Below are 144,179 nucleotides of genomic sequence, written 5' to 3' on the forward strand. Positions count from 1 at the left end.
CCTGGATTGAGTAAATGAGGGAGCAAGCTGAGCTCGGCCATCACTCTGCTTCCTGACTGTGCACTGTCTGAGGCTAGCAGCTTCATGCTCCTGCTGTGGCGCCTTCCAACACGAGGGACTCTGTTTACTGGAACTGTGGACTCAAATAAACCCTTTTCCCCTGAGTCACTCTCATCAGGGCATTTCCTCACAACCACAAGGAAAGTAACAAATACAGTCATCCCAAAACATGCATCATTGACGCAATATTATCTTGAGCTTTGCAGATGCCATTTTCAAAACAGCAGCAAATGCAGAAAAAGCTCTTTATTTCTGCCTGTGCCAAAAGACAGGCTACAGCATAAACTCTGGTCCCTCGCCCCTTAGTGATACAGGAATTGGGATTCCTCTGCCAACGCACTAATTTGTACCTATACACAGATATGATATAAGAATTTTGGGATATCCCCAGATTCTTGTCTTATGAATTCAAAGAATTGAAATACACACACCAAAGGTTAAAGTTTACAGGTTTTATTAAATGATAGATAGAGCTTAAGAGAAAGAAGACAGAGCTCATGCTCGAGAGGGGCATGAAGCTGTGTTCCCAGAAGTGGGAAACTCAGAATTTGAGAGAAGGAAGAAATGCAGAGCTCTTACTCAAGGAGGCAGATGGGGTTTGAGAAGCCCACCTAGGAAAATGAAGGAGGAGAGAGTACAGAGAGCTCCTGCCCCATGAGCTGGCAAGAGCGGGATACAGCCCCCCTATAGACCCAAACAATGATTGAGATGGGGAGGTAATATGATGGAGAATGGAATTTCAAAGGGGTAAGTGTTGGGGGGGAGGGAGGGAATTACCATGGGATTTTTTTTATAATCATGGAAAATGTTAATAAAAATTTAAAAATTAAAAAAAAAATTATTTGAGAGAGTGAAAGAGGCAGAGAAAGGGGCGGGCGCTGATAAACCTCAAGGCCTGCCTCCAGTGACACACCTCCTCCAACAAGACTCTACCTCTCAAAGGCTCCCCTGGCTGGGGACTAAGTATGGGGGTTAGTCACAAACACATGAGGCCATGGAGATATTTTACATTCAAGCCACCATAGCTGGGTCTCTTCAGCCTCCAGAACTTTGAGAAATTAATCGCTGTTCTTTATAAATATCCTGGACCAACATATTCTGCTATAGCAACAGAACAGGCGATTACAACATATTATGAGGTCTCAAAGGTGGGACCTTATCTGATAGGATTAGTGTCTATAAACATAACCCCAGGTTTGAGGGGGACAGAGGTTGGACAATTGCTGGAGCTCACTTACTGAAAATGGAAGCTCTGAGTTAAATGGCAGATGTTGTCTCAAGGAATGAGATGAATGATAGAATAAGATACCCTAGGTGCTTCTCTGACCTTGCATGCGTCACACAAACACACACACACACACACACACACACACACACACACACACACACACACCACACCTTTCACCCAAATAGAAATAAATGTGGAAAGTACCTGGAAGTTGCCTCCTGGAAAAATGATAGAAATTATAATCCCTTGCTGACAAGCCTTATAATTCATATATTTTTTTGAGGTAGGGTTTCACTTTCTGGCCCAGGCTGACCTAGAATTCACTATGTAGTCTCAAGGTGGCCTTGAACTCATAGCAATCCACCTACATCTACCTCCCAAGTGCTGGAATTCAAGGTGTGTGCCGCCATTCTCAGCTTCATTTTCTTTTTAAAAATTTTTTTTTAATTTTTTATTTATTTATTTGAGAGTGACAGACACAGAGAGAAAGACAGATAGAGGGAGAGAGAGAATGGGCGCGCCAGGGCTTCCAGCCTCTGCAAACGAACTCCAGACGCGTGCGCCCCCTTGTGCATCTGGCTAACGTGGGACCTGGGGAACCGAGCCTTGACCCGGGTTCCTTAGGCTTCACAGGCAAGCGCTTAACCACTAAGCCATCTCTCCAGCCCTTTTTAAAATTTTTTAAAAAAATTTATTTGAAAGAGAGAGAGAGTGAAAGAAGGAGAGAGAGATGGAGAGAGGGTGCCCCAAGATCCTCAGATGCTGCAAATGAATTCCAGACACATGCACCCCCTTGGGCACATGTGTGACATTGAGCACTTGCATCACTGTGTGTCTGGCTTTTATGGGACCTGGAAATTTGAACGAGTTTTTAGGCTTTGCAGGCAAGTGCCTTAACTGTTAAGCCATCTCTCCAGGCCTCATTTTCTTGGAATGCTGAATTTTTTTAATTTTCAAAGGGAGACTGATAAGTGGTATGGGTGTGGCAAACGAGAAGCTGTGTCTTCTTTGATCCTTGTGACGTTTCCCCTAAAACAGGCAAGAGTCAGCCCTGAAGGAGGCCTTCTGGGCAGGAAGGTCCAGGTACCTAAGGTGAACAGAAAGGAGCCATGGCCAGGTGTGGGTGGTGACTCTCCTAGCACTACCCTTTGGCTGGGCACTCAACACACAGGTTCTGTGGCCACCAGAGGGCAGCAGAGGCGGCAATCCCCAACTATGAGCTGGCATGAAACTGTCTTGGTCTTCAGTCTCAGCTGCCGCTGCTAGGGTGAGTCTGGGAAGGTAACTGATAGAATGTACATCAGCAGAATCTGTCTGGGACCTGAGGCCACGTGGAGGCAGCCATCAAAGTGTTCTTGATAGGTAAGAGTCCTGGCTTGCTCAGGGAGAGGTGGTTTGGTAGCTAGTTGGCACCTGGGCATTGGAACCTTCTTTCTGGTCCTTCTTCGGGGCTCATCTTTGAAAGAGTGACCATTTGAACTATGCGTGGGATTTTGATAGTACAGCAGATGCGTTATGTAGACCTCATTTTTCCTTTAATTTCAGTCACTCTGGAGAGAGTAGGTACCTATACACTAGCTAGGGAACTTAAGTAAAGCACCAAGTGCTCTATGACCAGGCATACCAATACACCTTCAAGTTTAGTGAAAAACAAAGGAAAATGGCAGCTATTTATTGTCATGTGACACAAAGACCAAGGGGCATCACTAGTGTTTTCTTTTAATATTTATTTAGTTATTTGTGTGTGAGAGAGAGTGAAACAGACACAGATAGAGTGAGTACGGGTGTGCCGGGCCTTCCTGACACTGCAGATAAACTCCAGGTGTGTGTTCCACTTAGTGCATCTGGCTTTACATGGGTACTGGGGAATCAAATTCTAGTCTTTAGGCTTTACAGGCAAGCTCTCTAACTGCTGAGCCATCTACAGCCCACCACCAATGTTTTAAATTTTATTTTACAGGGTTACACAGGGCTATTGTCCTGTGAGTCTATAATGTACTTAGTGCATATTCCCCCAGGCCACACCTCTCCTTTGTTCATCAGAATTCCCTATGATCTCATCAGTTCAGACATCCCATGGTTTCAATATGCCATTCAACTTCCCTTCTAGAATTCCGCTCGAGGTTTTTGTTCTTATATTTATGAAAGTGATGAACATAGTTTCTTTTTTTAACATTTTTGTAGTAGGCATTCAGTATGGGAATTATGCTAGCTTTGTAAAATTTACTGACCTACAAAAAGAAAACTACAAAACTTTACTGAGACATAAAAAAGTGGTTTCAACAAAGTAAACTGGGGGGCTGGAGAGATGGCTTAGCAGTTAAGGCATTTGCTTGCCAAGCCTAAAAACCCAAGTTTGATTCCCCAGAGCCCATGTAAGCCAGATGCACATAGCGGCACATGCATCTGGAGTTTGTTTGCAGTGGCTGGAGGCCCTGTTGCACCCATTCTTTCTCTCTCTCTCCTCATAAATAAAAAAGAGCAGTCTGGAGAGACTGGGTATGGTGGCACACACCTTTAATCCCAGCACTTGGGAGGCAAAAGTAGGAGGTTCACTGAGTTTTAGACCAACATAAGACTAGAGTGAGTTCCAGGCCAGCCTGGACTAGAGGGACACCCCAACCTCAAAAAAAAAAAGTAGAGTGGGGGCTGGGGAGATGGATCAGCGGGTCAGTATGCTAGCTGAATGCGTGTGGTGGCCTGAGTTTGGATGCACAGAACACAAGCAAAGGTGGGCATGGGAGTGTGTACCTTCAATCCTGCTGTGTCTGTAGAGATAAGAGGCAGACAGGGAAGAGTCCCCAAAGGCTCACAGGCCAAGAAGCCCAGCATCCACAGTGGTGAGCAAGCGACCCCTCCTCAAGCAGGGTGAAAAGTGAGGACCAACACTCAAAGTTGTACACACACACACACACACACACACACACACACACACACTGGGAGAGAGAGAAATGTAGGTTACTAAAGTGTCCAGAACTGGATGGGAAATTTTTTAATATTATTTTTTTCCAAATATTTTAGCAACACACAGTCTTCACCATTCTCACCCCAGACCCTGGGAAAGTTCTTATGGACAGAAAAGATCATACATCAGAGTAATCTTGCTATGTGAAGTTGTTTTCTTTTAAATACTATAGCATGTAGAATAAATACATTTCTTAGAGCTTAAGCTTTTGTTTGTTTCACCACAATTTCACAAAGCTAATACAAAAGGCTTTGTTCTTTTTTAAAATTTATTTTTATTTATTTGACAGAGAAAGAGGGAGGGAGGGAGAGAAATAGAGAGAGAAAGAGAGAGAGAGAGAATGAGTGCGCCAGGGCCTCCAGGCACTGCAAACGAACTGCAGACGCATGTGCCCCCTGTCCATCTGGCTAACGTGGGTCCTGGGGAATCGAATCTGAGTCCTTTGGATTTGCAGGCAAACACCTTAACTGCTAAGCCATCCCTCCAGCCCAAGGCCTTGGTTCTTGATGGTCAGGGAATGGGACCTATGGAACTCTTGCTTGGGGGAATCAAAGGAATTCTCTCTGTAGCTATTCCCTAGGTACTTTGAAAAAAATCCCCCCCTTCGTGTGTGTGTGTGTGTGTGTGTGTGTGTGTGTGTGTGCGAGAGAGAGAGAGAGAGAGAGAGAGAGAGGGAGAGAGTTGCCTGCGGGATAGGAAATGTGCATGCATGGAGCGCATGTGGAGGTTGGAGGTCAGCTTTGGGCACTGCTCCTCACCTGCCACCTTGTTTTGGAGTCTGTGTCTTGCTCGCCACTGTGGACGTAGGCAAGATGGTTCGAGGGCTCGTCCCGCCTCTGCCTCTCATTTCACCGTGGGCGAGCTGGGTCACAGATGCTTACTCCCACGTGTGGCTCTTACATGAGCTCCGGGTACCGCGCTCGTGCAGCGAGCCTTTGACCCTCCGGGCCATCGCTTCAGCCCCGCGGCCAGCTTTTCACCCACGCTCCCGCGCTGTGGCTTTTGCAGGTCGTGTGACCAGGAGTGACACGGCTGGTTCCTTACGGTGCGGAGCCTGCCATGCGTGTTCTGCCACAACGCGGCACCGCGAGGTAAAAAGCTTATCCATAAACTGGTTTCTGCCGAATTTCCCCTGTGCCTTGGAAATCTTGCTGCATCACTCATGATCTATTTAGATGCAATCATCCCATGACTGGGTGCCCTTCTTTTTATGCTAAATCTTTTACTAACATGAAATTATGTATTTTGACCCATTTGATGCTTTCTTTCCTGACTTACTCACTTCAAACACTTTTGAACAGTTTTCTTCCCATTTCCTTCTCGTTTATCTCTATCAAATATCTTTGGCTCATTTTTATATATAGTTTTTCTGAGTCATTCTATACGTAGGCCTTATGGACAGAACATTTTTGGATTTAAAAAGGAATCTGAGTTTTCTATTTTGAGATGAATTTAATCCATGTGCGCTTGCCACACTAAGGAATGATTTGATGTATATGCTATTGATATATTTGATGTGCCTGTGTAGGTTGGCATGGCCATTGTAACTTTTTATATTAAAGGGGAATTTTTTGGATTAGTTTATAGAAGTCCAATAGCAGTTGCAAACCCCGAGAGTCGAGGAACCCAGTAGCTTCCCACTCCACATGGCCGGATGCCTCAGCAGTCCCAATCCAGCACTGAAAGCCTGGAAGCTTCCTCAGGAGCCACTGGTTTTCTATCCACCTGGGTCTTCAGTCCACGCTGGTCTTCAGTCCGCACTGCTCTTCAGTCCATGCTGGTCTTTTGTCCACGCTGCTCTTCAGTCCTATCCCAACTTGTTTTAAACACAAACCCAGCTCATATTAATGCCCATAATACATGTCTCCTTTTTGTGTTCTTTTCTTACTTTTTCTTTGCTGTTTTACAGTTGTCTCCTGAGCCTGGGCTGGCTGTATCCTTGAGTTGAATCTTGATTTCAACCTGACAGGATCTGGAGCCACCCAGGACACCATCCTCTGGTCATGTCTGTGAGGCAGGTTCTAAATTGGGTTAGGATGGGGAAGCCCACCCTAACTGAGGGCACCTCCCATGGGCTGGTGTTCGGGACTGAGTGGAAAGGAGAAAGTGAGCTGAGCACCAGCCTTCACCTCTTCCTGCTTCCGGACAGTGCGTACCGTGTGAGCTGCGGCCCCGATCCTGTCGCTGCGACTTCCTCTACATGGTGGACCAACTGTGCCTCAGACTGTGGGCCAAAGTCAGCTCCTGCCTTTAGTTGCTTTTTGCCACATGATTTTGTCTCAGAAATGAGGAAAACAACTAACTCAGCCTGTGACCGTGGGCGCTTGATGGGAAGTGAGCCAGTTCTGTTAGCAAACAGTTACAGGCGGGTTTGGAATGGCTGCAGGTATGTCAGATTAGTTTGTGTTGCTGGAACAAAACACCTGACCAGAAGCAGCTTAGGGAAGGAAAGGTTTATTCCCACTCTCAGGGGAGCTCACAGAGGGTCGAGCCCATCAAGGTGGGAAAGCCTGTGGGAGCAGATAAGAGGCACTGCACTGTCACCCCACAGGTGAGACATGGTACATGGGGCAGGCCCGTGACTCCCCAAGGCCCACCTCCAAGTGACCTATTCCTCCACCCAGACTCCACCCTTTAAAGGTTCCACAACCTTCCCAAACAGGGGATTAAGTATTCAAACACAGTAGTCTATGGGGGACATTTCAAACCACCACACCTCCCTTCCACCATTTTCCAAGATGGGGAGAAAGATTCAGGTGAGTGACTTCTGGACTTTCACAAACCATGCGTTCAAAGTAACTTTTCACTTCCAGGCCAGAGACTGCTTGCAGAATAATGCACACAGGTATGCCCTGACCTGCAAGCTCCCAGAGAAAGGGCATGATTCAGGCCTCTAAGCATTCACCATGAGGGAATGAAAACAGACATGCTTCCACCCAGAAAGGAGCCTGTAGATGGGTCCTTGGGCAGTTGCTCTAGGGCACTGTGTGTGTTGCTCTGGAAATGTTGCCCACTGGCATGAGATGTGAGGCTAGAGACGTGGTATCAGCCAAGTGGGGCCTGGGAGCTGCTGGCAGAGAGAACAGCAAGTATAAAGGTCCTGGGGCCACTAGGAGTATGGTGGTCCACAGAGCATGAACCAGCCAGGTTCTTGCTACCTGGATGGATCGCAAAGGATGGCTGGACAGATGAGCTGTGCAAAATTCCATCAAGGTCTAAGGAGCTGATAGCGGCAGACGGGCCCAAGGCTTCTGCAACAAGGACAGCCTGGGGACAAAGATGCTGCTGTCACTGTTAAACCGTGAGGAACACCACCTCTATAAGCTAGAGGCCACCAACCTGACCATCTTGACCTGACCAAGGATGTGAATGCCCCTTGTCCTAGTCCCATGCTGGTGCCTGCATAGCATCTCCTATGCCCAGTGGACTGACAGGCTGACTATTTCCAGATAAAGGGCACCTTAGCTAATCTGTACTCTGTGTGGACTGAAGGGAAGCTTAGAATGGGACATTGACCAAGCCCAGAACCCAGGTTCAGATGAGAAGTGCCTGCTTCCACAAGTGTGGGATTGTGCACTGAGAGGAGGATACCAGTTCGCCCCCTGTCACACTGGGTGGGGGGTCCCCAAGAAAATATAGTTCAGAGGCCAAGCGTCAGAAAAATGATCAAGGCCTTACAGTGGGGGAGTGTACAAGGAAGGTCAGAAAGGGGGAGGGAGAGACAAAGGAGAGGAGGAGGAGGAGGAGGAGGAAAGAGGAACAAATGCAAGCAAAAGTCCACATATTCTCACAAATAAATACATAAAAATATATTTAAAAAACCTCGGTCCAGAGCAGCAGATGCCCATGGCAAAACCATAGAATACAGCCTGTCACCTTGCAAAGCTGGAGACGCCCCCCAGGGGACATCTGTGCCTGCACATCTGAGAAAGTCCCTGCCCCTTGTCCCACCTCCTGGTCAGTTTTCCATGAAGATGTTCACCCTGATTCCCAGCTGAGTGTTACCTTGGCAACCAAGTACGCCTACGTGGTGGGTAAGCAAGCAAAGATGCCCACCAATACACAGCACCCGGTGAGCTGTCTTGCCAGGCACCAGCTCACAGGGAGTGGCAGTGGGTGGGCCTGGCATTATCAGCCACCCAGCTCACTTCTGGGAGCCCCACGAGTAGCTCTCCCTTTGAGTGAGTGCGATCAGACTGCTCCTCAAGGAAGGATTTGGAAGGTGGAACTCTCACTGTGCCTTCCAAGGAAACATGTCTCCTATCAGCCTGCTTTCCCTACATGTCAAACTTCATGCTTTCCTTTCACATACTGCTCGGTTATAAGAAGGTTTGTAGATACAAAATCAGGCACTCATGCATGCTAGCTGTAGAAAAGAAATGAGACCATAAAGTATGGATATGTAAATTCCCTGGCAGGACAGGAGGTATTCTAAAGAGACACTTCTCAGTACCAGTTTTCTGTATTAGTCACTCTTTCATTGCTATGATCAAAGACCTGACCAGAAGCAGCTTAGGACTGAAAGTTTATTCTGCGTATAGTTTTGAAGGGGAATACATTCCACCAAAGCAGGGAAGACATGGTGGTGGGGGCAGAAGACCAAGCCAGTCACATTGTGCCGCAAGCAGGAAGCAGAGACAAATAGGAAGTGAAGTTGGGCTATGAAATCTCAAGGCCTGCCTCCCCGTGCCCCACTTCCTCGGGCAGCGCTGTACCTCCTAAAGGTTCCACAACCTTCTTAAACAGCACCACCAGCTGAGGACCCAGTGCTCAAACACATGAGGCTATGGGGAACATTTTCCATTCGAATCCTAACTTCCTAAACTGTACTTTTCAGCTCCACCAAGCCACACATGCCCCATACTGGAGCTGCAGGGTACACTGGCTCCTGTGATGCCCCTCCCCCTGACCAATCGTACTGTTCCTCTCTTTCTCTGTCCCTCCCATCAGTGTCTTTGCACTGGAGGCCTCCACACACTGCCCGTGGTACCTTTTGTATAGCTACCTTACCATTATTCACTTAGCTGTTTGTGACTCTTTGTTTAATGAGAGGCTCCTGCTGGGGCAAGGGCATCACGGGTCAGGACTCTGAGTCTCCAGCACTCAGGGTAGGGCTCAGCCATAGCAGGTGTCACTGGATGCCCGGAATATGACCACAGGGGTTGGCTGGGACCAGGGATTGTGGAGGTGACCTTGACATCAGCAGAAGATGGCGAAGCAGCCTGTGGATGTGCCTCCTCCTTCCTTAGTTCTCCTCTGACTTCTGCATGGAGAATCCAGAGACAAGACTCAGGTGAGCCGGTTTCTGGACCCTTCTAGGCAACTCTGCCTGAGTTCTCTCCTTCTCGTCCCCTGTCTCTATGCCTGCTCTTCTCTGTGGCATTCCATGATAGACTCTGCAAGTGAGAAGGGAAGGGGGGTGGGGAGAGACCCTGGAAGCTGTGGGGTGCTGAGGATGACAGAAATGAGGCCAGACGGAGCCTTGCTGTATCTCACCTATGGGGAGCTATTGGAAGGCACCGTTTGCTCTTGATTATAATTGGTGGCTGGTCTGTGTTCCTTGCACACAGTCTTGCTTACAGAAGGAAATAATGTCATCTCCTATTTGGGGCCATGTCGACGTCCCTGCAGGGTGGGTGTAGGAAAGCACTGTAGGAGCAGAAAGCTGACATCACACAGTCACATCAGCAGGAAGGAAGGAGACAGAGCAAGAGCACCAGTGAGAGAAGAGCAAGCGAGGCTGGACAGTAACGACTCAAGGTCCACCGCCAGAGACACACTTCCCCCTGCAGGCCCTCTCCTCAAGGTTCCAAAACAGTGCCTCCAGCTGGGAATGAAGTCTTCAGACCCACGAGACCACAGGGGACATTTTATATTCAAAACACCACAGTTTTGAATCTGAAATGTCCCCAGTGGTTGACACTATTTGGGAAGGTTCTGGAAACTGGAAGATAGGAGCTGGCTATTGTAAGTCGTCACTGGGAGCAGATCTTCCAAGGTTACACATTGGCCCTGGCTCCTGCCTTTTGCTCATCTCCTGCTCGGTGGTACTGAACAGTCTTGGCCACACACTCATGCTGCCGTGACCTGAGCTGTGCTTTGGGAGGTGAGGCCTGCCTGGAAGAAACAGGTCTCTGGGGAGCGGGGCCTGGCAGACTGAAATCCTGGGAAGCTACAAGTCAAAAGAAACCTTCCCTTCCTTTCTTACACCGAGCCTCTCAGGACCTATAGCCCTGTGACACAAAAGTATTTATTATAGAAATTCGATACCAGAATTGAGGGGTCATTGGTATAACTAACTTAACCATATGGTTCTTAGCCCTTTGGAACTAGCTTATGGGAAGAATTTGGAATACCTTGCCAATGCAGCTTAGTGCAGCCCCAGAATGCCATAAGCAGAGCTTAATGGACCACTCTGGTGGGTCTCAGAGCACAAGAATGTGGATAGAGATGCAGATGGTGAAGGCTTTAGATGGGGCAAGGACTCACTAGAGACCATGCATGTTATATTCTAGCAAAGAATTTCTCTGTGTTCTGCCTGTGTCCTGGAAACGTGGGTGAGGCTGGGAATGTTTGCTTGGCACCACTGAGTGTTGGCAGTATGTAACTTTCTGTTCTGTTGCAGGGACTCACAGTGATGAGATTGAGTCTCAGCAGAAGAGACTTAGCACGTAGACTTCTGAGCAATATTGGAATTGCTAGAGACTGTGTTTTGGGAGGTTCAGAAAGCTTTGGGGGGTGAGGCCAGCCTGGAACAAGCAGGCCGCTGGGGAGTGGGGCTTTGAAAGTTATGCAGCCCCTGACTCCCACCTTGTCCTTCACCTCCTGGGTTGTGGGCAGCCTCCACCGCCCTCTCACTGCCGAGATGTGAGTTGCTCTGCGATGCCCCCCCCCCCCCGGCCATGCTGGTCTAAAACTCTGAAACTGTGGGCTGAGTGAGAAGAAGGTAACGTGGTCACAGTACCACCAATGGAGCTAATGCAATGTGATAATCTGATTTCACAGCAAATCAGGTTCTTTCCCACTGGCAAAATAAATATCAGCCTACAGTTTTTTTCTTCCCCTGCTTGCAAAGGCGTGGCACCCTACCAAAAGCTGCAGCTAGGGGCTGAGGAGAGGGATCACCTCTCAAACCTGAGCACCCGAGTTCTGTTCTTAGATCAGAAGCCACGGCGAGCTTCTGTAATCCCAGAATGCTGGTGGCGATGTGGCTACAGAGAGTCAAAGATTCTTGCAGAAGCTCCCAGGCAAGCCCAAAGAGCAACAGCAGAGGAAGATAGAGAGAAACCGTGTCTCAAATGAGGCGTGATGGGGTGGATGAACAGGAAAGTTGTCCTCCAACCTCCCCGTGCACACCGTGACGTGTGCACACCCACACCCACATACATGCGAATAGATAAAATCGTTAAAATCTATCTCTATCTATACTCTGATATTTTGGAGAGAACATACGTCCACGCGGTGACCCAGCTCCCCTCATTTTTGTTACCCAAACATCCACCCCTCCCACGGGCTCCTCCCACCTGCCTTTTCTTTTTTGTGGAAAGAGTGCTAACCTCAGGCTTACCCTCTTAGAAAAATTTTGAGCACATGATACAATAATAATAATAATAATATTTTTGAGAGAGGGTCTTTCTGTAGCCCAGGCTGACTTGGAACTCACTCCGTAGCTTCAGGCTGGCCTCAAACTCACTGCGATCCTCCTACTTCTGCCTCCCGAGTGATGGGACTAACGGTGTGCTCCTCCATGCCTGGTTCACAATACAATGCTATTACATGCAGGCCTAAGGGAGCACCGCAGAGCTTCGGAAGTGGTTCGCTGAGCATCACCGAGATGTCACACTCTTGTCCCGCTTCATCTTCCCGCCCCAGGTAGTCGCCACTCCACGCTGTGCTTCCTGTGAGTGCTTGACATCCCGCGTGTACATGAGGTCACGAAGGGTTTGTCTGCCGGTGCCTGGCTTTTTCCACTTAGTGTAATGCCTCTGGTTCTGACCACATTTATTGAGAGTGGCGGGATTCAGTTATGTATATTTTTGCATGCATGTACATGTGGGGTGTGTGCACGCACGTTTGTATGTGTGGGGGGACTTGTGTGTACGAGAGCATGCTGAGGCTAGAGGTCACCATTGGTGTCTTGCTCAATAGCTCTTCAGCTTATTTCTTTTTTTTTTAAAAAATTATTTATTTATTTATTTGAGAGCGACAGACACAGAGAGAAAGACAGATAGAGGGAGAGAGAGAGAATGGGCGCGCCAGGGCTTCCAGCCTCTGCAAACGAACTCCAGACGCGTGCGCCCCCTTGTGCATCTGGCTAACGTGGGACCTGGGGAACCGAGCCTCGAACCGGGGTCCTTAGGCTTCACAGGCAAGTGCTTAACCGCTAAGCCATCTCTCCAGCCCTTCAGCTTATTTCTTGAAGCGGAGTCTCACACTGAACCGAGAGCTCATGGACTTGGCTAGACTAGCTAGACAACAAGCCTTTTGGGTCCCCTCGCGTCCGTCTCCTTAGTACTTAGATTATACATGCATGCACTTGCGCACGCACACACATGCACACACACACACACACACACACACACACGGTACCATGCTGACTTTTATGTCAGTGCTGAAATTTTGTCCTTGCTCTAGCCCAACAAGCACTTTACCTCCCATCTCCCCAGCCTAGGATTTCTGTCTTTAAATTAGTTAGTTAATTAATTTTTTTATTAATTAGTTTTGTATTCAGCAACTACAGTCAGTTTGGTACCATTGTTAGGCTCATCCGTGACCTAACCCCTCCCTTTGGCCCCTCCTTGTTGGGGTATATGGGTCGTGCATTGTGGAGTTAGCCCACAGTTACTGGTACGATAAATGTCTCTGCATATCATGACCCAACATGTGGCTCTGACATTCTTTCCGCCCCCTCTTCTGCAAAATTTCCCTGAGCCATGTTGGGTTCAGTTTTGGTCTGCTTCAGTGAGGAGGTGTTGGGGGTCTCTGGGTCTCTAGCTCTCTGATTTGGTAGGAGTTGATTTTTCTCTGTGTTGATCTCCTTCACCCTTGTGCTGGTATCTGGCTCATCAGGAAAACAGCACCCATGCTTGTTTCACCAATTTTTCTTAGTTTCAGCCGGGGCCCTTTTGAGGAATAATGGGGTGGCTCTCTCCTTAGGATCTGCATCTATCTGAAAAACAGAAGCAGATTGTCCAGCGGAGAGTAAGTTAGCACCAGGACAAATGAGATAACCCTTACTTTTTTTATAGAGAATTTAATAGGTGTAGGCCTTCTTGTAGCCCATGATTGATGGTAGCTTGATAATGGAGACTGGGCTTATGTTTGGATATGGTTCTGACTTGTTTCCCAGCTCCAGCTATGGGTCCTGTACCACTGAGGGTATCAGTTAGCCGAATCAAGAGCAGTTGGTTCCCCACCATGGCTGTGTTCCACTATTGCACTTGTGTGGGCATCACAACAGGTTATTTGCTGCTAAGTAGGTTAGACCATGAGTTGCTTGGACAGATATTGGTCATTTTCCCCCAGTCGCCCATGTAGCACCTTCTGGCAGTAGACGTGCTGACTGTCTGGGGACTGACCCTCTTCCAACTTCCAGCCGTGGCATTCCATTTTACATGTCAACCACATAAAGCATCTTCAGCAGTAGGGACTTACTACTAACCTTTGGTGGGTCATCAAGTACTCTGACAGAAATCTGTCTGTCTTTTAGGAAACCTTGTAGGTCTCTCTGATCAAAAGCTCATTGTGGATGATAGCCACATGCTGGTACTGGGAGTTACAGGTCAGTGCCCAGTAAACAAAGGAGGAAAAAGATAAATAATATACAAGAGTTAGAGAGAAGAGAGAGAGAGAGGGAGAGGGAGGGAGGGAAGATGTAGAAGATTAAGGTTAGTCTTCATCATACCCTCTCCAGTGTCTTGTGGTTCAGGTGTTCCCTGTAAGGGCCTGGTGAAGGTTCCGCCATTTGGTCTGCCTTTTAGGAAGTAGAATTTCATGGTACCATTGCCACTTGGGTCTAGATTTGATTAATTTTTTATTGACAACTTCCATAATCATAAACAATATCCCATGGTAATTCCTTCCACTCTCCATCATATTCCCTCCCCCTCTCAATCAGTCTCTTTTATTTTGCTGTCATGATCTTTTCTTCCTATTATGATGGTCTTGTGTAAGTAGTGTCAGGCACTGTGAGGTCATGGATATCCAGGCCATTTTATGTCTGGAGGGAGCACGTTGTGCTCCTTCCTTTGGCTCTTAAACTCTTTCCACCACCTCTTCCATAGCGCACCCTGAGCCTTGGAAGGTATGCTAGAGATATTTCAATGCTGAACACTCCTCTGTCACTTCTTTTCAGCACCATGGTGCCTTCTGAGTCATTCCAAGGTTACTGCCATCTGAAAAGAGAAGCTTCTCCAACCAAAAGTGAGAGTAGCATTAATATATTGGTATGAACATTAAGAGAAGTGCTTTCTGGGCAGTTTGGTGAGCATAGTACATGCATTTAGCCAGACACCAGCAGACATTACCCCCTAGGGCTCATGACTACTCCTCTTGTAGGTTTTCAGTATCAGGGATATATTTCCTCCCATGGAGTGGGCCTTCAGTCAAATTAGAGGGCAGTTGGTTTCCCCCTTAACTGACATGCCGTTATTGCACCAGTTGGCTCATTTGGCCTAGCTGGCCAAATATAAGGCTTGCAGTGTCCACTGTTGAGTATCTTTACTGGTGATTTCTCTCTCTCACATTGAACTGCACGCGGCCTGGCTTTTTCCAGCTTTCTGTCAGCTGGTCTACATGGAGAAGGTTTTCAGCTCAGTTCCAACCGAATTTCTCAGTGGCCTTGCAGCCCAAGTATGTGGAGTCTTCAGCAGTAGGGTCTTACCATCTATTCCTGGTGGGAAACCAAGAGCCTCAGCAATGGCCTGTAATGTTTTGGGGGACATCAGGGACCTCCCTGGCCAACAACTCACTGGAAGGTATCCCAGAGGAATTCTTTTCTTTTTAAATAGTATTTTCTTGTATATATATATATATACACTAAATTTTCTTTATCCAATTTTTTTTTTTTTTTTGATGACCATGTAGATTGTTTCCATAGCTCAGCTGTAGTGAACACAGGAGGCTTGATGTCTCCAGACATTGTTTTCAGTTCCTTTGGCTATAGACGCAGAAGTGATATACGGCTCCCCTGGTAAATCTGTCTAAAATTGGCCCATATCCTACCACCCTTTCTTTTTTCTTTTTCTTTCTTTTTGTGATGACTGTGCCACCCTCTCTGGCCCCTGGCCCAGTCTGTGCCCATGGCATCCACTTAGAGCATGAGTCCAACTCCTCTCCAGCCTTGGGCATGACCCTCACCATGGAGACGAGGCCTGCTTCCTGCTGGGGATTTGGGCAAGTAACAGTCACCTCCTCAGCCTTGGCCGTCAGCCTTTCCTGGCATGGGGCTTCTCACTGCCCCCGTATGCACTTGCCAGACGTGGCTGACTTTGACCGGCCTCATCTGGCTGGGTCCCTGCTCAGTCCTTCTGGGCTGACAGAGGGCTGCTGCAGCCTGACCAAGGCTGTCTGCAGTGTTGCTCTGGGGCTCCAGAACCTGTCCCCACAGAGCAAGTCTCCACTTGGTGGCTGTCCTGCTCCAAAGCCTGCTAAAGTCCCCTAACTAATACCAGCCAGAAAATGTGTTCCTTGTCAATGGGCGGCACAAGGATGAGCACTGATAACTAACGGGCGATCAGCATTCACACCACCCCTCACTGTTCAGATGCACAGCTTAATCATTTCCAGAAACCACTATGTCAAGTCAGCAAATAGGGCTGACTTTTTTCTCTCCAAATTTGTAGAAGAGTGAATAGAAACTCAGCAGAACTTTCTCAATGTAATGGTGCCATCTGAAAGAGAATCAGGCCTCGGCCCAGTGTGCCCAACTTCAAAAGCCTTTCACAAATCCATGGCAGACGAGCAGAGAGCCACACAGACATCTTACGGTTCTGTGTCTTACCACGGGGGAGCCCTACCTTTCTAGATCCTGGCTCACCCCAGGAACAGTGGTTTCATGTCAAAGCCACGAGCTGCTAGGGTGACTGCCCCTCTGCTGAGATCACCGCCAGGGAGAGATTGGTCTCGCTTGACTTTGTTAATTGCTAAATGGTCCAGAGGGCCGAAGTAAAGACCAAAACTGAGCGGAGGCCAGATGGAAGCTGTGGCCAGGAGGCCAGGAGGGCATGCAAGTTCAAAGGAACCAGGTTCAAGTCCAAAGGAAATGTCAGAGGGCCACAGTGGGATGTGAGGGGAGGGGACTTGATCTCAATACTGAGCAGGCCTGGGTGACGATGATGCCCCAGCTGTGGTGGTCTGAGGAGACGGGCACACTGGCTTTGCTGGCCAGGTGACATGCTATATGGTGATGGGCTGACCACGGTCATCCAGGCCCAAGGAGAGGAGAGAGGCCAGCACACATCTGGGAACCAGCAAAGCAGGAATGATAATCCCAGCACTGCAAGATCATGCTGGCACTGGAGGACACTGTCCTGTCTCCAGGAGACTCCAAGCTTTCCCAACAAGCATTATATCTGCTGGCTCCCCAGATCCGGTCCTGAGCCATTCTGCCTGTTCCTCCATCTGGCCCAACAGCACTCATTGTCCCTTGGGCAAGTCTTACAGAACCAGTTCAGGCTCTTTTTCTCATGCATAACCATCTTGATCCAAGAATGAGCCCTCCAGGGGTGCCCTCAGCTCTACAAATATGGACACGTAAAACCATGGATAGGTACAAAGAAGGTGTGGCCCCTGGAGGGCTGAGCTGAGGATGCCAGGCAGAGCCCACGCTGCTCTTCAGAACCCAAGGGCTCTGTATTAGCTGGCCATGAGCCAGCTGGATGTTAGAAGCCAGGACACAGGTGCTTGGGACTATGCTCTGAAGGTTGACATCTTAATTTTTTTTTATTTATTCATGTGTTTGTGTGTAAGACAGCACATAAAAAAGAGGTTGGAAGGAAAGGAAGGAGAAGAAGGGAGAGAAGGGGAGAAAGAGAGAGGATGAGGATGCCAGGACTTCTTGTCATTACAAACTCCACTCACCTGGGGACTGGGGAATCCAACCTGGGCCATCATGCTTTGCAAGGAAACACCATTAACCACAGAGACACCTCCCTAGCCGAAGGTTGATGTCTTCAGACCCTTAGAACATCCTTTCCCCTTGGAAATGTCCACAGTGGTCTCAGATCTCAGCCACTTTCCGCAGGGGAAGCAAAACAGGCCCCATCAGAACAGAAGCAGCCTGGGCCTGGGGCTCCCTCCATGCTGGGGGAGTTTGTTTTGTACCCCAAGCATATGTTAGAGCTCTGGACACAGGAGCTTTATGAGACAGTGGCTTAGTAGACATCTTGGCGCCATTACCATCTCCTGGGCTCTCCTGTGGACACTGCCAAATGATGAAATAAATGTTCGGGTAACACAGGTTCCTCCTCAGTCAGGGGAAGGTTGAGGCTCAGAGTCTTAGTACAAAGAGGACATCAGCGTGGCCCTGTGTGGTGCTGTGGAGTAGATGAGGGGAGGCAGGATGTGCACCTCACATACTTGGTATCATTTCTGGGATGTCACTTAATCTAGAAGGAGCATTGGAGGAGCAGCAGATCTATCCCACACTGAACTGAGGCCTCCTGCAGGAGGACACCTTGTCAATTTTGTTCCATACTCGAAAAGCCTTTGTGACCTTCAGATCAAAGGCACTACAATGCCCATCGACGGCTTCCACCCCCAGTGTGAGGCCTCCTAGCGCGTGTCCACAGGGCCGGGAGTTAAGTCCACAGATAACTGATGTAAGCTGCAACTCAGGTGCCAATCCATTGCGCTCAGAAAATTCATGTTTAAATTGCTAATCAAGCTGGGTCCACTTGCAGATGTAAAAATCAACACATGCATAAATTATTGGGAGACCTTCAAGGCTCCGTTAGGCTCATCTGTGTCAACAGAGGAGAGGAAGAGCGATGTCTTTGGATCCCACTCCCCACCCCAGTCATCCAAGCATGTTATTGTTGAGCTCTTTAGAAAGCCCCAGGGCAGCGCTTCCAAGTGCACTTCTCAGAACAAACATGTTCACGGAGCTGGTTATTAATAGTGCTTTACACGCATGCGTGCACACGCAAATCAATTGGAGAGAAGCAGCATTCATATATTCCCCCTAGGAAAATCCAATACGTTTTGGCATAGTCTAGAATATTCCATATTCCAGAAGCCCTGCGGGACAGAGTCGGCTTACCTTGGCTGACTTATAGCAGTCCTTCTAAGGTCGCAGAAGGCTTAGTTCTGGCCCAGCACCCACTCACGTCTCGGGACCTACGTGCTGGGAAGTGCTGCTGCAGAGCCAACCATGAATCTTGACATTATCCATTTAATTCCTTACACTCTCCCAGGGAGGTGACTCCAGCACCAATAAGCAGGGATCCCACTCACAGCGGCTCCTCTTCAGGCCAACACCTCTCTCCAAACAGCACCTGCTCCCCAGGGTCCCCTCGGCCCTGTTTGCAGAGGGATGAAGCCCACTGCCAGACTGAGATGGAGTTAATCTCTTAAACCTCTCTAGTTGAGCTGAGTCTACAGCAAATGCCATCTCCCCCTCTGCTCCTAACTGAGGAGAGACAAGAGAAACCAAGGCATTGTGTGGGTAAGCCTGCACCCCCGGTTTCATTTTGCCAGGTTCATCTCGCAGAATTGTCATTGAGCCTTTCCAGGGAAAGTGTGTGTGTGTGTGTGTGTGTGTGTGTGTGTGTGTGTGTGTGTGTGTGTTTGAATCACCCTGGGAAAAAAGGAGAGAGGCAGAGAGATTGAACCATCCTGGGGAAAGAGAGAGAGGGAGAGAGAGAGGGAGAGTAAAAGAGACTGAGATGCACAGACAGACCGATGTTTTGTGGTTGGGTGTGCGTACTCTGAACTAGCAATAGGAAGAGAAACTAAGGAGCCAGGGTAGTAAGGTCTGTCCTTGCATAGTTATCCATCACGAGGTTGGTCTGTGTAACAAGTGGCCCCTCTGTGCAGTTCATATACGACCAATTCCAGGCATGTCAGAAGCAATATCACACAGCATGTTTATTGCAAATTTCGGGTGACTTCCAAAGCACTCTTTTTTTAAGGAAAATCCAACAGACTGGACTTTTTATGAGAGAAAGAGAGAGAGGGAGAGAGTGATAGAGAATTGGCATGGCTGGGCCTCCAGCCACTGCAATCAAACTCCAGACACATGTACCACTTTGTGCACATGTCAACCTTGCGTTCTTGTGTCAACTTGTGCATCTAGCTTATGTGGGACCTGGAGAGTAGAACATGGGTCCTTAGGCTTTGTAGGCCAGTGCCTTAACCACTAAGCCATCTCTCCAGCCCCAAAGCACTCTTAAATATATCTTACTCCATTGTATTTGTTAATCTTCTTGCTGCTGTAGACGTTGGAATTGGGGTGGCTTTACATAGCCTTTTTGCGCTCTTGAGTGGGCAATAACTCAGTAGTTAAAATATAGGAAGGTCATGGTCACACAGAGGTTCCACTGAGTCAGTGGGTTCCAGGTTCTTGTCTCATGAATTTCAAAGCATGAAACTTGTAGACCAGAGGATAAAGAAATATTTTGCTATAGAGCTTAGAGTTAATAGAAATAGAGCATTATAGAGCTTAAGAGAAGGAAAGATTACAGAGCTCCTGTACAGCAGGAGAATGGGAAAGCCCTCCTGGTTACCCAGATTGGGGTTTTTTAAGAGAGTGTCCTGGATGGGAGCTGAACTGGTCAGTTCCATCCAGCCACAGGCATCGTAGAGCTTTTAACCTCCACTAACCCAGAGTAGACACTGCCTCACCAGCTTCTGTCCCCCACTGCCACCTCCCCCCCACTGGTCCCCAGCGGTTCTCTATCTGCATCTTCGTACCTCCTAAAACGACCCATACCCCTTCATCTGTGTTTAGCAGTCCTCGGGCAGGGGCCGCCTCATGCAGCGGGCCTGACGGTCAGCACACTCTGCACCGGAGCTTCTGCCCTCACGCAGGTGCCACGTGACAAGAGATGTGTAGGAAATGATGGGAGGTGGCTTCGGCAGGAGAGCACTTGCCTTGCAGGAGGGGAGACTGAGTCACAGCTCCAGTACCCACATAAAATACCAGGCCTGGTGGCTCATGCCTATAATCTGGTGCTGGGGGGGGGGGCGGGTGGAGCGGGGCTTGCTGGCCAGCCAACTGGAGGGACATTGTCTCAAAGGACGTGGACAACATTACCCAGGAGCAACACCTGAGGTTGTCCTCTGGCACACACACAAGCACACGCGCACACACGCACACACAAATGATATTAAAATCCACCACTAAGAGTGTGGCTGATGGTCAGGAAAGTCCCAGAGGACAAGGAGAAGGGACTGTGATGTGAAGAGTTGGCCAGGAGTGTCTGGAAGGTGGCCGAGGAAAGGCTGAAGTATCTGGGGACCAGGAAGGGGCAGATCAAGAGAATGTGGATCTCTGCAAATGGGAGAGCAGATGAGGCTGTCTGCACCATCAGGCTTTGCTGGACCAGAGGGAGGACTTGAGTGAGCAGCTGCTTGCCTGCATTCTCCTTCCTGGAAGCTGACATTCCACTTCCCAAAATCCCCAAAGAGCATGCATGGTTCCTCACCCAAGGACCTCCACCATCACCATCACCGTCCCCTAACTCACTGTGCCTTTGGAGCCTTTGGAGGTGGGTTCCCAGAGACCCAGGCCCTCCCTTATGCATTGATCTGGGCCCAGTGTGTGCCCATCTCTCTCTCTCTCTCTCTCTTTCTCACACACACACACACACACACACACACACACACACACACACACACACGGAAAGCGTGACTAAGCAATGAATGCATGAATGACACTCTCCACACTTCCAGGCCATTCTGTAGATGTTTTGCATCTCTGGAAATGGCATTACGGTCTGGAATGGTGGTTTAGTGGTCAAAATCATCAAACTCCTTAAGGAACCCATAGGACAACGCAGAAGGCTATCCACGCTGATGCGATGAGCCGGATTTTCATCTGGCCGGAAGCCCTGCCACCTGGTGGTAAAGAGAAGAAGTGCAAGTGAGCTGCAGCGTGTGGGCCCAGAGGTAGATGCATTTTAAAACCCGGTTAACAAAAATCTTGTAATGCATGGTGTTTATTGATTGGGATCACCTGCTAGCCCATTCTCAGGGTACACACACACACACACACACACACACACGGAGGAAGGTGCTACGTCCACGGCGACCTCGCCTATGTAGCAAGCAGAGATGCTTCTGCACTGGAAGAGAGCTGAGGACAGAGGGCCAGCACTCCTCGGAGGGATGCCCCCGGTGACCCCTTGGCAGTCAGTTACTGTAAAGGTTGCTACTGCCCATGAAGTCACGACGACCTAATTGCTGACGCCAATGTGCTGTTTTCTGCGCTCTGTTTCTTTCCTGCTCTCTTCTAGCTGTTTGTCTAAGAACAGCTAATTCAACACTTATTAGTAATCATGCACGCAATCAGAGTACAAGAAACAATCTAAGCATTGAATGTGCCCCTCCTATGATTAGGGCAATGGAGGGAATTTATAACTCTACTAAGAATAAAAAATTAACTCTAGAACAGTTTTTAGATGGTGTAAAGTAAAAACAGCTTATGATGTTTGAGAACGATACTGAGTCTGAGAATATGAAAGTAGAAATGTTGATCGGTAGTGTTCATAAGAAGCATGACAGTTCTGCAGAAAAGGAGTTACAAAACTTAGGCATTCCCACCAGGAAACTTCCTGGGGGGTATGTTCAGTACTTGATCAAGGACAGATAGTAGACTCCTAGAGCTGGAATCTACTTAGTTCCACTCCCCTATGAGGGAGGATATGATGAATTCGGTAATAGATGGGTGAATTATAAAGAAAAAAGGAGACTATGGCATTCTCTTCCATTTATGAAACGCTTAGCAAGGAAACGTAAGCCTTGGTGTTTATACAGTCCTTGGGGTATAAGAAATAAGTAACCTGTTATTCACCTTACACCTTTTATCCTAGTTTCTGTTCGTATAATGTTGTGGTCAATGGTGCGAGACATGCTTCTTAAAAAATGGGTACAGTTCCTGCCTGATCAACATTACATGTATGCTTACAATAAAACAATACTTAAGATTGTTTAGATTAATGATTTCTGAGATCACTTGTTGGCTTGCTAAGTTTCCCTGTTCAATCTGTATAAAATCTTCATGAAACCTTCAGTAAATTGCAGCAGCATATTCTACCTAGAGTGTGTCTGTCTGTCATTTCCTCGCCGAATTCCGAGTTCTCCTTGAGCCTTCGCCCTTGTTCTCCCTCGGTCCTGATCTCCCCGAGAGTCAGTCCGCGGCAGGAAGGGATGATGAGGGGTGGTGTCATGACCAGAGCTTGAAATCACTCTGCTTGCAGCTCACCTGAGTGCTTACTGGATGGATGGCTGAGCTTAAACATTCCTCCAAGAAACAAAAAGTGTCGCACGTCTGAGCGAATTAACAACCCGAAGGGTGACAATGAAACATATATTTTAAGTCACTACATTTAAGGACCCTTTTGGTCCAAGTCTATATATTTTTACTTCCCTTGCATGGATTCGAGGTGCAGACCAGCAAATTTCCAGGTATGGCAGGTGTGCAGAAGTGTACTTTAACAGAAGTAGGGAGAAGCTCTCACCTGTCCATTTTGTTTTCACAGCCGCTTCAGGTTTCCAGCTCTCACTTCTGGACCCAGAGAACCCACGGAAGCCCATGGCACATAGCAGTCGCCTCATGCCAGAGCCAGTGACATCGCTGGCAAGCCACCTGCATCACGTTGAGTCAGAGCCTTCAATGGCCGTGAGCACAAGGACCATCAGAGCCTGTCTCGTCACCCCTGTGCTTGCTAAATAAGAGAAATCCGAGAAGTGATAACAAAGGAGGAATATTGTACGTTTATGTCGGGGTGTCGCTTCATTACGAACAAGCCTCACCATGAGTCAGTCATGTCACGTTAGTTATCTTGAGTGTGAGAAGGAGGGGGCGGGTGGTGGCGCAGACAGGGAAAGGGCGTGTGGGTGTGGTGCACACAGGGCAATCCCTGTGTGGGCTGATTTTTAAAATAAATCTGCCTGCGTCTTTATTCTTACCCACTCTTGTTCTCTTTATATTTCACGGTCTCTCTTCCTGGCATGCATTTACCAAGAGCAAGCATTGTATTTATTTTAATGAGAGAGAGAGAGAGGGAGAGAGAATTGGCATTGCAGGGCCTTAGCCATTGCAATCAAATCCAGATGTGTGTGCCACCTTGTGTGCATGTGCGACCTTGCACTTGGGTCACCTTGTGCATCTGGTTTAGGTGGGATCTGGAGAGTCAAACCTGGGTCCCTAAGCTTCACAGGCAAGTGTCTTTACTGCTAAGCCATCTTTCCAGCCCCATGTTTTAAAGCCCTTCATGACACTTCTGGGGTTCTGTCTTGAACATTTTAAGCCACCTATAACCAACCCTGTGTACTACAGGTGAGGTTTGCTGGTTGGAAGTGTGATTCACACCTTTGTTTCAAACATTCTTTTTTGTTTTGTTTTGTTTCTTTTCAAGGTAGGCTTTAGCTCTAGTCCAGGCCAACCTGGAATTCACTATGTAGTCTCAGGGTAGCCTCGAACTCACAGTGATCCTCCTACCTCTGCCTCCTAAGTGCTGGGATTAAAGGCGTGCGCCACCACACCTTGCTTTGTTTCAAGCATTCTTTTCCTCCCACATTCAACAAGCATTTGGAAAGTCCTGACTGCCTCTCTTGGAGTATATGGTAGGAGATGCATATGTGCACATACGAAACACTTAAACTCAGTTCACCTGAACACTCCATTCTCCTTGCTGCCTGTTGCAGTCAGGTTCGCATTGCTGGCAGAAATCACTCAAGCAAGAGCAGCTTGTGGGAAAAGATTTAGTTTGGCTTACAGACTCGAGGCGAAGCTCCACAATGGCAGGGGAAAATGATGGCATGAGCAGAGGGTGGACCTTACCCCCTGACCCACATACGGTGGACAATAGCAACAGGAGAGTGTGCCAAACACTGGCATTGGGGAAGCTGGCTATAACCCCCATAAGCCTGCCCCCAACAATACACTGCCTCCAGGAGGTGTTAATTTCCAATTGCCATCAGCTGGGGAGACTAGCGTTCAAAACACCCAAGTTTATGGGGGACACCTGCATCAAGCCACCACCCAACCTGTGAGCAGACTTGCCTGTGCCCACAAAAGGGCAGCTCCCACTTTCTTACACTTGTCACGGTTGGTGCATTAGGCTGGCTCCCTCCCTCTCTTTTTTCTTCCACTTCTTCCTTCCTCCCTTCCTTCCACAAATCTCGAATGGGTCTATCCTGTATGCCAGGCGCTCTTCCTGACGTCAAAATGGCAGAGGGACTGGGTGAAGGAGGCGACCTTTCGGTCCAGAGGCTCTGACACAGGTGAAGATGATGAGCCACCCTAGCCTGGCTGGGCTGTAGCCACGAGGGGTGCCAGCAGCCCGAGGAGAGCCCTGGCTTTCTCGGAGGAGAAGGAGGAGGTGTTACCCAAGTTAGGCCAGAGGAAGGCGGTGTCATGCTGGGAGACGTGGAGGTGAGCAGAAGCGCTGTGAGGAGGGGCCATCTAGCCCAGGAGGGCTGGCACCCAAGGACCGACTGGATGGGGCACTCATTGTGTGGGGAACAAGGCGCGTGGAGGCAGGTTGCCAAGGTCAGTGGAGGGCGATGTGAGGAAGAGGGGAGATCTCGGAAGCCAAAAAAGTGAGCAGTGATTTTGACCTAGAGAATAGTCCTGGGCGTCGTAAAGACCGCCTGCGGATGCCTTGGGTGAGCTGATCTGGTCTTTGTGCATAACAGAAGGGGAATTGGAAAAAAAAGGAAGTGTGCTCAGGGATCAAATTGACCAAGGCCTGTGGTCTGCTGAGTGTGTGCCCTGTTGCACGCGTGGCACCTTATTAAACCCTGGCAACACCATGATGAGGTTGGGACTGCTGTCCGTCCCAGGTCATCAAGATTGGGCTGCTCACTGGTGGGGCAGAGGGCCAGTTCACATGCCCGTGGCACTGAGGCCCAACCCACCATCGAGAAAACACCAGGAAGTTTCTCCTTACTGGAAAAGTTCTGGGAGAGAGCTGGAGAGGGATGTGTAGATGTCTCCCTACACGGGTACACCCCAACAAATCCCAGCTTCTCTTTGAGTACTTGAGTGTCCTGGAAAGTCCTTACTATCATGACCACTGGCTAGTGGACACTGGCTGCTGGACAGAGGTGCTGGCTGCTCTTTGCCTGTGGCTACATGGCTGGGCTCCACTGTGGAGGATGAGACAAGTCAATTGGTTCCCATCTCTGACATGCAGATAGCTTTGCTCTCTCTTGTGTCCTACGGGGTTTGGGTGGGACCTGACACCATTCATCAGCAATGGCTTCTAAGGAACCACTCTGTGTAGATGTGCTGGACAGGAGCTCAGTTGTTGCAATGTGAGATTTCCCCCACAGGCTCATGTGTTTGGAGGCTTGGTCCCAGGCGGTGCTGTCTTAGAAAGACGTGGAGCCTTCCTGAAAGGAAGCTGAGCTGGAGGGAGGGTGTCAAAGGGAAGCAAGATCTAAGGTTATAGCCCAGCTCTGCTTCCCAGCTAGCTCTGGGGCAATGTCACCAGCTGCCCCCACTCCTGCGATCACACCCACAAGCTCCTCCACCACAGTGCCTTCCCTGCCTTGATGGACTGTACCCCCCAAACCTGAGCCAACTCACCCCTTCCTCCTTTCAGCTGGTTCTTGTCAGGAATCCAGTCACAGCAGTAAGAAAGGTACCTAATCCAACCTCTAAGACTTCATTATCATCTTCCCTTGACATTTAGAAGGGTGGCTCCAGGATCCATTCGGTACCAAGCTGAGAGGATGGCCACGCCCCTTCTATAAAATGGCATCATAAAGAGGACGGCAGGGTCTGGGGAGATGGCTTAGCATTTAAGGTGTTTGCCTGCAAAGCTAAAGGACCCAGGTTTGATTCCCCAGGACCCACGTAAGCCAGGTACACAAGGTGACACATGCATTTGGAGTTTGTTTGCAGTGATTGGAGGCCCTGGAGTGCCCCTTCTCTCTCTCTATCTCCCTCTCTGCTTCTCTATTTCCTCTCTGTCTCAAATAAATAAATAAAAATAATACATATTTAAAAGTAAATAAATAAAGAGGAGAGCAGGATGGCTGGAGGTCACCGTCTTCCAGACATGGTCCTCACGCATGAGCTCACAGTGGCTGGGGGCCTGCACAAGACAGGATTCAACATCCCATCATGGATGGGGGAGGAGCTCATGAGGCCCACACGCACTGAGGGGTTCTTGGCAGTTAGTTAATGGTTGCTGAGGAGGGAGAGATGTTCGACATTTTCTTGAGTGGGATAGCTACTAGTGAGCTGCCCTTACTGCAGTAAACAAGCCCCGCCCATGCTCTGGCAGATCCTCTAAGTGAACACAGTGGGTCACAAAGAGGATGACATCAGAGCAAGAGTGGGGTGAATTTAGGGAGAAGAAGGGGTTCAGTGCAAGTGAGAAGGGCCCAAGAGAATGTAACGGGGTATCAGGAGCCATAGCGCAAAAGCCTCTCCATTTTACCTGGGCCTGCTCATAAGCTGACTCCTTACTCAGAAAGCTGGTCCGTCCAGCTTTCTGTTAGGTGCTTCTGGGAACGTCGGTCAGCAGACTGCTTACAGAATCTTATCCTTTGAAAAAGGCCAATTTATGGTCAGGATGTGAATCCTGGTGCAGTCTGGATGTTAAGCCATTGAGGCAAGATTAGATGAACACCTGATTACATCCCCTCTATGTTTCCTGACAATTCCAAAGCCCTAAATCACGTCAGCCAGCTTATTCCCCCCTCCCACCCCTTTTTTCCCCCTATATAACCACTCTGTAAAAAAATAAAGACTCTGAGGCCTTGACAAACATCTAGCATGGTCTCCTTCTTGTGTCTGTTTGCCTTTTATCATTCAGGTTAACTTCCCCTCGGGTCCTTGTTCAACTCCCCGCTGGCCGGGGCAACAGGGTGCATATGAAGAAAATACGTTATACACATGGACAAACTTGTCAAAAAAAATTTTTGAAGAATGTCAAAATAGCTGCCTATAACCTCCACAAATCCTCCTGTCTAAATTGCGCTTTAGATCATCTGTAACAAGACAATGTGCACGCCATGTAAACAGTTGTGTCACTACCACCTGGGGGATGCTCGCAAGAAATAAAGTCTCACATACTCAACACAGTCCACACATCCTTCTAAATCTCCTTTTTAGATACTTTACTGGCTTATTTGAGTGACAGAGGTAGTGAGTGAGTATGGGCATGCTAGGGTCTCCTGTCCCTGCAAAGGTACTCCACATGCATATAGTACTTAGTGTAAACCTGGCCTTATGTGCATATTGGGGGATTGAACTTGGGCTATCTCCTCAACCCAAATCTTAAAAAAAAAATTATTTACCTGAGAGAGAGAGAGAATGGGCACACCAGGACCTTTAGCTGCTGCAAATGAACTCCAGACATATGCTCCACCTTGTGCATCTGGCTTATGTGGGTCCTGGGGAATTGAGCCTTGGTCCTTTGGCCTTGCAGGTAAACACCTTAACCGCTAAGCCATCTATCCAGCCCTTCAGCTCAAATCTTGATCTTCAGTTGATCGTGCCAACAGATGTGGGCACTGTGGAGGACGCGCTGTACTTTGTGTGATTCAAAGGGATGGGGTTTATGCCCAGGATAAGTTGGAAACATCTTTAACATTGCCTTCTTCATTATTTTAGACTCACAAACATCACCAAAACAAAACAAACAAAAAACAGAACATTTTCACCTAAACAGATAATTTCATGACAACGGCAAGAACACAGCCACTTGCCCAGGCACGCCTCAGAGAGGGGGAGGGGAGTTCTTAGTCCAACTTAAACTACAGCTTCAGAGCCCAAACTTGGGTTGAACTCCTGAAATCTCAAGCAGTAATGCCAAGACAGTCTTCCCACATCTGTGGTTTAAAATGCGACCCACTAATCAGTGACCGCCAAGTTAGTTTTCAACCCTCATGTATCTGAACAAATGACATAAATCCTGCCAATTCTTAACAGGATTATGAAGATTAACTAAATCACTTAGAACCTCAGAAATCCCTGTTGGAAGGCAAGTTAATATCCTGGCAAAGTGTCATTAATGTGGAAAAGGGCAAGGAAAAATTAATTGAGTTTTAAGGTCAAAGATATGCAGAAGTATAAAAACCCTCAAATCTGTCCTCCAGAAACTCCATCATAACTCATTCTTTGATCTTGACATTCTCCGAAGCGCTGCCTCCATCTTCAGAACAGGGTACAAACTGCCTGCCTGCTTAGGACAGGGGCGCAAATAAGAAAGCGGAGCCCAGGAAGGACCAGTGCCCAGCAAGCGGGTGTCGGTGCATTCTGACACTACTTGATATGGCCACGAGAGGGCGCACTTAGCACGCAACAAAAATGCAACAGCTGAGCCCTCCAGGAGCTGGAAGAGGAAGGGAGGGACCTTGAGGCCCTGCCCTCCCCTGAGCAAGCACCGCAGGGATTGTTAGGGGCTTGGGGAATACTTGTGAACCCCAAAGTTTAGATCCTTGTCCATTTATCCAAGAATTGAGGGAACAGACTGAGTGTATTAAATTAATTGAGATTTCTGTAGGGAACATTAGTATCCAAGGAAAGGCTTGAATACACACACACACACACACACACACACACACACACACACACACGAACCGAAGGGCAGGACCTGAGATCCCATGCAGGAAGCAGGAAGCTGAGCATGGGAGTGGAGAGGACGTGGAAGGGGATTCCCAGGGAAATTGGGAAAGTACCAGAACCTAGAGAGTAACAAAATAAGAGGGAAGAAATTCTCCCTCCCTCATCTTAAAGGAGCACACCTTCATGTCTGGGAAGAGAGCTAAGAGATCAGTAAGAAATCCCACAGCTTGGAAGAGGGCAAGAAAGAAGGGAGGGAGTGTCCTTCTCCTGCCCCGTCCTGGGGTGGGGACAGGGCCTACCTCGGGTCAGCCAAGCCCCCTCGTCCCCATGGCAAGCCCCTCTTATCAGGATGGATTCTGTGGCCAGGCGCAGGTGTGTAAGGGAGGGAACCAGCTGGTTTTTGGACTCAAGGAGCTGCCCACCAGGCCGCAGCCTACCTGGGATGCCAGACCGGGGAGGAAGTAGGAGGCACTGTCGCTGTTTGTAGTCCTGGTGAGACACCAACTTCCAGCTCTGTCACCTTGGCCAGGACAAGCATCTCCTTGGTCTCTCTCTTTGGGCCTCCATCCCTGAATGACAACCTGTTTAAATAAAGCAACCCTGTTTTCTCCCCCTGTGATCTCAAAGGAAAATTTCAAATGCGCAGGCCAAATCCTGGCTAGACCACACCGTGAAGCTAACCCTAGCGTACTTGCCGGCCTGGCACTACGTACCTTACAGACCTCTCACGTGACCCTCATTCCTTCCCCGCACCCATTCTGTCCACGTCTCTTTTACAGAGGCCCAGGGAGGAAGTAACTTGTTAAGTCTGAAAACCACAGAGCAGGGCATGGTGGCATGTGCCTACAATCTCAGCATGTGGGAAGCTGAGGCGGGGGGATTGCTTGAGGGCCAGCATAGCAGCACAGAAAACTTTAGCTAAAAAACAATGAACACTTTAAAAATTTATTATTATTATTATTATTATTTGGTTTTTTGAGGTAGGGTTTCACTCTGGTCCAGGCTGACCTGGAATTAACTCTGTCATCTCAGGGTGGCCTTGAACTCATGGCAATCCTCCTACCTCTGCCTCCTGAGTGCTGGAATTAAAGGCGTGCACCACCACGCCCGGCTTTAAAATTTTATTTTTAATGCAAGTGAGTCCCTAACCTTCAAAGGCCATGCTGTTTACAGGGTCCAGGAAAGCTCACACGGATGTCCTCTGAGAGTTTTATGATATCCGGGATAAAACAATGTCCAACCTTTGAAGTCAATGTTTAGACATTCTAATTGTTCCTGATAAATTTTCCTCAACTTTCCACTAAAAATGGACATGACATAACACATAAGAAATGGGGGAGCATTTATAAGACCCCCCAATCTGAGATAACAGGTGACCCATAAAGCGGAGGAATCCACTGAGCTGTGAGAGGCAGGACGATGGAGCACAAGTGACCACCATCAGACTTGCCATTGCTCTGGAGGCAAAGACCTCAACTGACTCATAAAAGAAATTCCTGTGGCAAATAAGAAGTGACATCTGGGGCTGGAGAGATGGCTTAGCGGTTAAGCGCTTGCCTGTGAAGCCTAAGGACCCCGGTTCGAGGCTCGGTTCCCCAGGTCCCACGTTAGCCAGATGCACAAGGGGGCGCACGCGTCTGGAGTTCGTTTGCAGAGGCTGGAAGCCCTGGCGCGCCCATTCTCTCTCTCTCCTTCTATCTGTCTTTCTCTCTGTGTCTGTCACTCTCAAATAAATAAATAAATAAATAAATAAATAAATAAATAAATAAAAAAAGAAGTGACATCTGGCTGGAGAGATGGCTTAGCAGTGAAGGCACTAGCCTGCAAAACCAAAGGACCCAGGTTTGATTTCCCAGGTCTTACGTAAGCCAGATGTACAAGATGGTGCATACATCTGGAGTTCGTTTGTAGTGGCTGGAGGCCCTGGCATGCCCATTCTCTCTCTCCATATATATGGCAGTTGTATATATTATATAAATTTAATAAGTTTACATATATATAATATATCTCCCTGTCTCTCTCTGTCTCAAATAAATAAATAAAAAGAAAATACAAAAACAAGACCAAAGAAGTGATATCACAGTGCTACTCTGGGTCTATCACCAGAAAGGGCTGTGACAAGATCAGGGGTGAAGGCAGAGGCTGCAGTTCTTCCCACAAGCAAGGCAGAGTCTATAGTTATTGTTGGGGACTAGAGATATGGCTCAGAGGTTAAAGGTGACTTCTTGCAAACCTGCCAGCCAGAATCTAATCCCTCAAGAGCCAGGTGACACCAGACATGAAGTGGCCACTCTCTGTGACCCCTGAGACAGTGGGAGGTAGACCCAGGGGACTCTGGACACTTGAGGGCACCATAGACTGCTACAGGTGGCAGTGCAGACAAGAGACAGCCTGACTCACAGAGGAGACACGAGGCCAGCACCAACCCCCCCCAGGCTGTCCTCTGACCTCCACATGCACCCAAACACACACACCACACACACCCATACACACCCATACACACATCATATACCTCCATACACACACCATACACACACACACACCACACATCATATACCTCCATACACACACACCATACACACACACACCACACACATCATATACATCCACATGCTGATGTATCACTTATACATCATATACATCCACACACACATCATATACTTCCACACACACTGCACAGTCATACACACACACACATCACACACACACTATATACATATACAGATACTTCACACATACATCATACATACCCACACACACATCATGCACATCCACACACATTATACACATTCATACACAAACACATACATCATACAGTCAATGCACACACAGATCATACACACTCATACACTCATAGATAATTTTATTATTAGCACCACGCTCTAACCAACTGAGCTCACTGGCCAGATATCATAGATAATTTTAAGAAGGATTTTAGAAAGTTGTATTAGTTTCATAGCCTCAGTTTTAAACTGCTGACATGGGATGAGCCCAACTTTAGAAACTGTAAGCAAAGGCCAACAGGTAAGAACAGAACATTTCTTTTTTTAACTGTAAGAGAGAGAGGAAAAAATATGTGTGTATATTTTTTAATTCTTTTTATTTTATTTTTTGAAGTAGGGTCTCACTTTAGCTCAGGCTGACCTGGAACTCACTCTCTAGTCCTAGATTGGCCTCAAACTCACAGCAATCCTACCTCTGCCTCCCAAATTCTGGGATTAAAGGCATGCATCACCACCCTCAGCCTTAAATTCCTTCTTACTTTCTTTCTTTTTATTAAAAAAGTTAATATTTACTTATTTATTTGGGGGGGGAGAGAGAATGGGCACACCAGGGCTTCCAGCCACTGCAAACAAACTCCAGATGCATGTGCCACCTTGTGTATCTGGCTTATGTGGGTCCTAGGGAGTTGAACCTGGGTCCTTTGACCTTTTGCCTTAACAGCTAAGCCATCCCTCCAGCCCTTTCTCCTCCTCCTCTCCTCCTTCTTTTTTGAGGTAAGGTCTCATTCTGGCCAAGGCTAACCTGGAATTCACTCTGTAGCTCAAGCTGGCCTTGAACTCACAATAGTCTTCCTTCCCTCTGTCTCTCAAGTGCTGGGATTAGAGGCATGCGCCGCCACACCTGGCTCGACGTATGTATAATTTTAAAAGGTGGAGGAAGAGCCACGAGCCCAAGGTGAGAATGGCTAGAAAGGAATGTTTTCATTCCCATAAAAAAAAAAAAAGACTTAAGGCAGCAAGGTTTTCAAATAATGTAGCAATTCTTCCCCATCAGAGGCACATTTCAAGCAAAAATCACTAAAAACCAAAAGCTGGGCAGAGGTGCGTGGAGGCGGAAGACAGCGAGACCCGCAGTTGGCACCCGGGCTGCCTCGTGGCGTTCACCTGCACCTTTCATCTATTCCAAGGCTTTGCATCCTGTCCACGGGCCAGCGCCTCTCATGTCCCCACTGAGACCAGCTCGTGTCCCGGGACCGAGACTCAAAGCCGCACGCGTGATGCAGCATGCGAGGCCTTCTCTCCGTCCTCCACGGCCGGTTCTTCACGCAGCGCGACCAGGACGACAGCGCTGCCTCTCCAGCTGTGGCCCTGCCCAGGCCCGCTCTGCAGCCACCGCTGCCTGCACCTTTGTTAAGAGTCCTTCGCCGAAGGCTGCTGCTCTGACAACGCAGCGTCTCACCTCCCTACCAACACACACACGTGCTCCCCACATACCGCCCCCCCTGTCCTCAGCACCCCAAAATAGCATTGCTTGACACAAGCCTTCTGTTGCAGCCAGGTTCGCATTGCTGGTAGAAATCACCCAACCAAGAGCAGCTTGTAGGAAAAAAGAGGTTTATTTTGGCTTACAGGCTCGAGGGCAAGCTCCATGATGGCAGGGAAAACGATGGCATGAGCAGAGGGTGGACATCACCCCCTGGCCAACATAAGGTGGGCCACAGCAACAGGAAAGTGTGCAAACACTGGCAAGGGGAAACTGGATATAACACCCATAAGCCCGCCCAGTAATACACTGCCTCCAGGAGGCATTAATTCCCCAATCTCCATCAGCTGGGAACCTAGCATTCAGAACACCTGAGTTTATGGGGGACACCTGAATCAAACCACCACATCTTCCCTCACCACCTTCCAGCCGTGTGAAGCGGTCTCCACACTAGGCTTATAGAGCATCCAAGACGCTTCCTCTCAATAGCCCATGTGATTCAGGACTCCGTGTGTGTGAGTGCACACGTAGCATTTGTGTAGCTTGTAACTGTATGTCCATGAATAATTGTCTGAGGCCTGCCACTCTGGGCTTAAAGTTCTCCCCTGGGATGATGGTTCTATTCCCTTGAGGCTTGCGCAGTGTCACTCCTTTACAAAGGAGGTCACTGAGGCCCCAAGAAGAAGTCATTTGTTCAAACCTAACAACCAAGAGAAGCTGGTCACAGTCACCCGCAGAGTGTGTTTGCCCGGTGAGCCACCCATGGTGCCAGAGGTGCCAGGCACAAAGCTGGCATCTGATACTGTGGAATAAACAAACTATAAAAGCAAATGTTGCCAACCAGCCAAATTTCACTTTGAAACAAACTGCACACTGTATGCCCACAGCTGACAGGAAGACTGTTGTTTTGTTTTTGTGTTTTGAGACAAGGTCTCTAGCTCAGGATGGTCTTGAACTCACTATGAAGCTAAGGATGACCCTGACCTTCTGATCCTCTTACCTCTACCTCCTGAGAGCTAAGGATATGTAAAGCCCAACTTATAAGTTGTTGGTGATCAAACCCAGGGCTCTGGGCATGCTGACTAAAGCAGTTTCTTTCTCATTGCTGGGTCACGACACCAGAAGCAGCTCCTGCATAGACACATTATTCATCTTGGTGGGGAAAACATGGCAGGAGCAGATAGCCAGCAGCTCCGTTTTGGCATCAGCGGGGAGGAAGGATAGAGAGTGTGCTGAGTTCAGAAACAGTGCTGGGCTACAACATCAGCTCCATGATGCTGGGGTGAACATCCAAACCAGGCACAGTACGTGGGAGGAAGGGACTTATGTCAAGTTTACAGATCCAGGTTCTGTCAGTGGCAGAAGAAGCTTGGTCCCTACATCCAAGCCGAGAGAAACAACCAAACAGCCTGTAAAGACCACAGGCGGAAAACACAAACCCAGCAGCAAGCAGGACTCAGGCAGAGCTCACGCGTCTCTTAACCTTTGGGCCGGAATCCACACCCACCTTCAGTGAGACCTCCTCTAGCCAGGAGGAGGGACACCCAAGTCACAAGCTTCATTGCAACACCTGAGTCTATGGGGGACATACATTCAAACTACTACCCCACCACACAAGGCAAGCACACGACCAAATAAGCCACATCCCCAGCTCGGTGAATACCGTTTTATGTGATAAAATAAATGAAAGCCTCGTGGCGAATCTTGATGCTACCCTCAAATCCTCCTTTCCTCTAGGAACTCGGAAGCAGGGCCAGGTAGAGCGGCTCAGTTCTGTGGTCCCAGCCGCCTGGGGAGCTGAGGGCAGAGAGTCACAGACTTCGGGGGTGGCAAGGTGAGAGCCCGTCTCAAACAGACCAAAGCCACCAGGACACAGGCCATTCACTGGCTTTCAGAAATCCTCACCAACTCCTGTCCGTCCTCAGGGCCCGTTCACTCAGTCTGAAACGGAGAAGCTCCAGATCCGTGTGGAGCCAGATTGAGGACAATGCTGGTGGCCAGGCAGGTACAGGTCACTATGTGAACAAACGGGGAGACACCAGGGTACCCGAGGTCCCACCTTGGCCGGTATCAGGCAGGACAGCAGGCCTGCAGGATATTTCCGCACAAGCCTGTCTCCCTGCTGGCCCGAATCACAGAGACAGAAGAGAAGATGGCCCAGGGAGGACACAGAACCCTCCTGAGTGCTGCACGGTCACATTTATAAATAGGGTAACCATGACACTGCATGAACGAAGAAAGGAACAGCCAAGGGACAGCTGAAACTTCCCCTGGCGCTGTGGGCCTCCATCCCTAGCAGAGGTGACCAGAAACACGCAGAACTGAGACCAGTCCCGGTCATCTGTGCACGGCCCACCGTCAACCACAGAGAGGAGCTGGGCATAGACACACAGAGGCCTGAGGCGCTGTGAGGAGGAGCGCAGAGTGGGCTGGGGTAGGAGACGGGTCACCACGAATAGGCCCTGTGAGCCTTTTCAGATTTGGGATCCTGCATAATGGAGTGAGACTTTCTGCATGCAATGCAGATGACTGAGGGGTTTCTAGGAGCAGGCGGGAATTCTGCCTCTGGGAACCCCTCCGCAGCAGGGGCAGCCCTCCTGTGCAGACGTCTGTCTAGTCACCCCCGGGGCCACACTGGGCAGCCCTTCTCACCAAGGCCAAGTCTGTATTCTGGGAAGAAGCTTATTCTGAGCTTCCACAGATACTCAAGCCACCCTTTTGGAGGCTGAAGAGATGCTCAGTTGGCAAAGTGCTTGATGCATAGACACAAGGATCTGAGTTCAGGCCCTGGCACATAGTTAAAGCAGGCGGGGTGGCGTGCCCCTCTCCTCTCAGTCCTGGGTAGGTGTAGGCAAGAGGATCGCTGGGGCTTGCAGACCAGCTGGGCTAGCTGAATTGTGAGTGCCAGTCAGTGAGACCCTGTTTCAAGAAACAAGGTGGACATTGATTGAGTAAGACACTTGAAATCACCTTCTGTTGCAGTCTGGTTCGCATTGCTGGTAGAAATCACCCAACCAAGAGCAGCTTCTGGGAAAAAGAGGTTTATTTGGCTTACAGGCTCGAGGGGAAGCTCCACGATGGCAGGGGGAAACAATGGCATGAGCAGAGGGTGGACATCACCCCCTGGCCAACAGAAGATGGACCACAGCAACAGGAGGGTGTGCCAAACACTGGCATGGGGAAACTGGCTATAAAGCCCATAAGCCCGCCCCCAACAATACACTCCCACCAGGAGGCGTTAATTCCCAAATATCCATCAGCTGGGAACCTAGCATTCAGAACACCTAAGTTTATGGGGGACACCTGAATCAAACCACCACACCTTCTGACCTCCACATGCACATGAACTCATACACACGCACATGCACATGAATGGGAACCCCCACACATACATACACACATGTATGTACGCATAGCACATACGTACACATGCAAAACAAAAACCTTCTTTATGAAAACTGTCCTACCGCATGAGGACAACTCCCAAGCACCCTGTAAGAGCACAGCGCTCTGCGGCACAACCTTCCGTCACGTGTCCTTCTTGTGCGCTGTGGGCTCCGCGGCAACACTGGGCGGTGCCCTGGGAGGTGGGCTAGCAGGGCGGTCTTTAGGTGTTTGGGGGTGACCTCGGAGGGAGTGAAGGGCCACCGGCCTCCTCCTCAGTATCAGATAATCTTGTCTGGTCACTATAGATCGGTTTCATTTTCTAGAATATTATATATACAGGGTCATACAGTATGTAACAATGGCCTTGTTTGTTTCACACAAACACTGGAGACATATCCATGTCTTCGCATGTCATCAGTTATATGTTTCTGTCACTGGAGAGAAGCATTCTGTGCTGCATCCTGCAGGTGAAGTCGTGCTGGTGAAGTGACATGGTCAGCAGTTTCTGTTTCCTGCATTTATTTCACAGCCAAGTCTTCTGGGAAGAGCTGCTTCTGTATAAACAGGCACTTTCTTGGCTCTTGGGAAAATTCCAGAAGAACAATGGCTGGGTCTGATGCTAGGTGCATTTTGCTTCGTTAAGAACTGGCCCAGTGGGCTCGAGAAATGGCTTAGTGGTTAAGCGCTTGCCAGTGAAGCCTAAGGACCTCGGTTCGAGGCTCGGTTCCCCAGGTCCCACGTTAGCCAGATGCACAAGGGGGCGCACGCATCTGGAGTTCGTTTGCAGAGGCTGGAAGCCCTGGCGTGCCCATTCTCTCTCTCTCCCTCTATCTGTCTTTCTCTCTGTGTCTGTCACTCTCAAAAAAAAAAAAAAAAAAAAAAAAAGAACTGGCCCAGTTCTTCCCAATGTGCTTGTCTCATTCCCTCTGGCCGAGTTGGGGCGTTCCCGCCTCCACATTCCTATCAACACCTTTTTCATGCGTGTGTGTAAGCTTGGTGGGGATGAGTGTGTGGTGTGTGCATGCAAGCTCATGTATGTGGGCACATGCATATGCAAATACATGTGTGTCTGTGTGTATCTAATTTTTTTTTTTGAGCCAGGGTCTCTTACTGTCCTGGAGATCACCGATTTGGATAGACTAGGTGGCCAGTGTGCTCCAGGATCCTCATGCCTCTGCTTCCCCCATGGTACTACAAGTGTGTACCACACACCCAGCTTTTACATGGGTGCTGGCAATCCAAACTCAGGTCCGAATGCCTTTGAGTGAAGCATGTTATCCACTGAGCAATCTCCCCAACCCTAGGTGTGCATTTTTTTTGAGAATTCCAGCCACTAAAGTTAGGGAGCTGGGCATGACCAGCCACGCAGCAAGACAAGCCCAGTGGACACGCCCTTCGAGAGCTGTGGTGGTATCTGAATATTTCTGGGCAGCCAGCTACTGGGATCCTGATTATCTGGCCAAGATGATCAGCGACTAGATGTCCATAGACTAAATCAAAGTGGGGAGTGAAAAAAGTTCTTGATTTGAGGGCTGGAGAGACAGCTCAATGATTAAGAACACATCTTGTGCGAGCATGAGGACCTGAAGATGCTCAAGAGGCTGCATGAGTTCGATTCCCAGGACCCACACAAACAGCAGGCTATGGTTTGCATGTCTGCAGCCCCAGTCCTGTGGCAAGGAAAGACTGGAGAGTCACCAGGGCTCAGGAAAACCACGAAATTCCTTGATCAGTAAGAGGCTCTGGCTCAAGTAAGAATGTGTGCAAGAGTAGTGTAGGGTCGCACCAAATAGCCAACCCCACCACCACAGGTGCCACACGGACGCATGCACGTGCATACACCACCTCTCTCTCACACACACAGACACCTCTCACACACACACGTTCTTGATTTTGCTCTGGGTTGTAAAGTCAACATGAGTCACATTGATACATGCATGTTGTGATTCACAACAAAAAATCTGGATGGTGAGTAGAGTGTTGCAGAACTCTCTCACCTAGGTACACATGCTTATTGCACACATGAACTCACAGTTACCTACACGAGGCCATGGCTGTCATTACCTGTACAATATTAAGCTCATCCATATTTCAGCAGAGATGATGAAAGAGAGGGGGGGGGGGGAGAAAAAAAACAGTCATCAAAATAGAAAAGAATCTAGTTGGAGAGAAAGAGGAGCAACGGGACAAAAGAAGGTCCTGGGAGGGGATTAAACTACTTATGTTCAAATATGAAAGATGCCAATTAAAATACAATAATATTTGGCTTTAGGAAGGCACACAGCAATACAGCACAGATTTTCTAATGTGACTCTTCTAAGAATGTGAAATTCTCATCGAAAGCCTCTCCCTCCCATGCCACCCTGCCTTACTAAAATCCATCGAATTGAATGTGGCTTTCTTTTCTTTTTAACAAAACCAAGATCTGGTCTATAATCATATTCATTTTGAACATGGAAATAAACATTCAATTAAAGTCCTCAGCTCACAAGATCAAAATCTACCAGCTAACACACAAAGCGGACATAATGGTCTACGCTGATGGCTGGTTTACTTGCACAGCAAATTACAGTTGTTAAATGAGCCCCAGGAGGGCTCCCCTGATGTCCAGACGCAGAAAGGGAGGGCACTCAGAAGAATAAAGCAAAAGCTTGGGCGGGGTGGAGGGAGAGAGCTGAACCTTCCAGTTTAAACAGCATTTCAATAAATTACAAGATTCAGTGGGCTGCCACATCTGATACAAATTAGACGTCAACATTGTGTAACTGAGACATTTATAGAAACATGAAAGATGGATTGGCACAAAAGGACAATCATGTTTTGCAGCAAATTAGAAGTCTGAGACCAGGGTGCACAGCCTGGATTTCTGATTATTTTCTTGCCCAATTCTGCTTTTACCAAAGCAGACTAACAACAAGAAAATCACCAGGAAACACAGGCATTGTTAATGATTCTCCCTCTCCCTTCCTCTCTTTCTCCCTCCCCCCCCTCTTTCTCCTCTCTCTCTCTTTTGTCTCTCCTTTCTTCTCAATGTTAGTGACTATTAATAACCAATGCTATTATTGCATTTTAGGGCCTCCATCAGTCACAGTCTCCTCCAGGGAACTCTGATGCTTCCAAAACATACACACACACACACACACTCACACACACCAGCAAGGCAAAGCTTCAGGACAGTGTCCTGATCACTGCAGGGTCTTTCACCCACAGAATGCAGTTAGGATTCCATGTGGGATTATGGTTTCTACTCCTGCACCCCAAATTGAATCAAGGCTGAACAGCGGGCCCATAGACTTCTCTCCTTGTATCATTGACAAGCAGCTCCAAGAGGGCACAAGCAATGCCTAGGCCAGGACAGTTTGCTATTGAGAGATGGTGCTCTGGGAGTCTGCAGGGGAGGCCTCAACGTAGTCCTTCCTCAAATGAGCTGGAGTGGGGTTACAAGCAGAAATTTTCCAGGTCTGGATGGGCCAGACAGCGTGTCCTGTTTTCATGGTGATTCCCGTGTGGTAAAATGTTTCTAATTTTTCTTAGTGCTGGTATAGTTATTTAGCTGGTATAGATATATAGCTGGTATAGTTGGTATACTCTCTACTGTAACACTACCAACAACTCTGCCACATAAAGCCTCAGCTGGCACCAAGAACCCGCCAGCAAATTAGTGTATTGAATTTCCTCTTTGTTATTGTTTTTAACGATTCTTCTTCATTTCTGTTCCATGGTTAATAGCGAAAGTAGTCAAGATATGAAGCCAGAGGAAACTGCCATCTGACCCTTTGATCAGCTAAACCAGAGACAGGACAGTGACAGTTCTGGGAGGAGCGGGTATCAGGGGAACCAAGACAGACCTAAGTGACTGTGACCAGTGGTGGAATGTGAAGGATCTGGAATGTCAGAGGTTGAGGTGGGGTGGGAAGCCTGAGGTTCCTGCTGGACTGTGACCAGATTACTTGATTCAGCAACACACAATAGGTGGAAATTAAATCAAATGAAACATTTCTGCAAACTTTTAAATGTTCTGTAGCCAACCATGATAGTGCACATGTGTAATCCCAGCACTTAGGAAACTAGAACAAGACAGTCATCAGTTTGAGGCCAGCCTAGGCCAGAAAGAAAGGAAGGAAAGAAGGAAGGAAGGAAGAAAGGGAGGGAAAGAGGAAAGGAGGAAGAAAAATAGAGAATTTTTGCTGTGTCTAACTTTCTCCTAAGCACAAAGTTTCTCTGGCATGTTTGTGTGCATACAACTGCACAGTTGTGCATGTGAGTGTGGTGGCCAGAGGACGAGGTTGGCTGTCATCTTCAGGAACAACATCCACCTCCTTTGAGACAGGGTTTCTTATTTGCCTAGAACCCACCCATCAGGCAGGAGTGGCTGGTAGTGAGTCCCAGGGAATCTGCCACCTCTTCCTCTCCCCCCAGTGCAGGGATTACAAACACCACACCCAGCAGTTTTTCAAATGTGGATTCTGGGGATTGAACTAAGGTCCCTGCGCTGCCCTGCAAAGACCAAGTTTAACTTTTAAAACATCTTTAATGCTTATAGATTCAAAAAAAGTTAAAGAGATGACCTGGCAGGGCACCAGACCCTTCACACAGGTTCTTCATTGCCAATGTAACTATAGAGACATGACTGCAGTGCAAGTTCAAACCCAGAAAACCATCTGGAGACCTTATTCACCAGTTCTGCAGGGGCTGTGTGTGTGTGTGTGTGTGTGTGTGTGTGTGTGTGTGTGCATGTGTGTGTGTGTTAAATGTGCAGAGTTGCATAAGCACAGCCACCATGAGAACTCCCTCATCAGAGATTTCCCTCTGGTGACAAGTGCCAATGTTTCAATACTTATCTGGTGTCTGGTTTCTTGTTAACATATTAAGCACAGAATGCCTTGTGCTCACATAGATCTCAAATACAATTGTTACCATTGGACCAATACACTCTATCTCCTTTGCAAGAAGTTTATTGCAATTCCAACTGTAGAAAGGGAAATAACCAATCTTGGGGTTTCACACTTGCAAGTGAACAGTCTGTGAGGTAAATATAAACTTCCTGTAGCTTTTTCATTGGAGTAATGATGCCCTATTAATGGTCATTAAAAGTTAGGGGTTGAAGCCAGGCATGGTGGCACACGCCTTTAATCCCAGCACTTGGGAGGCAGGGGTGGGAGGATCGCCATGAGTTTGAGGCCAGCTTGAGACTAGATAGGGAATTCCAGGTCAGCCTTAGCTAGGGTGAGACCCTACCTTGAGAAACCAAAACAACAACAAAGAAGTTAGGGGTTGGTGGCCATCCCTCTTGGCTGAACCACCACCCTCTGCATCCCAGAGGTAGCTGGAGCCAACCTGGCTGGTATTAAGCTCCTTGTCCTCATACCAGTCTGGCCTATCTAGTCTCTGCTCCTGGACAGTCTGTGCCATCCAAGCATCTTGGTGCCACGTGTCTCTCTGACTCTTCCTCTGCCCTTTTAATCCAACCAACCTTCCAGCCCAGTTAAGACATCCTTCCAAACTGGCTGACCTCCATGCCATGGCTAGTCCTTCCAGATGCAGGCTTCCTCCATGTTCACTGCCCCCAGAAGTGTAGCCACCATAACACAGGAAATAGCCACAGGGCTGTTATGCCACATTGATTCATCCCTCACCTGATTTGGCTTGTGTATAGTATCTAGAAACAATGTGAAGAAACAACCCTGGGAGAACACCAGGCGTGTTACCCTGGCCTCTAAAGAAAGAGGTATTGTCTCCTCCAAGACCACTGTGGGAAGCAATGAATCCACTGAAGGCATTCAAGCACCATGCCTCCTACTGATCTTGGGAGCAGATTTTACCTTCAGACCCTAACAAACAGAAAGTGTTTTCCCCATTGACCTAGAAGAAGGGTCATCAGTCAATATGAGTGGCATGCCTGTCCCAAAGTCAACTTCTGTGACCACATCACTCGACTAGTCAGGCTCAGGGCTTGTCCACCTATGGTGACTGCAGAAGGTGACATGCAGTCCTCCTAAACCACAGGACATGGCTTTCCCATGGGAAGACACTTTTGTCTGCTCTCATAAGGAAGAAGGAATGCTGGGCAGACCAAGTCCAAGGAGATCTTTAAACACCTTGTAATACATTTATTGTGGTATGTGTGTGCGGTACGTAGTATGTGTGTGTGAAGGGTGTGTGGAGATGCACTACACTACCCACAGGTGCAGAGAGGCCAGAGGAGGACGGCTGTTCTCCTCTATTGCTCTTCTGCTTTATTTCCTTGAGAAATAGTCTCTGAGTAACGTGGCTTTCCTGGTTTATGGCTGGACCGGCTGACCGGGGAGCCCAGCCATCCTCCTGTCTGTGCTCTCAGTGCTGAGGTTACAGTCGTGCTGGGCCACACTCAGCTTCTTATGTGGGACTGACAATTCCTCAGGCTTGTGCAGCAACACTCTTACTCACTGAGTTCTCTCTCTAGTCCACTGAAGAACCTTCTTCTGACACCAGCTACGGGCCCTTCATTTCCCACAAAAAAAGACCTTGTCTGCTGACAATAGACAAGCACACTGCCAAGACCCCATGGTTGGTTGGACGCAAACTTTACCCCACTCCCCTCCCAAAGAAGAGGAGCCATTCCAATAGGCCGACTGATGAGGTCTTTCCACTAAGACCCCCAGTCTAAGGGGAGTGGCAGGAACAACCCAGGTGCAGAATGCAATGACGAAGGCAATGGGGGGCGTGGCTGGGGCTCCAGAGAGGGTGAAGGCCTTATTCAACTGAGATACCAGATACACCTCATAGAAGGGGGGGTCAGATGGCAACAGTGAGGGTGTCCGGCCCAAGTTTCCCTGGAAAGTTGGTGCCCTGTCGCCTTCAGCCATCCCCCTCTGGGTGGCATCAGGATAGCAGAGAGAATCTAATCTGTTCCAGAAAGGCATCACGACAGTTGCTACAAGATGAGTCCTCAAAACTTATTTGAGTATTTACCCAGAGGAAAGAGATTTGGCTTGTGTATAGTATCTAGAAACAACATGAAGAGACATCCGTGGGAGAACCCCTGGCGAGTTACCCTGGCCTCTAAAGAAAGAGGCATTGTCTCCTCAAAGACCATCGTGGGAAGCGCTGAAGGCATTCAAGACTGTCTGCATGGTCACAGGGCAGGGATGGCTCGTCATTCAAGAACAGGTTAGGAGCAACTTGAGGGATGAGATACACTGGAGCCTTGCAGCAAGACTCTCATCACTCAGAATTCCACTTTGCCAAGTATGCAGTGCTCTTCCAAATCCAACTGGTCCTGGAGGATGGTTTGCACCACGTAGAACTGATACCAAAGGCCCCCATGCTGGTTGCTTCCCCAGAACTCCTTCTTCAGTGGCCAAACAGTGTTAATGTAACTTGGTGGGTTAGTAGTTTTGGCCATGACCTCTGCTTTCTTTATGCAGGGGATGGAGAGAGTCCTCAGTGGGTAGAGTGTTTCTGCACCAGCATGGGGACCTAAATGGGGTTCCTCAGCACCCACATAGAAGCTAAGCATGGTGGTGCACACCTGTAATTCCAGCACTGAGGAGGCAAAGACAAGATCTCTCTCTCTCTCTCTCTCTCTCTCTCTCTTCCTCTCTCTCTCTTTTTGAGATAGGGTCTCACACTGGCTCAGGCTGACCTAGAACTCACTACGTAGTCTCAGGGTAGCCTTGAACTCATGGCGATTCTCCTACCTCTGCCTCCCGAGTGCTGGGATCAAAGGTGTGCGCACCACACCTGGCTTAAGATCTCTTTTTAAAAAAACTTTTATTAATTTATGTGTGTGTGTGTGTGTGTGTGTGTGTGAGAGAGAGAGAGAGAGAGAGAGAGAGAGAGAGGGCGGTAGATAGAGATTGAGTGTACCAGGGCCTTTAGCCACTGCAAACAAACTCCAGATAAATGTGCCATCTTATGTATATGGCTAAAGTGGGTCCTGAGGAATCAAGCATGGGTCCTTTGGCTTTGCAAGCACGTGCCTTAACTGCTAAGCCATCTCTTCAGCCCCAAAGACAAGATCTCTAAGTCACGCTGTCTAGCTGGTGATGTGGGAGGGATTTGAGCTCATAGTAAAATTAAAACTCCAACCCATATCCTTATCCACGTTTCTCAAAGAACTAAAAAAATGTAGACATGAAGGATAAAATTATGTAAGATTAATTTTAAGAACAAATACAGGTAAGAGAATTAAATATCCCAAGCTGAGCAGCTAGGAGAGGGCCTGAGCAGGTTGCAGCATGGAATCTCTATTCGGACTCCTTATCACCTTGGAAATGTCAATTAAGAGGCACTTAGTTGAGCCGTCTCAAAGTCCTGCTTAGGTGCAAAACACAGACCTTGATTGAAGACATTGGCTCAAGTGGCAGTGGGGGGTGGTCGTGGGTCTCATGACTATCCACTGTCCTTCCCTGTAGGCTGAGGAATGCCAGCTCACCTAGTGCATGCTGGATGCTGGGATCCCATGAACGAGGTATGTTTGGGGTATTGAGTCCTTCTAGCGGTCATACGTCAAGTGTGTGAGCCTTCTCATCACTGTGACAAAATGGCAAACAGAAACAACATAAGGGGGCAAAGGTTTGTTTCAGTTCACAGTTTCAGAGGCTGTCTGTCCATCATGGGGAAGGCGTAGTGGCTGGCTTGCGAGGCAGAGCTCACGTGGTAGCTGGACCAGGACACAGAAAGCTGGCTGGACCCAAATGCAGGGATGACCCTCAGGGCTTGCCCTTAGTGGCTCATTTCCGCTAGATGTACCTCATGCTCCAAAATTTTCACAACCTCCCCGAACATTGCCACCACCTCAAGACCAGGTGTCCAGATACACAAGCCTGTGAGGGATATTTTATATTTAAACCTTAATCCATTCTCTTTCTTTCTAACTGCCTCTTCCTTTCTTCCTTTCTTTCTCTCTCCCTCTCTCTCTCAAATAAATAAATAAAAATTTTGAAAATTGGGCTGGAGAGATGGCTTAGCAGTTAAGGTGCTTGCCTGCAAAGCCTAAGGACCTAGATTCGATTCCCCAGGACCCAGTACACAAGCCAGCTGCACATGGTGGCGCATGTTTCTAGAGTTCATTTGCAGAGGCTGGAGGCCCTGGTGTACCCATTCTCCCCCACCCTTCTCTCTCTGCCTCTTCCTCTCTCTCTCAAATAAATAAATAAACAAATAATATTTAAGCCTAATACTAAGATAGTCCTGAGATGAAGAACCTGGATGGGCTCAGGAGCGCAGAGGTCCCGAGGCTCCAAGCATGCCCCCTTCCGGTAGTCAAAACGATGACCTCTGTGCTGCAGACCCCTTGGTGAGCTTGAAGTCTCACGAATGCCTGCTTTCACCCCCCTTACTCTCGGACACGGGAAAGTCTGTCTGCAGCTGCTGTCCCTCACTCCGGTCACAGGAAACTCCGCCTCATCTTACCACACACTGATTTCACGCCACTCTCACATAGTGGACACTCCGCACAGCCCTAGCTCCCGTAGGTGGACAGCTTCTTCTTGTAGAGTGTCAGACGTGAGCATTCTGGGGCAGGTGAAAGCCCTCGCTGCACGAGCAGGATGACATGATTTTGATCCCCAGCGCCCACGTAAAGAGCCAGGCACGGCCACTCGTGCCGGTGACTCCAGAGCTAAGGATGGAGGCAGGAGACTCCCTGGAGCTCCCTGGTCAGCCGCTCCAGCCCGAACAGCAGCGGCTCAGGAGAGCCTCTGTCTAAGAAATAAAGCAGAAGAGCCACAGGGGAGGACACCAGATGTCCTCGCCTGGCCTCTGCATGTGTGTACATAAGACACACACACACACACATGCACACAGACATACATACACACACACACACATCATACATATACCACACCACCACACATCATACATCATACATACACCACACACAAACACACACATCATAATATACCATACACATCATACCTACACCACACACACATCATACATACACCACATTCACACACACCATACACCGCACACACAAACACACACCATACATACACACACCTCACATATCACCACCACCAACCAAACCAAACATCCGGGGACTGCCGGCTGTTCCTGACTCTCACCCCACCAGACTCCACCAGTAGTAAATGCACTAAAATTCCTTCGGGCTGTCCCGGTCTCCTCCTGTGTGGGGACGAGCATAGGGAATGATAGACTTGCCTTGAGCAATTGCCATGGGAGAGAGAAATTAAAGCCGACATCGGGGACTTCGTGCCCAGACAAGATGACATAAAATCGTTCCTCCCTCCCCCCTCTGCCTGGCTCAATGAAGATAAATTCTGCAAATAACTCAGTGATGGAAGGCGAACTCTGAAGGGCGGCGGGAAGAGGGCAAATAGAACGAGGACGAAAGTGACAGGGACGAGTCTGGTGGCCGGCTGCCTTGGCACCCACACTCGGCAGGGGCTTACAGTAACTACGGTCTGGCAGCTCCTTTCCGAAGTCACAGGCAGCAACAGGTGACACAGATTAACTAAGTCCCGCCAGAACCGAAAGTGGCCCCTCTCATGTCATCGTAGCCTGACAGTACTGTCAGGGAGCCACACCAACACTTGGGGGGCCACCCCTCTCCTCCCCCACCTCATAGTGTCACACTAGAACCGGTGGGGAAAACTAGCCAAAAGGGACAGGCACACAAGGTGACCAAGGGCCCCTCCTCATCCTGAAGGGTCAGGTAGCTGGAGCTCCCTCAGGCACCTCAGTGGGACACTGGCGGAACTTCGAGTCACCCCGTCATCAAGCCGATCGAGGCTGCATACAGAGACTCTGGAAGCTTGCTATCTCTACACCCCCTTCAGACTTAACTAGGACCAGGGTTTCCCCACAGAGCACACAAGATGTCCAAGGTCCAGCTGAAGACCACCCAGCAGGTCCAAAGCAAGGAGAGAAGTGGAGGAATGATGCAAATGACCCTACAGTCAACACCAAGATGCATCAGATGCTGGGCTAATGTCACTGAAATGCTGCACCAAGCAACTCAGTTCTAACTGAGCAGATCCAAGTGAGAAAAGCCCGACGAACAAAACAAGTGAAAAATGGAAAACGGGATGGAGAGATGGCTCAGCAGTTAGGTTAAGGCACTTGCTGGCAAAGCCAAAGGACCCAGGTTCAATTCCCCAGTAACCTCCTAAAGCCAGATACAAAGTGGCGTATGTGTCTGGAGTTCTGTTTGCAGTAGCCGGAGGCCCTGGAGCACCCATTCTCTCTTTCACTTTCTTCCAAATAAATTAAATAAAAAAATCAAATGTTAAAAAGTCACTGGATGGGGCTGGAGAGATGGCTTAGTGGTTAAGGCACTTGGCTGTGGGACCTGACAACCAGGGTTTGATTCCCCAGTACCCATGCAAAGCTGGATGCTCAAAGTGGCACATGCATCTGAAGTTTGTTTGCAGTGGCTAGAGGCCCTGACACACCCATTCTCTCTCTCTCTCTTTCTCTCTTTCTTCTTGCAAATAAATAAATAAAAATATTTAAATGTCACTGGATGGGCTCAATAGTAGAGATGAAAGAGAATAGAGCTGTGAACTTGGAAACAGACCAGTGGGAATCTCCCAGTGTGAACACCAGGGAGAACACACAGGAAGAAAACTCACAAGGGCCTCAGGACCTGTGAGGCAGTGACCCTAGAGAGACTGGGGAAGAGAGCGGAAGGGCATTCAGTCAGTGACAACTGAAATTTCCAAAGTTCAGCAAATAAATAAATAAATACCAGAACTGTGACCCTGCGTGGCTAAGGAAGTCCCCAAGGGCATGCCATACCAACTCCTGAAGACCAAAGACAAAGACAAAAGTTGTCAGAATGGAATGACATGGGTAGAGGCATCCTGCTGGGTGGATGGGTTCCTCACCTGAGACAGAAGTGGCTCATTTTCCAATTTAATTCAAATTTCAGCAACCACAAACTATCAACAGTGAATTCTATATCTGCAAAAACTACCCTTCAGGACTGAAGGGGACATAAAGCCTTTGTCAGATCAAAGGAAACTAACTCACTTTGTCACCACAGACCAACCCTCAAGGAGCAAGCAAAGGGAGATCTTCAGCTAAAGAGGAGACGATCGAGGGAAGTCATGGAACATTAGCAAAGAAGCGGCATGAGCAGAAAACACCTGCATGAGCGTCCTGTGCCTTTCCCCGTGAGTTTATAACCAGCCCAGACTAGTGATCAATGTTATGTACTATTAATATGTACCCGACAGATAGAGAGGGGCTTGGTCCCGGTGATAAATTACCCCTTCAGAACAGGAGCTTTATTAATTGAGGTCTTAGCATCACGACAAGGTCAGTGTGGTGGTTTGATTCACATGTCCCTCATAAGTTTAGGTGTTCTGAATGTAGTTTTCCAGCTGATGGATATTTGGGAATTAACACCTCCTGGAGGGAGTATATTGTTAGTGGTGGGCTTATGGGTATTATAGCCAGTTTCCCCATGCCAGTGTTTGGCACACCCTCCTGTTGCCATGGTCCACCTTATGTTGGCCAGGGGGTGATGTCCACCCTCTGCTCATGCCGTCGTTTTCCCCTGCCATCGTGGAGCTTCCCCTCGAGCCTGTAAGCCAAAATAAACCTCTTTTTTCCCAGAAGCTGCTCTTGGTCGGGTGATTTCTACCAGCAGTGCGAACCGGACTGCAACAGGCAATATGATGGGGTGCTGACTCCAGAGGGAGGAAGAGAGAGGGTCTGGAACTTGGGGAACAAAGGGACTTAGCAGCCACAGAATAGCTGTACGGAGTCACTGAGGCTGGGGAAGGGGACCTGGGTTTTTCTGAGGAACAAAGCTAGTTTCTTGTCCTTGTAGATTTCTAAACAGGAGGGAGGCTCTGCAGGCCTGGTTAATACTGCGTGCTGACAGGCACATAGACACACTAGATAAGAGAGTAAAGCTAGAATTCAGCGCCCTTTTGAGCAGGTAGCAGAGGCTGGCCAGTCTGGCCTCGGGCCTCTTAAAGTGACCGCATCTGTGTTCCAACAGTAACAACACAGTCCTGCCCTCTGGGAATCGTGCCCATTCTCTCTCCCTCTCTCTCCCCGTCTCCCTGTCAAATAAATAAATAAATAAAAGTAAAATATTTCTTAAAAGGCTACAAGCCTATAGAGTCAAGGAACACACCCGCTCTGCAAGGACACGGGAAGCAGGAGGTACTGAACCCAAGGACATGGTACTGTCTCCTCTGATGAATCGTCTTGCCCCTCCACGTTTCTATAAAAGCTCTATAGAAGTTTACCTACTTATCAATCCGACCTGCTTTAAAATCAGCTTCTCCCGATAGCCCCATGACTGTAGTATGTAGATTTGATACAAAGACAGAGAAGAACCCACACATTTTCCCACCCCTCCAACAATAAGCTTACACCTCAGTCAGAAAACACATTGGTCTACTGTGCGAAACCTGTGAGTTATATATGGTTAGATTACCTGCTTCCTTGTAATGAAGAGAAGAGCCAGAGAACACAAAGCCACCAGCCAGTGAGGGTGCTGGAAACCATCCCAGGGCAGCTTGGCACACGGCAGAGCCAGAGCTCATCCTTTATTGTTTTGCGAGGACACTGCACACAAAATAAAAACAGCTAAGGGGAGCTTGCCGGAGGCCCCAGGTCCTTGGAGCTGTTACCTGCAGGGAGGACTCCAGACCAACGTGCACTACAGGCGGGATTCTCCATCTAACAAAAGGGGACAGAGGTCTGTCTGTATGGTGAGTCCCCCACCCCCGTATGGGGAACATGGCCGTGACTACAGTGGCATATCACACTCCACTGCTGGGCACTAGAAGGCTGGATTCAAGAGGACGCAGAAGCACAAGCCGTATTTAACACGGCGCAGGAGAAGGGAGTTCATAAGGGGAAAGCAAAGTAGCTTCGACTGTCCTGAAAGAGAGGAGTGGTCATGCTAAGGCACTGCCAGGAAGTGGCACAGTCACTATGTGACTCCGGGAAGGCCCCAGGCGAGAGGAACCTGGGGTCAGAGTTGGACGTCCATGCTCAGGCCCTGGGCAGCTACCTGAGAAGCCTGCTGAACTGCTTGGGAAAGTGCCAATTACCGAATCACAGCGGGGTGCTGGTCCAGCTCCTTTACTAGCGAAGATTACAGGGTCACTGTGGGGTGCCTGTCACAGCTGAGGGGAGAGGGAGAGAGAGAGAGAGAGGCCACTAGCCTGCGAACAGTATGTATTTATCCCCGAGGGGGCTGTGGGAGCTGGCACACTTATAGTGTCCTTGTCGTCGGCAGGAGACCTCCTGCCAAAGATGGAGTTCACTTCTGCAGTGTTCCCAAAGGGTCATAGGGCTTTATACGCCCTCATTTAGCTAGAGATCAGGTATTTAATTCATAAGACCAGCCCCTGTCTCACAGAAACTATCCAAATTTTCTCCATTCCGGAGATGTCGCCCTGTTCCAAAAGTTGATATTGCACACAAAATTTCTTTCTTTTTTTTTTTTTTTAAAGATTTTTATTTATTTATTTGAGAGTGACAGAGGGAGAAAGAGGCATATAGAGAGTGAGAGAGAGAATGGGCACGCCAGGGCTTCCAGCCACTGCAAACAAACTCCAGACGCGAGCGCCCCCTTGTGCATCTGGCTAACGTGGGACCTGGGGAACAACCGGGGTCCTTAGGCTTCACAGGCAAGCGCTTAACCGCTATGCCATCTCTCCAGCCCTGCACACAAAATTTCTAATCCAACTACAAATTCTAAATTTCTAATCTGCCCTATGTCGGTTATGGCCACACGGGGGCGCTGTTGACTGCCAGCATGCATCGAGCCCAGCCTGGCTGCAGGCAGGGCCCAGCTCAGTGGCTTTGGGTCATGCTCTTCAACCAGCATCAGAGTCCTACCCTGAAAACACTCAGGGTCCCGCCAGGCACTAAAAGAAACTTCCTTAAAGGTACAAATCCCAGGGTTTGTTGTGACTTCACTCTGGGGATAAGAACCAAACATACACGTCTAACAATCACACCAGGTTGCATGGAGCACGTCTTCCCTCACACCTCAAAAGCTCTGCCTGGGGCTATGGGACCAGGCTTGTGCATCAGCCTGGGGTCCTGTCCCTTCACTAGGAGGCTCATCCAGGGCTCATGAATGAGTGGTTCAGCCAGCCCTACATGGGGCAACACCCCCGGTGTCATGGGCCTCCGTAGAGATGCTCATCAAAGCCATGACGTGTCTCACTGACTAAAAAATGGGATCTCTGTTCTCCAGTGAGTCGGGATATTTTTGTTTTGTTTTGTTTTGTTTTTCGAGGTAGGATCTTGCTCTAGCCCAGGCTGACCTGGCTAGAATTCACTATGTAACCTCAGGGTGGCCTCAAACTCACTGCGACCCTTCTGCCTCTTGCTTCCCGAGTCCTGTAACTAAAGGTGCACACCAGGCTCAGAGGGGCTTTTAACATCCTGCTCAACCATCCGTTTTCTTTACAGATCTCCTCTGTAGAGTCAAAGAAATTACAGCTCCTGATATTGGCTAATTTGCATGCTTCGCAATTATATACCTTGATGGGAAACCCAGAACCAAGCACTTAGCGGAGAACAATGGGTTAGCTCTGGAGTAAACCACACCCATTGTTCTCATGAACAGTGGGATTGTTGCCTGGAGATCAAGGCCACACTGGACAATGGGGCCGGATGTCTCTGGAGGCTTTAAAAAAAAACCTATTTTATTCATTTATGAGAGAGAAAGAATGGGCACACCAGGGCCTCTAGCCACTGCACATGAACGCAAGATGCATATGCCACCATGGGCATCTGACTTACATGGATTCTAGGGAGTTGAACCTGGGTCCTTAAGCTTCATAGGCAAGCTCCTTAACCGCTAGACCATCTCTCCAGCCCCCTGGGGGCTTGTTCAGCCTCTGGTGCTTCTAGCCAGGGACAGACATGTGGGCAGAACCAAAAGCCATGCAGTTCAAATGGCTCGTGGCTCTTCACTGGAAGTCTAACGTGCTGTGCGTGGGGAGCTGCTGCTGGTGGGCAGTGCCCCATTCCAGCCCTTCAGCCCTGAAGTTACGGGAGTGTCAAGGCGAAGGGACACTGTGCTAGCTGCTTTGGGGTGACATGTCATAGGGGAAAAAAACGAGGCTGTGACAAGGCAACAGTTACTGTGTTCCTGGTTCCCAGCCTCTCATATGCAACCCATGGAGGTCAGAGGGAGATCTCCCCTCCTCAGGCCCACAAAGCCCTCACATCCCGGCTCTGTGTGTATGTGTGTGTGGCGGGGGCGATGCATGGGCATTAATGTGTGTGTGTGTGTTTGTCCGTCCATGGGTGTGTGTGGGTAGGCATGCACATGCATGTGGAGGCCAGAGGGTCATGCCGGTGTGCAGGTTACATGGACATGAGCATGGAGGTCAGTGGTCCATGGCGGGTGCCTTCCTCAGTTGCACTCCATTTTATTTTTTAAAGAGCTTTTAAAATTCATTTTTATTTTCAAGCAGAGAGAGAGAGAGAGAGAAGAGAGACAGAGACAATTGGTGTGCTAGGGCCTCCAGCCACTGCAAATGAACTCCAGATGCATGTGCCACTTTGTGCATCTGGCTTTACATGGGTACTGGGGAATCAAACTCGGCTCATTAGACCTTGCAAGCAAGTGCCTTAACCACTGAGCAATCTCTCCATGCCTCCATCTTATATTTTTTAAGATTAATTTACTTTTTAAAATATTTTTATTTTTCTTTATTTATTTGAGAGAGAGAAGGTGCACCAGGGCTTCCAGGCACGGCAAATGAACTCCAGATGCATGAGCCCCCTTGTGCTCCTGGCTTATATGGGTCCTGGGGAATCAAATCTGGGTCCTTTGGCTTTGTAGGCAAAAGCCTTAACCCCTGAGCCATCCCTCCAGCCTCTTCCACCTTATTTTTTAAGGCAGGGCCTTGCACTGAATCTGGAGGTCACCAATTTGGCTAGACCAGCTGGCCAGCATGTCCCAGGCATCTTCCTGCCTGCCTCCCAAGCACTAGGATTACAGATATAAATCACCATGCCTGGCATTTTTATATGGATGCAAGGAATAAAAACTCAGTCCTCATGATTGTGTGACAAGAGATTTACCTATTTGTAAGCATGGACTCACGGCCTCACACTGAACTTGACCACATCACCCATGAACTTTCTCTCTTCCTTCTGTTCCGCTAGTCTCCAGTCTCCAGACACCTGCCTTCTCCCTAGGAGCTGCTCACTCTGCACCACTGGCATGAAATTAGCTGTCATTGAGGCCAGGCATGCCCTGAGCCATGTCTAATTTCCCCTCCCATCTGGGCTCTGAATCTTCTCGCCAATTTGTTCTCGTTTCTCCTTTCATTCTCCTCCACAGGTATTCCAGCTATCCATGGCGAGTAGGAGGTGTCTCCACGAACCCTTCTAAGTGGAAAGTGACAAGTTGAAAATGCGTTTATGACACTTAATTATGGGTAGGAGCCTGGCACAGCTGAAATGTGGTCTCTCTCCTGATCTGAGAGTTGTCCCCTGGTCCGGGAGCTGAGCTCTGGTCTGGCAGCTGTCCCCTGGGATGGGAACGGTCCCCTGGTCCGGGAGCTGAGCTTGCTGCCACTGCCCAGTGTCATGGGAGAGAGTCAGGCCACCTGATGCTGTCCAGGAAAAGATTCCAACTCAAAATCAGGATCAGAAATCTGATTTCTACTGCACGCATGCGTGCCCCTTTAGCAATATCAAATCTCAAGCAGTCTCTAGTCACCATGAAATGTGCTAAGCAGTTGTTATTTGTTCTTAAAGCCACAGGAATTCATCCTCACATGGTTCTAGAGGTCAGCAGGACTGGCTCCTACAGGAGGCTTCCAGGACCAGTCTTCTTTCCAGCTGCCAGGTGGAGGCTGGCAGGCCTTGGCATTTGTTCATTCTGCTCTGACCTGTGTCTGTATGACCTTCCTTCCAGCATCTTCTCAATGTGTGTCCATATGCTCGTCTTTTTATGACGATACCAGGCATTAGGTGAGGAGGTCCATCCTAACCCCACGCCTGTGTACCGTCAGAACACATCTCAACTTGCTCACATCTGTGAAGCCCCAAGTTCCAAATAAGGTCTGTTCACAAGTTCCCATGGTTATTTCCCAAGCTTTTCTTTCAGTTCTACCTATGGAGATCGCTGTCTGACACTCAGAAAGCACACAATGTACATAGTGTGGCCTCTTTGCTCCCAGTGGGTGGTGTGGGAGCTCCGGCTGCAACCTGCTCTAAGTGACTCCATGTTGAGAGGAACGACGGCTCTCCTGCCATTCTTTCCCTGGGTGGCTCCGTCCTAGAAAAACACGTGTGGCTCTGTTTTGAGTGCACATGCAGAGGCAGGTGACCTGGCACCTCATCACGTGCAGATACCACCATGTGTGCAGAGCCACACATGAGTTACGACCACATCCATAACTTATTCCTAAAAGCGAAAGTGCCACCTGTACACCTACCAGAATGGGCTGGAAACATTTAGACACAAGAACGTCATAAAAACTTATTAGAAAAACTAGGCCTGAGAATGTGTTAAACTCATCCGACCAAGGAAGGGGGCCTCAGCATTACCTGGACCTCATAGAACGAAGGCTACATAGCCATGTGACAGAGACAGTCCCCTGACCTGTCCCTCAGTCACCTAGTACATGTATCAGTAAGGGACTGACATGCAGGGGCTCCCCAGTGACCTGGGGCTTCAGCTCAGCATGGCCCCCACTGCTTGATACATCCACTTGAATTGCCATCTGTCCATCCATGCATCCATGCGTCTGTCCATCCACACCCAGCCCTGCACCTCTCACCTCAACACTCAGGTGCCTTTGCGATTTGTCTGGGCCCCGTGGCTCCTACAACTCTCCACCTGACTTCCTCAATATCTTAGCAACCATCCTCAGTGGCTTGTTTTGCACTTACATCAGTTCCCTGTCTCCAGGAAGGTCTGAGGACTCCTTAGCCTTTTTGTAGCCATTCTATAACGTACACACACACACACACACACACACACACACACACACACACACACTTGTGGGGAGTATAATATGTCACCTAGAGTTAACATTAGTAGCTGAAATTGGAGAAAAAGAAGCTGTTTGCCAATGGCCAGTTGTCAAGGGCATCAGGACTACCTGGTAAATTGCTGTCCATGAAACCATCGTAGTGTGTAAATTTATTTACTCAATAATTCTGCCATTGTGGAAAGACACAAATGTGCCCATCAATGTTTCTAGCACAGTGTGTCTAGGGCAATTTGCATTTTCTTCCACAGAGGAAAACCACTGCACATGTCATTTCTCACTTCTCCCATCTCCCCATCGCCGTACCCCACTCCTGTCTCACAGGGGCCTTCCTTGTATTCCAAGGCTGCCCCCTCCCCCTTTGCCCTGATTGCCCAACTCTCCTGGAAACAGACTTGCTATATAGATTAGCAGTCCCTCTGAGATACCCACTGCCTCCAGGATACCACTTTCCTGTGAAGGTCTGAGAAGTTTGTGTCCCTCCCAGTCCACCAGGACCCATGGGGGAGTCGCCTGTGTTGGTTTCTGAGGCATCCGGAAGTTCCCCACACCTCTTGACTATGACACTCGTGACATTTGGTCATTGTAATATCCAGACCACACTGTTGTGGAGGTGAGCCTGCTGGATCTGCTCCTTCCTGGAGAAGGCCAGCCACCCTCTGGGTGTCAGGGTTGCTAGCATGCTGAGTTCTCTGGTCCTTTCTCTGGGAACCCTTCACAAACACACCCTTGCACATCAAGGCACCCCAAAAGCTGACTGTGCTGACAAGCATTTGGCCTGCGGCTTCAGGAACTATGAACAAAGCTGTCAGGTACCCTGCAGTGGGTTCCAGAGGCCATGGAAGCGGCCCACGAGGAGAGGAGGGTCTGAGTCTCAGAAGTCCTGAGAAGCCTAGATAGAGCAGGCAGGAGGAGGCGCCCTGAGGCAGGGCAGTGCCCACGGGCAAAGGAGACTGACAATGTATAACTCAATTTGATTTCCCTCCAGAAACATGAGTCATGTGGGCCTTGCTAACAATAGCTAAGTGAGCTAGACAGTGACACAGAAATAACCCCAGACTGTGTTGCGAGGGAGAGGTCACTGCATCCAAACAAGAAATCAAGGCAAGAGCTGGAGAGATGGCTTAGTGCTTAAGGCATCTGCCTGCAAAGCCAAAGGACCCCAGTTCGATTCTCCAGGTCCCACATAAACCAGATGTACATGGTGACGCATGCATCTGGAGTTTGTTTGCAGTGGCTGGAGGCCCCGATGCACCCTTTCTCTCTCTCTCTCCTCTCTCTCTCTCTTCCTCTCTGTCTCTAATAAATAAATAAAAATAAAATCTAAAAAAAAAAAAAAAGAAATCAAGGAAAGGTCCCTTATCCATGTGTACTGTCCCTGTGATGGCTCCTGTCCTGGCATGCACAGTGATGTTGCCTTCTAAGCATCCTCCAGCTCACTGGACCAACTATAATGGAAAGAAACCTGGGTCCTTAGACTTCACAGGCAAGTGCTTAACCAGTAAGCCATCTCTCCAGCCCCAGTTCCAACATTTCTGACCTGCAGCAAACTGGAATGGCCTAGATCGCCCCCTACAGATTCAGAGACAATTCCTGTGCATAGCTAAAAGAAAGCCATCTAATTTGGGAGGTTCTGTCACCCCTAAACTGCCTCCATTCTTTGGGTAAGGATGTTTTTCATTTGTCGGCCCATCTGCACTGCCCGCTCAATACATAATTTGGAGTAAATATGTAATAAATAGTAAATGGGTAGGCAACATATCATATACATGTGTGTGCCTATGTAGGGAACACTGTATGACCTTAATCCTTACGTAGTCATGATGAGCAGAAAAAGGCAGAGCGATTTGTTTTCATACCCAGAAGGAACCGGCTCACACACGTCAGAGGCTCTGTGCTGTGCAGCATGTGTCGGGTGCATATGTTTGTATTTTTCTTTGAATTCTTAGGACGATTGAATTTTCATTTACATCTCAAGAAAAATAACGGTTTTGTCTGCACTTTGCTAATTATGGAGCCCATCCCTTTGTTCACTAAGAGACTTGGTCCAGGTAGATGGTCCGGCCAGGGGCCTGGCACAGGCGTAGCCGGCTGGCCATCACGGAGGTGGCCCGCAGAGCCCCGTTCTTCCAGTGTGGCCCATCCAAGCAAAACACCAAACGTCACTCAGGGCTGGGCGGGCGCTCAGCGGCGGAGCATTTTCAAGCAAGCTCGAGGCCCTGGATTCCATCCACAGCCCCTCCAAAAAGAAGTTGTACCGAACTTGCCCTCTGCCAGGAGGGGCTTTGCTCAGCAGGATGGCAAGGGCTTAGTTTTCCTTTATTGTTAATTTTTCACATCGATGCTGTAGGATATTCACAGTGGAAAAACGATACTTTCAAATAAGGACCGTGCCAAGTCAGCAGGCATGCGTTCACTGAGCAATACAAACCTGGTTCAGAATGCACCCGAGGGTCCTGTGACTGACAGTTTTGAGAACCCGCCCACGAGCTGAAGAGCATCGCGGGCAGGCTTTCTGCACACGGAGGCCAGGGCTGAGCAGACGGCATGGCCGAGGCAGAGCGGCCCAGCCGGGACCCGGGACCACGGAGGAGCTCGGCGGAACAGCTGCCCTGCGTCCTCCACTGCATCGGGGGTTCCTGCTGTTACAAGTCGTGTCGAGGGCTGGAGAGATGGCTTAGCGGTTAAGCGCTTGCCTGTGAAGCCTGAGGACCCCGGTTCGAGGCTCAATTCCCCAGGTCCCATGTTAGCCAGATGCACAAGGGGGCGCACGCGTCTGGAGTTCGTTTGCAGTGGCTGGAGGCCGTGGCGCGCCCATTCTCTCTCTCTCTATTTGCCTCTCTCTCTCTGTCACTCTCAAATAAACAGGAGGATGTGTGTTCTGCACAAATACACCACTTCATATTAGGGTCTCGAGCATTGTGGCTTTTGGTATCATGGGGGTCTTGGAAATTTGCAGACACCAAGGAAAAACCATATTATTGTTCAGTGGTGTTTTACTTCCATTTAATGTGGCATGTGGGGGCTTTTCCCTTGGTGTGCAAGGCCTCTGTGTATGTAGTTGATAAGAAATGTGCATTTGGGCTGGAGAGACTGCTTAGCAATTAAGGAACTTGCCAGAAAAACCTAAGGGCCCAGGTTTAATTCCCTAGTACCCATGTAAGCCAGATGGAGTTTGTTTGCAGTGACTGACTGGAAGCCCTGGTGCCCCCATTCTCTCTCTATCTGCTTCTTTCTTTCTCTCACTCTCTCTCTCTTTTTTAGATGAATAAATAAGATATTTTTTGAAAAAGACATGTGCATTTCCACAAGGTGGGTCCACAGGATGGCTCTGCAGTGACCTGGAGGTTGCAGTATATTCTCAGATCATAAGCCTAGGCCCAGAGGGGAAGTGTCTTGTCAAGGGTTTAAGATGTTCTGGGCCTGCTCCCTTTGGGTCTCTCTGTTAGTTGGGAAGTGGAGACTTGCCTTCTGCAGTTCAGTGCTGAGGGCTGGAGTTCACATCAGCAGGACACAGCTGACAGGCTCCGGGTGGCCGAGGGGTTAGTGGCCATGACATAAGCAGCCCTGTTGGCATTTCATTGTAATTTGCCATTAATTTCAAGCTGATGCCAATGAAATAGGACACTGTGACAGGCTAATGGTTTCCGGCCCCACGCTAGTGGCAGCTGAAATGTTTATTTTTCTAGTGGAGGCAGCCATCCCAGGGCCAGAGGTCAATTACTAAGACTACTGAGTGAATTACGTCTAATTTTAAATAGTTTATGAAAACACACTTATGGAAAAATGTTCACTGTCCTCTTCTAAATGCTGAAGCTGTTTATTTGAGGGGTACCAAGAGAGGCAAGAACAGTGTCCTGGGATTACTACAGCCAGACCAAATGTGAAGAGAGAAGAAACACCCTCGTGTTGAGCTTTGAGTCCTGATACAGGAGAGCGTCAGTATCAGTGAAGGACGTTTGCAGGGTGAAGCCACACACACCTCTAGGGTGTGAGGGAGGGTTCCAGCCATCCTCCATTTCTGTCACAGCTTGTTGGAAGCCACAGTATGGATGCTTTTCTCCCTGTTTTCTTGCTAAAATGAACACTTAAAACTTCTAACCAGCTTTCACCCCCATAGTTAGTCATGGAGCCACACTCTCACAAACTGCCCCCCCCCCATCTGCCCAGCTCTGAGAAAGCCTGCGGGACTCTGCATATCTCGTAGCCCACAAAGATCCAGCAAGGCGTCTATGTGTGCCACAGAACTCCCTCCCCGCTACTTTTTTGCACATGCGCGTTTGTACTATGGGTAACGTGAGGTGTGCATAGTATGCACACGTGTGTATGCAGATAAGCACACACCATACGCATGTGTGCCGGCCAGAGGAGAATTCCAAGCATCCTCCTCCCCGACTTATCTGTGTTTCCTTGAAACAGAGTCTCTCGCTGATTCTGTGTTCATGAGCTCTGGTGACTCACTGATCTCTGTTCCCCACAGGATTGGGGTTACAGATAGGTGTGCCCCTCCCCAGCTAGTCACATGGGTGCTGGGGCATCAAACTCAGGCAGTCTCAGGTCATCACCGGCCCTCAAGCTTGTGTGGGAAGCACACCGCACCACTTAGCTGTCTCTCCAGCCCTCACCTTTTTATGGCTAGCATGTGATTCCAGAACACTGACCCAAGATGCCTTAAATTTATATTAAAAATATTTACATGCCTACAGCAAATTTCTTCAGGTTATTTTTTTTAAAAAAACTTTAAAAGTTTGTACAGCAGAAAAGAACCCCTTCCTGTTACAAAAGCACAGCCAGGGTGTTTGTACAAGTCACGAGCTGATTGCTGGTGCCCCCTTTTTTTTTGTTCACTTTTAAAAATTTCTTCATTTGAGAATGACAGACACAGAGAGAAAGGCAGAGAGAGAGAGTGAGAGAATGGGCACGCCAGGACCTCTAGCCACTGCACATGAACTCCAGATGCATGCGCCCCCTTGTGCATCTGGCTAATGTGGGTCCTGGTCAATCGAGCCTCGAACCGGGGTCCTTAGGCTTCACAGGCAAGTGCTTACCCACTAAGCCATTTCTTCAGTCCTGCTGGTGCCCTTTTTAATAATCAGAGCTGTATTACCATCCGGGGCCAAGCAGAAAGCAGGTCTTCTTGTGTACGCGGTTATGCAGGTTGGGCCCAGGGCCTTGCACATGCCAGGCAAGCCTGCTACCACTGAGCTACAACTCCAGCCCAAGGCCTTCTTAAGAGCCTGATCATCCTAAGTATTTACTGCCGGGGTCCCCCACACCACGACTAGCAATGTATATTTTTATTCTTTTCCTGTCCTTTTCTTTCATCCATATTATTGAGATGTCACAGACAAATAGCCATGATGTGTGCTTATGCTGCGTGATTTAACATTGGTGCGGGTGTGCACTGTAAAATGTTTGCCCAAAACACCCAGAATGCCAGCCCTCCACCCCCGCCCACCTCACGGCTTCTTTCTCTTCTAGTGAGAATGCATTAGGTTCCTCTCTTCACGAATTTCAAGCAGGCAGCGCAGAACGGCTAAGTGCAGTCCTCAGGCCACGCATTAGCTCTCCCACGTGATGAAGCTTTGTAGCTTTTGACCAGCGTCACCCCTCGTCCCCCACCAGCCGCTGGCAATCTACGCTATCTCCATTGCCATGCACTTTATTTCTTTTCGAATGCTACCGATGTTTTTGGCTTTCACTTTTTAAAAGCCCCATGCAACACAGAATTTAGGTTGAAACACTATTAAAGGTACATGCTTTTTTTCCCTTGTATATTCTTGCTTCCTCTTCCCAGCCCTCTCAACCCCAGCCCAGTGGTGCCATAGCCTAAGGAACAGAACACACTGGGGCCGAATTACAAAGAAAGAGGACAAATTTAAAAGAATAAAACATTTTTAAAACATTTTATTTATTTATTTGAGAGCGACAGAGAGAGAGAGAGAGAGAGAGAGAATGGGCGCGCCATGGCCTCAAGCTGCTGCAAACAAACTCCAGATGCGTGCACCCCCTTAGGCATCTGGCTAACGTGGGTCCTGGGGAATCGAGCCTCCAACCAGGGTCCTTGGGCTTCATAGGCAAGCGCTTAACTTCTCAGTCATCTCTCTAGCCCTAAAGCATCTTTTTGAGTATGAGTCCTTCAAACACAAGATGGGGTGTGGCGAACAGAGAGAAACACAGGGTGCTGGAGGAAGCTCCTCTGAGATGGGGGAAGGGGAAAAGAAGAGGGTAAAGGAGAAGAGAGACAGAGAGAAAGAGAGACAGCGATGGGGCCGTCCTGTCATGCCCCTTCTCCCCTCTCTCCCCCTTGTCATGGCATGCATACAGTTGGCTTCCTCCAAAGCTCATAATAAAATGTAATCCCTTCTATAAGGTATTGAAAGATGGGACTACATGGAACCTTCAAGAGGTGTTCAGGGCTCTGGCCTCATGTGTAATTAGGCCATCCACTGGGACTGACTGACGGGTGGAGGAGTAATCTCCAGTGGGTCCCCTGGAAAAGCCAGTTTACTGGGGTCTCACACACCACACACTCCCTGCCTCCTTCGACAGGAGGCCCTGTGATACTCCAAGACTTGTGACCTTTTCATCGGTTATTTACATGCCTAACCCTTTTTCTGGGCAGGGGCTATCTTGTTAAGTGTAGCCTGCATTGGGGGGCTGGTGTGAGGATGAATTTCTGCTGCTTTCTTTCATAGGCTAATCTCAATGCCTCCAATCTTACACTCCTGCCAAAGGCAGGCACACGTGTGCATAGGGGAGAGTCGGAGAGGCCCTTCTGCGGCTGTAACTTGTTTCCATAGGCTAACAGAGGCCTCAGCTTCTGCTTTGTGTGTGTGTGTGTGTGTGTGTGTGTGTGTGCGCGTGAGTGTGCGTATGAGTGTGAGCATACTGGTGTGGGCATGGAGGCAGATCTCCACATTACATCCTTCTCAAGCACCGCTACACCGCATTCTTGAGACAGGATCTCTCACTGAACCTGAAACTCGGTGATTTAGGCAAACTAGCTAGCAAGCAAGACCTCCTGTCTCCAGTTACCAGTGCTGTAATTACAGCCTGGGGCTGGGATTCTAGACCTGTAGTCCCGTGTCCTGCATTCATCGTGGTGCTGGGATTCTAGACCTGTGGTCCTGTTCCTGCATTCATCATGGTGCTGGGATTATAGACCTGTGGTCCTGTGTCGTGCATTCATCGTGGTGCTGGGATTATAGACCTGTGGTCCTGTGTCCTGCATTCATCGTGGTGCTGGGATTATAGACCTGTGGTCCCGTGTCCTGCATTCAGCGTGGTGCTGGGATTATAGACCTGTGGTCCTGTGTCCTGCATTCATCGTGGTGCTGGGATTATAGACCTGTGGTCCCGTGTCCTGAATTCATCATGGTGCTGGGATTATAGACCTGTGGCCCCATGTCCTGCATTCATCGTGGTGCTGGGATTATAGACCTGTGGCCCCGTGTCCTGCATTCAGCGTGGTGCTGGGATTCTAGACCTGTGGTCCCGTGTCCTGCATTCAGCGTGGTGCTGGGATTATAGACCTGTGGCCCCATGTCCTGCATTCAGCGTGGTGCTGGGATTATAGACCTGTGGTCCCGTGTCCTGCATTCATCGTGGTGCTGGGATTATAGACCTGTGGTCCCGTGTCCTGCATTCATCGTGGTGCTGGGATTATAGACCTGTGGTCCCGTGTCCTGCATTCATCGTGGTGCTGGGATTATAGACCTGTGGTCCTGTGTCCTGCATTCATCGTGGTGCTGGGATTATACACCTGTGGTCCTGTTCCTGCATTCATCGTGGTGCTGGGATTCTAGACCTGTGGTCCTGTTCCTGCATTCATCGTGGTGCTGGGATTCTAGACCTGTGGTCCTGTTCCTGCATTCATCGTGGTGCTGGGATTCTAGACCTGTGGTCCCGTGTCCTGCATTCATCGTGGTGCTGGGATTATACACCTGTGGTCCTGTTCCTGCATTCATCGTGGTGCTGGGATTCTAGACCTGTGGTCCTGTTCCTGCATTCATCGTGGTGCTGGGATTCTAGACCTGTGGTCCTGTTCCTGCATTCATCATGGTGCTGGGATTCTAGACCTGTGGTCCCGTGTCCTGCATTCATCGTGGTGCTGGGATTATAGACCTGTGGTCCTGTGTCCTGCATTCATCGTGGTGCTGGGATTCTAGACCTGTGGTCCTGTGTCCTGCATTCATCGTGGTTCTGGGATTCTAGACCTGTGGCCCCATGTCCTGCATTCATCGTGGTGCTGGGATTATAGACCTGTGGTCCTGTTCCTGCATTCATCGTGGTGCTGGGATTCTAGACCTGTGGTCCCGTGTCCTGCATTCATCGTGGTGCTGGGATTCTAGACCTGTGGTCCTGTTCCTGCATTCATCGTGGTGCTAAGAATTCCAGCTCAGGTCTCAATGCTTTTACAGCACTGCTTTACCCACCAAGCTGCCTCTCCAGCCCCAGTTTCTGCTGTTCACACAGCCTCACACAGTGGCCATGCCCAGTCAGAGAAAACTGACACTTGGATAAATTTGAAAACAAACAAACCAACCAAAAAACACAAATTGTGAAAAAAATAAGATCAGGGATGAACAGAAAGACTTGTCACCACTGCGGGGTTGGACCTCATGTCCTAGAAGGCTGTTTGCTCTGGGGACTGAAGGATGACTGATGAGAGAAGAATCTCCTTTCATCTTTCTCTTCATGTGGCACCTTTACGCCTGGGATTACAAAGAGAAGGTGAGATTGTAATTAACACGAAAGCAGGGAGTCCAAATAAACACAGAATTTACAGCTTATGAAACCCTAAAGACAAGTTCACAGAGCCTTTTCTCAGGTCAGGCATAATCTGATTAATATAATGAGAACCAGATCAGCACACAAGGTAGCAATGATGACGGTGATGATGATTGTGATGGTGATTGTGATGGTGATGATGATGATTGTGATGATGGTGATGATGCTTTTGATGGTGATAATGATGATTGTGATGACGGTGATGATGATTGTGATGGTGATGGTGATTGTGATGATGGTGATGATGGTTGTGATGGTGATGATGATGATGATTGTGATGATGGTGATGGTGATGATGGTGATGGTGATTGTGATGACGGTGATGATGATTGTGATGGTGATGGTGATTGTGATGATGGTGATGATGGTGATTGTGATGATGGTGATTGTGATGATGGTGATGATGGTGATTGTGATGATGGTGATGATGGTGATTGTGATGATAGTGATGCTGATTGTGATGATGGTGATAATGATGATTGTGATGATGGTGACTGTGATTGTGATTGTGATGGTGATGATGGTGATTGTGATGATGGTGATGCTGATTGTGATGGTGATAATGATGATTGTGATGATGGTGATTGTGATTGTGATGGTGATGATGGTGATTGTGATGATGGTGATGATGCTTGTGATGGTGATAATGATGATTGTGATGATGGTGATGATGATTGTGATGGTGATGGTGATTGTGATGGTGATGATGATGATTGTGATGATGGTGATGATGCTTATGATAGTGATAATGATGATTGTGATGATGATTGTGATTGTGATGGTGATTGTGATGATGGTGATAATGATTGTGATGGTGATGATAGTGATTGTGATGATGGTGATTGTGATGGTGATGATGGTGATTGTGATGATGGTGATGCTGATTGTGATGGTGATAATGATGATTGTGATGATGGTGATTGTGATTGTGATGGTGATGATGGTTATTGTGATGATGGTGATGGTGATTGTGATGGTGATGATGATGATGATTGTGATGATGGTGATTGTGATGATGGTGATGGTGATTGTGATGGTGATGATGGTTATTGTGATGATGGTGATGGTGATTATGATGATGGTGATGGTGATTGTGATGGTGATGATGATGATTGTGATGATGGTGATGGTGATTGTGATGGTGATGATGGTGATTGTGATGATGTTGATGGTGATTGTGATTGTGATGGTGATGGTGATTGTGATGATGGTGATGGTGATTATGATGATGGTGATTGTGATGATGGTGATGGTGATTGTGATGGTGATGATGGTGATTGTGATGATGGTGATGGTGATTGTGATGGTGATGATGGTTATTATGATGATGGTGATGGTGATTGTGATGATGGTGATAGTGATTGTGATGGTGATGATAATGATGATGATGGTGATTATCATGATGATGAGGATGAGGATGAGGATGCAACTCCAGATGGAGAAGTTGATGTTCAGATGTGGCTCTGATTTCTGAGAGCGGATGGTACTCATCCTCAATGGGCAAGAGCATGGTATCAGAGGGAACTCTAGGTTTCAGTGATGGAGCTCCTTTCTACTCCCACAGGCTGGTTCCCAAGAGGCTACACTTCTTGACTTCCTTAGTCCAGGCCAGCCATGGATGCCTGCTGTGGTCAGCTTCTTAGCATCCTCAGGGGGTGAACATGGTGGAGACTCAGAGGCATTGATAGCTCCTCATGAGCCCAAAGGAGAGCATGAGGTTCAGACAGGGTCCTGACTAGCAGGCAGAGAACAGAATGTGGGTCCTCAAGAAGTAAGCAGAGCACCCTGGGATGGGACAGGACCAGGCAAATCCTGCTGGCCCTCCCTCTCCTTGGGCAGCAACCTCTTTCTGCCACCGGGGGCTCCCCCCAGCCACACCTCTAGAGGTCTCAGAAAGGAAAGGCAGAGATCCATAAAAAGAAAAGGAAGAATTTATTCCATAGATCTTGGATCTGGAGAGATGACTTAGAGGTTAAGGCGATTGCCTGGGAGCCTAAGGACCCACATTCAACTCTCCAGAACCCACGTAAGCCATACACACAAAGGTGAGGCAAGTGAAAGATCACACATGCCCACTAGGTGGCACAAGTGTCTGGAGCTCTGTTTCAGTGCCTGAGGCCCTGGCATGCCAATTCTCTATCTCTATTTAAAAAATAAAAGATCTCAAAGCAATTCTTCAAAAGCTTCAATAAACTATATTTAAAGCTAGACTGGACACTGAGGACACTTGAGTCTAGCCCCCCAACTAAGCTCTGAATGGGTGTTGTAACCAGGACAGCTACCATTACAGGCTGCAGACTCTCACCCAGGCAGAAGAGATGCCAGGAGCCAGGCAGCAGATGTGACTGGAGGGACAGTGAGTGTCTTGTCATGGGTGGCTGGGACAACAGTCTCCACTGTGTCTGGGCATAGAGAGCTTCAGGACGCTGGGCCATGGTGGTCTCAGCTGGGTCTGAGAAGCCCTCTGTGCTCAGCAGGGCAGCGTGATGGGCTCCACCCTGCTCCCCGTGCTTGGACTGCTCTTCCCGGTCAACAGAGGCACTAAAGGACAGTTACAAAACCGTGGACAAGCCAACCAGTGACGTCCTGGGCTGGCGCTCAGCCCACTCACTATGGAAGAAAATACAGTCTCCTCAGGGAAGGAGTGTGAAGAAGGGAGGGACTGTCGTCCTTAGTCATCCTCAGTCTGTTCTGAGCAATTCGGACCCACTCGGAACCTCGGCCTGGATAGCAACTTGAGATAGGCTAAGGGAAAACATGCTTAAGAAAAAACAACAACAACTAAGTACCAGTTTGGTGTGGTGGCTCATACCTACAACTCCTACACTTACCAGACAGGATGATTTCCACCAATCCAAGGCCAGCCTGGGTTTCATCTGTTGCTCCATCCAAGCATAAACATCCTAAAAATACATATTGTGTTTCCCATCCTATGAATGTCACAGTTTTCCAAGCTTTTATATCACTGTTTAGTTCAGTCATCCATATAGTTGAATCCATCAGAATTTAAAATATTGTGTCTCAAAGTATGCTATGCATAGAGCTCAAAGTCAGATATTTGATTTCAAAGGGTTTCAACCAAATATGAAGGGTATAAATGTTAGCAATATTTAATTTTTTTTCATTAGTTATGGACATACTCAGTATGTAAACAGCACATGTTGGTACCATCCTTTCCCTCATCTCCCTCCCCTCCAAAGGGACCCTCCTCATTGGGAATGTAGTTCATCCCCATGGGGATTGTGGGTCGTGCAATGTGGGGATAGCCATCAGTTATGGGGAAGAGGCAATGTCTTTGTGCATAATATCCCAACTTGTGGTTCCAACAATCTTTCTGCCCCCCTCTTCCACGAAATTCCCTGAGCCATGTTGGGTGCATTTTAAGTCTACTTCAATGATGGGCTTTTAGGAGCCTCTGGATCTCTGGTTTGGTAAGTGTTTAGGGTCCTCAATGTCTATCTCCTTCACCCTTGTGCTCATATCAGGTTCACCAAGAAAACAACACTCTTGCTCATTTCCCCAATTCCTCTATGGTTTCAGCTGGGGCCCTGGTGAAGTGTGATGGTTTTTTTCCCTCCTCAGATCCCACTTCCATCTGAAAAACAGAAGCAGATTCTCCAGTATAGAGTGAAGTCAGCACAGGTTAAATGGGATAACCATTGTTAGTTTAGAGTGAATTTAATGGGTCCTCTTATAGCCCAAGATTACTGGAAGCTTGATACTGGAAAGCAAACTCATTATCGGGATGTGATTCTGACTTGTTTCCCAGTTACAGATAAAGGTTTCATTCAACTGAGAGGATCTGTTAGCCTCCAAGAGCAGTTGGTTACCCACCATGGCTGTGTGCCACTATTGCACTTGTGTGAGCATCACATCAGTAGCTTAGACCTCAAGTTGCTCAGAGAGATGTTGTCGACTTTCTCCTGGTTGCTCATGTAGCACCTTCTGGCACTAGATGGGCTAACTGTCTGGGGACTGGCTCTATTCCAAATTCCATTCAGGTCTCTCGTTCTGTACTGACAGCATATAGTGTCTTCAGCAGTAGGGTCTTACCATTAACCTCTGGTGGGTAATCAAGTGCTCGGACAGAAGTCTGTCTTGATTTGGGAAACCTTGCACGTCTCTCTGATCAACAGCTCACTGTGGGTGTTAACCACATCCTGCTACTGGGAGTTACAGGCCAGCTCCAAGGGGAAAGAAAGAAAAGAAAAGAAAATAGGATCTCATGTAGACCCAGGTGGATTTGAACTGGCTGTGTAACCAAGGGTGACTCTTATACTCCTGATCCTCCTATACCATGTCCAGAATGTTGGGACGATAAGCAAGTGCCACCACACATGGCTTAAATATAAGTGACATTTAAGTAGTTTACATGCATGCATTCATACATGCATACATATGACAGTATCAATGAAAAGGGAAAACACACAGATGCATGGTTATGATATATAAAATATTGGCAAACAGATATTTAGACAAGTGCTGCATTTTGCAACTAACCAAGGAAAAACAAAACAGAGATGATGTGTTATCACAATCATGATAGTAATAGCTATAGTGAAGCAGCCATGGTTTTAAAAGTTACCACAAAGACTATACTTTCAGGGATCATTTCTATAGTTCCTTAAAAGTTATCACAATGAAAGTTACTCCTCAGGGTAACCTGGACCTGGGTTTCCTGGCCATGGTCACTCACGTTTGGATCCAGAAGGAAGATGATCTTGTATTGTTGGCTGGTTGCAAAAACACAGCTTGTCACTGGACTCTCTCCACACTTCTCAGTCCACTTCTAGAAATCAAACATGGAAACGTGGTTCACAACACAAGCTTTCTGGGTCTGTGCTCAGTGGTGGCGGTTAGCACCTTTACAACAAGAAAAACACAATGACCAGAATGTCAAAGTAGAGCATGGCTTTCTACAGCACATTATCCATTGTGGAGAACAGATAAGGTCATAAGTCACATTTCACACAGTGCACAATAGCTTGAGGGCTCTTTCTCCAATACATATTTGCCCCACCAAAGAAATTATAATATTGTGTGGCTGCATCTGTTGGTCTTTAAGGTAATAAGGACTTAAAAAAAATATTTCTATTTATTTATTTATTTATTTATTTATTTGAGACAGAGAGAGGGAGGGAAAGAGAGAGGGAGAGTAAGAATGGGTGCACCAGGGTCTCTAGCCATGGCAAACGAACTCCAGACACATGTGCCCCCTTGTGCATCTGGCTAACGTGGGACCTAGAGAATCGAACCAGGGTCCTTAGGCTTCGCAGGTGTGCGCCTTAACCACTAAGCCATCTCTCCAGCCCAGTAATGAGGACTTTAAAGCACAGTTATTATTTGTTTATCATGAGCATAATGAGTATTTTTTCATTTGCTAATATGATAAAATCTGCTGACTTAAAGAACACTAAAGTGTAATTTTTTGATGCTTTTTTTTTTTTTTTCTCAGCATTTGTAATGGATAGTACAGACTCTCAACTTGCCAGAATCTGGTCACCTAAGAGACACATCTCTGGGACTGTCTGTGAGGGATTTTCTAGATTGGGTTAACTGGCAGTGGAAGACACATCCTAAATGTGGGTGGCACCATCCCACGGGCTGAGCTTCAGGCAGAAGGAAAAGAAAGAAGACAGTGAGCTAAGCAGCAGCATTCATCTCTCTCTCCCTGCTTCCTGACTGGGGACTCAATGCAACCAACACCTTGACACTGTAGCCTCCACGCTACATGATGGACTTGAACTAACTGAGAGAAGTGGACCCCACCTACCTTAAACTCCCTCTTGCCAGGGATTTGGTCACCGCACTAGGAAAGGAACTCATGGGATATTTGAGGTAAATTCTGAACTTCCCAGCTCGGCAGCTCCATCCTCCCTCCAGATCAGTAAGCGCATTCAGGTTTTTAAAAATGATTACAAGTGACTCATGGTGGGAAGCAGCTTGTGTTTTTTTTTCCCCCCTTCTAACATATGTGTAAACCCTTTTTTTGGAGGAAAAATAATTTTGGTATTCCAGCACAGAGTGGGTGTCTGTCATGAATGGAAATGTCAGCGCGTCCTCTCGGTAGACTCAACCTTCTGCCATCGGTGAGCGTCCGTTACTGATCTGCGCAGCATCTCCCACCAGAGCACTGGCCTGGGCAATGCGTTCGGAACACGCGCTGTGGACAAACATCACACACGCGCAGAGCACTCTCCTATAAATTTCCATGTGCGTTGTCTTGTTCACTTGGAATGATTTGCAAAATGGCCATCCAACCCAATTGTTAAGATAATGTTACTAATTTCTGTGGCATTGTAGAAACAATGATACAAAATATAGTGGTGTGGTGAATCAGGAAAGCAGGGATTTCAAAAAATTACTGTCAACTCCCACAGTCAAAGTCAGAGGAGACTGTGGGGAGGCCCCTGGTACCTTCCCTTGCTTCCTACAGACCCTCTCCTCTATGCGCTGCCTGGCTGGCCTCCCTCAGCCCGGTGCCAGCTGCCCTTCCACATGCCCAAGGCGATTCTATCAGACCTGATGCCCCTACCTTCTGAGCCACTTAGAAGCTATCCAAGAAATGGAGGCGCTGAAACTTGGAGACTAGGGGTTTGCATTGTAGAACTCCAAGACTATGGCCGGCATTCAGCCCCTGGGATGTGCTCAAAAGAAGCGAACTATCTCTTCAAGTGAGCACACGTTCATAGAACCACCGTGTGCCACAACCCCAAAGAGGCCCAATCTGTCGTAACAAAGAACCTGACCCAAATCAGCTGGTGGGCGGAATTTGTTTTGGTTTGCAGTCTCAAGGGGAGGTTTCATGACAGCAGGGGAGCCTGGCATGAACAGAGGTTGTATGTCACTTCTGCCACAGCAGCAGGAGACTTAGCCTAACACTGGCAAGCTAGCAGCTCGTAAACCTCAAGATCCATCCCAGGAACACACTTTCTCCGGCAAGATTCCACCTCCCAGGCTGACAATCAGCTGGGATCAAGGGTTCCAAACAAATGAGTTTATGGAGACATCTGACCCACCACACAATCCAAGAGCCCATCAATGGAGAAACACAAGGAGATCTGTTCATACAACCCTGGTTCGATTCTCTAGGTCCCACGTTAGCCAGATGCACAAGGGGGCACATGTGTCTGGAGTTCGTTTGCCATGGCTAGAGACCCTGGTGCACCCATTCTTACTCTCCCTCTCTCTCTCTTTCCCTCCCTCTCTCTGTCTCAAATAAATAAATAAATAAATAAATAGAAATATTTTTTTAAAATTTAAACAGCATTTTTTATAATTTAAACAGCATTTGGTCATAAAAAGGAATAAAGTACAGATACATATACTATAAAGTCCATCAGCCTAAAACCATTATCTAATAAGAGAAGGCAGTTGTGGAAGAGACATATGGCATAGTCCCATTCTTATGCAATCCCAGAGCAGGCAAGTCCACTAACAGAGATCAGACCATGAACTCTAGGGCAGGGTGTGAACCCGTGACTGTTCAATGCTATGGGCTTTCTTCCACGTGATGGGGATGTCTTGGAATTAGAGCTGATGGCTGCCCAATTTGCACATGTTTAAAGGCTATAAGTTGTACATAATAAAACTGACTGATTCAGCTGGGCATGGTGGAGCACACCTTTAATCCCTGCACTCAGGAGGCAGAGGTAGAAGGATCACCATGAGTTCGAAGCCAGCCTGAGACTACATAGTGAATTCCAGGTTAGCCTGTGCTAGAGTGAGACCCTACCTCAAACAAACAAACAAAAAGCTGACTTTAGATGTGGTGATTTGATTCAGGTGTCCATCATAAACATAGGTGTGTTCTGAATGCTAGGTTCCCAGCTGATGGAGATTTGGGAATTAACACCTCCTGGAGGCAGACTATTGTTGGGGACGGGCTTATGGGTATTTTAGCCAGTTTCCCCTTGCCAGCGTTTGTCTCACTCTCCTGTTCCTGTTGCCCACCTGATGTAGGCCAGGGGGTGATGTCCACCCTTTGCTTATGCCATGTTTTTCCCTGCCATTGTGGAACTTCCCCTTGAGTCTGTAAGCCAAAATAAGCCATTTTTTTTTTTCCCACAAGCTGCTCTTGGTCAGATAGTTTCTGCCAGCAATGTGAACCTGATTGCAACACTGGGTTACGTAAACTTTACTCCAATGATAAGAAATTCAGATAGGATTGGGGTTCTGAGCTGGCACCCCAGCACTGCAAAAGCAGTAATCATAGAGGCCTTGCCAGGAGCTGGCTTCAGAGAGGGCAATGAACCGGGCAGGTTGGGTTAGGTGTGCCTGTGGGAGGGGCAAGCCAGCAGTGGTTGGTAACTTGCTAGTCCTTCTAGTCAAGTTCTCCAAGAATCTCTGGGTCCTTTGGCGAGGTTTTTGTCCTGTCACCCAGTGTCCTGTCCTGAGGCTGTGCCTGCACGGTCAGCTTTGGAGGCAAAGCCGGAGGGGCCCAGGGCCAGCGGGGCCTCCTGTCCTCCACAGCAGGCAGCGGGAACAAGACGGGGTCCCCAAGAGGGAGCCTGGCCTCCCAGTCTTGGACCTCCAACTCCATAGGTGGCAGAGAAGGAAACCTGACAGAGGTGTCTTCTTGGCCTCTTCGACCTCTGCTGCTGGACTGGCCTCCCTGGCCCCTTCCTCCCTCCATAGCCTGCAGGTGCTTTAAACTGGCCTGCACAGGACATGGAAGAGAGCCAGTCCTGTCACTCTGTCCTTGTCCAGCCCTCTCCCTAGCTGTCCACTGTCCTCTCCCCCACTACCTTAACGTTCTCTCTGCCTCCTAATTACTGTGGCATTCTCCAGGGCCCGCACTGGGCTCTCTTTTCTCCCTACATGGCAGTCTCCCTGGACGATTTCTTTCATCTTGCACTTAATTAACGTGCATTTGATTATGGTAATTAAATGTTGCTCTGGCCCAGAACTTGAACCTGAATTCCAAACCTACAGAGCTCACATGGGCCAGATGGCTAGCACGTGGAGGGAATGAAGGTGACGGGTTCCAGAGCATGCCTCCTGGTTGTCCCGGCCTCCTCCACAGCTTTCCTCTCCCCACGAGAAATCAAACGCAGTGCTTGTCTTACGCCCTGGCAGAGACTGGCCTCATTAGAGGCACGAACTAGCATTTGGGACACTCTGGAATTCTTTCCGCCCCTCTCAGCTACTTCAGTGAAGGACCTTACACTCAGCGCGGGGCCATATTAAAAACTCAAATTCAGTGCTTTGCTTGGTGTAAGCTGACATTTTTTAAACTTTTTATTTTATTTTATTTTATTTTATTTTATTTTATTTTATTTTATTTGTTTGAGAGGGAGAGACGGAAAGAGAGAATGGGCACACTAGGGCCTTCAGCCACTGCAAATGAACTCCAGGTGCATGCACCACGTTGTGCATCTGGCTTCATAGGTCCTGTGGAATTGAACCTGGGCCATTTGGCTTCATAAGCAAGATCCTTAACTGCTAAGCCACCTCTCCAGCCCCAATCTAACATTTTAATAAGTCTGAAGACATTAGTCCAAAACCCTCGGTGGTGTGTCCACTGTCCTCCCCATTTTGGCTTTTGCCCAATGAGGGAACCCAGGGCATTAGGGAAGATTTGCTGTCCTCAGAGGCACCACCACACGGACCTGTGTCCCCCAGGCCTTCTGTTGTATAGCTCTATCCTCTGATGGAAGCACTCCCTCCTGGAGGCAGGAAGGAGACTGTAAGACTCAGGAAGATGATGAAGTTTACAAAGCTCAAAAAATGGAAAGACTCACAGGGCCCCTCCCAAGTTGTACAAGCAGTCAGTATTGCCAGCGAGAGGAGACTCTGATGGGGAAGAGGTGCAGGAAACTTCAGGATGCAGCTCCTGGTAGTCAGTGATGCTGGGGCAGGCTTCTCAGTGATGCAGCCACCATGAGTCTCTCATACCCTGTAAGCAATCCCTTAAACTCACTAGCTCACTAAGCTACACTGGGGTAGAATACTGTCTTTTGTCTGTTGTCCACGCCTTATCTGAGGTTAAATAACGTTTGCATGTCTCTGCAAGAAAAGCCATCCAATACCTTTACTCATACAGCTGACACACCTTCCCTGTCCAGCTGAGACACACCTAGCCCTTTTGTAGTCAGCCTCAAGGACCACATTTCCACACAGGCATTTAGGAACATTTTATCACACATTGCCTGCACAGACATGCCAAGGCCTATATCAAAACTTGGCCTTAAACCAGCATGGTGGTAGCTTATGGCTATAATCCCAGTCTGAAGAAGAGTGAGGTAGGAGAATCACCATGAATTTTAGGCCAGCCTGACCTACAGAGTAAGTTCTAGACCTTGGGCTAGACTGAAATATTGCCTCAAAATCCCCCCCACCAAATAAAAGTAGCAAAGAATAGATTTTTTAAAAAAAAATTAGGGGAGCTGGAGAAATGGCTTAGCCATTAAGGCACTTGCCTGTGAAGCCTAAGGATACAGGTTAGATCCTTCAGTACCCAAGAAGCCAGATGCACAAAGTGGTGCATGCATCTGGAGTTCGTTTATACCAGCTAGAGGCCCTGGGGCATCCATTCTCTCTATCTCTATCTCTCTCATCTCTCTGCCTCTTTCTTTCTCTCTCAAATAAATAAATAAATAAATAGAATATTTTTTAAAGTAATGTTAGTGGCTGGGTTGAGGGAGACAACCCCCCCATGACTTATTTTGATTACTAACTTGACAGGACATAGAATCACCTGTTAGGGATGGTGCAGGTTAGGTTAGCTCCTTGTTATGTCTGTGGGGAGGATCTTGGCTAGATTAACTGAGGTGGGAAGATACGCCTTTACTGTGGGTTGGGCTCCTGGCCTGTGCATGATGGGGAGCGACGACTGATCAGAGTATTCATGGCTCCCTGCTTCCTCCCCACGCCGAATGTGACCAACTCTGCTTCGCCGCTCCTGCCTCCATGCCTTCCCTATTGGAATGGGCTGCACTCTGGAAATGTAAGCCAAAATAAACCCTTTCTCTCCTAAACTGATTTTTGTCAGCTATTTTGTTTCAACCATGAGAGGGTAACTGGTAGACCTCATCTCAAAGAAGTATGTAAACAGAGCTGGACACCCAGAGCTCTCCTCTAGTCCCATGCATGCTCACAGTGCACATACAACTACACACACTAGTGTGCACACGACACACACACACACACACAGGCTTATCCCCAAAGAGCTGCCCCCTCTTTGCAGGGAGGAGACAGATAGAGGGCATACAACTCCCTGGGTCCTGTGTGCTGGGTGGGGGTAGCTCTACTGGGCTGGGGTGTGTGTCAGGTACACAGCCTGCCCTAGCAGACCAGAAGGTCCCCAAGTCCTATGCAAAGTCTCTCTGAAGTCCCAACCCAGTAAGATGGTTTGTCATTTTACACCTTGAGTCTCCAGAAGAAAAGCTAGGGCAGAGGTGAACAGAGGGGAGAGAGAACGTCCCAGGAGTCATGAGAACAGAGGATGGAAGACAGTGTCCCTGGCAGAGGGTGGGCTGCATGAAGTACCGGCCACACACATGAAGCCTGGGCAGTTGCTGGGAGCAGGCATTTGTAAAATAGTCCCCCTCACCCCCCACTCATCCTGGAGATGATTACTGTCCTTCCCTGTGAGACCCTAGGAACCGCATACCTCCACCAAACACAGCACTTGGATTTTGTGACATCATTAAACCTGTCACTCAGTCTATTGCTTTGACCAATCTTCCCATAGTGATCTCCAGACCAGAAGCCACTCTGCAGATCCCTGGGTCTCAGTGCACAGCACGAGATGGCACTTTGCACTTTTGTTCCCAGAGCATCCATGGAAACAAACTTGTGTGGACGTGAAACTATTTTTACAAGACAGGCGGAAACACAGGAATCCCAGCGGAGTCTGTTTGCCAGGCTCCTGAGACAGTGGGCAAGGCGGCAGAGCACACCTTCCGCCGAGAGACAGCGGTGCACGGGGGGATGATGGGAGTGCGGACTTTGGCAAAGATTGCAGGTCAAAGGGCGGGCACAGGGCTCTGCTTTCCCCTGGACTGTCACTGCTGCCCAGCTTCTGCAGACCTGGAGATGGGGCAGCATGTTGGTTCTGCTCATGGAGTGCCCAGCCTTACAGGAGTACCTAGTTGAGCCTGGTTGTATGCCAGTCCTCCATCAGAGGGCCAGACGAGGGTCCTTGAGATAAGAGGAAGATGCTCACCGACGAGGCTGAGGCAGTCCTCCACTGGGTGTGGCTGTGGACACCCTTGGAAGCCACATTCCAGACCAGCCATTACCAAGCCAGCTCTCCCCGCCCCTTTTCCTTTCTGTCCTTTTGTCCAGTGGAGATGTAGAAACCCCCCAAAATAGTCTCTTGATGACCTCAGCATCCAAAGCACTTTGACCATCATGCCTGGGCAGAAACCATATTCAGAATGGATTACAAAAGAAAAGAAAAGCTGTAAGGCAACCTGCACAGGCCCCAAAGACAGAATGCCGTGGGGTTTTCACAGGTTATTTGTTCCAGCCCACGAGTCACGTCTTCCTTCCGCATGGAGTTCTGAGAGTGGGTGAGTCAAACAGAACTCACAGGCTGCGGAGATGCCTTGGCGGGTAGGGCACTTGCCTGTGAAGCCTGAGGACCCAGGTTTGATTCCCCAGTAACCCCATAAGCTAATTGCACAAGGACGGCACTTGTATCTGGAGTTCATTTGCAAGGCTGAAGAACCTAGCGTGCCCATTCTCTCTCTCACACACTCATAAATAAATAAATAAATAAATAAATAAATAAATAAATAAATAAATAAATAAGTAAATAGAAAAGATAAAGCAGAATCCACTGTGTGTGACAAAGCGCCACGTCCACGCGGTGGTCTTCAAGTAGATGGCCAGGTCTTCTGCTTCTACCCAGAGCTCCTTAAGGACATGCTCCTTGGACACATGGGCATCCTGGGCACTGGACACAGGCCTCAGCTCGACACACGTGTTGTTAGCCAAGCAGAGAGAGAAGGCAGTGACACACATGTGCCCATCTGTGGCAGAAATACACACGCAGGTGGCATCACCTCAGGACCAGGTCTGCGTGCGCCCTCAAGCAAACGTGCCAAGCCCCATTTGTGACAGAGCTGAAACCATGTCCATTGGCATCTCCTTTGATTTGCCCTTGCTGGGGAAATTGCTGAGAGGATAGTAAAATTTCCTTCGCCGAAGCCTGAGAAGAGTCACGGAGTGAACATCATTCTCATCGTTTCCGTTTTTCCATGTTCTGTGAACTCCAAAGACTCTAGGAAAAAGAAAACTAGGAAGGGTCACTTCAGAGGCTGGGGGATGGCTCAGTCTGTAACGCTCCCGCCAGGCACGTGTGTGGAGCTGAGTTCTGACCCTCAGCACCTCTGTACATGTGCCTGTAAGCCCAGTGCTTGGGGGTGAAGTCGAGAAGATCCCCGGGGCGAGCTGCTCGCTAGATGAAGCTGTGAGCTCTGGGTTCGAGTGAGAGAACCTGCCTCAGAAAAATAAAAAAATAAAGAGGAGTGTCATGAGGAAACTAGTGACCTCAGCCTCTGGGCTTCACCCACACACATTGCCACCCCCCACACACATGCAATAAACACATCCTCTAATAGTGAGGGAAGATTTACTTTAAATTTTTGTTTTTTTGATGCACTTTTAAAAAATGTGTTTAGTTTTTATTTATTATTTTATTTATTTATTTTTTATTTTTTTTGAGAGAGAGAGAGGTAGATGGAGGAGGGGAGAGAATGGTGAATCCAGCCACTGCAAATGAACCCCAGATGCAAGCACTCCTTTGTGCATCTGACTTATGTAGGCCCTGGGGAATCAAACCTGAGTCCTTAGGCTTCGCAGGAAAGTGCCTTAACCATTGAGCCATCTCTCCAGCCCCAATTTTTAATCTTTCTATTAGCAATGCCCATACATATAGACAATATTCCATAATCACGATCCCCTCCTGAATCTCTTCTTCCCAAGTAACTTCTCTTCTATTTTGGTGTCATCATTTGTTCCCTCCTACTGTGCAGGTCTTGTGTAGGTGTGATCAGGCACTGTGAGGGCATGGATGCCGTGGTCTGGAAGGCATTATAGCAAAGGACTCAGCCCCTTCCTTCAGCTCTTATGTTCTTTCTACCACCTCTTCCACCAATGGTCCCTGAGCCTTGGAGGGTGTGATAGAGATGTGGGAAGGCTTACTTTTCAGATCCTTAGGACTCTTCTCTCAAAGGTCTTTTCTAAGTAACATAATTAATTTGATAATTTCTTTATATTTCAACAGTATCCAGACCTGGGAATGTTTCCAGATTAGCTGGAGAGTAACATATATCTATATCTATATCTCTCTATATAATCTTGAACAATGTGTCAGTGCTCACAAGAGTATTTGCATGTGTTTCATATGCCCCATAACTACTGATTGACTCTGCCTTGAGCAAGGAATGAGTGAGTAGGCCAAGCTCCATCTAGATTGCAGCCCTTACTTGCTTCTCTGGTTTGAGTGTGAAAGTCTACTCTGGCTCACACTTCAACACCTAGTCCCCAGAGAGTGGCACTGTTCCGGAAGGCGGTGGAGCCTTCAGGACGCAAAGCCCTGTTTAAGAAAATAGTCCACTGGAGGCGGCCTTGAAGTTTTACAGCTTGGCCCCACTTCCTGTTCACCCTCTGCTTCTTGACTCTGAATGTCATGTCACCAGCCGGCCTCCTGCTACTGCCACCACACCTTTCCCACCATGGTGGAACGTGCCACCTGGAAACTGTAAACCAGAATAAATCCCTTCTTTTCTTACACTTCACTGCTGTCTGGCAATTCTCAGCAACAACTGGAAGCATCTTACTCACAAAGATAATGGTAATTGCTGGCACCATAAGGAACATATAACACTTTCTGAGTCTCAGTGGGAAATCTGATGGCCTCCAGCTTGCAGATTACTACGGCCACTAAAAGAAGAGAGGCCATCTGCCTTTTAAGCCTCTGACAAAATGCACAGTTATGATCAGATGTCATTATCATCAGTCACTTCCATCTGAGGACAAGTGATAAAACATGCCAGAACAGAAGATGCAACTTCTAGACCTGGGTTCCCAAGGCCTTTCTCAGAACCAAGGAAGCCAGGGATTGGTGGGGAAGTGGCTGATTCCAGGACTGGGGCAGGGAACAGACAAGCTGAGCTCGGAGCACTGTTATAGTCAGCTTCGCATTGCTGGCAGAAAACCCCTGGCCTAGAGCTACTTGTGGGAGGAAAGGATTTATTTTCACTTGCAGACCTGAGGGGAAGCTCCATGGTGGCAGGGGAAACGATGGCACGAGCAGAGGGTGGACATCATGGGATATCAATATCAGGTGGACAACAGCAGCAGGAGAGTGTGTTAAACACTGGCAAGGGGAAGCTGGCTATAACACCTATAAGTCTGCCCCCAACAATCCATTTCCTCCAGGGGGCTCCAAATCCCAAATTGCCACCAGCTGGGGACCTAGCATTCAGAACACATAAGTTTATGGGGGGCACCTGAATCAAGCTACCACCAGCATCTTCCAGTGGCCCAACATAAGGAAGTGCTAAAGAAAGAAAAGATTAAAATGAAAAAAAAAAAAAAAACACCAAAACCAAATAGCAGCCACCAGTGTTAGAGGGTGCAAGAGCTGACTGAAGGAGCAGGGCCCAAAGCCAGGATTATATAAGCATCAACACAGACAAAGTAACCTTGTCCTATAAGCCAAAATGCGACAAAATTATCCACAAGTCTATGCTGCTATCCATGATAGAATACACACAGGGCAAAGGACACAATTCTTTGTTAAGAGGATTTCAAAGACTGATGTGGCCACTCCACCCTAACCCCTACTCCAGGTGTGCAAACCACGCAAGGACTTCCTCTAGAGTGAAGCATGAAGGAGGTGCAGGAAAAGGTCACAGACACCTGCTCACCAGAGTGTGCGAGGTGGAAGCCACCACGCTGTGTGCTTGCTAATACTAGAGGCAGCAGCTTCAGCTCAGATCTGTGCTATGGTCTGGGCCATTATAAACGGACACAGGGCTGGGGAGATGGCTTAGCAGTTAAGGTGCTTGCCTGTGAAGTCTAAGGACCCACGTTCGACTCTCCAGATCCCACGTAAGCCAGATACACAAAGGTGAGGCAAGCGTAAGGTTGCACATGCCCACTAGGTGGGACATGTGTCTGGAGTTCGATTGCAGTGGCTGAGGCCCTGGCACGCCAATTATCTCTCTCTCTCTTTCTGTCTTGTTTTCTAAATAAATAAATAAACAAACAGACACAGCTTTGCTTGTTGCTCCTGATGCTATACCTCCTCAATATCTTTTAAATAAGCATCTGCCATTCAAATTAGCCAGTGCTATTTGCTGTAGTATTTAACCATGAACATGAATAACACCCAGGTAGAATAAAGGTGAGCACCGAGGGCTGGCAGGTCATGGGAGAAGCGATGTGACCTCAGAAGTGAATATTAATTATGGCAGTAAGAGCAACCCACTGCTGAGAATAAAAGAACAATACACGTGTGTGTGTGTGTGTGCGCGTGTATGTGTGTGTGTGCATGTGTAACCCACGTGCACTTGTATATGTGTGTGAGAACAATAGATTAAGGCTTGGGGAGATAACTCAGCAAAGGGTTTGTGTAGAAAACTTGAGGACCTGAGTTCAACCCCCAGTACCCATGTAAAATACCAGACTTTACGTCTGTGATTGCTGCACTGGGAGGTGGAGACAGGACCCGGGGGTTACTGGCCAGCCAGTCTAGCCTACAAGGCAATGTGACAATGAGGGATGCTGTCTCCAAAGACGGCTGTGCTGTGTCTGATGATGGCACATGAGGTTGTATTTTGGCTTCCACATGCACATACACACACACACACACACACACACACGGGGAGAAATGCATCTGCACATATCAAGCATCAATAAAGATAAGTGGACCAGATGGTTCAGGTAAAAGCCAGGTTACCTGTTCTTATATTCCATTAAAAATCTAGCCAGGCATGGTGGCGCACTTGGGAGGTAGAGGTAGGAGGATTGCCGTGAGTTCGAGGCCACCCTGAGACTCCATAGTGAATTCCAGGTCAGCCTGGGCTGGAGTGAGACCCTACCTCAAAAAAAAAAAAAAAAGAAAAGAAAATCTAGCTAGCATCACTTATAAGAAACACACAAAGTAACATAAAACTGCATAGAAGAGTTTGCATAAAACATGGAAAATTATATATCTTATAAATTCTAATAAAATTTAAGATGATAAATTAACAATAAACAAGGTATAATCTAAGGTAAACAGCATCTGCAGATCTACAGAAGGGTGTACACACTACTAAAAATAATCATCCAGTGAGAAGAGTCATGCACTTGTATGACGTTTACAAGCTGTTTTAAAATGTACACATTTATGGACACAGAGGTTTCTTTCTCTTCTTCTCAAGGCAGGGTCTCGCTGTGTATGCCAAACTGGTCTCCCATCCACCCCTTGCCTCAGCCTCTCAAGTACACAGATTCCAGGTATGCACCACTCCACATGCCTTGCAAAAGACTGAAGTCATACATATTTGAAACTGATGTATCAAATATTCAAGGTAAATGTTAACAACTATCTAACTAAAATTAACAGCATATATAAAATCTCCCATTGCCCTAAAATATAGAAATATTCCTTTCAAGAAAAAGTAGTCATGCATTAAATCACCAAGAAATTTTCCATGCACTTCAAAGCAGCAATAAAATAACCTAGTCATAATAGAATTAAGTGGAAATTAACAATAAACGATCATATGGTAGACAATACTTTCTCTTCTTTGTTATGGAGATACTTAAACTGCATTTATTAATAGCTCACAGATGAAGGAGGAATTAACAGTGAAAAATCACAGAGTATCTAAAACCAAACAACAAGAAAATGCTATGTATTTCAACTCTTGAAAGATAAATATAAATTAGTAATTGGGGCTTAAATTATAGCCTTAGCACATTTTTTAAAGCAGAATATTTAAACAAAAGAGTTCAAGTCAGAAAATGAAAAACCATTCAAATATAAAAGCAGAATACGAAAAAAAACAGCAAACGAGAAAGCAGATATTCACAAAATGAAAAAGAAAGAAACAATAAAAACCAACAAAAGTCCAAATCATTGAACCGTCTGGGAAATACCATGGCTCATTAAATCAGGAGAAGGGGAGGGTCACGAGGCAAGGAGTATAAATGCAGCTCTGAAGGGCAGGCTGATCATTATTTTAAAACCATGAGACTGCTATGCGCAACTTGACATCGACTAATTTGAAAGCTTCGTAAAAATAGGAACATCTCTATAAGAATACAATTAAAGGGTAGAGCTTTGGCCATATTCCAGTAACTTAAAACAATTTAAATTACTGTTTTATACCAAACTAAAATCCAGAAATCATAAACAATAAAAATTCAAGGGGCAGGGCTAGCAATGTAGCTCAGTTGGCAGAGTGCTTGCCTACCATACCATGAACAAGGCGCTGGGCTGGATTACTCTCACTGAGTAAAATGGGCAAGGTGGGCACAACTGTCATCCAGACCCTCATAAGGTGGAGGCAGGAGGATGAGAAGTTCAAAACCATTCTTGGCCACATAGTGAGTGTGAAGCTGGCTTGGGCTATATGAAACCTTACCTTAACCAAGCCAGCATTTCATCTCACAGAGCATCAGAGTGGGAACTGGTCCCATTCCTTGGGGATGAAGAGAGCTCACTTTCTGCTGTTACATCTGACTCTTCTGGTCCTACCTTGTGTGGAGCAGGAAGATACCGATCAGATTGTATGGTGTGTGCGAGAAGCAGTGTGGCCAGGCTGTCAGGGATGCTGTGTCATGGTTAGGGATCATCTGATGACCTGGGAGTTCCTGCTTCCTGACTTGATGAGATGAGATCAGATGAGATATGGGCTTTCACTCTTGCCATTCCTTCCCTGAAAAAGTGAAACTTCCCCTTGAAATTGTAAACTGAATGAAGCACTTTTTCATCCATAAGTTACTTTTAGTCAATTGTTATTTGGTCCCAGGAACAAGAAAGCAACTAAAGGATTGGAGAGATGGCTTAATGGTTAAGGTGCTTTCTATCAATGAAGGACCCAGGTTCAATTCCCCAGTACCCATGTAAAGGTGCTGCATCCATGTGGAGTTCATTTGCGGTGGCTAGAGGCCCTGATGCGCTCTCTGTCTTTCTTTATCTCTGTCTTGCAAATAAATAAATATTTAAAAAAAATAAAGTTACTAATATATGTGATGTTTAGGGAAGTAAGGGTGTGTGTGTGTGTGTGTGTATACACACAAATTCCCTAGAAAGTGGGGGTCAACTTTTCCCATTGCATTTAGTTAGAGTCAGAAAGCAGAGGACAAATAGAAAGTGGGGTCAGGATAGAAAACCTCAAGGTCCACCCCTAGTGACCCACTTCCTCTTGGATTTGAGTGTAACAAAGGCCACAGCAGGGCGACATTGGACAATAGACAACATAGGAATGTGGCCCTAGGGAAGGTGGCTTCCAGTAAGGGGAGCCCTTCTCATGGCAGCACTCTTCCTGGAGCTTGTTCCTGGACTGCCCCTTCAGTGGGTGATCCCAAGCTGAGTGTGTGTCAGTGGCCCATGTGATGATTAACTTCTACCATTAACTTGATTAGATCGGGAGTTGTGTAAGAGGCTGCCTCTTAGTCATGTCTGTGAGGGAATTTCCAGGAAGGAGTAAGGTGGTGGGGGAGACCTAGCACCAGAGTGGGCAGCCCTTTTGGCAGTGGCCTTAATATAAAGAGGTTTTAGGAAAAAGCAGCCCTCTGGCTTGCTGTCCTTGCTACTTGCTGGAGAGTACATGTACCTTGCTTGCTCCATTCTTTACGGACGCTGGAACATAGTTTCTTCAACCTTTCAATACAGACGGAAGCGCAGGGTTTGGAATCCTCCAGGCCTTCGGTGCCATATTGAGAATGTTTAGTCATCCATCCCCAAGGACTGAGCAGCTACTAAGTTCTCACTGTCCAGTCCACAGACAGCCACTGTCAGGCTGCCCAGCCCATATCAGAACCACCAGTCAAAGAAATAGCCTTTATAATATATATTCATTCTTTTCCCCTAGAGAACCCTGACTAATACTTCCAGGTAGATGAAAACACATGTGAATAGAATTCAGGGAACACAAATCACACTACTTAGGAGGAAGAGAATGTCCTATACAGCTCCAGACATCTGCACAGGAGTCCCCAGAGTCTTTGGCTGAAAACCAAACTGCACAGATCATGTCAAACCACACAAAGCTGGACAAGAACAACTTCTTAGCAAAGAATAATCCTCAGGAAGGAATAAGAAAAGTCTCACAGCTTATGAAGGGCTTGGTACCACTCAGGTTTCCTCTAGCCACAGGGAAAACATGGATTTGAATTCACAGGGTGTTACACAGATCCCTGGAAGGGCTGCACAGTGGAGACGATTGGACAATGGAGCTCAACTGCTTCCAGAATAAAGGTTTCTTTAGGCTTAACTTAGTAAAGTTAAAAAAAAATCCCCTGAAGTTCACTAATCCACTAAAACTGAATACTGGTCTCCATGATGCTATAAAGTAATAAATTTCTAACCTCAAGAAGGTGCAGGGCTCAGCCAACAGCAGCAGTCGAAGCTGGGAAGGACACACAGAGCCACAGCCCAGGTAAGGTGGTTGTGGTGGTTTGAATACAAGTGTATGTCTCTCATAGCCTGAATTATCTTATTTTATTTTTTTCACTATATATAGATAGAGGGGGGGGGTTATACTCTTTTATCCCTTCACCTCTGCTCCTGTTACCCTGTTACGTCTCAAGTCAGTCTATCTTCTTGTCTTAACAGTGGATCTTGGTTATCATCTGTTTCCTTTGCCATTAGTAAATTAAAGCAGATTCTTCAACCAAGAGTGAGAGAAGTTTGGGTTAAAAGGGGTATGTAGGCTAGTAAGAATGCAAATTTTCTTAAAAGGAAGTATCTTAAAGAAAGACTGATGAAGGTGCATCCTGCTCTTCAAGGTCAAGCTTTATTCCCCAGTTAGATTTACAAATTTGGCTATGCCATCCACATTTACAAATATGGCTCTGCAAGCGTGAAAAATGCAGGGAAGTAAGTTATGAAGTGCACATGGTTCCAGGAGCAGCTGAAGAGTGGCGATGTGAGGTCGGGTTGACATGCCCATATGAGGCCCAGTAAGGCCATTGTATAGAGCTATAAAGATGAACCAGTTCCAGGAGCTGCTGGGAGGTGTCAATGTGAAACAAGGGTGAAGGCCCTGTATGGGGACCCTGTAAAACCACTGTATGGAGCTATGACGATGAACCGTGGTTTGCTGTGTTGACCAAAGGATGTTTTGGATATATCAGAACTGTGGAATGGCTGCCATAGAGAACTGCCAGTTTGAGATGGAGTATTCCTGGCTATGGGCATCCCAGCTGGAGGGGCAGAACTGGAAACCTAGAGACTTCGTTTCTGGTTATAGATGTTGGACTTGAGTCTGCAGATATTTGGTGTTTGCCTGCTGGTTGGTAATTTGGCATTGGTCCAGTCACTCCTTATTAGGCCTTCTTTTTGCAATAGGAATGTTTACTCTGTGTCCTTATGTATTGAAAGTATGTAAATTGTGTTTTGATTTTATAGGGTTTATAGTTATAAAGACAGTCTTGAATCTCAGATGAGATTTGTATTTTTGAACAATGTTAAATTTGGTAAAAAATATAGGGACTTTTGACGGTAAACCGAATGTATTTTGTAAGATGGTCATGAGTCTATGGGGACCATAGACGGAAAGTGGTGGGTTGAATGTAATGTATGTCTCCTATACCCTGAAGTATTTTTGATTAAGTTTAGGATTAATGGGGCTTGGGGGATGGCTTAGCCATTAAGGCATTTGCCTGCAAAGCCAAAGGACCCTGGTTCAATTCCCCAGAACCCACATAAGCCAGATGCACAAGGTGGTGCATGCCTCTGGAGTTTATTTGCAGTGGCTGGAGTCCCTGGCATGCCTATTCTCTCTATTTCTCTCTCTCTCTCAAATAAATAAAACTTAAAAATAAAAAAATTCAAAAATAATAATTAAAAAAAGATTAAGATTAACTTTCCTATTTGTGCCACTGACAGTCTGAGCCCTGGTGGAAGAGATATGTCATCTGGGACAGATCTTGAGTTCATCCCTACTAGGTGTGAAAAGAGTCAGACTGAGCTGTGACTATCGATTCTCACTCTGCTGTTGATGTATGAAGTAATCTATGTTCGTCTGCCATGATGAAACGTCCCCTGGAATCTGTAAGCCTGAAATAGAAGCCATCCTCCCATTCTGGTTGGGTGTCCATATCAGTAATAAGAAAGCCATGCAATGCCAGGGTTCTTGGTTAGGAGATGAAAGGCCAGGGTGGATGGGTAAGGGGAGCTGGCCTGGAAGCATTCTCCAATGTACAGGGCTTATTCTCCTAGGAAGTACTTGGAGTGAGGGTGTAGAGGTGGTGCTGGAGCTCCAAGGAAAGTTCAGAGAACAGCCACCAACGCTAAGTAGGTGGTAGTGTCAGGATTGCTATAGCAGGTGGTAGATGGATAAAATGACCTAAGAAGAGGTATGCTAATGTGTGTAGAGTAATAAGACTGGAAAATGAACTAGAGCAATGTGCTTCCAGAGAGGAATCCCAAAGAGTGGAGAGCTCACTGAGGCTGTAAGAAATGAGTCAGTCCGAGGGAACACCAGGAACACTGAGAAATGCAGAGGTGATTCAGCACAGTATGTTAACACACCTGGGATAGATGTCAACTGAAACCAAGACCTGGGGCTGAGACGAATCAGTCGTTAAATCTGATTGTTATGCAAGCCAGACAACCAGAATTCAGATTCCCAGAGCCCTTGTATATCCAGCTCTGCAGTCCCAACCTATTCCCAGCACTGTGAGGCAGAGTCTAGTCAAAAGATTCCAGAAGTTTGCAGGCATGCTAGTCTGTCATTTGCAGCAGTAAAACATCAAGAAAAACCCTGTCTCAGACAAGGTGGCAGCAAGGAATGACACCCCACAGTAGTCCTCTGACCTTCACATGCACAGCCAGAACACGTACACTCACGCACGAGGGCACGCACAGAGCACAGGGTGCACCAGCTGCAGCAGGAATGACAGGCGACGGAGGACGGCCACACCCAGCATGTGGAGCCAGGGACTTCACTCAACAAAGAGGCCAAGGGTGAGAGGGAGTCAACGGGGTCTGACTGCAAAGCGCTGCGGACACATTTGTTCGAATGTGTCCACCCAAAGAGAAAATGATTCCCCAGCCAGCAAGGGTGACATCAGGCTGTGCCATCAGGAGAGTCAAGAAGAGTGGCCAGCAGGTTGACTGAAGTCACTGTGATGGTCACAACCTTGACCCAGAGCCAGTTTTAGAAGCCACAAACCAGTGACAGAGGGAAAGAATGGACTCCAGAGACCAGGGGACTGCAATGCTGTGGCAAATGTGTGTGGTCATGCTCCCAGTCCTCTCCTATGGGACATGGTACAGGGGAAAGGGTCACCCAGGAGCAGGGAGCAGAGCAGACGGTGATGCAGACCTGAGTCGCCCTGGGAACAGGATTGCTCACGTCAGAGCAGCCCACACTGTTCAGCCTTCGGATACGAAGAGCTACCACAGCAATCACGAAGCATGAACTCTCAGATCTGGCGAGCTACCTCCGATAGCCACCATGAACCTTAAACATTTTTACAGAGTTTGTCACCAGCATCTGGCTGACTGTGGTGTACTCAGAGCACCTAGCCTGCTTGCCACCTGCGTGGTGCCCTCTGTGGACCACTCCTGGCATCACTGGTGCTGTCATTAAAGAAAGCCTGCGTTTCAGACAGATGGGGGAAAGGTATGCACCAACCCACACCTCTGTCAAGAGCACTGTAAGAGTAAAGCCGAGGCAGGCACCCCCAAGGTGGGGACGATCCGCAAAACAGCCAACGCTTGGGTGGTTAGCGGCGTATTAGGTGAGTGGGCCATGACCATGTAAAGCCAGGGGTTCCAGATGCTAACTGTCACTCGACGCAGCGAATGTCCTGATGGTCGGTCGAGGGGTCCAGGCGTCGATACTCACCCCAGGAATCCTGAGCAGCCGGCGAGGATACCCGGAGGTCATCACTATTCGCCATGGAATTCTGCTCAAGAACTAAGTGTTGCCACAGGTGACCTGCCTCGGGGTTAGGTCAGGAGTAGGAGGAGAATAGGTAAGGGAATGATTGGTTATGCAAATGTTAAGTGTTAAGAGTGTGAATAAATGATTCAGCATTATTACAGACTCACTCCTGATTGCTCACAACACCTCATCTCCCATCATGAGGTCTGGAAGAGCCTTTGGCACTCCCAAGAGAGTCAACAGGGACAGCATGGAACTTCATGGAAAGTCTGGCCCCATAGAAGGTTTTATCGATGCACCTTTCTCTATTAACTCGTGGCCGGGTTTGGAACTTTGGCTAGAAAGTGTGTTCTGCTCGGTCCTGAGTTGGCCTAAACTGACATGTCACCTGGAAACCGGGCTTTCCAGCTTCTGTGAACAAGTCTGATATGACTGTCTCACTGTCTTTCTTACCCAGTACACCCCCACATGGTGGACACCTGCCTGGCCATAAAGGCTTTGGGTTTCTGGCCTCTGACCTCAGCTCCATGCCTTCAAGAAGAGGCATCCCATGTGACAGCTGCGCTGCATGTGCCATGAGTATGCCGTATCATCGACTCCACTAGACACGTTTGTGCCTGTCCTCAATAACAGAGTGTGGTGAATAACAATAAATTTACAAGCTACACTGGTTTGATGCCTACACATTTTCAGTGATCTAATATCCCTTGACTATCTATTGACCTGGGACTCTCTCAGTAGTCCAGGCTGGCCTTGAACTCTGAGAGCTGGGGCTAAAGGCTTGAGGCACCAGGCCTGGCTTGGCATTTGCCCTCAAAATAGCAGCCACAGAGGGCTGGAGAGATGGCTTAGTGGTTAAGCGCTTGCCTGTGAAGCCTAAGGACCCCGGTTCGAGGCTCAGTTCCCCAGGTCCCACGTTAGCCAGATGCACAAGGGGGCGCACGCGTCTGGAGTTCGTTTGCAGAGGCTGGAAGCCCTGGTGCGCCCATTCTCTCTCTCCCCTTCTATCTGTCTTTCTCTCTGTGTCTGTCGCTCTCAAATAAAAAAAAAAAAAAAAAAAATAGCAGCCACAGTTGTTTGCAAGGTATAGTCACCCAGGGCAAGACACAGCCTGAAAAGCTACTGCTTTACACAATAGAGGGTCACTAAGAGCAGGGGATAGCCTGATCCCAGCAACACAATAAAAGGGGCTTTAGAAGCCTGTGTCTGCTTCTCTCCGCATGCCCCAGGACAACACAGCTCTTGCTTAGTTCTCTGCAGTGGGATGGTGCAGGGGACATGTGGTCCCAGAAGCCAGCTTACAGGCATAAGAAAGGAGGTAGATATTAAGCCCACACACCGGGAGGGGAGGAGAAAAGTCAGGCTCAGAATGGAAGGAAATCAAATCAGTGCCTCCAAAGATGACCCCAGCCACCTCACAAGAGCACAGAGGAAATTAATACAGAGATTAGAAAGATGAGAAAAATAAAATAATAGAAGCAGAGGGCTAACCAAGGAAAGCCAGGCCCCAGTCAAAGCCAGTCTGGACAAAACACTAGATATTATGGAATGAAGCAACAAAAGGCATTAAGAAACGCTGCCAGATCTGCAATCTCCTCGGCTGCCGGCAGAGGTGGCCACAGCCCCGAGGCAACATGTTTGAAGAGAGATGGGCTCCTTGGCCAACATGGTGATTCTTTTACACTTTCAGACACAATGCAGGAATGAATGCCTTTGAGCTTACGCTTCAAGAAATTGATGTCAGGTTAGTTAGCCTAAAAAAATGTCTCCCTGGCCACATTAAACACCAACACTAGAGACAACTAGAGGCAGAGAAGAGGCAGACAATGAGGGTAGGACTCACAGGGCACCCGTGTGGGCAGCCAGTGCCCATATCTCAGCCTCCAGGGTGGGAGGGGCAGGTCACAGCCACGCAGGACTGTCTCCTATGGTCATTGCTACAATGAAATCCCAAAGGGAGACTCAGAACCTTGGCCAAGAATGCATCTGTGACCCTCCGTAGAGATGGCCTGATCCCCCTTTTGATGATTGCTGGGATCTGATGGCACCTGTTCCCCACTTTAGCATAGTCTTTATGATGGGAAACACAGACAGCCTGTGTCTAGTTCTCACTGATGTCATAGGAGTAACCCAGCCAATGTGTCACAGGGAACCAGGTATTTTACAAGAGTGTCGCCTTTGCCAGTGGAGGATGTGGTGGATGGAACTCTACACTTCTCGCGACCCCAGTGCTATCCCTCGTCAAAAGACTGCTTTTGACCCCCAGTTCCATCACAGCTCCCTTATCTTTGGGTCTGAGCTCTGGGGGAGCCAGGACACTTCAGAGGTTCTAGGAACAGACGTTGGGTTTCCACTTCCAGGCTCATGGTCTTCTGCCCGCCCCTCCCACCCTTGGCTTGTGGCTAGAAGGGTCTGAGGCCTGTGGCCCTCCGTGATGCGGAACACCAGAGGTCAGCCCCGAAGTCGGGGCGCCTCCCAAGCCGCCACCACCTAGTGTGTGTCTACAGATGCCCTGTCCTTTTGTTTGACTGAGCTTGCTCACAACCTCACCATCTTCAAAAGTCCTCTGAATTATGGGCCTGGGGGATAAAGTGCTTGCTGCAAAAGCCTAAGTGCTCAGAACCCCAGCACCCATGTGAAAAGCCAGATGCTGGGGTGGGTCTCTGTAATCCCAGCCACACGCCTGTGGGCAAGAAGAGAAGCAGAGACAAGAGAATCTGCCTGAAGCTATGTGTATGTGTATGCATGTGTACATGTGAGTATGTGTGTTGTATGTGTGTATATGTATGTGTGTGTACATGTGTGTATCTATATGTATGTGTGTGCATGTGTATGTATGTTTGTGTGTGTGTGTCTCGGGGGGGGGCAGTTGGTGACAGCTGGCCTGGAGAAAACAACAGTGAACACCTTGGAACCTCAAGCTCCTCTCTGATCCCTGGATTACTTAGCAGCGAACTGGTTGATTTCCCAGGATCTGGTAATGTCCAGCTCTGTTCCTGTTGGTCCCTGTTAGGACCCGCAGTGGAGCTGGGAGGAGCCGAAGCGCTCTTCAGCCCTGGGTCCTAGAAGTGGCTGTCTGTCTGTCCCAGGCTCCATCATGAGGGCAGTGTCCTCCAAACTTGTCTTACCTTTCTGACGAAGTGTGCCATCTGTGGAGAAGAGCCAGTGGGTGTGGACATTGGTGACCTGACCAATCTCTGCATACTTTTATGATGTGGTGTCATTCCACGGAGACCCTCCTGCACAGGGCAATGGATGTCTACTGTGGGGTCATGAACACAGCGAATGTCCACGCTATCGGGTGGAAAGTGCACTTTTTATGTCCCCTCTCGTGCAATGATGGCACAGAATACTGGGGAGACCTAAGACCCTTCAGTACCATATTTTATCATTATTGCTTTTAGCCCTCATTTGCTTCTGCCCCAGCTAAGCAAGAGTTTGTGCCCTGTCTCCTTGAAGTCTCTCTTTCTTCCTTTTTTTTTCCCATTGACATACAACTCCTGCAACATAAAACCAACAACTTTAAATAAACAACCCAGTGACATTTACAGTGTGGAAGGAACCCTGACCTCTTCCTTGTTCCAAAGAACATCTGTCCCTTTAAGAAGTAATATCTTGGCCTAGAGAAATAGCTTAGTGGTTAAGACACCTGCCTACAAAGCCAAAGGACTCAGATTCCATCCTCCAGGTCGCATGTAAGCTAAATGCACAAGAAGGACCATGTATTTGGAGTTCATTTACAGTAGCTGGAGGCCCTAATACACTCATTCTCTCTCCTCTTCCCCTCTATCTCTCAAATAAATAAATAGATAAATAAAATTTTAAAAGCCACTGGGTGTGGTGGCACACACCTTTAATCCCAGCACTTGGGAGGCAGAGGTAGGAGGATTGATTGGCATGAGTTCGAGGCCACCCTGAGATTATATGGTAAATCCCAAGTCAGCCTGAGCTAGAGTGAAACCTTACCTCAAAAAACAAAAATAAACAAAAAAAGAAATTTAAAGAGAAGTGGTGTCCCATTCCTGCCCAGCAACCATCTGCTTTGTGTCTTTGTGGATTTGCCCCTCCAGGAACCTCTCTGTGTGAGCGCAGTCACATGACTCATGACCTTCGCTGTCAGGATCACTGCTCAGCTTGGAGCTGGGCTGGGTTGTCCTGCAGCCTCAGCCTCCCAGGAGGGTTAAGACACTGATTTTGCAGACAAGATCTAGAGCTGGGCTGCAGCTGTTGCAATGGCCTCCCCGCCCTTCTACATCCTAAGCAGAAGCTCGAAGTCAGCCAATTGCCTTTAGCCGCCTTCCTCAGCATCTGTGTCTGAATCGTAGCTGGCTGTGTTCTACCCAGGGTACCTTCGTAAGGAAGTCAGGGGCTGCTCCATGCCATGCATGCTTTGGTCTTGGGAAGAAGGGATAGGTCCTGTTCTCTTATCTGGAATATTTTATTTTCATGAAGTCACAGTCAAAGAAGAGTCTGACGTTGTCTTACGAACTGGAAGGTTAGACACATGTTCATATGCTGGAAGGTGAATGTGCTTACTTAACAGCTCCACATACACTGTGTGTCAGGAAAAATGTTTCTCTGCAGAAAGCAAGTCAGCTTTGCCTTATCTCATAATGAGAAATGGGAAAATTGTCATGGCCGCCTCATTTCCTTGGCTGCCAAGAGGCTAAATTTAGCTATCAATTGGATTAACCAACTGATTATATGTTTCTGGAATGTTGGTTTCTCTCCTCTTTCTAAAGGCATCCTTATTTGTTTTGCTTTATTTTATTTATTTGAAAGTAAAAGGTAGGGAAAGACAGAGAGAGAATGGGCACGCCAGGGCCTCTAGCCTCTGTAAATGAACTCCAGACACATGCACCACCTTGTGCATCTGGCTTACATGGGTCCGGAGGAATTGAACTTGGGTTCTTTGGCTTTGCAGGCAAGCACCTTAACTGCTAAGCCATCTCTCAAGCTCCAGGAATGATGATTTTTAAGCTTTAATCTTATTCTTGAAAAAAGAAGCCCCTTGTGACAAAAATGATTTAGTATGATGTCAAATATTGGTATTTAAATATCTGCATATGTAAACTGTGAAACAAACATTACAATATAAAGTTATATAAAACCACCATGGTGGCACCAACTTACAATGCATTTGAACCTGACTGATGATTTTCAGTCTCTGACTTGCACTTGTCTGAGTTACACATTCCCTCAGTTGATCTTAAATCCCAACATCACAGTCATGAGAGGTAAACAAATTGAAAACACAGGGAACTTGTACCCCGAGCCACAATTTCCTTGACTTCCTAGGATTCTGCATGCTACTGACCTTCCTTGACATTCTAGGATTCTGTGTGCTGTCAACATTCCTTGACATTCTAGAATTCTGTGTGTTATTAACATTCCCAGACATCCTAGGTCTCTATGTGCTGTTGATGTTCCTTGACCTCCCAGGATTCTGTGCACCGTCGACCTTCCCTGACATCCTAAGCGTTCTGGGCCTGCCTTTGCACTTTCTTCTGCTTTGTAACCTCAAGTCTTATTTTCGCTGGAGGACAGCCCCTAGCCATGTCCTCTCCATGTGGCCACACTGAGACTCAGGTTCGGATTCCTGTCCCACCATCACTCTCTCCACTGGCTCCTTTCTGTTTGAGACAAGTGGCAGAGCCCAGGTCACTGGAAACCCTGGAGTTGGGCTTCTGTCTTAGCATTCTGGAAATATTCAAGCTAAGTATTTAATAAGCCTTCTCAAGAAGTCTGTGACCAATTATAGTATAAAGTAAAACAGACATGTTTGTCCAAAAAAATAAATATACAACAGAGAATTAAAATTTTAAAACTATGAAAATTGTTTTAAAAAATGTATGAGCATGATAGGAGACCCAAAAGTAGAGGGTACTTCCTCTTATTATTACGTAAACCAGCGTCAGCTTGCCTGTGTAAGAACAATCTATGTTTCCAAATATAAGAGAGACTGGGCACAGTGGCACGTGCCCATGAGGCTAAAGTGGGGAGGATCCTTTGAGCCAGGAGTTCTGACGCCAGCCTGGGCAACCAAGCACGAACTTCATCTCCAAAGGGAAAAGGCTGGAAGACGGCTCTGTCTGAGAAGTGCTTTCTGTGTGAGCATGAAGACCTGATTTCAGATCCCCGGCGTATGCAGAAAAGCCAAGTGTGGTTAATCCCGGTGTGGGGAAGTGGAGACAAGATGATCCCTGGAGCCTGATGGCTAGCTGATCTAGCCAAATTGGTGAGCTTCCGGTCCAGCAAAAGACGCTGTCTCAAAAATATGATGTGTGGGGCTGGAGAGATGCCTTAACAGTTAAGCAATTGCCTGTGAATCCTAAGGACTCCGGTTCAAGGCTCAATTCTCCAGCACCCACGTTAGCCAGATGCACAAGGGGGAGCACGCGTCTGGAGTTCATTTGCAGTGGCTGGAGGCCCTGGCGCGCCCATTCTCTCTCTCTCTCTGCCTCTTTGTCTGGCACTCTTAAATGAATAAATAAATAACAATATCAAAAAAAAAATGATGTGTAGAGTGAAAGACACCGCCACTGGCCTCTCGTCTCCACTTGTGCATGTGCATACGCACCTGCGCACACTTGTGTGCCCACACGCATACACACGTGCATGCATAGCACATAGACACACACATGCAAACGCACAATAAAAGAAACACGAAAGAGTAAAAGGAGGTTTTGTGACAATGATAAAGAGAAGGAAGCCTTTATATAGACTGATGTAATGCACAGTGCAGCCTGCTGAATGTGCTCAGAATCTTGGCTCGGAGTGATCAGCAGCCATAGGCTCCCCTCGTTCATGACCCTGCAGGATGCTCTCTCCTGACGGAGCCATGTGCTGCCTGAAGACACCTACATGGCAGCCTTGGCCCCCATCTGTCAGCATCACGCAGACACTCCAGTTACCTTGGTGCAGAGTGCTGTCCGGAAACAGTCCTAAGATGCTTCCAAGTCTAAGACTATCAGCCTGCTCCTTGCTCTGACAAGGACTTCAGAGAGTGCCTCACTTTCCAAGCACAACAGATCAATGACAAGACAAACTTAACACACGGACCTCTTGCCCATCATGTCTCTGCCCAAGGAGGACCTGTACCTTCATTCTGTTATACATATTCCACTAACAAAACCTTCGAAGGGAAGTAGTTACAGTGAGGGTTATTAAAAGTGAACCTTATTTTCCCAGGCAGGCCAAAGAGAATTAAATTCCTCTTTTGAATTAGAATTGTGGTCATCCTGGCTATGCGTCTGTGTAGGAGCACTCCATACATCTTCCCCTGAATAGCTCCACTTAGATCGCGTTAACTCAGGAGCCCTTTGTAATGATGTAAGGGCTTCGTGAAAACTTCTTCAGTTCTGCTGAGTCTGCGCTCCGTGGCTCAATACAAAACACCACGCTGCCTCGCCGTGGAGCCGTCACTGTCCAGAGGCGCGGTCCAGCCCTGAGTGGACTGCTTGTACGTATGAGTCAGGGCTGCCTACCCGCCAGGTTTTCCAGGATTGCGGCAGATGCGTTTGAGAGCCAGTCTGAACAGTTGGAAGTGGAATTGCATAGCAAACAAAAAGGGCCTCTGCAGAACTTTCTCGTGGCTGCCATGGCACGAGCTCCGAGGAACCCAGGCGGCACGTGCTGGCATGGATGTGGAGTCCGAGTGCACCTGCAATGCCTCAGGAGAGAACCGAAGTCAAGGTTACTCCAAGGTCAGGACTAGTTACCTAGTAAGACACAAGCCGGTGCTCCGCTCTGTGAATGAGCATGATGTACACTGCCTTAGGCAATAGATGTGCTTTATAATTTTCAAAATACAGCAGCTCATGAATAAACAATGGCTCTAATGCAAAGCACCTTAGGCTAGAGCTCCAATGCAGAGCCAGCCCCCCCACCCTCATCCCCCACTGCAAGGAAGAAGCTGGTACTGGGCAATGGTGTCCTTCCGCTGGGGCTCAAGAGACATCCTTTCTGGGCCTCAGAGGTGAGTCTTTTGTGAGATCCTAGAAGATAAGGAGGGCAGGAAGGCGGAGGTAAATTCATAAGGAAGGATCCTCTGTTGCCAGAGGAAAATGATCATCAGAAACCAAGAGAGACCCAGGGGCTGTGTAAAGTCTCCTGTTTTATCCCAATGTACTGCCTATGCCTTTGGGAGGGGGCGGAGGCAGGCATTCCAACCTCGAAGCATGCCAGTAATATAAATATAATGAGAAATGGGTCTTTATTTTGTACTACTTAAAAATGGCTAGGCCTCGTTCATGGGACAGCAAACCAGCGAGGGGAGAGAGGTTAACCACAGATCCGTCCCTACAGCCAAGAACCACAGAAATGTGGGGGATAATTCCCAGCTCTGGAATGTCCCCACATTTGAGCGTCATCATAAAGCCATACTGGGCGTATTTGTGGGCTTTGGGGTTCCTTCTCGGTGCTGTGATCCTCTCTAATCCTGCACCATTAGCGCTAGAAGAGCCACAACCTGAGCTGCCCTCATGACTACCCATGTGCGCAGAGTGTGGGGCTCGCATCCCCCACCAGTTCTGAAGCATTCCATTTGCAAAATTAACCATGCCTCAATATTTTGCAGATGTGTCTATTTCCTGTGAATCTCCCTGGGTTTCATGTGCCACATCCACACACACACATTTCTCTATGAGCCACTGCTGCTCTTGTAGCACCCCAAAACCCTGCTCTACTCTCTTCACCAACATCCAGCTTCACCCACCATGTACCTCAGGTGCCCCAAATTCTGGTCTCCAGACCCACAGCCACTACTGGCACCAACTCTCAATGGGCACAAGGAACAAGGTTGGCATAGTGACTAAACTGCCCATTATAAATGCCAAAAGAAACCACAGCTGTGTGGCCCGTCTCTCGTGGGCTGCAGGAGGCTGCATCAAATTTCTGTGCTCCTTTTCAGTCAAAAGCATCCTTTCTAAGGAAACTGAACTCATAGCTCCCTTGCAGGAGAAAACACTTTAGAGCTTGGGGTGTGGAAACACCTCTCAGGCCCACAGCTCCAGGTGAAGTCTTCATTCTGGTTCATAAGAGATCACAGTGAGTAAGGTGTGAGTCTCACCACAGACAAGTGATCCAGGCTGCCAGCTGACACTCTGCTAATGGTATCAGTGTCAGAAACCAACCATGGCTTCTCCCAAGGACAACGCAGCTAATTCTAATTTAAATAGAAAGTGAACTAAGAAAACATTGTTCCCTGAGGCTAGGAACATGGAAACAAGGAGAATCAAAACAAAGAAAACCATTCCTCTTACCTCAGACATCCTGGACTTTTTGCCTCTCTCATTATGAATGAGATCTGTGAATAAATATTTCCCTAGGATACCCTTTCTGGAAACTCACAAACCATCTCCCATTAAGGAAAGAGAGAAGTTAACTTCTTTTTCCCTGTCCTTTTTCATACTTCTCTCTCTCTCTCTCTTGAGGAAAGGTCTCACTCTAGCCTAGGCTGACCTGGAACTTACTCTCTAACCCAGGCTGGCTCTGCACTCATGACAATCCTCCTGCCTCAGCCTCCTGAGTACTAGGATTAAGGCATGCACCACCACACTTGGCATATAATTCTCCTCTTAAAGAAAAGGCTGATGGCAGAGAGGCATATGTGTCCCAACAGGTACTCAGGGCTGAGAACCTTGCCCTCACTTCTCCTTGAGTACAACTGACCCGTTTCATGGGACACAGATGAACCCAGCAGAGCCCCGCTCAGTCCGGATGACTGTCATCAATGTAATCCAAGAGTCCAGTGCTTAAGTTAGTTTAGATTCATGTCTTTGTGTAGTCATCCCAGAATGCTTCTCTCCTATCCGCAGCCCTACTATCTGCTTGCTGGACCACAGGGTGTGCTAGGTAGATCCAGGAAGGGGGATCTTAACAGCCTCTTGTACTAACCAATTGAACATAGTTTGTAGGATTTCTAAACACTCAGTCTTGCTGGTAGCAGAGCAATGGCAAGCACAGTAAGATGGTAACATATAGACCCATAAGAAAGTGGGCAGAGGTGAGGGGCTAAGAGTAGAATTCATTTTGTACTGGATCCCACAGGCCATGTGTAAAGTAAGAGTGTATGCAGGAGGCTGGGGGGAGTCACGTGAATAGGAGCTGGACTAGCCAAGTGTGATGGTGTGTTTACCACCCAAGCATGGGCACCAGGCACCCGGGTCAGGTACCACACAAGCATGGGCACTAGACACTCTGGTCGGGTCTAGTTGGTTTCCAGGGCTGGAGCAGCTCTCCAGGGACTCAGTGCCCAGCCGGACAATGGGGAGTATGAAGTCCTGACTAAACATTAAAACTGGAAATCAGATCACCGTGTCTATCAGAGTTTGTCCTAAACTATCTTTTGTGAATTCTTGCTCGTACCGCTTCAAAATGAACATGTACCAGTGATGAATAGAGAAGAGCCAGGCCTAGCGGATGAGAGGAATTCCAACAGCCAGCATAGGTGGGGAGATTGTTCAGGATGAACCTGATACACAACCAGGGCCAGGAATTTGGAGGCAAATGAAGGACTGGAAAATAACCAAATCATGATGTGCTAGCTCTCCATGATCTAACGAAAGACCTGAGAAGAGGTCTGTATGGTGGCTCACGACCTGGAGGCTCCAGGCTGTGACTGGTTGCCCCATTCCTTTGATTGTGTGGTGGGTGAGTCAACACAACATGCAGGAATCCACATAGGACCAAGACTGTCCACCTCCTAAGCCAGGGAGAAAAGAGAGAGACCAGTACCCACCAATCCCTTCAGGGCGTACCCCAGGACCAAAAGACCTCACACTGAGCCCACCTGAGGACCGAGCCTTTGATGTATGGACCTCTGTGGGAATCAACATGCAAACCACAGCACTTGGCTTGAGCAGAGGTCTGTGTGCAGGAAAATGCCAACAATTCTGGAAAGGTGGTTGTTGCAAGTAGAGGTTTGAAGCTGAGAAGCTGGAACCCTTCCTTGGGCCCCCGACAGCGGCTGCTGTGTGCTGTTCTGGAGACTTCCTTCCCGTCCTCCTCAGCAGGAGGGAGCACACTTCATGCACAGGGCGCTACACCTCTCCTAAATGCCACATTCCCAGCTTCTGTGGCCATGTGACAAAGACTCAGACAATGGGTGGCAGGTGGGAACGCTGGGTGAGGGACCTTCAAAGGCTGCTGAGACGGTCGAATTCGTCCCAGGCTGTGGCTCTCTGGCCCTGTTGCCTCTCCTAGTTCTGCTGCCTGTATTAAATGGAACACCTGTGGTGATAACATAGGATGGCCCAGAAAAAGAAGCCATGTACCAGAAAAGCAGAACAAAAAGATGGGAAAGTCAGGTTCCCAGTGGCTCTGCAGAGCCATCTGCCAGCGTGGGTTGCCTACAGTGAGTGTTTCAAGCATAGTTACTTTGTGTTGAGTTTACATTCTATGCAGCTTAATCTAATCCTAACAGATACAACACAGCATCCCTCAAAGTGAGTGCCTGCAAGATACTCATACGTACATGCTAGACAAGCAAGTTGATAAAATACTGCTGCTTTCTTAGTTACTCTGGGAAGTTTGCGGTGTAAAGTGACATACTAATGACAATCTCAGCGGGCTGGGGAGATAGCTCAGTAAGTGGAAGTCTTGTCTTGCAAGCATGGGGACCTGATTTTGATCCTTAGAACCCATGTGCAATGATAAGCATGGTGGCACATGCCTAAATCCAGTGCCACAGAGGTAGACACGGATCCCTGGAGCTCAGTGGCCAACCAGCCTAATCTAATTAGTGAGCTTCTGGCCCATGAGAGACAGTCTCAACAAAACAAATAAATTTTAAAATAAAAGTTGGTGGCATTCCCAAGGAATGACACCTGAGATTGTCCTCTGCCCTCCACGCAGTATTCCCACAGGAATCCATACACACCATGCATGCACATCTCATTCATACATAAATGCAAAAACAATATGAAAGACCATCTTGGGGTTGGAGAGATGGCTTCATGGTTAAGGCACTTGCCTGTGAAGCCTAAGGACCCATGTCTTACTCTCCAGATCCCACCTAAGCCAGACACACAAAGGTGAGGCAAGTGCAAGGTCGCACATGCACACTAGGTGGCGCAAGCATCTGGAATTCGATTGTTGTGGCCGAGGCCCTGGTGTACCAATTCTCTCTCTGTCTCTCTCTCTCAAACAAATAAAAAAGAACAACTTGGGCTGGAGAGATGGCTTAGTGGTTGTTGCAGTCCGGTTCACATTGCTGTTAGAAATCACCCAACCAAGAGCAGCTTCTGGGAAAAAGAGATTTATTTTGGCTTCCAGGCTTGAGGGGAAGCTTCATGATGGCAGGGGAAAACGATGGCATGAGCAGAAGGTGGACATCACCCCCTGGCCAACATAAGATGGACCACAGCAACAGGAGGGTGTGCCAAACACTGGCATGGGGAAACTGGCTATAAGGCCCATAAGCCCGCCCCAACAATACACTCCCTCCAGGAGGCATTAATTCCCAAATATCCATCAGCTGGGAACCTAGCATTGAAAACACCTAAGTTTATGGGGGACACCTGAATCAAACCACCACAGTGGTTAAACGCTTGCCTGTGAAGCCTAAGGACCCCGGTTCAAGGCTTGATTCCCCAGGACCCACGTTAGCCAGATGCACAAGGGGCGCACGCGTCTGGAGTTCGTTTGCAGTGGCTGGAAGCCCTGGATTGCCCATTATTTCTCTCTCTCTCTATCACTGTCAAATAAATAAAAATGAACAAAAAAATTTTTTTTTAAATAATAATAATAAAAAAAAAACTTAAAAGATCGTCTCATCAGAACCAGTATTTGAGTGACATGTTTTGGGAATTCTTACTTCAGGCCATGGAAAGTTTTCGGAAACTCCAGAGCAGAGGAAGCCCACGACTCAAGCAATGGTGATCTCGGGGGACATGGAATAGGAAGGTCAAGTTGGCGGCTAACAGAAAGAGTGAGGATCAAGATGGTGAGTTAGAAGACATTTTTCAAAGGACAAAGTGAGATGAACACCAGTGCCCATAGGGTAGGTGGTCATGCCTCGTGGAGAAGAGATGTGGGCAGGAGAACTTCCCTGGCAAGATGCGTGATTGGAACAGAATCAGCTCTAAGCATAATGAGCTTACTTGTCAATGGGAGGCCCAGGAACTGATAATAATTAAATGACTGAAAACACTGGGAAAATATTAGGTTTGGATTGCTGATCATGTATTTTAAAAGTGATTTCTGAAGAGTATAGAGAGAAAAGAAGAGAAAATGGAGGCGTTAGAAAAACATGATGTTTCTCTTTGTTAGAAAAAGAATGGTGTGTTGGTTATACTACTTCCTGTAATGAAACCCAATGACCAACTTTCTTTAATTTTTTTAAAAATTTATTTGCGATCACAGAGAAGGAGTGTGTGTCAGGACTTCAAGACACTGCAAACAAAGTGGTATATGTGTCTGGTTTTATGTTGGTACTGAGGAATTAAAACCAGGTCGTTAGACTTTTCAGGTAAGCACCATAAATGCTGAACCATCTCTCCAGCCCACAGTCTTACCCTGAATGCCCATCTTTGAGCTTGATGACCAGCCAGAGCCTGAAGGGGCCAGAACATGAGGCTTCATTACATTAGGAGAGGGCGCGAGCAGGACCAGATGGGCCAGGGCAGCAGGAAGGTTTCCCTGTCACCATCTAGCTCCTTCAATGCTCAGCATGGAGGCCCCTCAGCCTGTGGTGGGCTCCTTCCCCCGGGACCATTTCCATCAGGAATGCCTTTCTAGGGCTGGAGAGATGGCTTAGCGGTTAAGGTGCTTGCCTACAAAGCCTAAGGACCCAGTTTTGATTCTCCAGGTCCCACGTAAGCCAGATGCACATGGTGGTACATGCATCTGGCGTTCATTTGCAGTGGCTGGAGGTCCTGGTGCACCCATTCTCTCTCTCTCTCCTTCCCTCTCTCTTCTCTAATAAATTAATACAATTTTTAAAAAGAACCTAAAAAAAAAAGAATGCCTTTCTAAGAGCTGGCAGCCCAGCCGCAGTGACTTGCGACAGGCCCTTCACCCTCAGGCTGTGTTGCGTGGCAGGCATGCCTTCCTCAATGAGCCCCAGCCCTGCGCTGGATGGGCTCATAGCCTGGCTTCTTCACCGTGGATGCAGAAGCTGCCTCTTGCACTTGCCTTTTCTTGAAGTTACATATTTTAGTAATTAACTGAGGCAGGATAGAAAGACAGGGGAATGTAGAGGGACATGGCACGGGAAAGGGGCGCTCTACCTGGAGTCGGGGTGAAGCCTTCCACCAGCTGAGACAGGTTTCCAGCACAATGAACAACAAGGCAGGAAGGTCTGCGGACATGGAGGTAATACACTTTTATATGTCGGTATTTCATGTTAAAATAGCAACGAACCAGGCTGAGCCCACGGGATTGTGGGGAGGACCTCGTTCTTTTCCTGGGACCATTTCTGGGAATCTCAAATAAGACTTAACTTTGTTTCCTGGCCCTGTGACCTCATCAGGTGAACCTCAGATCCATCCTGTGATCGCCTTTAGGGTCCCCAGCACACTTTGGAAGGCAATTCCATCAAAATCATGCATACAGTTACTGTCCAGACAACACAGTGTGACCCTCAGAGGAGCCACACCCAAGGGCATCTTCCAAGCACCTCTTCTCCCTTAATGTGTGTGCTTAAACTCGAGTTAAATATTTTTAATACAACTGCAATTCTACTTCATATTGGCCAGTCCCGAAATTGTTTTCTTCCTTTAAGTCACAAATTCTGGGCTCACCCGAGTATAGGACCTTAAAAAATTAGAGAAGTTCTAAGGCTGTGGAGGAGGGTGACTGTGGGGAGCTGCTCCTCTGTCCCCGTCAGAGCTGATACCAGCCGTTTTCTAGTAGTTGGCATTTCCATCATTCTGCACCACGGACCTGTGTGGTTTCTGTTTCTAGCATGTGAAAGGGAGAGTGGACTTTTCCTAAGGGGCTGTTTTAGAAAGAAAAGAGTGAAAATAGAGACTATTCAAAGATCAGCATTGCCGATGTTAGAGCAGATGGCATTGACCCTGATGGTTGTCTCAGTGATGGCACAAGCCCCTCGCAGGAAGGGCACAAAGGGACTCCAGCCTCAGAGGTGGAACTGGATGACAATAAAGGTCACCTTTACTCATGAGACTCTGTCATCCTACAATACCTTCTGCTTCCCACTCTTGCCTCCACTGATAACCGAGTCTCCTAATTCTGGGCAACCACCCTGAAGGCATACTCGGGCTTTGATGTCATATGAAAAAGCATGAACTCAGTGTGAGAAAGGTGAAAACAATTATTGTTGAGTTAAGTATTTCCAGGGACTTTTAAAATGACCTTGTGACATTCCTCATTAGTGTTATTTCCCAGGTAATATGATATTCCACTTTATAAGCACCAGGGTTTGGAAATTCTGAAAATACTCTAACAATCAGAAGCATAATGTTTGGCCTCTGGATCAGATCATTACAGAGCAGCCTCCCTGTCAGTCACCCAGCTCTGTTCCCATCTTGCAGTCCATCTGCAGAAGACAGGGTGGAGAAATTAAGTAGGGTCTGAGCTAATTATCCAAGGTCAAGCTAGTGAGAGAAACTGCTGAGTGTCTCATGCAGGTCTGTCTAATGATGGAGTCATGCTCCAGCAAGCTAGAAATAGGACAAGTCACAAGCTATGTGCGGTACGCGGCCCGCAGAGCCTTGCAGCACCGCACCCTGTATTGCACGGCTTTTGCATTGCTTCCTGCTTGCTGTGGCTCACTACCTCTGCCCAGCCCTGCCAGGAGGAGCCAGCTGCCCACCAAGGACTGTGTCTCCCGAATGGCTCTCTCATTGTCACACTGGCACTGACGCATTCATTGTAGGTGGAAACGTCCTCAGTGAGTTTGGAGCACTGTGTCTTGATCCATCCTTCCCCTAAGCAAAGAGCTGAGCACCGAAGCTGATTCCTTTTGCCCACGTTTTGAACATCCTAGTCTGAAGCCCTACCAAGATCATCCACTCTCTCTGCTTATAGCACTTAGGGACTTCACTTTCCACTTTCCACTTTGCCCTTTCACTCTGATGTAATGTTAGTCAGAACAAATGGGATTCATAGCAGCTAGACCTGTCTTTGGACACTCTGCATCCCTTAGCGCTGGCTCTTTGACCCCGTTCTTTTCCCTCTGTTTTGCTTTCATTCAGCTTTTCCTGCTCTCTGGTTTCCCTCATTTTTGTACCTTCAGACATTTTCAGTTATATGTTTTAGAAATTATCTTTCGTTATTTTATATTAAACATTGATATAAAGAGATTTTGTCTTTCAATAGCCATAGGAATTTGTTCTTTTGCTTTATTTTTCAAGGTAGGGTTTCACTCTAGCTCAGGCTGAGCTGGAATTAATTCACTATGTAGTCTCAGGGTGGCCTCGAACTCATGGTGATCCTCCTACCTCTGCCTCCTGAGTGCAGGGGCCACCATACCCGACCCCCCCTTTAAAAATATTAAAGGCATTGAACAAATTTGGGTTTTTTGAACATTTTTATTTATTTGCAAGCAGAGAGCTGAGAGACAGAATGGGTGCTCCAGGGCCTCCAGCAACTGCAAACAAACTCCAGATGCACGTGCCACTTTCTGGGTTTACATGGGTATTGGGGAAAGCAAACCCAGGTTGTTAGGCTTTGAAGGCATTAGCATGTTATAAATTTGACATGCTATTGGTGAACACCAAGAAGCCTGCCAGGAGACAGGCCCCTGCCACTGTGAAAACCCCAGGGGAGTCAGTTACCTGACTGAGATCTTGGAAGAAAGGAGTTCAAAGAAGTTTGCTGCCTTCCCACTTGCTCATCTTCTCCTCTCCTGGAATATAAACCTCCCTGGCCCTTTGCTGTGTGGACACCTCGCATTTCCAGAGTCTCTGGTGCTGAGATGTGAAGGTGTCCATCTACACTTAGACTCTCCTCCAATGAAGGTAATTCCTCCGTTGTAGAAATCCCTACTTGTCTCCATCCTTTTTATCTAACAGGCTTTGCAGGCAAGCACCTTAACTGCTGAGCCATCTCTCCAGCCCTGAACACATCCAGGGTTAATTTCTTTGGGTTTGTGTTCTTTTCCTTCTTTTCGGAGCACTGCCTTGCTACCAGCGCTTCTTGTGGGACTGAAGTGTCATGTGTTCATTTCTGGCCACTCTCCACAGTAGGTATTGAATGGTCTGGCAATGGACAGATGAACAGTGGGACAATGGAGATGAACCCCGAGTCACTGGAGGACAGGGATGGTTGGAGCGACGGAAGTACTTGGTTAGTTGAGAAAGTGTGGAAAAGAAACACAGGAGAGAACACACAGCCAGGGCTTGGGGGATGTGTACTCTGGGGTTTTGGGGGAGCCTGGATAACAACATCATGGCTGCAAGGGTTGGGAAGGCTTCAAGTGCTCTCACTTTGTTATTGCCTCTGTGCCTTCAGGAGCCCAAGAAAGTGTCAACTGAGAGGAAATCATAAGTCTAGTGAGTGTTATCGGGACCAGAGATACCAGTGGCTACTGGGACTAAACCTGACTCTGTGGTTCTTAGGCTTTTGGAACCTGTTTGTAGGAGGAATTTGGAAAAGTTTGAAGCCATGGGCTGGAGAAGTCCCCAAAATGCTATAAGCGGAGAGAAAGGATGGTCCTGGTAGGGTTTCAGACTAGGATGCCAATAAATATGAGCCCTGAAACTTTTAAAAAATATTTTATTTATTTGCAAGCAGAGAGAGAGAGAGAGAGAGAGAGAGAGAGAGAGAGGAGAGAGAGAGAGACATAGAAGAGAGAGAGAGAGAGAGAGAGAGAGAGAGAGAGAGAGAGAATGGGCATATCAGGGCCTTCAGACACTGCAGATGAACTCCAAATGCATGCACCTCTTTGTGCATCTGGCTTTATGTGGGTACTGGGGAATTAAATCCAAGTCCTGGGTTGGAGAGATTGCCTAGTGGTTAAGACATTTTCCTGCAAAGCCAAAGGACCGCAGTTCAATTCCCCAGGACTGTTGCGCATGCATCTGGAGTTTGTTTGCAGTGGCTGGAGGCCCTGGCATGCCCATTCTGTCTCTTTCTCTCTCTTTCTGTCTGCCTCTTTCCCTCTCTCAAATAAATAAATAAATAAAATTTAAAAAGATAAAAATTTGAACCCAAGTCCTTAGGAGTTGCAGGCGGGTGCCATAACTGCTGAGCCATCTCTCAACCCTGAAAGTTTGGGTGAGAAATTTGGTAGAGAAAATTTTAAAACACATAGCATCCAGGATGGGACATGGTTAGTGCTAGGTGCTTTTGGCCAGGTTCAGCGTGAGAATCAGCAGCGGAAAGGTAAAGAAGAGGCAGCTGAGCCAGGGGGATGTTGTTAACGTTGCACATGAAGCAAGTGCAGACGCAGGGCTGGATCTGTTAGAGAGCCCAGAGCTGTCTGGGAGAAGCACATGCCCTGCACCAGGGTGATAGGAAAGGGGCCCACTGAAGGCTTCAAGTGCATAAAACTACAGACTCAAGTAGAAGACTTGTGTTTGAAAATAGAGAGCTCCTAGGTTCCCTGCTCAAACAGGATTGCTGAGGGCCATGTTTTCCTGGGGTTAGCCATGTAGGCATCAGAGGTTTCTACAGCTGTGGTCCAAGGGGTTCAGAACATTTTGGTGTCACCCACATGGTGTTACTTTTTGCAGTCAAGCAGGACACAAGAGTTAAAGATTCATGGAGGCTTGCAGGGAACTTTTTGAAAAAAGCTTGGGAGGCCAGGCAATGTGCAATAGGGTTGAGTTTTATGTAGGGATCCCATGGACGGGATATGTATAAAGTTTCAAGATTAAGCCTAAATTTCAAGGGAGACTACAGGATGTTGGAGATGCCAGGAATGTGGAGCTTTTCAAGCCTATAGGAGTTGACATTATGACCACATATGGCCTAGACACCAGCGCTTGACTTAACATTTGCTCTTTTGATTTTATAAGGGCTCAGAGAGCAGATAAGACTTTGAGTCTCAGAAGAGACTGTATACTTAAGACTTTTGAACAGTGCCAAGTCAATGGAGATTGTATAACTTGACTAAATGCATTTGACTTTATGAGGCAATCATGTCTTTGGGTGCTGAGGACACAATGTTATGGCTTGACCCTGAAATGCCAACCCTTCGTGTTATGAATACCTTTTCCCTAGCAGGTAGAATTATTTTGGGAGGCTGTGGAAAGCTTTGGAGACAGGGTCTAGCTGGAAGAAGTAGGTTAATAGGGGCGGGTCTTTGAAAATTATAGTCTGACCCCTGGTTCTATCCACTCTGCTCCCTGGTCCACTATGATGTGAGGGACCTCCACCACGTGCTCCTGCCACTACGAATCCATGATGGCCTCTCTCCCATGATAGGCCCCAAATAAACCCTCCCTCCTTTAAGTGGTTCCTGTAAGATATTTTGGTCGTAGCAATGCAAAAGTACCTAATCAGGCCAAGTAAGCGTCAGGAGGGAGACTTAGAAGTCAATGCACGCTCAGTTGTGGAGGCAAAGACAAGGCTGAGAGCGTTAAAATAGTTACTGCAAGTAAACCATGCGATTCTTGCAAGGCCTTCAGCCAAGAAGGTTCCGGTACATGAAGGAGGTACCAGGGTATGAGAGCAAGCATAGCGAAACAAGACCGAGAAGGCAAGGCAGGCAAGATGCCCTTGATGGAGCATGGTTTCCGAAGAGAAATGCTAATAGAGTTTGGGGTGCCGCTGAAGAGAGGGCACCATCCTCCCTCATCCCTCACTTGAGGGTGAGCATTCAGCATGGAATCTGTAATAGGCCAGAGACCATTAAGCTTCCCCTGCTGATGTCAAGGGCTGCTGGCAGGGACTGCCAAATCATTCCCCAGGAAAGTCAATTACCAGCACAGCGGGGAATGAGGGTCATCTGCAAGTCAATGGCCACCACTTCTACATCCATTAATCCCCTGAATGTGTACTGTCAGAGTCAAAAGATGAACACAGGGAGCTTAGGGGTGAGATTCTCCATGCTCTACCTTATTTGTGCTTTACAAACACCCCGTGAATGTTTTTTATTTAACTAACTTTTAAGAATAAGCTCTTCCCAAGGAGGCAAAGCTGTTTGGTGGTAGGAGCAACATTTCAACTCAAATCATTTAGTTCAATCTGATGCTCTCCTTTTTAGGCCCCATCCCATGAAGAGTCAAGCCAGGAAAGCTGACAGAGCAATATGGCCAGAACAGAAGACCATAAAATGAACATGCCTGGAGGGTTCCTCATCATCTTAATCTATTATATCCTCAGGGTCAAAGTGATTTACCAAAAACTGTACCACCTTGGTTCCTTCAGAGAGAATTGTTGCCTGAACTGTGTGTGGTGGTGGTGGTGGGGCAACCTAAAAGAAATCCCAGTGTCCTATTGCCCCCTTCCTGCAGGCTAAAGGCTGCCTTGGATCTGCTCCTAATGTCCTCCATTTAAACCTCTATGCTCACAGACTTCCCAGCAGAGGTCCACCCAGGGTCCAAGCCAGGGATTAGGGACATGAAGAGAATGAGATGCAGAATGATCTAATATACCATGACCCATCGTTCAAACACAGCTATGACACTCAGGCATGGTGGCACATTCCTATAACCTAGTACTAGGGTAGTGGAAGGATCGGGATTTCATGTCCAGTCTTGGCTGCATTGCAAGTTCAAGGCTAGTGTGGGCTACACAAGACCCAGCCTCAAAAAAAAAAAAAAAAAAAAAGAAAGAAAGAAGGAAAAAAGGAAAAACAACAACAGAAATGTATATGGTATATGCAAAATTAGACAGCGAGCTTTAAAAATATTCACAAGATGGACTGGAGAGATTGCTTAGCGGTTAAGGTGCTTGCCTGCAAAGCCAAAGGACCCAGGTTTGATTCCCTAGTACCCATGTAAGCCAGATACACAAGGTGGTATATGTATCTGGAGTTCATTTGCAGCAGCTGGAGGCCCTGGAGCACCTAGTCTCTCTTTCTCTCTCTCTCTTTCTGTCTCAAATAAATAAATACAAATTAAAGAAATTTTAAAATTCCTGTGCTGTTTCAAAAATATTTGTTATGCCCAGTTCTCGGCACCCCCAGTGACCAGCAAGGAGAACCAAACACGTATGTAAGGGCAAGGAGCTTTACTTCAGGCTTACGCTCGGGCTCTTGACTTCACCAACACAGTGGATCCACACAAGAGCCTCCAGCAGCAGGGGGACAGGTTGTTTAATAGGGATTTGAACAAAGAAGTAGGGAATGGGTACATGATTGGTTGATTTCTTAGGACATTGTTGGCAAGTTTGGCGGCTACTGAACAACCTCTGTTGTGATTGGCTAAACAAGCAGCAATAACATTTGTATGAGTTTTGATTGGTCGAGACAGGGAGGCAGGAGGGATAAATCTCTTAATTGGATAGGGCAGGGAGGTAGGAGGGACAAGTCTTTGGCAAGTCTCAGGTGTCCTGGGCATGGGACAGGGCAGCTGCCCCTTTGTTCCTTTGTTTAAGCTGAAACTTGTAACTTAGGCCTACTGAGGACTCTGAAGCCTGTCATGGTGTCCGTTTGGTTCCTGAGTCCTTCATCTTCACAGGAGTTGCATAGTTTTAAGAATTTTTTTTTAAAAAAATGAGATTACATCAAATTTCTTTAAATGCAAGTAAACTTATTCATATGTAATTTAGAAGAGCATTAAGTTCAAAGGTTGGCATAAAAAAAATATACTAATTTTAAACATCTTAAAAATAAAATGAAGCCAGGTGTGGTGGTACATGTCTTTAATCTCAGCACTTGGAAGGCTGATGTTGGAGGTTCACTGTGAGTTCAAGGTTATCCTGGGCTACAGTGAGCGTCAAATCCCCCCCACCCCCAACCAAGAAAGAAAAAAAAAAAAAACAAGAAGGAGAAGGACACTTGCCTAGCATATGTGATGTCTTAGATTTGATTCACGGTACTGGAGGTAAAGGAAAAGGAATGGAAAACCCAAATAAGTGATCATTCTAGAAGGAAACTGTTGACATTTGAATGGAAAAAAAAGTAATGAGGGTATTTTGATGGCTGGTACAAGATTTTCATGAGCTTCAAGACTAAGCAACCCCTGTCTAACCATGCAGGTCATGATGCAGCAATGGGGCAAGTCTTTGGCTCAGTGAGTGTAGCCCAGTGTAAGTGGTTCCTTTACACCCTTCCAGCCTCTGACTCACTTATCTCCGTTAGCTGGGTGGTTGTGGCGTACCCTGTGTCTGTGGTGGTGCTCCGTCAACTCCAGAAACACTTACAGTTCAGTAACCTCAATAAGGAAGGTCTTAACTGTCATCTTCAGGGGACAGAAATCCTACCCTCTGGAGAGTTTTAGAAGTTACTGTGACATTGTCTAAAGAAATCACAGGTAGGGGCTGGAGAGGTTGCTCAGTGGGTAGAGTGGCTGCCACGTTAGCATGGGGGCTTGGGCCCGAGAGGCTCTGATTTGCCCTGAGTCCAATTCCTTAGCGCCCACGTAAGCAGCTGGCCTCAGTCTGAAGACCAGAGAATTGTTACCATTCACTGGTCAGCCAGTCTGACCAAAGCCCAGCAATACCAGGTTCAGTGAGAGATTCCATCTTGAGGAAACAAGCAGATGAGGGATGCAGGGAAGAGAGAGAGAGACCACTCTGGCATTCACACACACACACACACACACACACACACACCCCTGCCAAAAACCCCTACAAATAAATAAAAAATGATTTTTTTAGTATACTTGTCATATTTAAAAGAATGTGGCTGGCAGATCATGGTGGTACATGCTTTTAATCCCAGTGCTCGGGAGGCAGAGGTAGGAGGATCACTGTTAGTTGGAGGCCAGCCTGAGGCTACAGAGTGAGTTCCAGGTCAGCCTGAGCTAGAGTGAGAACCTACCTCAAACAAACAAACAAACAAGAATGTGGCCTGTTAATATAGCTGCCTTGTTCTATCTTTCAAACCTAGAATTGATGAATGAGTTTAGACTTTTCATCTTCATTTGCAGCCTTCACTAATTACCCACACCTCTGGTGTGTCTGAGGATGCTCTCAGGGAGGTTTAGCAGAGGAGGGATGTCTGCCCAGAACGAGGACAACACCATCGCATGTGCTGGGGTTCTGGACTGAATAAAAAAGGGTGAATGTAAAGGAGTGCCAACATGCCTGCTTTCAGCACCCCCCCCCCACATGCACCCAGATGTGGAGTCACAGCCAAGTCCAGCTGCATGCCTTTACCTCAGTGCACTCTGCAAGCCTTCCATTAAGATGGACTGCACTCAAACTGCGAGCCAAGAACCCAGTCCTTCTGCAGTTGCTTCTGTTAGGTATTCTGTCACAGTATGAGGAGGCTACCAACTCCCAAGGGACTCAGCTAGGACACTGTGTGTTTCACTCGTCCCTCCTTTTTCTCTGGCGTGGTGTGTCCGTGGCATGGAAGTACCACACCTTGTGTCACATCTATTTGGTCTGAGAGCAAGGTGCTGGACTTTTTCACCCAGTGTTTAATGGGTCCGTGTTTTCATTTCCCCAGGAGACAAGCAGGGCGAGGTGGTGCACGCAGGTTTGCCAAAACATCTGCCTTTTCTCTCCCTGCAGCCATAGGTGACAGGCCACGTCCTCTGTGTCCCTTGTCATTTGATGTTTGGTGTTGGATTCTTCCAACATGTCTGCCGTTGCACTTTGGGCGTCCGTCAATTGTCAATTTGCACTTCCTGTGATGTCTTCCTGGCACTTTCTAGGATGGGTGATTTTCAGCTTGGGGTACTATATTTGGACACACTGGGTCTTTTTTAATTTAATATATGTTTTTAAATTTTATTTATTTATTTATTTGCAAGCAGAGAGAGAGAGAGACAGAGAGAGAAGAGAGACAAAGAGAGAATGGGCCCATCAGGGCCTGTAGCCACTGCAAATGAACTCCAAATGCATGTGCCCCTTGTACATCTGGCTTATGTGGAACCTGGGGAGTCGAACCTGGGTCCTTTGGCTTTGCAGACAAACACCTTAATGGCTAAGTCATCTCTCCAGCCTCCACACTGGTCTTTTAAGCCTCACTTGCAGCCAACTTTCTCTAATGTTGCATTAGCACAGGGGAAGGCATTGCAAGGGCTTCAGGTTTTGACTGGTGGGAATGGCGTCCAGCAGGCCACAGGCCTCCATACGTACCCCTGGCCAGTCAGACAGTGTGGCCCCATGGCTGCTCCTCTGGAGTCTGCATGGACACAGAGCCCTCCTTACCACTGGGCAGTGTTGGCAGTCTTGCCATGCCAGGCCAGTGGGGAGGAAAAGAGTGCCTTGTTACTGTTATGTGGATGAGAGTCTCTGACTCTCTCTTGACCCCTGAAATGACCCTGGAAGGCACTGGACCTCACTTTGCAGGCTCCACGTGCTGCTGCTGCTGGTGTGTGGGTACAGGGTGGGTGTGGGGTGGTGTCATTTTTTCCGCACTGTTGGGCTGGAGTGAGCAGTTATTGTCTGAGCTTTGTTTTGTGACCCCATGTATTGGAGATCAAGCTTCTTGGCACGTCTGTTTGCACCTTTCTGTGTTCCTGGCCTTTTCAGCTCCAAATCTGATATAGATGAGGCAATAAAAATAAATTGAGAAGCTCACCACTGTGGCTTCCTGAGCCCCTGCCTGACCTCTTCTCTGCCACTCAGGTCTTCTATACACCGTGCCCACAGTTTGTTGTACTCAGGAGGAACAAGAAGAAAAAATGCAATCACTCTAGCTTCCCAGGAGTGGACATTAGGCTAGATCTGAGCTCTAGAAGTTCGATTTAGCCCTTAAAGCAGCCACTGGCCCTCAACCTAATGGGAGAGCTTAGCCCTGACAGAGAGGGGGTGGTACAGGAAATGCTGAATTATCCCTCCCAGGTCTGAGCAAACCACATTCCTGTCCTCAACTCCCCAGCATTCAGCTCCTCTACTTCCTCAGGCCCTCCCACCACAAAATGAAAGCTGTCTACCAGAATGAATTGCTTGGGCGTCATGACATTAGCATTTCCAATTCAATTCCGAATTCTGCTAATGGATCTCAAGCCATCTGTATAGTAGGCTTAACCACAGCCTGTCACAGCTCTATCAATCACGTCAGGAAACTATTGTGACACTCTTGTCCTAAAACTGGGAAAAGACTAGTCCTAGAATTGATTGGGATTTTGGGTCCAGGGAGGGATTAAGTTCCATAAAGATGCAGGAGCTCCCAGGCCCAGTGACCCCCAGCTTTTGGATTTTCATCTAAGTTAGCAAAGTATTAAACACATTGACTCAGGTAAGGATAAAATATGAATTATAAGGTTGATTTTAGGATGAGTTAGGATCCAGAGGAAAGGCTATCAGGGAAATCTAAGTCAAAGGAGTTTCTTCCACTTCCTAGCCTGGCTGGGAAGGGGGAAGGGAGATGGAAAAAATCTCTCTCAAATAGGAAAATGTCTGGATACCAACAAACCCCCACCCCCATCCCCAGAGAGAAAGAGAGAGAGAGAGAGAGAGAGAGAGAGAGAGGGAGGGAGGGAGAGAGAGGGAGAGAGAGAAAACAGACAAGGCAGGAGAGCCCAAACCACAAGATCCCCTCACATAGGGGATCAGAGAAGACTAAGAGAGAGCTTAGATAGAGATCACACATGAAGAAAAGTAGAAAAATACCCAAAATAAAGCACACATGGAAAGCAAGCAGAAAAATGCGTAGGCAAAAAGAAATCCCTTTCCAGCCAGGCTGGGAGCTTACCATCGGGGGCCAGAAAGCAAGGGCCCGGAGAGTCAGGCACCAAGGGACTGAGAGCGATTTACACATGTGGATAGGCTCCTGTATAGGGGTCAGATATCCTGGGATGAGCCTTGTCATCAGACTCAGGTGTGTAAGGGACTGACGGACTCAAGAGGCTGATTCAGGTGTGCTAAGGACAAGAAAATGTGAAGAGGCAGGAAGCTGTCACTGGAGTTACTGCTTGCAGCCATCTTGAATGAGACTGGGTCAAACATAGGTTACAGTCCTACAGGGCAGGCAAGGTGGCATCTTCTTGGGCCTCTGCTCCTGGTCAACTACTTATTAAAACAAAAAAAGCTACTGGATTCCTATTATTGATCAGAAGGTGTCAGTCTTCCTTCAATGTAGATCCTCACAACCACCAAGAGCCTTACCACCTGGTTCCTTTATGGTCTTCAAATGACTTGAGTTTAGATATGCCTTCCACTGGGCATGGTGCACATACCTGTAATTGTAAGTCCAGCTACTAGGGAGACTGAGGCAGGAGGGCCCTGAGCTTGAGGCCAGCCTGAACTACATAGCAAGATCCTGCCTCAGAACAATAAAAAAAATTTAACAGGAATAAATAGGTATTCCTACACTCCTCTCTGGACCTTGGATTGCATGGCTCTATCCTGTGCCCCATATAATTAATGGGACAAAGAAACCTCAAAAATATCAAAAGGTTTGAAGCCAACTGAGTTCAGTTACATGTATGTGCCAATTTATGTGTTCTGATCAATTTCCAATGGGGTCAATGGCCTGGGTGTGTTTTCCCAGAGTCAAGAGATTATATAAGACTTGTGCTCAGAAAAACCTGATAAGTCATCTCCACATAAATTTATTAGTGTTAGCACAAGTAAATGTCTCTCTAGAGAGGATGGCCCAGCATTCTCCCCATTCTCTTGGCTAAAGAAACCTACTTTTGGACAGCCCATGCCACATGTATCGTGAAGCTAGTCCCATTCCTCATAGTGGTTTTGAGGGGACCCAGTTCTGATCAATCAAAAGAGCTCATTTTCCCAGATACCACCACTAATAAAAAAAATTCGCCAGGGGCTGGAGAGATGGCTTAGGGGTTAAGCGCTTGTCTGTGAAGCCTAAGGACCCTGGTTTGAGGTTCTATTCCCCTGGACCCACATGAGCCAGATGCACAAAGGGGCACATACATCTGGAGATCGTTTGTAGACCAGAAGCCCTGGCACACCCATTCTTTCTCCCTCTCTCTCTCCCTCTCTCTCTCTCTCTCTCTCTCTCTCTCTCTCTCTCTCTCTCTCTCCATCTTTCTCTCTGTGTCTGTCACTCTCAAATAAATTAATAAAAGTAAAAAAAAAAAATAAACAAGCAAGGCATGGTGGCACACACCTTTAATCTCAGCACTTGGGAGGCAGAGGTAGGAGGTTCACAAAGAGTTTGAGGACACCCTGAGACTACAGAGTGAATTCCAGGTCAGCTTGAGCTACAGTGAGACACTACCTTGAAAAACCAAAAAAAAAAAAAAAAAAAAAAGAAAGAAAAAGAAAAATCATGAAATGGGGACCACCAAAAGGGGAAAAAGGCAAGTAAACTCTGGGACCTTATCCTACTGCACATTTTATAATGGGTTGGACATGAAATGTTCCCCTAAACCTATGTGTTGAAGGCTTGGTCCCCAATTTATAAATCTAACCATTGAGAAACTATTGTATCCTGAGACCTCTGACCGAATCAGTGGCTCAATCCATTGGCAGGCAGCTAATTGGGTGGGTCATCTGGATGTGGTGAGAACTGTAGAATGTGGAGCCACAGGAGGAAGTGAGTCTCAGCGGCTGCCTCTGAAGGGTGTATTTTGTCCCCAGGCTCTTTGTCTTTGCTCCACATCCACCACTCAGAGTAGCTTTCCTTGCATTGCCTTTCCTCCACAGTGTGTCTTTCTTGCCATGGGCCTAAACGCAATGGAGCCAGCTGACCGTGGATTGAACCCATGGGCCAAAATAAATCCCGTGTCCCTTGAGCTATCCTCAGAGTCTTGTTCCGTAGCCAGTAGTGACTAGCACAGCCTTCCAAACACAACACCTGTTTTCTTCTGATACTGTCTTTGTAACCTTGTGATGGTTTACCTCTGGTTGACAACCTGATAGGACTTAGACTCACTTTGGAAACAAATCTCTGGTTATGTCTGAGGGGTTCACCTCCTGTAACAAGCTGATGATGCTGTTATTAGGAAGTTATTAGGAAGTTCCCTACGTCAAGTCTGGACAATAAGCATGGAGGTGCTTGCTGAGATGGTGTGCTTCCCAATGGAAGACACGTAGCAGAGGACACACCTGCTCACCATGGGCTAGATTCTCTTAAACAGCTCCCCAAGCCTTGCTGGTGCTTCTAATCTCACCTGATGCAGCAGGTAAGAAGTGTTTGGGTTCGCTTCATGCAGATTAAGTTGTTTGTGCTGCAAAAGTGTCACAACCCACACCAGCCTGGTCCTCATCAGATGAACTAACAGACACTGGGAGGAAGAGGAGGAAGAAGCAGAAGAGGAGGAGGAGAAGGCCACTTTCTCTACACTCTTTCCTGCTGAGTTGTTCTGCAAACAACTTGCCAGTCAGTACTTCCCTTCTCCCACACAGGCTTGCTCTTTGGGGGTTGGGCTTTGTGGAAATAACGTAAACTCTTAGGAGGGTTCTTGATGCTATCTCTCCTCCAACTCATTCATATTTTCACTGACTGGTGACAGCCACCAGGAACCAGCTGGGGTCCAGGCACAGCTCCATAATCACTGAGAAGAGCCCAATAGCAATCGAATATAAACCTACTGGAGCCGTGTTGAAAGCCTCCTTTGCTGAGTCCACAATGGGGTCCCCTTCCCTTTGTCCTAGGCCAGAAGGCAGCAAGAACTGACCCACCCTGGTTGCAAATGAGGGACTGGACACGAGGGGACAGAGCTGGGATCCTCCTGGGGCAGGCCTTGCTGACTGCTTACACACGGTCAGGGAAGCCACCGTGCAAAACCTGGAACCAGGGCTGGGCCAGAGAATGGATATGGCAAAGAAAGCAGTGTTTGCCCCACAAGAATCAACAGTAGCTTAAAGTTACGGGTCCAAGTTTACTGACAGCCAGAAACTGGCCATGCTACGTCAAGAGCAAGGCTTAGAGAAGGAAGGCTGTGACCCTAAGTCAATGGTACCCTGTCCTCCTACCAAATGGGGCACAGAGCAGTGTGCCCATACAGTTTCTTATCACATCCTCTTTGAATACGACAAGGAGTGCCAATATCTCTCCCCAAGACAGGAAGAGGAAGTGGCCCTAGGTAGAGTCTGAAACCCACTCAAGACAGCTCGTTGGGTAGGCAGTCTTCTGGATGGTTCTGCTGGACTGATTCTCTTACTGTGGGCATTGATGGGGGTCATAGTCACAGACATGAAGGAAAAGTTTCCAAAGCTTAAAAAGGCCAAAAAGTATAGATTAATACGAGGCTGAATGACGGCCCTGACTAAAGGTCACACAGCAAGGTCTCCCAGGGGAATATACTGGCTTGATTGATAATGGGTTCAGGCTGGGTCAAACTGATGAGGCCCAAAGACCGATCCATTAGACCAGATTGCCCTGAAGGTGATGGGCTAACTACCCTGTGGGAGTATGAACCAAGTCTGCATCTAACTCATCAAGTCTCTTTTCTGTTCTTTTCCTCATAGAAAATCTAAGTCTCCTGTTGTCAGAGGTTCTTTAGCGCTTCTGACTGTGCATGGATTTTTCATCCATGAGTTAAAAACATCCGTGTGCATTAGAATCATGCTTCAAAGGACTTGAGCAATGCCTTTAATCAGACATGTCTAATCATTTATGAAAGTGCATAAAATACAATGCTAACGTGTAAATATACCCATAGAGCTCCATGCAGTCTTTACCCTGTTGAGGGAGTCATGCCCATTTGCGTACCCAGTTCTTTCTGACCTGCCATCTACTGTCCACTCATGACTGGAGGGTCAGGCGTCAGAGTGTTGGGGATACATCCTTTTCTAAGTCCTTCACCTTACACTTTGAGCACACCATATATAGCAAAGAAGTGTTTTCCCTATTTTGAAAGTAGAATGATCACGGGGTTGCCAGGAAAGGAAAAGTGGTGCATCTACAGAAGCCTGTGGGGCAGTGCCCAGTTTGTACCTTCAGCTGATGGGAAGCAGTTCCAACATAGTGCACACGGACCCTGGTACCCATCCACAGTCACATGAGTGTGACGGTCTAAAGGTACCAGTCAAAAGACAGCTTGTCAGAATGGGTCACACGAATAGGAACCCATTATACACTGTTTACAAGGTAACTGTAATTTTTAAATTCAGTTTAAGAGTAAAGGGGTCGATGGCTGGAGTGTCAGTCAGTGGTACAGTGTGCTTCGCATGAGCCCCTGGCTCCAACACCACCAAGGACAGAAAATAAAAAATATAAAGGGATGAAGACACATTATCTAGCCCTAACCAAAAGAAAGCTGGAATAATTATGTAAAATTTCAGATAAAACTGACATCAGAACCAGGAAAATGGTAAGAGACAGAGAAGCACATTAATAAAAATAAATAGAAAGGAGATAATTGGGTAGGGACAAAAGGCCAAATATGAAAGCTCAAGTTCCACACTCGATCAATAGCTAGCAGAGCCTGATCCCTGGTGACCATGGCACAGGAACAAAGGGCCACTCTCAAGAGAACGGTATGTTGTAAATTTGCTGCTTAACAAGACAGTGAGCTGCCCACTCATCTGTCTATCCAGACGTGACCTTGCACACATGGCTCAAAGGACAAGTCCATATAACTGACCCCTCAGCTGTGTAAGACCCCCACTCTCCCCACCTTCTCAGTCATGGAAGCCCCTCTCTGGGCGTCTTCACGCTTCTGCAGAACCTTTCAGTGAATTTTCTATCCCTGTCCTTGGCAAGTGCTTTCAGCCCTGGTGTCATCAACTTTCCATGGCAAATTCTTCAAGATAGTCTTAAAAAGGTATGCCCATGACTACAGAACAAGAGATGCGAGAACCATCTCTGTCTGGTACGTTTACTGGTTATCTTATTTTATTTAATTTTCCAGCTATCTACCAGAAACCATGTAGTGGCTTTCAAAAAAGCAAACCACAGCTGGGGGGATGGCTTAGTGGTTAAGGCATTTGCCTGCAAAGCCAAAGGACCCTGATTTGATTCCCCAGGACCCACATCAGCCAGACGCACAAGGGGGTGCACATGTCTGGAGTTCATTTGCAGTGGTTGGAGGCCCTGGCGCAACCATACTCTCTCTCTCTCTCTCTTCCTCTTTTTCTGTCAAATAAATAAATAAAAATAAGATTTTTTTAAAAGCAAACCACTACTTCCCCTACTTGCTTAGCCGCCTCTTCAATGGAAGAAAGTAAAGAGGCCAGGGCAGCGAAGTGGACATCCAAGAGGTCAGGTGTCTACTCCCAGTGCTGGAAGAGCTGGACTTTGCATTTCCAAGTTCACCTTGTCTGGGAGAAAAACCCACTCAGGAGCTCAGCCTGAACAGACGGCTTCTCAGAGGGAGCTCACCACTGCAGAAACCTCAGGTAGCTTCAAACCCAGGTCTCCTCCTCACACTTCTCTGTCTAATCAAGCCCCAGGGTCTGGAGAACGGGTTCTCAGGAAGCCTTCAGGCACACTGGCTGCTGAAGCTGCCTCCCAGACCAAGGATTTCAGGAAAGGGCATGTGTCAACCTGCATGCACACAATTGACCTTCACAAGGGTCTGAAGCTCTAATGAAGGAGGCCCTGAGCCTTGGTGTGGGAAGGAGAGTGGCTAAGCAGAGGAGCTGCACTTGAGCCCTGTCCTCGCCTGGGCATAGCTGGTGTCAATTAAACAGCACAGGCTGGTCCTGGGGATATTCTGAATTCCTAAGCAACCTCACATTTGAGCTGTGATGCCAAGCCCCAGCTCTGGTAAAAACAGCAAACCTTTGTCCAAGAGTGCTACACGATGTCCTGACTTAATGTATTTTAATTTTTTTATTTTTTGAGGAAAGCCCAACAGACTGGCCTTTTTTTTTTTTTAATGCAAGAAAGGAGGTCCGGGGGAGAGAAAATTGGCATGCCAGGGCCTTCAGATAATACAATTGAATTCCAGACGTGTGCCTCCTTTGCATCACTGTGTGTTTGGCTTATGTGGGACATGAAAAGTTGAACATGAGTCCTTAGGCTTCATAGGCAAATGCCTTAACCACTAAGAAATCTCTTCAGCTCCAAATTGGAATTTAAGAAAATTATTTATTTATTTGCAAGGGGGGAAAGGAGGGAATGGGTGCACCAGGGTCTCCTGCTACTGCAAATGAACTTGAGTCACTTTGTGTATCCAGGTTTACGTGGGTACTGGGGAACTGAACCCAGGCTGTCAAGATTTGCAAGCAAGCACCTTAATTGCTGAGCCATCTCTCCAGCCCTGTAATTCTTTTTAATTGGGGGCATAAATGTCATACAATAAAATCTAGACTAGTAGAAAACCTTACAAATTAAATTCATGAGGTTAAGACATATTTCTGGTTAACTGAGAGTTAATTGATTGTCATTTTAATTTATGTTGGTAAAAAGAATCTTCACTGTCCTCACAGCACAGCCTGGCACTGCTAGGAAATTAAGTTCTTTCTTTCTTTCTTTCTTTTTTTTAGACTATCAGATTTTTGTTACTCTTTTCTTCAAAAAAATCACATGTCAAATATAATACAAAATGAAAACCAAGGATATATGGCATATCGTTCTTTTTAAAAGATGGTTTCTTTTCCCCTCAATAGGACAAAAGTAATTAAGCCATTATCTCTTGACATTTAAACTTTTAAGTTCACTCTGTCTGTAAAGTATACTCAAGATTCCCTACTGAAGTGCAATGACTATGCTGAAAACCTGAAACAGTATAAGTAAATTTCACACAATTACTAATCTCCTAAGAATATACAATGTTACCAGTTAGGAAACAATTGTGCAAAAGCCTTTTTTTTTTTTTTTCTTTTTTAGCTTGGTGTAGGTGGAATAGCAAGTTTCTGTCTAAATCAAGTAATGCGTCGCTTCTATAAAGGTGACAACATGTAAGGCCCTTCAAAGAATGATGACTAACCAAACAAAATGCAGTTATTGGATTATCTTGCTATTCATATCAGCTTGTTATTAACGCATTTCTCTTAAATCTGTACAGCACTCCATTTTACACAGAGTAACCCCACTCTTCATTAATCTGTTCTAAAGTACACATTTTTTTTTTTTAGCCAAAATTCTGGCCAGTTGTGGCATCTGGTGAAGATGTCATCCCAGCTCTATTATCATTCACATTCACCAAGGGAAATTCTGAAAATTCAGCACTTGTCCCTGGTCCCCGAAGGTTCACCTGTCCATTGGCAGTGCTAAACTGAGTAGCTATACCTGCTCTGGATCCATGATATGGAGCACGGAAGGGCTGTTCAAAGGAGCTCATCTGGTAAGCTTGGAGGACAGGCTGAGCCTCAGCTTTTTTCTGAGAAGGCACTTGATCCAAAAAGTCCTGTGTCGATGTGGCAGAAGCATGGTTTGCCTCATCACCTGAAAAGGAAAATGAGTGCTGTGAATCACCAACTATGAGTCCGAAGTGGGACTTATCTGGAGTTGTTCTTAGTGGAGAATTCATTCCTGATCGAAAGCTATTGATGGGCATGGCTGCAGAGACTTGCTTGTCTATGGAAGAGAATGCTGGCTGGTTTGGAAGGGTTGGGTTATCAGTCACAAAGTTAAGGCTTGGGCTATTCAAATAGGCATCATTTTGGCTAGTTCTGTCCAAAGCCTCCTGCAGAAACTTTGAGTATTCCTGCATCATGTTAGCTTTATCTGATGTGGATGCTTGGGAGCTGGGTCCAACACTCTCTGCCTGGGCGACTTCAGGTACTTCTGAGGAGCTAACTGATAGGCTAGAAGTCACTTCAGTGTCTGCAACACTGGAGGAAATCTCATGCTACCTACCTATTAGCTTTATGGGAATAATGATCCAACAGAGTTCTCAGCACCTCATCTGGAATAACATTTTTGTCATGATTACTCTTAATCTCCACATTCGGTGCCTGTGAATCCAATATAGATGCTGTGGTGCTTTCATCAATGACACTTGCCACCGCCGCTTGTGTTACCGAAGGCTGAGAAGCTATGGTGCCCACGTTCAACGCATATTCTCTGCTGTTGTTCCTTGCTGCTTGAAGACAGCGCTTCTTCTTCAGAAACTGCATGGCATCATCATAATTAGTACTACTATGCACAGGCTTACTGGGCCCTTCTTGCAAGTTATCAACCTGATCGATGTCAGCATTTCCTTCTGAGTCCAGTAAAGATTGTTTATCCACAAGTTCAAATGCATACTTTGAAACTTTGCTCTCATCATAAGTAGATAAAGGTGAAATTGTTTGATTCTGCTCCAGTGGCTGTTTCAGACTTTTCTTACTATTAATTTTTTTTGAGAACCAACTTTGGTGGGTGTATTTCTCCTGATGCGTCTTCTAAATGTGACCCTCCAACTGAAGAATGTGGCATCTCAACAGCCTATTCTGCAGCCATATATTCATCTTTTACTTTAGTACTTGAAGAATAAAGAGGCAAGTAATCATTTTTGTCTTTCTTCATGTCAGATTTGTCCAAAACACTCTCTTTGTCCATTCCAGATGATTTTTTTTCAGCTTTCTGCCTTTTCTCTTTTGGCAGTGAATTATCTTTTGGTGATGTAGAAAAGCCAGAATCTTCCTCTGATGTCAGAAGGCCACCTTTGATGGCACATCTGTTTAGTTTTTTGTCATGATTTTCATGGCACATATGTTTATGTTTCAATACATGATCTGTTCTGGAAAAATTGGTAAGGTTTTTCTCCACTATGAGTTCTCTTAAGCCTTTCCATATGATACTTTTGTATGAATCTCATACCACATTCATCACAACGAAATGGTTTTTCACCAGTGTGAATCTTCTTGTGTCTCTGCAGCAGGTACTTCTGTAAGAAACGCATGTCACATTGACTACATTGAAATGGTTTTTTGACTGTATGAATGAAGACATGTCTCTGTAAATGATAGTTCATTCTAAAGGCAGCATTGCAGTGCTCACAAACATGAGATTTATGGGTTTTCAAACCAAGTGATCCATCCTCATTTATTGTAAGGATTTTTGCAGGAGAACGTTGCTTCCGCTTCTTTTTCTGTAAGTCTACTGGCTCTCTGATTTGTTTTTTTGTCTCTCATCAGTTGCTCAGATACATCAGTAAAAGTAATTTCTTGATTTACACTTACAGGGACATTGAGTGCATACTGCAGTCCTTGAGGAAGTCTTTTGTGTGTTTCCATCTGTTCTTCATCGTTTTTCACGGTCTCCTCATGGACCATGAGTTCATCATGTGATATATCCTGCTGTATCATCTCACTGTCCTGTAACACTTCATCTGCAGCAAGGATCTCCTGATGAGGCACACTTCGATCTTGAAGGACTGAATCCTGCAGCTCTCCAGACACGGTGGACCAGCCAGACACTCCGCCCATGACAACCACTGCCCTGGAAGACTGTATTTCGTCTATGTCGCCACAGTTAAGAAACAATCCTTCCAGTTTGTCGTCAATGTTCATGCTTAAGCATAACTGCCTGAGGAAGACTTCAAGGAAGTGAATGCTGTTGAGGTGAGAAAGAAACCATGGTTGAGTTTCTACCTTTCATAGGCTTCAGAAACTCAATCCCAGGTCAATCACTATGCCATTGAATTCTGCAGGCAGACATTGAGTCTCCATCCTTCCTGCGGGCCTAGAGAGGAGGGGAAGGGAGAGGGGGAGGGGAGAACTTTGGCCGTGGTAGCTTTGGCAACAGCTCCCCATCCTTGCGCCTTTCTCCTTTTCCTCCCCTCCCCTTCCCCCTCTCCCTCCTCCTCCTCATCTTCCTCCTTCCTAAATTCTTTCTTGAAATGACTTGTGGTTATAGTTACCAGGCCAAATATATGGTGTTTTCACAGTATAACTCAGCCAGTGAAAATGAAAGATAGTTAAATAAATATAGATAGCCACAGAACTTACAGTGACATTTTAAAGTACTATGCATGTATTCAGTTGTAACCCCTCTGTTGTGTGAACTCTGAGACATGAACATGTGTAGTTACTTTCTCCTTGCTGGGATAAAGCACCTGACCAAAAGCAGCTGATGAGAAGAAGGTTTTATTTTGTCTTATAGTCTTGAGGGGAAACTCATGATGTCAGGGAAAGCATGGCATGAGCAGAGGCTGGATGTCACCAGCCGCAAGAGAGTGAACCCAGTATTGGCAAGGGGGAGCTGGTCATAACACCCCTAAACCTGAACCCAAAAATATATACCTCCAGAACACCTCCACCTCCCAAACTGCCATTAGCTGGGGACCAAATATTTGGAATACATGAGCCTGTGAGGGACATCTGATTCAAACCATCACACACATCTACTCATTCCAGATAGTGTACCAATAGCAGACCAACAGAGAAAGTCCACTCAAGGTTAGCTTGAAAAACCAATGAGTTAATCTGAGTTATAGGAACATGGGTGAGGGTTTACTGACCAAACAGCCACATCACCAAAAGTCTTCCCAGCTGGGTGGAGACTTCTCCATAGCTGTACCACCTTCAGCTACCATTTCACCCTAGTGAAATGTTTAGCACCTCTGGAGACTACATACCCCGGGAATGGGACAAGGGAGCAGCTGGAATCTCAGGCCAGGGTCTGATGACCATCCCAACTTGAGGAAGCCACAATAGGCTGGCTCTTGCTGCAGGTCTCCAGTGGGCAGTCACAGCCACTGTAAGGTGATGGTCTCTAGGCTCAGAGCACAGTGTTCCACAGCACTCCCCTTGGCCCTAAAAGTAGATTGCTTACATTTCCTTTCATTGTTTGGTTATTTGTTTATTTTCGCGGTAGGGTCTCACTCTAGCCCAGGCTGAACTGGAATTCACTATGTAGTCTCAAGGTGGCCTCCAACTCATGGTGATCCTCTTACTTCTGTCTCATAAGTGCTGGGATTACAGGCGTGTGCCACCACACCTGGCTCAACATTACCAAATCAGAGCTAGCATTGATTTGCCATCCCCACTGGAGTCTTTTCACCAGAATGTGTCCAGTTGAGTTGGCTCTGACTGACACTATGTCTGCAGTGAGCTGAGACTCATGGCAATGGTAGAGGGGCTGGACACTGGGAGAGGGCTGGAACGAGTCACCTCACCTGTCCACTCTCCTGTGCTCACGGTTCAGAGCACCTCTTCTTGTCTATGCTTGCCTGCTAGAAAACCATTATCATATCTATCTTTAAATACTCTTGTTTATTTGCAAGGAGCCAGAAAGAATGGGTATGTCAGGGTCTCCTGCCCAGCTGCAAACTTAACTCCAGATGCATGCATCACTTTGTGCATCTGGCTTTACGTGAGTACTGGGGAACTGAACCTGGGCCAGCAAGCTTTGTAAGCAAGTGCCTTTAAGCACTCATTGAACCATCTCCTCTGCCCATCACATATGTTTCTGACCTTGGACTTTAAAGAGTTGACAGCCTTTTTTTTTTTTTTTCATATCATGAATGGCCTTCAGGCCAAGCAATGTTTTAATGATTGCAACTCATTAGGTTCCTGTGCTGGGGAACTTCTGTGATAGTCAAAGAAGAGAGTTGAGAATGGAGTCAAGCAATGAATTCCTCACATGAGGAGAGCGACAAAGGAAATGGTACAAGGATGGGACAGGGACTGTGAGAGGGGTCGATAGCTGCTGCCACCATGGATAAGAAATCCAGAGGATATGGTCTTGGGGGAAGGGACAGATATGCCGAGACTAGAACGACAAGAATGATGAGAAGAAGCCAGCCATTCGAAGACTGTGATAAAAGAAGGGAAAACTGTGTGTTGAGACCATGTCCGCTTGTATGAGGACCTGGCAGGGGTCACAAGCAGTGGATGGGTCTGGAGAGGCCTGGCGTGGAGGGTGAACAGAGCTTGTCTATGCTCGCAGCATGCAAACCATCAAGATACGGAGTTATACTGATGCTGGGGTGTAGTGGGAGATGGAAGCTGCCAGAAGCCCAGCCCTTGTTAATAGAAAGATTTCAGGGCTGATGGAAGCTGGTGACCTGTGCAGTGTGTGCAGCGTTTGTTTGCTCTCTTCTCTGGAGAGTTTTCTCCCTCACACCTAGGCACAAGCCAGGGGTGCAGGGTAGAATATGGGGAGGGGTGTGGGGAGATTCTGCAGTGGTCTGCAGGGGATATTGCTATAGCAAGAGATCATTTCCAAGCCTCAGGGCTGGCCTGGCCATGTGGTAAGGACAGAGAGGGGATGGGCAGAGAGCTCTGGCACTCTCACAGTGTGACTGCTGAGGAATGGAATTGAACCTGGGCTGGCAGGCTTTGCAAACAAATGCTTTAAGCTCTATGGTCTCTCCCCAGTCCTTTTGCAAAGTTCTGTCTCAGCTTTTTGTTGTGCCTCTGTTCTTTCCGTTTCTGGTCTTAGCATTTTCTTTTAATTATGTTCATTTATTTGAAGCACTGTTTGTGTTCTCAATAATTTTGTCTCCATCCTGCCACTGAAGTTCTGGCTGTGGGCCCTCATCTTTGACAAGCCTTTGTTCTGTCTTTTGGATTTGGTTTCGTGTTTCTATCCACCTCTTCATTTTTCTTGTTTTCATTGCATTTTCCTATTGTTTCCACATCACTTTAATTTGTCTACTTACCATTTATTTTGCCCACCTGTTCGTTAGTTATAATATACAGATTTTATTCTTGATTGAGAGATTGCACCCATGCCTCTTGGTGACAGAGAGACACATGGGGAAGCCCTTACCTGGCCTGAATGATAACTGCTCATTCTATCAGATAATGGAAAGAATGGACATTTGGCATATTTGCTAAGGATCCCAGAAACAGAAATTCTCACTCTTAATATAGGCAGAAAAAAATACAGTAAGAATCTAAAGAATGTGAACTTAGATCACTACTCTCCTGAATTGGTATATTGAAAAGTCAAGAAGGGGCTAGAGAGGTGGCTTAGCAGTTAAGGTACTTGCCTGTGAAGCCTACGAACTCAGGTTTGATTCCCCAGCACCACATAAGCCAAATGCACAAGGTGGTGCATGAGTCTGGAGTTCGTTTGCAATTTGGAGGTCCTTGTGCCTCATTCTTTCTCTCTCATATGGCTCCCTCTCTCCTTCTCATAAATAAATAAAAAAATTCAAGAAGAGATCCATTGAGAAAGTGACCAAATTAGTTTGTTCATCTATTAAAATTCCAAATATGTATATATTTATTTTTAATTCAGGAGGGAACCACAGTAACATTAGGGTCTTTTTAATGCATATGTGTGTGTGGTATGTTGTATGCATGTTCATATATATGTGGAAACATAGATGGGCACAGTTGCACATGGGTGTGTGCCTGAGTGTGGAGGCCAGAGGTGGATGTCCAGTGTCTTCTTCTATTGCTCTTCACCCATTTACATGGGTTCTGGAGGTGCAAACTTGTGTTCTCATGCTTGCATAGAAAGGACTTTCCCCTCTGAGCCATCTCCCCAGCCCCAGTGTTAGGGTCTTATATCAAAAGTGTGTTTCTGGGTAACAGAAGACACCAATAACCTCTTCTGTTTAGTTTGTTCATTTGCTTGTTACATGAACAGAAGAGGTGTAGAACAGAAAGAGTTTAGAGAAACTATTTTGTTACTATTCACTAAAATTTGGGCAGTATCTCACTTCTCTCTCCTCCATGTTGAACTTTGAAATTTCTTATTGTCACAGGTCCCATGACCTTAACAGCCCTGCCATCTAAGCCAGTTTCTCTGTGATGAAGTCGGGGATAGCCAGGAGGTCATGGCCAGGGAGGGGTAGGGACTCCCATTCCACATTCTCATTTTTTGTCACTTGGACAATAAGCCTTAGACCAAGTCCCAAAGGAGCATTTTGCAATGCTGTATTTTAACTCTCTGAGGCAGGGAAAAGTCTTCAGAAACCTTGCAAACAAGCCACGATGTTGGAGTCAGCATTTCCCCATCAGTATTTAGGAATTGTCACAATGGTCCGATGTTTCGTTGAGGGCTGGCATGGCCGAAGGCTGGTGGCGATTAAGATGGTAGGCAGAACGGCCATGCTGCAAAGGTGGAGAAAAGCGAAGCCAATGTGCTCTGCAGGCAGCAAATGGAAAAATAAATGGGTCAGATTCTCACTCTGGCAATTTGAAAGGGAATTTTTTTGAAGTAATGAAGAACAGTAAACTTAAATAGGATGAGAAATTGACTCGTGAATTGCAAGGCATCAGTCTGTGTCCCAAGCAATAAGAACTCCCAGCCATTGTTGAGACTATTAACCTTGTCCTGATGCTATCTCAATAGTCCTCAACTGTTCATTACATGAAAATGAAAATATTTTATAGACAAACATATTAGCAAAGAGGATTGGGCTGAACCAAAAGAGAACACGGTTACTGTGATGTCCACACAGTGTGTCCAGCCTGTCCCTGGCTGTCCCCCACAGCTTGTTTCTTCTCAGCTTCTCAAGCTCCTCGTTCAAGGTCACACGGCTAGAAATGGGTCCACCTGGATTGTGAACTGAGGCCCTCTGGAAGCAGGTGCATATCCACATGGAACCACCTTTCCCGGAATCTCTACATCCTGCAGCAATTCAGTCCCATCATGGCTGCGTGGTCTCCAGTCCCCTCGGCTAGTGTGCCCCTGCACTGAGCTACACAAGGCTGAGGGCAGAAAGCTGAGCAGATGGCACTGCCTCTGACGCTCCTGTGATGCGGCTCCCGCGAGCAGGACTTCTCCACATCCATTAATGTAACTTCCCCGAAGCCGTCTGATTTCTCAGGTACCTGATTTCTCAATCTGTGGAGTTTTAATCAGTCAGCAATTCAGAACTAAGAGTGTGCAGAAAAATCGACGAGAAGATACTTAAAACCTTAGTCACCAGGGAGCTACCCTAAAGCGACTGAACCAAATTTGGGTTGAGGCCTGAAATGTGTAATTTGGAAACCCTCTGTGTGACAATTTAAATGCAAACTTGTATTTTAAGAACAATAAAAGTGCTGAGTCCAAACTCCTTCCTAGCACTCACGTTGTAGTTTTCTCTTTAGAAGATCTTTAAATACCTCTCCACCGCGCAGTATTTACACTCACACTGCTGGCACCTTCTCAGATGGAGGAGGGTGAGCTGAATCTGCGTGGGTCTGTGCATTGAAACTCCCCGCTAAGCAGAAAGCACAGCAAGCAGGCGCCTTCCATGTCAGGCAGGGAGGCGTCGATGACCAAGACTCACGGTCAAGATGAATGAGGGCTTGTTCATCTTGCGTCCTTTTGTGTCCTTAGCCAGCATAACCAAACCAGAGGCTCTGACACAAGGTCCCTCCACCAAAGAAACCCAAGTTCCAAAGATACTGCCAGAGGATGGGTTTCTTCCTGTGTAAAGGAGGTACTGTTTGGTCTAGGATGACCCGGGTGGACAAGGAGGATGGGATTAGGAATGAACAAGTATCACAGGGAAACGTGCTTGTTCAGATCATGCAACTGTGGGCACCAACCAAGCTGTACTGTCTTGGAGGAGCAGAATATCTTCTAGAATCATTGAGACCATCAGGATATTAGTAAACTTTCTGTTGCCATGAAAAAATGTCTGAGATGAACAGTGTGGTGGTTGGATTCAGGTGTCCCCCGTAAACTTAGGTGTTCTGGATGCTAGGTGCCCAGCTGATGGAGATTTGGGAATTAATGCCTTGTGGAGGCAGTGTATTGTAGGGACTGGCTTATGGGTATTATAACCAGTTTCCCCTTGCCAGTGTTTGGCACATGCTCCTGTTACTGTTGTCCACCTGATGTTGGCCAGGAGGTGATGTCCACCCTCTGCTCATGCCATCGTTTTCTCCTGCCATAATGAAGCTTACCCTCGAGTCTGTAAGCCAAAATAAACACTTTTTTTTTTTTTTCGCCACAAGTTGCTCTTGGTCAAGTTTTCTGGCACCAATATGAACCTGACTGCAGCAAACAGCTTAAAGGAGAAAAGGTTTAGTTTGGCTCAGAGTTTCATAAGTCAACGCCCATGGTCAATTGAGCCAGTGGCAAAGAGCATCATGGGAGAGAACACAGGTTGGAGGAGGCTGCTCAGCCAATGCCAGCCTGGAAGCAGAGAAAGACAGCAAGAGCTGAGGTGTCCACGTCACCTTCAAGGACACCCCCAATGGCTTAACTTCCTTCCACTAGGCCACACCTCTGAAAGGTTGTACCACCTCCCAGTAGCAACCCAAGCTGGGTATCAACAGCCTTGAACACATGGCTGTTGGGAACATTTTAAGACCCAAAGCCTAAGAATGAATATGCAAACACATCATTTTAAGTGATATTGGCAACAGAGATACCTTCAAAGTCCCTATGCCTGAGTGAAGGAATTTGTAATAAGAAAATAAAATTGAATTAAAGGAATATCTTTTTTTTTCTATACACAAAAATTTATGAGGCCAGAGAGATGGTTTAGTGGTTAATACACTTGCCTGAGAAGTGTAAGGACCCGGGATTGATTCCCTTGTACCCCACATAAGCCAGATACAGAAGGTGACACATGCGTCTAGAGTTTGTTTGCAGTGACTGGAGGCCCTGGCACACCCATTCTCTCTCTCTGTCTTTCTCTCTGCCTCTTTTTCTCTCAAGTAAGTAAGTAAATAAATAAAAATTTTGTGGAAACAAGAAGAAATGCAATGTAAGTTACAATTCAACTTAGTATCAAATCAAATTTAGTTTTCCTGTTTGATTTGTTCCTCTTTCTTTGTTTATACATGCTGAACTAGATGTGGAACATGAGGTTATACACAGGTTAGTCACGAGCACTGCCTGAGGAAAACGCCAGTGCCATCTACTGTCTCCCATCATCCCTTCCCACGCAGCCCCTCATCTTCCATGAACCCAAACAAGCAGCCAACTGCAGAAAGCCTTCCTGGAATGCCAGCCTCCTTTGTGGCATCACCTTCCCCCTGCTTGAACTCAGGCATCCCGGGCTTCCCCCGGGCATGGACTAGCACGACCCAACTACAGACGTGCAGAAAGCCTAGTGTAACACCTTGGACCCAATCCAAGGGGAGCAGAGGCAGTGTCCCGCGAAGAAGTCACAGGCAGTGTCTCAGTGGGAGTCACCAATACACACATTAGGACAGTAGGGATCGTCCAGACAGATGAAGAGCCAGGGGGGTGACCCATCACCGGTGCTGGGAGGTCTCAGCTTGATTTTTGGAGACAGCAGGTCCTCCAACCCCTCAGCACTACAGGCTTTCACAAATATGGATATATTTCCTTAGCACTTTTTATCATCTGTAGCATATGTACGGAGCCTCACTTCGGCTCGGCATCCTTAGTCATCCTTTCCCAAGGGATCCAGGGGCTGTACTCTTGCAGAATCCCTTCTGGAAGGCCCCCAACACCTTCATCGGACTTCGTTAAGCTTCAATGCTATAAAGCTCGTTTGCAAAGTAAACCCCTCTCTTCTTTCTGATATTTGGGGATATGTCCTAACTCTTATGAATGTTGAAATCTTTGAAGGAAACTATTTTTTGTCTTGTTCAGTTTTTAAATTATTAATCACAATGTCTACTTAAACCATGTGCCTAAAATCACCAGCTAATTATACACAATTCCCTTAGGTGAAACCTGAGGATTTCTACTCATGGTTAAGAGTGTGGCTCCAGCCGGTGGGAGCAATCCTTAGCTCAGTTGCTGAAGGTAAAACATTCTTGGCATCTTCAGTAAGGGTTGGGGAGGCTCCAAAGTCTCTCTCTAACACACACACACACACACACACACACACACACACATACACTCCTCCCTGGAGCACCCATCTTGAAAACATCCTCCTTAAACAGATAGGAGTATGTAAAGGGAAACATGACATTCCACATATTTCTTGCATATGATCCCATTTAGGGGAGAATATGAAGACTTCAATTTACCCTTCTCTGCCCTGAAGAAACTATTGAATTCTATTATCCTCAAAATATAAAAATAGAGAGACATATGGCCTTATTTTGCATGACTGCAAGATCTGGGTCTCCACAGGTAGAGTTCGGGTTCTGAGGCAGACAGGCCTGGACTTGAATTGCAGCTCAGCCACTTGCAAAGCCCTGTGACTTCACCAAGGTATTTGACTTCCTCTGCCTCAGTTTCTTTGTCTGCTAAGTGGAGATCAATGGCTTCTAAAAGGGTTTGAATGAGATTATCTGTATGCATTAATGAGATAATCATACAGTGTGGTAATCTTTTTTTGGGGGGGGGAGTTCAAGGTAGGGTTATCACTCTAGCTCAGGCTGACCTGTAATTCACTATGTAGTCTTGTTCAGTGTGATAATCTTTCAATAAAGGTATTAATATTCTGTTATCAGGAGGACGACTCATCAGTTAAAAGGCTGAATGTGGAAAAGAGCATAAAGCAAACACTGAGACACAATGGCCATAGTCCACAGGGCACTGTACATGACCAGCAGGACACTGGGGCGCTGTCCAGAGGGACCCTACCTGGTCTGTGGGTAGAGGATCTCAGAGCAGAAATGCTGCTCTCGGCCTGTGAACACTGATGGCACGGACCCCATTCCTGAAGAGTGTGGTGTGCCCAGGAGGTAGGAGCCCAGCCCCATCAAGGTGGGGAAACAGCAAGGGAAGCCATGGGCGAAAATGACACAGCTCCCTACCCTCCGTGACCAGAGCCCTGAGCCCAGAGGAGACTGTTTCAGAGAGCATTAGCACAGGACTCCATGCAAAAGCCATCCTCCTCTACAGGTGTGGTTCACAGGCAACCTTCATGGATGTCACTGTGATGCCCAGCTGAGCCTGGCCATCCCATGAAGACTCTTTCCCATGATGTCTCAAGTCCCTGTAGGTCTTTGCAGAAAAAAGACTCTCTCCCACTCGGCCCCTAGCTTGCGGCCAGCACTGAGAAGGTGAGATAAACAACAAGACTACCCAGGCAACCATCAGAGAAGTTGAGGACAATGTTGCCAGGGATAAGAAGAGGTTTCTGTGAGATCTCAGATGCTCTGGAGTGACAAGCAGAAGCGGGGTTGAGACGGGGAGGGGACCCCATCCAACTCAATAATTCTCCTATGTAGAAGCCTATCAAATTCAGGACTCTTTTAGTTACCTGTAGCCATGATGGCGCAACCACATTTGAATGTTAAACAGGTTCTGTTTTCTGCATAGATTGCATCAAGCAGGATGTCACACTCAGCCCTGCCAAGCCCACACAAACCTGCTGTGGGAAAGCGCCCAGTGGGCAGGGCCACAGAACCCACACTTGTTCAGCCCCAGGCTTCTGGGCCACAAGCCCACTGACACAGTGATCTAAGATCTAAGATCTCTTTGCCTGGAGATTCCTATGGTAAAGGTTTCTGGCATAACAAGGCCAGTGTTGACCTTGCACAGGCCTGCGCTGTCCCAACTCTAGTTCAGTCTGCTCTCTCCAGCCCCTGACCCCAGTCCTTCATTGGAGACTTCTGGAGAGAATAGCTTGGAGCACATGCAGAAACCTGGCAGAGCATGGAGCACTGATGGTTTCCTGGAGGTTAAGAACCAATCCCCAGCACCCATTGCTAGCCTGTCCTCCCTCCCCCTCCTCCTCTGCTCACTGGCAACCAGAGGTGCCTAGGATTCCTGGTCTGACTTGGTTTATTCCTCAGCCCACCCTGGGGCTCTTGGCACAAACTATAAAGCTCAGTGTAAGGCAATGAGATCAGCTTATCAAAATGTCAGGACTAAAGACTTTGGGAAACACCACCACTTCCAGAGCCACCCTGTCCAAGCACAGCTATGAGCCACCAAGGGGCGTGGTCGTGTCTTGCAAAATCTTTAATGGGAATGAGAGGGAGTTAGGCAGCTTTGTCAGGTAGTTTAGGATGACTGGATCCCAAAACTAAAAAGCAGAAATGTCATTAAGTCTTCCCTTGCAATCTCCACTTTATTAGAGATCAGAGAAGCACCTCTCTTCTCATCTCTTGACTAAAGGAGTTCCCAAGATCTGTTTTCCCATAAACAACCTGAGCCCCTCCTGGGAGGGACATCCCCTTTCCTAGAATTTAAATCCAACCCTGGCATTGTGGTCGGTTAAGCTCAGCCACAAAACCCAGCTTCATGGCTGGCCTCTTCTGAGCCAGACCCTAACCCAGACCAGTCACGCTGGCTCACCTAAGCCTGAACATGAGGCTCACCAGGTGGGCTGCTCTCTTCTTGCCTGACGCTCGTCTCTCCTGAACGTCCAGGCTCAAGTCTTGGTAAGCATCCCCAACTCCTGCGTGGGCTCTCTGGCCCCTCCTGTCTCCACGTGGCAGGAACTTGGTGCACTTTCTTCCCTTTCCACTGGAAGTCTCTCTTTATAGTTTAGGCCCATGCTCACTTCCCATGCGGGTTCCTGGGCCATGTGGATGCAACCATTCCCTGTTTATTGGTCCATGGACTCTCCTTTACTGCTCCCAACTCCCGAATAAAATATGTAACAATTTAATAATTATCCTTCCCCATCTGGTTTATCTCAATTCTTCTGGTAAAAATAGACATGAACTCAGGGTTTGGGTTCAAGCATTTCTCCTGAAACCCCATAACTGTGTTATCGGAACTGTACTGGAGGGAGTCAAGTGAGTGATGGGGCAGATCTGGCATGCAAGGTCCCAAACACTGGATGGTCAGATGTGGAAGGGGCCTGAGGTTAGGTCAAGGCCCATTATCCTCCACCAGTTCTCACATGGTACGGTCAGTAAATCCCAGTGCGCCCTCTCTAGTCCTGTGGTTCCCTTTGCTGGGGGTCTGAAGCCATTCGCCAGTGCAGAGGCAGGGCAGGTGAGGGTGCTCTGGGCAGGTGAGGGCGTTTTGGGCAGGTGAGGGCACTTTGGGCAGGTGAGGGCACTCCTGGGCAGATGAGGGCGCTCTGGGCAGGTGAGGGCGCTCTGGACAGGTGAGGGTGCTTTGGGCAGGTGAGGGTGTTTTGGGCAGGGGAGGGTGCTTTATGACAGAATGGAGAGGTTTCTACTCTGAAATCAGCATTGGGTGGTCATCCAGTTCCCCTGACCAAAACCCCACCATTGGTTCAGCTATAGGGAATTGAAATGTGTAATCCAGCTGGTGCTGGCAATGGAACCCAGGACCTCATGAATAGTAGGCAAACTTCCTTCCACTGAGCTATGTCCCCAGCGCTCTTTTTTATTTTTTCACTTTTAATTTTGAGACAGAGGTCTCATTAAGTTGCCCAAGCTAATCCCAGACTCCCTTGCACTCGGGATGCTTTGGCCTGGTGGGCAGCTGGGATCACTGGCCTGTGCCACCCTGCCAGGCTGAGCTTCTTCCTGTATCCTCTTGGTCTCTTCTTGTAGGACTCAACTATTTCCAATACTTAAAAGTGATTTTCGGGCTGGAGAGATGGTTTAGCAGTTAAGTGCTTGCCTGTGAAGGCTAAGTATCCTGGCTCAAGGCTTGATTCCCCAGAACCCACATTAGCCAGATGCACAAGGAGGCACACGCATCTGGAGTTTGTTTGCAGTGGCTGGAAGCCCTGGCATGCCCATTCATTCTCTATCTGCCTCTTTCTACCTGTCACTCTCAAATAAATAAATAAATAAATATATAAACAAAAATTGAAAAGTGATTTCCCATCATGTGTTCGGCATTGGGTCTTGCTTCCTATAAACACCTGGTTCCTAAAGGCATCAGTTGGGAGCGTCTGCAGCCATGATAACACAGTTCCTGGGATGGAGAGATAGCTTAGTGGTTAAGGCACTTGTATGTGAAGCCTAAGGTTTGGCTTCCCAGATCCCACATAAGCCAGATGCATAAGGTGACACATGAACAAAAGGTCGCACATGTGCACAAGACAGTCCACGTGTCTGGAGTTTGATGGCAGTGGCTAGAGGGCCTGGCATGCTAATTCTCTCTTTCTCTCATAAAAAAAAAAAAAAAAGAACACAGTTCCCACCTGAGCAACACTGTCCAGCTCCTATGGGATAAACCAGTTTGGTCCAGACCAAGACACCCACCAGTGATCATCTCTGAGCTCCAGGGAGTCACATCTCCTGTGTTCTACCACGAAAGAGCGACTAAGTCTTTCTCATGTCCATTTCAAAACATTCATGGAGAAAAGCCTACCTGGCCACACATGGGTCAGGCCTATCTCTTATCCAGCAATCAGTGCCATGCATGAAGGCCTTATTCATAAAAAAGATATCCTTCCAAGTGACAGGATGTAGTCTAGGCAGACCGCAGAAGGAGCCTCTGCCTCTTGGATTACCCTATACTCACTGAAGATTGGCAAAATATGACCAAGTCTGGTTGACCACTTAGTGTTTTATTGAAAGCTAGACCCATGTTGCTGCCCTCCTATGATGGACTAGTGGAATAAGAGACTGCATGGCCAGCAGGACATAAAATGTTTACTATCTGACGCTTACCAGTAAGAGTTTGCTCACCTTTGTACTAAAGAACGAGTTGGCCCAATATATAGCACTCATGAGTATCTCTCAGAGAAGAAGCAAGTTCGTAAGGAGACAGGCACCCTCTTGTGCACTTGATATGGGCTGTTTACAAGTGGCCCAGTAAATACTCAAACAGACACTTTGTGGCTTGGGACTGAATTGGATGGACATGGAGCTAACAGAGGGCTTCCTTGCATGTCCCGGGTCTCCTGGATACTTGGGGAAGCAAGAGCCAGGCATGGCTGGGGTGGGTAGAGCACTCTTGCCTCATCCCACACCACCTGGTATTATGTCCAATGTTCTCCCAGAGGGCGAGAGTACAGAAAAGAACTGAACCGGAACTTCCTCTTTCCCTCCAGTAACAAAACACTCACAGCTGACATAAGAGGCAGGCAGGTGGGAGGAATAAAGCTTCCCTGAGTCTCATCCCCAAGGTCACTGAGGTCTCTCTCTTCTCCAGATCTCTAGAAGAAATTTTCTTTTTAGGAGATTGACTGGAGTTCTGTATTTCCTTGGCTCGTCTAAGCAGCTGTCATTTTCTGGCTGATGTTGAAGTTCATGTTTGAGCTTCAATGTGAGGTGGTCTGAGTTAGAGACCCTTAGCCTCAGGATGGAATGGCCTCACTGGTTGAATCTTTAAGACTGATGCATATGTGGACCAATACTTCTAAGATTCAGAAATGATCGGGGGCTTAGTGTTGGATAGGAGCTCCAGCTAGTTACCTGTTCATTGTCATTGGGGCATGTACATCTCTAAGAGATCTCATATGTAGGGAGTGGTAGGGTTGGAATTAGAGTTTTTCTGGGTCTACTAGCCCAATGTAACTTCATAATCTTGCCTCATTGTCAACAAATACCAATCCAGGTTCCTTTCTCTGAGGCCCATGAGCCATCCATAGTATAGAGTTGAAATAAACACCGAACCTGACTTGCTGTCAACTTCTGGGCAGGAAATACAGAGGAGCTGTCGTGGGAAAGTATCTCTAAGTTCCATGTGGTATCCCCTGAAACTGTGATGGGTCCTCTATTCTTGCAACTTGGAGATTTTTGTCATCAAAAGACATGCTGGGGGCTGGAGAGATGGCTTAGCGGTTAAGCGCTTGCCTGTGAAGCCTAAGGACCCCAGTTCGAGGCTCGGTTCCCCAGGTCCCACGTTAGCCAGATGCACAAGGGGGCGCACGCGTCTGGAGTTCGTTTGCAGAGGCTGGAAGCCCTGGCGCGCCCATTCTCTCTCTCTCCCTCTATCTGTCTTTCTCTCTGTCTGTCACTCTCAAATAAATAAAAATTGAACAAAAAATATTAAAAAAAAAAAGACATGCTGGGCTGAGAGATGGCTCAGCAGGTATGAGCTCTTCCTGCACAAACGCAAGGGCCTGAGAGGGACCTGGGACAACTGCTTTGATTCCCCAAAACCCACGTGAAGTTAGTTGGAGGTTGCCACACATGCCTGGCACTCCGGTTTTGTGAGGACCAGAGACCAGAGCATCACTGGGGCTTGAGAAACTGGAAACTCTATGATTAAGAGATTCTGTCACCAGAAAACAAGCAGGTGAGCCATGGTGGGGAAACCTGGCACTCTCCTTTGGCCTTCATGCACACACAGGGTACCACGCTGCATATGCATGTGCATGCCCCACACTCATACACACACCACATCACAGCTACTATACACACACATGCAAATCAAAATAAAGAGAAAGAAAGCGGCTTGAGAGAAAGGATTTCATTAAGATGTGCTGAAGTTCCCCCAAGGTCATTTTCCAAAATGACAAAGCCCTTTCGGAGAAGCTTTGAGAGGCTTCGGATGTTCACCGGGTTTATCTAATACAAATTACTGCATTGTTTTCTGGTCCCTCAGCATCATTTGTAGAATAACTCAAGAAGACAGCGAAACAAAACAAACAAGAGCCAGCAGCTAGACATTGCTAGGAGACTCATCCAGCCTGCTGCCCCCCACCAGCCAGCATTCATTCCCAGTGCATTCCAGGGATTCTGTTCAGAGAAACGTCCCCCGTTGCTCCCTAGGACATGGGACATCACAGTTATCAGGTCAGGGCCTGGCCCCAACTGAGGAGGCCCGAGTGCTCCCACATGCATATGAACAGCAGAAGTGAAAACCAGATGCCTCCCTTTTCCCATGCCTTCCCTGGACCAACCAGTTCTAACTTCTGAGCCCAGCGTCAACTGTCAGGTGACCCCTTCATTACTATCCTTCCTCCATGGTCAAGAGTGTCAGCAACCCGAAGTCTCGTCCTCCGAGTATGAACACCGAGCTACCTTGGGTCCTCATAGCAGACAGCAGGAGCACGTGCGACTTCTTGAAGCCGGTTTCATGTGTGTACGCATGCGCAAACACTAGGCAGATGACGTTGGTGTGTGTACGCATGCGCAAACACTAGGCAGACGCCGTTTTCATGTTGTACGCATGCGCAAACACTAGGCAGCGGAAGAAGGCTCCTGCCGGGAGATGGGCGAAAGGACGGGGCTGTCAGAAAGAAGGCCGACGACGGGAGTGTGTGAATGGCTGCTTGTGGGCCTCATAATGTTCGTGGCCCGCATGAAATGAAATTTCCTAGTGCTTGCTCAGCGGCGGGGTGGGGGGGTAAGAACCGTAAGAAAGGCTGGGAGAGCGGTCCTTTGTTTTCCATAGATGTCTGCCACGTTTGCTTCCTGTACCACATCCCACACAACTGTGTCCTGAGGACAAGCCGGAGTGTTTCGCCAGCATAAGAAGCAGGTGACATCTGCTACGGAATGGACCGCCCACTCCTGGAGCCAGGAACAAGCTGCTCTAAGCAACTGCCACCCAGGTCTCCCTAGATCTGCAGGTCCGAAACACCTGGGGTGATTGTTGTGAACACACACTCTGAGATTCCACCCAGAAACACTGGCGTGTAGAGGGCCTGGATGGGGCCCAGGAATCTGCTGGGGGGGGGGGGGGCAGGGAGAGAGGAAGCTGGAGATGATGTAACTCGGCTTCTTGACTTTACAGAGAAAGGGCCTTGAGCCTAAGAAATCAGAGAGGGAGACATCCCAAAGGGGCTGCCTTGGTAGAGATTCTGTGGTCCAGGCTGCTTCATGGTGAATTGGGAATCCTGGGGTAGTTACTGGAAAGATCTTGAAACAACATTACAGGGAAGCAAAGAGGGAGGGACTAGGAGCCATCTATACAGAAAGAGCTTTTGTGCAGAAAAGATGGCTTTGAAAAGCAAATGTTAGTGAAAGATGCTCTCTAAGAGAGGAAGCTCCTGGGGCAGATCCAGCTGAGAGCACAAGACGCTTCTGTCTGGCCATCTGCAGTGTGTGTCTGAAAGAGCCCACGCAAGGCAGGACTGTGTGCCCAACGGCTAGTTTTGGGGCTCAGATAAAAGGGGAGAAAAAAGCAATGACAAAACAAAAGGACTGCAGTCTGAGAGCAAGTGTGGAGAGAAAGGGTTCTGCTGGTACCGTCCCTCCTCCATGGGGAGCTGAATTAGGTCACACAGGACACAGCCCATATCCACTTCCTTCCTGTTTTCCTGGATCAAGCAGGAGATCCGTGTGGGTTATGGCCACAACAGTGATGGGACCCTTGAGGCACACATGAAATGGCATGTGAACCGTAATTAAACAACTCTTGGGTCCCCTCTGTCCTCCCTTCACTCCAGGTCCTGCTGACCTGAAGGATCTGGAAGAAGAACAGAGACTCAGAGCACCTTGGCCAGGGTGCTGTCAGACTGAGGATTCCAAAAGCTCCTTCACCTGGGTCCTCTGGCAATTTCCTCCATGTCAAAACACTTCATCAGGGAGGCAGGCTTGTTAGGACTCAGTAAGATATGCGAGGCTCAAGAAGTAAACAAAACTACTCACCAATCTTAGGAAGCTCTAGAAATCTACTAAATTCGCAAGGTCCTGTCCTCAAAGTTATAGGAGCAGTGATGACTTCTTGGGAGAGGAGACCGCCAACCAGCCAAGGTGAATGCCACTCACACAGGGCTTCAGAGATGACGCTTGTGCCAGTTGTCACTTATGCTGGGTGGGCTTTTGGCTATGGAATTGTCTCTGAGTCAGCCATGCTCCTGTAAATAACTCCTCACTCTTACTTTTGTAAGCAACTCCCATAACTTGCTGATTCTCTGAACTTGACTTGGGTGGGATTGTTTCTTTGGTCTGTTGTTGGTCCCAAGTGTTAATAGGCTTTTGCTTGGGTCTCCTCAGGAAAAGTCACACCACACCATGAATCTTTTCTTTCTTGTCCTGATTCATGGCAGAATAAGGTCAGGAAGAAGCTGTGTTCTGTCTGACTCCGCTGCTATTGCTGTGGTCACTGTGCTGCTCTGTGACCATGCTCCAGGGCCGTGAGCTCCTTCCAGTTTGGTCTTTACCATGAGTTTGGTGCAGGTAGTATTTTTTATTTTTGATCCAGGGTCTCATGTGGCTCAGGGCTGGTCTCAAACTCACTATGTAGAAAAGGATGACCTTGAACTGGATCCTCTGGGCCCCACCTCCCAAGTACTGGGATTACAACTGTGCCAAGCTCAGCTTGTGGCTTGTATTTACTCCTCAGAAAGAGGCTGAACCAGAGCCTGTTGTCTCTCATCATCCCCCACTGCGGACATAATTTCCCACTGGGCATGGCTGAGTACCTGGAAGGCCAGATCTCGGTCTGCAGAACTGCCACAGGGACCCCAGATACCCCAGGAGTAGCTCTCCCTCTCCAGTCAATCATAGCTTGGGTTGACACATGTGCCTAAAGCCATTTCCCTTCCCAGGACCCATACAGAGGACAAACAGGTAGGTTTCTAGAACTTTCTACCCTTTGCCCCATGTTGTCTCAAGTGCTGTCATCTGCTTCTTCATATACAAGTCACCATCACCCTTCAAGTGTGGAGGTTGCTGCTTCCTCAAGCAGTCCTCCAACCCTGGCTGCCTTAGGAGAAAGGAAACACCCACCCCTTTGCCTAGCTTCAAGAGAACAAGAGCTCAGAGCCAGACACAAAGGGCCCTGCATTGGCCGGCACCACTGGAATGCAGAATTTAGATAAATGAAGGAAATAAGGTTACCTTGGTAAAGGAGGAGAAGACATCGTCCATATACATTAGGCCATCTCCCTACCAGAGGCCAAGAGCTCCTGATTCCTTGCGCTGCCTGGGTATCACCCTCATCAACTTCAATGGCACAAAACAGGGTGAGAATTAATGGTCCATTTCATGAGTCTCAGTGCATATTTGCAGAGCAGCCTCAGAAGTAATTCACCCAGACCTGCCATATGCTGGTAGAATGGAGGGAACCCCAACACAATCATAGTCCCTTCCCTTCTAAGCGTCTGTGGAAAATAGATTGTTTTCTACTCGGTTGATTTCCCCAGGGTTTCACATTGATGCTGACTGGTTCTGTTCATCTGTCATTATCAATTGGTGCTGTGTTCCCAGGTCACTGAGCATTAGAGACGTCCCTGTCCCATTTACAGAAGGCTGTGAAACACTAAACTTGGAGGATGCGGGATGATACATGAAAAGCTTTCTAAAGCATATTACCATTTTGGCCTTAGGATTGAAAATAATTGTAATAATTTATAACAGTTCTGCTTAAGATTTCATTACAATATGACTTCAATTTTCTCCTTTAGAATGTATGGTGACAATGAATCTTAAGACAGTAAGGAATCAGAAAATACAAGCAGAAGAAAATTCTCCATGCGTATGTATGTGCAAGTGGGGGCACTTGTGGGGAGGGCTATTTGTGCACATGTGTGCATATGTGTGGGCAGTACAGCCTCAGGTCTTATTCTCAGGTGCTGAACATCTTTTGTAAGACAGAGTTTCTCATTGGCCTGGAACTCAGCAAGCAGACCTGACTGGCTGGCCAGTGAGCCCCAGAGATCCTGCAGCTTCTGCCTTCCCAGCCCTGAGATTACACGTGGGTGCCACCGTGCCTGGTGTTTGCATATGGGTACTGGGTAGCAAACTCAGGTCCTCGTGTTTGCAAAGCAAATGTCTTGCCAACTGTGCTATCTTCCTGTCCCAAGCAGAAGAAAATTTTTGATGGAAAAATATACAGCTATAGGATTCTTCAAGGGGAGGAAAAAGAATGGAGAATCTGCAGAAGTGATCACGCTTGACGTCATCATTAGTTCATTTGCATGACTTTAGTGTTGATCACCTGCCTGTGACATAGCACCTGCTCCCCGCTCCAGGGCCCTAAGTTCTCCATGGCTGAGGGGTTAACATTGCCTTGTTTCACTTCATCCATAGACTTCTCCTTAATGGCTGCATTTCAAACAATTACTAAGAGTTATCACACAATGCCACTTAAAAAATGATCCGAGCCACTTGTGAAAATAAAAAGAAAGCACAGGTATAATTCTCCAAATTTTTTATTAGTATTTTTCTTTTAAAAATATTTATTTATTTATTTTAGGGAGAGATAAAGAAGCAGAGACAGAGAGAAAAAGAGAGAGAGAAGCAGATAGAGTGAGAATGGGCATGCCAGGGCCTCCAGCCACTACAAACAAACTTCACACACATGTGCCACCTTGGGCATCTGGCTTATGTGTGTCCTGGGGAATCGAACCCTGGTCCTTTGCCTTTGTAGGAAAATGCCTTAACAGTTAAGCTATCTCTCCAGTACAGTATTTTTCTTTATACTTTACCTGCACCAAAAGATACTGGAGGTAACTAACATATATTTTTCACTATATAATGTCAGAGTGGCCTTGAACTCATGGTGATCCTCCTACCTCTGCTGCCTGAGTACTGGGATTAAAGATGTGCACCACCACGCTGGCTGTTCTTACTCTTTTTGTTTTTATTTTGCAAATTTGTCACTGTGTCTATTTATTGTGCATAGAACTGTGTTACATAAAGACATTTGATACAAATAGATATTACACATTGAACACACTCTCCCTTCTACCCTGCTGCTAGTCCCCTGTGTTCTCCTAGACGGTTTCACTTCCGCTTTTGGTCATATGTACATATGTGATTTTATGCACCTATGTAAGACCCACAGACCACCAGGAGAACTGACGTGATTTTGACGGAGATTTTATGCATCTGTATAAGATCCAGGAACCACCAGTGAGGGCCAACATGGTTTTTGTCTCTGAGACTGACTCAGTGTACGTACTATGATTAGCTCCATCTGCAGGATGATGCTTATCCAGGCCTAGGCTCAGGCTGGTAACTACTGTTTCTACTTTCCAGTCTTAGGTACTGTCCAAGGAATGGAATTCTAGGAAGTGTAACACCCAGCCTCACGTGCACCATGGCAGTGGTAGGGATGGTGCTGGTAGTGGTCATAATGGTGATGGTGGGGGAGGTGATGGTAATGATGATGGTGGAGGTGGTGGTGGTGGTGGTAGTGATGATGATGGTAAAGGTGATGAAGATAGTGAAGGTGATGGTGGTGATGGTGATGATCATAGTGATGGTGGAGGTGGCGGTTGGGGTGAAGGTGATGGTGGTGATAGTGAAGATGGTGGTTATAGTGATGGTGATGGTGATAGTGATGGTGGAGGTGGTGGTTAGGGTGATGGTGAAGGTGATGGAGGTGATGGTGGTGATGGTGGTGGTGGAGGTGATGGTAATGATGATGGTGGTGGTGGTTAGGGTGATAGTGGTAAAGGTGTTGGTGACAGTGGTGGTGATGGAGGTGATGGTGATGATGGTGATGGTGGAGGTGGTGATTAAA

At 47.5% G+C, this 144,179-nt stretch overlaps 1 pseudogene; it reads right to left on the reverse strand.

Moving 5' to 3' along the window:
• Nucleotides 1-121,292: 121,292 nt before the first annotated feature.
• Nucleotides 121,293-123,688, reverse strand: LOC101612968 (annotated as a pseudogene).
• Nucleotides 123,689-144,179: the final 20,491 nt, after the last annotated feature.

The sequence above is a fragment of the Jaculus jaculus genome, chromosome 4, assembly GCF_020740685.1.
Source record: "Jaculus jaculus isolate mJacJac1 chromosome 4, mJacJac1.mat.Y.cur, whole genome shotgun sequence".
NCBI classification, from domain to species: Eukaryota; Metazoa; Chordata; class Mammalia; order Rodentia; family Dipodidae; genus Jaculus; species Jaculus jaculus.